The sequence below is a fragment of the Leuciscus leuciscus genome (assembly GCF_965113295.1).
Source record: "Leuciscus leuciscus genome assembly, chromosome: 11".
Taxonomy (NCBI): Eukaryota; Metazoa; Chordata; class Actinopteri; order Cypriniformes; family Leuciscidae; genus Leuciscus; species Leuciscus leuciscus.
The window spans coordinates 25,409,770-25,553,948 of NC_138735.1; the positions used below are offsets into that span (position 1 = coordinate 25,409,770).

At 37.4% G+C, this 144,179-nt stretch overlaps 3 protein-coding genes and 2 long non-coding RNA genes across 15 annotated transcripts; 3 read left to right on the forward strand and 2 right to left on the reverse strand.

Moving 5' to 3' along the window:
• Window positions 1-573: 573 nt before the first annotated feature.
• Window positions 574-55,823, forward strand: plppr5b (phospholipid phosphatase related 5b). Of its 8 annotated transcripts, XR_014209804.1 has the most exons (11): window positions 574-819; window positions 933-973; window positions 2,968-3,040; window positions 14,282-14,470; window positions 25,578-25,710; window positions 33,101-33,351; window positions 41,381-41,557; window positions 45,856-45,990; window positions 51,161-51,278; window positions 51,642-51,701; window positions 54,364-55,823. XR_014209804.1 is itself a non-coding variant. In XM_082183693.1 (9 exons), exons 3-9 carry the CDS (start codon window positions 2,990-2,992, stop codon window positions 51,188-51,190), a joined length of 966 nt encoding a protein of 321 aa, XP_082039819.1. In that variant the 5' UTR covers window positions 574-819; window positions 933-973; window positions 2,968-2,989; the 3' UTR covers window positions 51,191-55,823. The 8 variants fall into 8 exon arrangements, 4 of the variants coding, with proteins under 4 accessions (XP_082039819.1, XP_082039820.1, XP_082039822.1 ...); XR_014209801.1 differs by having other exon boundaries at window positions 51,161-51,701; window positions 54,225-55,823; XR_014209802.1 differs by having other exon boundaries at window positions 51,161-51,701.
• LOC309509133 (uncharacterized protein) lies at window positions 54,082-65,421 on the reverse strand. 2 transcript variants are annotated; one of them, XM_082183692.1, is made up of 4 exons: window positions 63,953-65,421; window positions 62,292-62,351; window positions 56,950-57,800; window positions 54,082-55,254 (listed from the first exon to the last, which is right to left on the reverse strand). In XM_082183692.1, the coding sequence occupies exons 2-4, from the start codon at window positions 62,344-62,346 to the stop codon at window positions 55,111-55,113; spliced, it is 1,050 nt and encodes a 349-aa protein (XP_082039818.1). In that variant the 5' UTR covers window positions 62,347-62,351; window positions 63,953-65,421; the 3' UTR covers window positions 54,082-55,110. The 2 variants fall into 2 exon arrangements, with proteins under 2 accessions (XP_082039818.1, XP_082039817.1); XM_082183691.1 differs by having other exon boundaries at window positions 62,292-62,356.
• Window positions 65,422-67,714: 2,293 nt separating this feature from the next.
• snx7 (sorting nexin 7) lies at window positions 67,715-89,898 on the reverse strand. 2 transcript variants are annotated; one of them, XM_082183688.1, is made up of 10 exons: window positions 89,669-89,898; window positions 85,528-85,722; window positions 85,332-85,442; window positions 84,920-85,084; window positions 83,573-83,771; window positions 83,202-83,401; window positions 82,206-82,292; window positions 80,627-80,728; window positions 76,419-76,571; window positions 67,715-68,625 (listed from the first exon to the last, which is right to left on the reverse strand). In XM_082183688.1, the coding sequence occupies exons 1-10, from the start codon at window positions 89,789-89,791 to the stop codon at window positions 68,548-68,550; spliced, it is 1,413 nt and encodes a 470-aa protein (XP_082039814.1). In that variant the 5' UTR covers window positions 89,792-89,898; the 3' UTR covers window positions 67,715-68,547. The 2 variants fall into 2 exon arrangements, with proteins under 2 accessions (XP_082039814.1, XP_082039815.1); XM_082183689.1 differs by lacking the exon at window positions 80,627-80,728 and having other exon boundaries at window positions 89,669-89,897.
• On the forward strand, window positions 89,892-114,931 carry LOC309509156. 2 transcript variants are annotated; one of them, XR_014209812.1, is made up of 4 exons: window positions 89,894-90,010; window positions 112,401-112,433; window positions 113,158-113,267; window positions 114,721-114,931. It is a non-coding gene; the product is annotated as an uncharacterized lncRNA (long non-coding RNA). The 2 variants fall into 2 exon arrangements; XR_014209811.1 differs by lacking the exon at window positions 112,401-112,433 and having other exon boundaries at window positions 89,892-90,010.
• An 18,597-nt stretch (window positions 114,932-133,528) lies between these two features.
• On the forward strand, window positions 133,529-138,134 carry LOC309509154. The gene is made up of 3 exons (XR_014209809.1): window positions 133,529-134,127; window positions 136,012-136,120; window positions 136,347-138,134. It is a non-coding gene; the product is annotated as an uncharacterized lncRNA (long non-coding RNA).
• The last annotated feature ends 6,045 nt before the right edge of the window (window positions 138,135-144,179 follow it).

Consider the following 144,179-nt stretch of genomic DNA (forward strand, 5'->3'; position numbering starts at 1 on the left):
CCTCCATTCATTCTGCACTCGCCTGCGAGCGCCCCCGCATGGACAGAGACGTGTTACTGCAGCCAGTCTAGAAACCGGAAGTAAGCAGAGAGTGCCAATTCTTTTCCTATTAGACATTCTCTGGTACTAGTAGCATGAAAATGGATACTAGTAGGTTTTAAGGATTAAATGTCAAAACGGCTTGCCATAGATGGTAAGGATGAATTATGAGTATGTTTTATTATTATTAAATGCCACAAGGTTGTACATATGCACACTGCAAATCAGCAAATCGTTCTGTGACTGTGATTCAGATGTGTTTATTAATAATAATAATAATAATCGAAATGCGTTTTTTTATTGAACATATAAAACCAAATACACAGTAACACATCAAAACAGAATTTAACATATATAATTATAAACAGTAGACAATAATACAACATAATAACATAATATAATTATAAACAGTAGACAAAGAACCAGTAAAATAATAAACAAACATATACAGTATTTCGAGAGAAAAAATGGCTACTACTTTAAACTGACGTCACTAATGGAGATAATGCGTGCACAGACCAGATTAAGCAATAATGGAACCCCGATCACGATGATGGAGGTTTATTTTGTCACAAAAACGAAAACGGCGCCTCTTCTATTCTAATTCCAATGACATTAATTACAACAGCGTTATGTCACGTAAAGAAACAAAACTCTACAGGTGTGCATGTCCTTCTAACAGAGATGAGGTTAAGTGGACACAAGCAGTGGATCATTGTCCTGAAGCGCGCAAGAAACTGAAGAAGCGTGTGCGCAGAACAGTAACAGCAGCAGACTGAGGTAATTCTCATCTATTTAATAGCCTAGATACGAGTTGTACTTTCGAAAGTTTAGTAAAACAAACAAATGTGAGCGGCGAGCAGCAGAGAATACTAAATATTTCCCTCCTACAGCTCCAGTAGGGTCCTGCCGTTATAAAGTCAAACAGCCAAAGGTAGGACACTGTATTTTCACACAGAATTATTATGGATTTTCCTTTGCTATTTTGACTTAAAGTTGTTAAAGAAGTTTATGTTTGTCTTTTGTGCTGTGTACAATCAGTATGAATTTTAATTGTTTATACTATAATATAACACTATTAATTGTGCATACTATGCACAGCTGGATATACAATATGCATCGAGAACAAGGAATACAGGGACCCCAAAAAGTACTAAGACACTTAAGCCACACTTAAAAGTGTCTGAATTCAATTGCATTAGATAACAAAATATAAATAAGCTGCACCTTCAAACAAATTATGCAAAAGATTTTATTACAACTAACTTCACATTCCCTAACCATTTTTAGTTACTATTAATCAGTTGGTGTGAAGGTTATTTTTTTAGTTCTTCTCAAGTTCACACAGGAGCCCTGGCAGAGAAACAACAGGTTTAGTTTTTCACATTAACTATGCACATTTTCTTCTAATGTTTCACAACCAAGAAGTGTCCAAATATTTGTGTTTTCATTTTTTAAGAACAGTGATGTTTTATCATTTGAAGCCTACAGCAGCAAACCTTTTGTTTGTGAAATGTTTGCTTGACAACTGTGCTTGTGCTATATTTCTTTAAAATAAATGCCACTTGGTTTGATATTGTTATATAATGCATAGACATTCAAATTTTTTTTATTTGTGTCTCATTTGTCTAAATACGTCTTATAGCCACCCTCCTTATAATCACATAGCTATTGTCTATTAGTTAAATGAGGTATAACGATGAGCCAAACTATAACCAGTCACAGGTGAAGTCGAATATCATTGATCATCTCCTAACAAGGCCACATATTAAGGTCTGGGTAGATTAGATGCTAAGCAAACAATCAGTTCTCATAATCAAGTTGTTGGATGCAGGAGATATGGGCAGGAATAAAGATCTGAGCGACTTTGACAATGGCCAAATTATGGCAAGATGACTGGGTCAGAGTCTCTCTGAAACAGCAAGGCCTATGGGTTGAGAATTTACCAACAGTGGTCCGAGGAGGTACAATGGACGCCCATGGCTCATCGATGCACAAGCGCAACGGAAGCTGTCATGTCTGGTCCGAGTCAACAGAAGGTCTACTGTGGCACAAGTCACTTTTTTAGTGTTGGTTATGGGAGGAATGTGTCACAACACACAGTTCACCGCACTCTGTCTCTGACACGAAAGTGTCTTGGGTACGCAAGCTTTGAACTGGAACTTGGAGCAGTGGAAGAAGGTCACCTGGTCCGATGAGTCAAGTTTTCTCTTACCTAATGTGGACGGCCGTGTACATATGCCCCGTTTACCTGGGGAAGTGATGGCACCAGGATACACTGTGTGTTTAGGAATGGTTTGAGGAACATGATGAAGAGTTGAGGGGCGATTTCTGGTATAGACTAAACCAAATTTCTGCATTTAAGAATTCATGCTTAACCAAGACAAATTAGACCGAATGCTCACTCTAGACCCGATGTAATGCTTTAAGCAGCTGGACATGAACTACAAGATGTAATTTGTAAAGAACCTTTTGATTTCAAAGAAGAATATAATATTTAACAAATTAAAAAGACAAAATATTAGATTCAGAAATCTTTCAAATGCTTTTGCTATGTAATGCCAACAAATTCTGTATGCATGTCACTTCAATGGTTCTCTTACTTATTTTATTTTATATTGCACTTTCCACCAGCTCAAGGATGCTTTTTAAACATCAATCTTTTGAAATGGTGACCTTGGTGGATACAGCTTGCAAAATAAAAAGAGCTTTTATAAACTTTCAGAAAGCATAAAGTCTTATTTAAGTTTGTGAACTCTTATGGTTTTTTTCAAATTTGTTTAAAGATGTTAGAAAAATTATGTGATATACTTTGAGAAAACACTTCTGAACAAAACAAGTGCAACCATCAAAAGAGGATCACTAGTGCCACCCAGTGGTTTCTGCTGCTTATATTTCCCCCATTGAACTCGCTTATCTTTCTTTCAGACATCCAAGTTAACAGAAAAAAATGACTGATTTAAGAATTCGCAAGGAATTCTACAAATATCTCACTGTTGAGGTAAGAAACACATATACACAACCTGCATACTAATGACAAAGTAACTTTGTGATCTTGAAGCCCATAGTACACAGCATAAACAATTGAAGAGCAACAGCTGGCCCATTGTGAACTCACCTTTTCTTACACGTGAATTCAATTCTTCAGAGACATTTTGGTTAATAAAACATTTGGCTATTGACTCTTTTTGAGGGGAAGCATTATATGGGAACGTTCTCACAACTTTGGCTAACATTCTGGCAAGGTTCTCTCAAAGTTATGAACAAACATTCTTTAATCAAGAATAAAAAAAGAGGCTACAATTTGCATGAGGTCACCAAAATTGGACAGTTGAAGACTGGAAAAATGTTGCCTGGTCTGATGAGTCTCGATTTCTGTTGAGACATTCAGATGGTAGAGTCAGAATTTGGCATAAACAGAATCAGAACATGGATCCATCATGCCTTGTTACCACTGTGCAGGCTGGTGGTGGTGGTGTAATGGTGTGGGGGATGTTTTCTTGGCACACTTTAGGCCCCTTAGTGCCAATTGGGCATCGTTTAAATGCCACGGCCTACCTGAGCATTGTTTCTGACCATGTCCATCCCTTTATGACCACCATGTACCCATCCTCTGATGGCTACTTCCAGCAGGATAATGCACCATGTCACAAAGCTCGAATCATTTCAAATTGGTTTCTTGAACATGATAATGAGTTCACTGTACTAAAATGGCCCCCACAGTCACCAGATCTCAACCCAATAGAGCATCTTTGGGATGTGGTGGAACGGGAGCTTCGTGCCCTGGATGTGCATCCCACAAATCTCCATCAACTGCAAGATGCTATCCTATCAATATGGGCCAACATTTCTAAAGAATGCTTTCAGCACCTTGTTGAATCAATGCCACATAGAATTAAGGCAGTTCTGAAGCCGAAAGGGGGTCAAACACAGTATTAGTATGGTGTTCCTAATAATCCTTTAGGTGAGTGTATAAGTACAGTCTGCAATATCAAGCACCATAACAGACAGTTTTTGCACAGCTAAAATAAATAGAAGCGGATGAGACCGGAAGCCTCGACGCCGTGCATTAAGAATAAGGTGAATTTAAGCACAAGAAACAACATTTATGGGACAGCTCATGTCAGATTTTGTTGCTGATTTGAAATATGTTATTTAATTATGAGTTTGTCAATCAGTTTTTGAGATTTCAGGATTCCCCCATTTAAATGGATAGGACAAGGTCTTGGATGCCCAAAATAGCTGCCTGGAGGCGTCGCAAACATGGCCCCCGAGTGAACAGACTTTCCTTTAAAGAGACTTTAACCTTAACTACTCCTAAAAAGGGGGAACATTTGAGTACTTTATGGTTGCATATTAGTAGCTTAAAGGGATAGTTCACCCAAAAATAAGAAGATTATGGATAACCAGACAGTTGATGGGCCACATTGACTTCCATATTTATTTTTATTTTTTATCATCATCTGTTTGGTTACCGACATTCTTCAAAACATCTTTTGTGTTCAGCTGAAGAAAGAAACTCTTACAGGTTTGGAACAACTTGAGGGTGAGTAAATGACCGAATTTTCATTTTTGGGTGAACTATCACTTTAAGTTACTAATACCTGCCTGAGTGACAAGCTAATGGTACAATTTTTGCACATTTTGTCTGACAGTAAATCACAGATGCACTTCAGCAAATCTCTGGATTGAGCTGAGGAAGAGAGTTGCCCACACATTAGCTCTCAGCTGCAGAGGTGGGTGTTATATACTGTAGTGCCTCTACAGAGGTATACATCAATGCATTAACAGCCAGAGATACAGCATCTTCCCTCACACCTAAAGGCACAGAAACTCTTCTTAGCACAGTAATTCACTGATGTATTGCCAAAAATACTATATATTCGGCCATCATGCAGCAAAATTCAGGGAAATCAAGTGACTCTTATGTAAGTCACATATTCCCCTGCACATACCCATAAAGATTGTTAGTCGGGGAAACGGATGCATTTTATAGTTACTTAATGTATATTGGATAATGTATTATGCTTTCAGATCTCACTGCACCTGACAGCTTGTATAAGAATCTGCCCTTCTGAATTTTTATAATATTAAACATATCATAAATATAAGGGAAATTCAGAAATGGTTTGAGGCAGCCTGAAGCATCTCTGGTGTAGAGTGAGAGTCCATCCATGTTAAAGCGCCACTGATGTAAAAATAAAATAAATAAAAAGAAAGAAAGAAACACATTCAGTCTAGCCTGACTCACAACAGTCAATCAAGCCTCACTTTACCCATAATGCAAACACAAACCAGCAGCAGATTTCTCATGAAAAACTGATTTACTCTTAGTGTCTAAATGTATTTCTCGCTCTATATTTATTGCAAACGGCATAGTTTAAACTGTGGCCTGAAGATGGAGAGAAATTTGGTGGATAGTGAGAGATGAAAAAAAAAAAGCAGTACGACATTAAAAAACATTATACACTATACCGTTGAGAAGTTTGGGGTCAGTTAATACGATTAATACTTGTATTCAGAAAGGATGCATTAAAATGATCACAACTGACAGGAAAGACATTTATAATAATATAAAAGTTGTATAAAATGCTGTTCTTATTAACTTTTTATTCATCAATTAATCCTGAAAAAATGTTACACAAGTAGCACAACTGTTTTCAACATTGACAATAAGAAGAAATGTTTCTTGAGCATCAAATCAGCATATTAAAATGATTTCTGAAGGATCATGTGACACTGAAGACTGGAGTAATGATGATAAATTCAGCTTTTTCCATCGCAGGAATAAATTTCATTTTAAAATATATATTAAAATAGAATACAGGTATTTCAAATTGTCATAATATTTCACAATATTACTGTTTTGTACTGTATTTTTTATTTAAAAAATGCCTTCAAAAACAGTAAAAAAAAAAAAAAAAATCCTACCGACCCCAAACTTTTGGAGTGAAGTCTATAGTCTATAATATTATAGTCTAAAAGAGCTTTTTTGTTTGAAAACATTAGAATCTGTCCTTGTAACCGCTTGTTTTAAGCTTGTTTGCAGATGAATTCTTACAGCCAAATCTCTATTAATCTCAACAGACCCTGATCAATTTTTAATTACGTTTGGGGAGGCAGAGTTTTGCAAAGACACTTTTCGCTCGCTAAGCTTGTCACTGACTTCTTGAGAGCTTCATGCGTGGAGTGCTGCAAAACAAGAAAGATAATTCCCTCCACGAAGCGGCAGTGTTTACTGCTGTCCGGAGGGATCACAGTTATGAGGGACTGTGCTGAATTAGCTTTTGTTGTTAGCCTGTAATGAAATGCTTGGTCATCGCTCCCCATGGGGCGTCCTCATTAATCTGAAGGGCTGAGACTGGCACAGGGCCTCAGGAATGAAACGGCTGTTTGCTGTGCCACGGCAATCAGCGACGCGTCTGTCTGCAAATATTTGCAAGTGGTCCGAAATGCCTTGTTGAGATCTATCCGGTGATGAGGTTTATAGAGGGCTCCGCTTTGAAATATCGATCCTAAGAAGGAAGCGTGCTTGACAGCATTTCTGTTTTGGGTGGCACTTTCTTCAAGAAGAATGCAGATTTTCTGCATAATTGTGTTTTTGCAATGTTGGAACAGATTCTAAATGAATTGAGAGGTTATTCATTCCAGTGTTGAGGAAACTAGCTGAGCTACTATTTATTCGTAAGTTTAAAGGAGTTAATAAAAGCTACTCTTATACACATATTATATTATATTATATTGCTCTTATATAAGCTGCTCTTATATATACACATTATATTATATTATATCATATTATTTAGGCTGTTGTTGTATTATATGTGTGTTTTATTATGTATTATATTATATATTTTTTAAATTTCCTGAAGAAAATGTCCAAAACTAGGGTGTTTTGGGTGGTTGCTAAGGTGTTCTAGATGGTTAATAGGTGGCTTGAGAAATTTCTTAAAATAAATAATTATATTATAACATATTATATTTAAAAATAGTTTTTAGGGTGTTCTGGGAAGTTGGTAGATGGTTGCTAATTATTATATTATATTATTATGAGAATCTGTGTATGTCTAAAACTGTTTTTTAGTTGTTGCTAGGTGGCTTGAGAAATTATTTTTAAGTAAATGTTTTAATAATTATGTTATATTACATTATTATTATTATTATTAATAATAATATTTGTATTATATATATATAATATACATTTTGGTTCATGTATTAAATAATTGTTACATAATGTGTCCATTATTTTGCTTTAACATGGATTTGTTTTTCATATATCAGTCCTTTTTGTCTTTCCATCTAAGCTTTGTTGTAGTTGGTGGCAAAATTGTTGTTCTTCTTCTAGTGGCCACTAGGTGGCACTTCGTTTCTGCAGAATTGTGGCACCTTTGAGGCAAGAGCAGGCTTTCATATTTCATTTCTCAAGTAAAGGAAAGTCAACTAAACAGTCCTTTTATTATGCCTAGCGTGGACAGACTATAATTTCTCCTTTATCGAGTGATCCCCAATACACTGATACACTACTGGCATTCAAAACATTGCTCTTGTAAGAGATCATCATATTGGACATTTTATTTGTAGCAACCATACACCATTCTTCTCAATTTCAGGTTTAATCCATGCAGCGTAACGTACAGTCAGCTATTCATTATTTCAAAATAAACCCTTGATTCAAGATCCCACTTTTTTCCTGATCTAGTATCTGGGTTTAATTTGCAATAATAAGTGTCTGGCTGTACTTTATCCCTTATGTAATTGTCTTACAGTGACACTTCCATCAAAATGTGAGATTCTTGAAATGGTTTAATTAAAGACTCGATGGAAGATAAAGATAGGCTTATGTGCAATATTGGTCTTCCGAGGACATCTGAATCTCTGAACCGTAGATTAATCAAATGTTTGGAGGTGGAAGCACTGATCAGAGTTTGCCAAACTTCACCATACAGCTTGTTTGCTTTGATTTTGTTCAAAATGAACAAACATGGCATCTGAGAAATTATTCGAACATAATGTTTGATGTGTCATTTCTTTAAAAACTAAAAGTCTGATTCCATAAAATGCTGAACAAAATAGCAGTTTCTGGAAGTGTACTTGTTGTCATATTAGCAGATTCCCAGGAGACATGAAAGTATTTTCTCCCCTATTGTGACGTACAGTATGTCCGAGTGAAACGGCTTCTTGAACAAGAACAAATTTAGGGTGGAACTTGATTTTGTCCATTGGGAATTGATTGGATGGTTGTGGTTTGCTATTGGTCGATATCATGTGAGTGACAGGTTGTCCCGCCCTCACGCCAGTAAACATGTCGTCAGAGAATAGAAGTGATTATTTTTATTAAAGATGAGGGCCCATGAATAAAACATTTTTTTTTTATGTGCACAGATAAATCATTTATAATAAATACTCCAATATTCCTAAAAGCAAAAAGAATTGTTGATTCAGTTTTCATGGTAACAAATGTTCTATTAATTCAAAGGCCACATTAAATTTCCTCTCTATAAAATATATCCGTGTCATATTCAAAAGGGTTGTGGCCTCATAAAACCTCCTTACTTAACAAAAGAGGAGGCAAATTTCTCCCAGGATGTTCTCCCTTTCAGGTAATGAGACTTGTCATTCTCTGTGACATTCATAAAAGCAAGTTAATGCTTTAAAGTTAATAACTGCTGCATATATATATATATATATATATATATATATATATATATATATATATATATATATATATACTGTGTGTATATATATATATATATATATATATATATATATATATATATATATATATATATATATATATGAGAGAGAGGGGCACATTAGAAAAGCCCTGCATCCATGTCCTCTCTTCCTTATTTCCTGAATGATCTGCATTAATATTGAGTTTAATGCTTCATTACACCCACACCTTTATATGGGAAAAGTGGATGATTAAAGTGCTCCGTGAATCATCTGTCTTAAAGCCACAGAGTCATTTAAAAGAATCATGAGCTGTATGAATAAGTGATAGAACAGCCGCTAACCAAGCAACGGCAAACTATTAGAGGGAGAGAAAGGGTTTTTATACTCGCCTAAATCATTCTAGGCTATTATATGGCTTTGATGCTGAGCTTAGTTATGTCCTTCTGGAGGCTCAAAAAACAGACCTTCTCATATCTTTACTTATGCTCACTGTGAACAGAAGACTCATCCAGCAGGACATGCAAGACAACAGGTCAGATTTTTAACAAGCTAGAAGACTGTTACTTGTTTTTCAGCCTAGACTCTTAAAAACGTATATTTATATACTGAAGAAAATATGAGTATGTCTATAAACAAGGGTGTTGTGGGTGATAGGCAGCCTATCACTTTTGTCTCTGTGGTATTCTGGTCCCTGGAATTTTTTATTTTTTTTTACTGAATAAAATATGACCATGTCCAGAACTAGGGGGGTGGTTGCCAGGGCGTTGCTATGTGGTTTCTTGGTGATTTCTAAGGTGTTCTTCATTTCTTTGGTATTCTGGTTCCTATATAGATATGGCTTTGGTCACTTCTAAAATGCAAATATAGGAGTATGTCCAAAAGTAGGGTGTTGTGAGTGGTTGCCATGGTGTTGCTATGGGGTTTCCAGGGTATTGCTATATGGTTGCTAAGGTGTTTTAGATGGTTGCTAAGGTGTTTTAGGTGGTTGCTAGGTGGAGTAAGAACCAATTCCCATCATCTCTGTGTTTTTTTTTGTCCCTAGATATGGCTTGGGTAACTTTAATGCAAATAGGGTTGTTTCTGCCCATTTTATTATTTTGACAATTAAATTAAATACATTTCATATTTAAATGAATTACATATTTATATTTTATACATACATGCATACCTAAAATGTATTATTAATTAAAATCATAGTGACCTTGAGGTGTATTGATGCGTTTGCTCTACTTTACAATGATTATTTTATTATTCAAAATTAATCAGTCTTCTCCGCTTGATGTTCAGACATCTAAATGCAACTAATTGACCTCCTTTCTTTATCTGTGTGGAGTGTCATTGTGTTTTGTCCCTAACTGGGACCATTTTAGACGTTTGATGTTTCAGGGAGACTATTCTAATTGATGTTAATCAAACATTCAGTCTTGTAATTGAACCATTTCATTTTGTTGAAGTATGGTGGCCCTCAAACACCAAGTAACTGCTCTTGCTGGCTGTTTACAAGAAGCCCTTTAATTCCAGAAAACCATCTCATCTAAAGCCACTCTCATATTGAAGATGACACTGCAGCCCACCAGCACAGATTTCTGATGTTTTTTAAAGAGAAAGTTCAATCATCATTTTCTCACCCACTTGACTTTCTTTCTTTTGTAGACCACCAGGACTCTGCTCTTTTCCATACAATGAAAATGAAAGTTGGCCTGCGGCAGCGGAGAAGATTATGAGACTTAAATTTCATCATTTTCCTTACTGAAAGACTTCCTAAGACTTATATTATAGTGCATAAATCATATAGAGGGAAACAGTGACCCCGCCTCCTTTTTCAGCAGCGCTGGTTCCGGCGCTGTTTTTTTTTCATAAATTTTCCCATAGGGATTAAAAAAAAGTATTTGTTAAAGGTGAACTAAGTAGCTTTTTTACCTTAACCGAACAGCTTCGGAGTCATTGGAATAGTTATATGACTTTTTTCGGGTTGAATGGTGGTCGTCTCGCACCCCCCAAGCGCCTGTGAGCCGAAAAACCACCCTTGCAAGCCGGCGAGCCGCCGGCCTCAGCGTCAGGAAGTATCGCATAATATCAGGTCTCGCGATGTAACGAATTGCTTTACGGCAAAAAAATCTGCTCAAATTCTGTCATTATTGCGCTCCCTCACGCTGTTCGAACCCGAATGAAGAAGACGTTTTAAAGAATGTCCCATCTGCTTTGATGTCGTTAATCTACTAGCCTCTGGTATCTGAGAGTCGCCAACGAGTTTTTCGACAGTGTTGTCAAATATCTATTCCGAAGCTGTAGGGGGAGCTCTATAGAGAAACCTGTGAGCAAAAAGCGAGAATACAGCGAAGAAATTCCCGAAACTGCATAGCCCTGCTTTAAAGAGTTATAAGCCATGAACCAAGCCAGTCAGCTACGAGGTGAATCACAACAAACTTTGATTTGAAGCTAAAAAGTTTTTGAAAATCGGACACAAAGACAAAGGTACAAGATTGTATACTTAACGATTTTAGTGAGGAAAAGATCTACTGTCTCATGAAGCATTGCGAACAGCATAATCGAATTTAAAATGATGGAGAAATATAAAAATACTTTTTTACGAACATTGATTATATGTATAAAAACAATATATTTTAAGTTTATTGTAAAATATGCATATACACAAACATTTTAGTATTTTGAGAACATGGAGATCATCTCGCACATCGTGGGAGTGGGCGGAGCTAAAGAGCTATTTTGGAACATGTTGCTTTTTTTGACTCTCTGATTGGTGTAATTTTCTGTACAACATCATTGGTAATGCAGTTTTTCCACCAGGAATTTAACTTTTAATCATGATTATTTAAAAAAAATAAGCTGAAATAATGCAGGCTGGCGGTTTCAGCAGAAGCAAATACCATCGATTAGCATCCTTGTAGCTCACAGTAGGTCTATCATTCAGTTGTCATTCAAAATCAGTTTCGTTATGGAGAAAATTTATGTTTTTACATCCGGAACCCAACATGCTGCACGCTATCGAATCATATTGACACTTGGTCACCATTCACTTTCATTGCAATTAGCAGCACGGACATTATGCTAAACAACTACTTGTGTGTTCCACAAAATAAAGTAAGTTTTGGGACAGCTTGAGGGTGAACAACAGAATAGTAACATAATGAATAGGCCCCTTACTTGTATTCTGCAGTGGAAATGAAACAGAGTCATGGTGATACACTTGCATGTATTGCACAGATGTTGTATTGTATTGCTCCTCTCATTGAGTGCCGTTTATTTCAATAAATTTCTCTGACACAAATATATATAAAAAAAAGCAAAGACAATCCCTTCCGATCTTCTTAAGTATGCCCAAGACAGTCCATGAATTTCTCATGAAGCTTAAAAAAATAAAGTGCACAAGTTGCTTTGAAGTTGCTTTCCGTCGTTAGTCTTTTAATACTGTAGGAGCTGTTTATAAAAGCAATGATAAAATGTGCAGTGGCTGCTTTTAATGGATTTATGAATATCACTGTAATTTGTTTCATTACTTGTAATATTGTCTTCTTTATATGCCAGTCTGTAGCGATGTCTTTATTAGGACTCTGATTTATTGGTCTGTGGGTTTGGAAACAATCTAGGTCAGTTGGTTCCTTTGGGTGTTTCTGAACTGTAAAAATCAAGAATAAGCTTTTCATGTTCAGTGATACATCATCCCCAAGATCATCAATCATTTCTGATCTCAAGTGCTAAAGAAAATCTTTGGAAACAAACAACACATTATTAATGTAGAGTTTTAAATTACTAATAAAACATTGCAAAATTAAAGCACAATATCACACTATTAAAAATAAAGGTTCTTTATATAGTTCCATGAAGAACCTTTATCATCAATGGAACCTTCTATAACACAAAAGGTTCTTTATAGTAGAAAATGTTCTTTGGATTATTAAAATGTTCTTCACACTAAGAAAAAAAAAGATTATTTTAAGAACTGTTCAGTGAAAGGTTCTTTAGTGAACCAAAAATGGTTCTTCTATAGAATCACTTTTTTTATGATCTCTCCTCTCCCATCATGGAAACCACAGCTACATTTATCAGCCCAGCTGCCATGTTTCTTCTCAGTGGAAACACATCCTAACTGTCACAGTAATGTAAATAACAGCCCAATTATCATGATTAGTTTTCCTAGAGTTTTCAACAGATGTACAGCTCTACCACATCACACAGTCAAACATATGCTAGCGCTGTAATTGATTCTCTGCAAGGTTAATGTGGAAATCTGAGGGGTTTCCAGCAGGGCAGATGATTCCTCACAATGTCTCACTCGAGGTTTATTAATGTTTTTGGCAAAGGGAAAAATAATCCATGTGAGACTTTATCACAGCTGTTTTAATAAGGTGTATTTAAAAAAGAAATGTAATAATATCTGAAAAAGGTGAAATTGTTTCAGATCAACTTAAAGAAAATCCTAAATAGTTCTGCAGCTTGTGTGATCTTTGATTTTATGTTATTCTTTATGCTGTTATTCAACAATAAAACAGTCTAACCTACTTTGGAAAGAAACACATTTGCAACCAAATCTTAGTAGTTAGTAGATTTTCTGGGTCTAAAATGAAATGTAAAGCTTATACATATATATATATATATATATATATATATATATATATATATATATATATATATTACACATGCAGTTTTGTAACGCAAGTAATGCAAGTTATGTAATTAAGATTACTTTTTTCAAGTAAAGTAACGCATTTATTTTAGATTTACAACAAATCTGAGTTACTTTTTCAAAAACGTAATGCAAGTTAATTTGTTTACACATTTATAGACTGACGCCTCTCTTGTCCCCATGTTAAGATAAATCAGGAGTAAGGTTGGACTACTTTCAGCTTGAGGCTTATTCTTTTAACCGTTGGTGTGAAAGGGCCTTTACAGTTGCCAACAATGTTAAAAACCAAACAAGCAAGTCCAGCCCAGATGAGAAAAAGTAAAGAAAAAGTACCGCAATGCATTACTTTCCATAAAAAGTGACTAAGTAGGCTAATGCAATTAGTTACTTTTTCAAGGAGTAACGCAATATGTAATACATTACTTTTAAAAGTAACTTTCCCCAACACACACACACGCGCGCGCGCAATTGAAGTTTCATTAGAGTTTGTTTTAAACATTAGCGTTTTGTGTTAGTGTGTGCGTTATTTTATGATTGGTCAAATTTTTCGTCAAGGTTTAAAGGAGCAGTGGTGACATTTAGTGACTGACGGAATAGCGCCTCTCTTTAAGAGCCTTTGAGCGGATGATGATGGTGAGGCGCGGGCACGGCGCCTGACGTGTCTCTTCATCATCAGCTGCTTTGAGTGAGGAGCGCGCGGTGGCACTTTATCGCGCTCTCCTCTTTCTCGCTCTCTCATTCCGGCTCGAGCGCAGTGCCATGCGAGCGAGTGTGTCTTCGTGTGCCAACCTCGCGTGCGCTCGGAGCGTCGGAACCCGGCGAGATGCGGGAACTATAACGGGAGCTCAGATGTTTGGAGGTTCTCCACTGGATTGTTGGTAAATGTTCCTGCCCCACTCTCTGACGACCATGCTTTATTTCCAGCTGGTGATCATGGCGGGCACGGTCATGCTGGCATATTACTTCGAGTACACAGACACGTTCAACGTGCACGTGCAGGGATTCTTCTGCTACGAGACCGCGTACACGAAACCCTACCTCGGACCCGAGGACACGAGCGCCATCCCGCCCGCCCTGCTGTACGCGGTGGTCACTGGAGTCCCCACATTACTGGTGAGTCACTGAAGACAGTTCTTATGCCAGTAAATACATTGATTGATAAGTGCTATTGATGAATCATTTGATATTGATTATCATTGATAAGTGCTATATCAATGAATGAGTTATAGCATAAAAGATGGCTTGGGATTGCTAAAGGACAACTGTGGTGGATTGATTTGTTATTGATTGATAAGTGATCAGTTGATGTTGATTATCATTTATAAGTTTTTTTATGTGCATTTGCATTTATTGATTAATGTATGAATGAATGCATCAAGGCAGATTAGATGTTTAGTGATTTCATGGACTTTCTTGATAAGTTGATGATCGATTGTAAGCACATCAGTCCAGAACTGATTTATTGGTGATAATACTTGGTATTGATTTTCCTTGATAGACTATGAGGTTATGATTTGTTAGTGATTTTCATATTTGGTTTTCTTTAAGGCATTTTAAGTGATTTGTAGTTATTAATAATTTCATGAAAGCCTATCAGACTATAAATTCATGTGATCACTTATACTGATTGTCTTTAATATTTATTAATATTGATTTAAGGGATTTGATATTGTTTGTCAATTGTGTGTGTATTCTTTTTTATTTATTTTTTTATTTATTGATTATTAAATTAATAATTTCATGAAGGGAGATCAAACTCTTTTTGCTTGATTAGTAAATAACTGCACGGAATATGATTAGAGATTGATTCGTGCATTGATATTAAGTGTGATGGGATAAAAAGGTTTAATAAAAACACTTTCGTAATATGTGCATCAGTAGCGTGATTCTGGCAATTCTGGGTTACAGAAATAATGCACACCATGAGTCTTTAAGATAAGACTTACATGTGAGTCATAACAGCCTTTCCAGCTCTTCTGATTTGTGTTTATTTGTAATTTAAAGGATAATTTTTAGTAATTTTCATGCATGCAGGACTGTATAATTAAGCAGCAGATCCAAATATGTTTACTGCATGTTCCATCTTGGTAAGTCAGCATAATGAGATTTCATTATCTATGCACCCATAAATTAAGCCTGCATATCATAACCCCCTCCCTCTCTCCTCATATCAAAGCCTTTGATGTTAGAGATCACACCAGGCACTGTCCCAGTACTGAATGCCATCATTAGCTTGTCTATTCACTCACAACTGCGTCAATGTTAAATAACATTTGTTTATTGAAAACTGCAGGTTTTTTTCATGAGGAAAAAAGCAAACTGTGAGTATAGACATCTCACATCTCACTGTCTGTAATTTAATGTTCACCAGCCCACATAATTTCATCACTGGCAGTGACTCAATCTGAAGTGCTGCCACGCTGGACCTTTGCTTCTCTGTCAGCTCATAGCGTGGTTCTTTATTCACCTAATGTGTTTAACAGATGAATGGCAGCAGATAAAAGGATGTGTTCTCATTTGGTTCATTATTATTTTGTTTTAGGATTACATGTTATTGGACCCCATTATTTTGTTCTATTTCTCAAGTTTTTTTCTTTGTTTCTGCTAAATATACAATATTTGTTATTTGCTTGCGTGACCTGTCTCCTTAGGGTATGTTTACATGACAACGATGTACTAAAAATTTAAATGTTTTTCCTTTGCGTTTTTGAGAAGTTAAGTGTACAGGCAACATCTTTGTCAAAACGATCCCCTTTCACACGGATCCGCGAAAATGAATAAAACGCTGTATATTCATGCCAGGCCAGTAGTTGGCGCTGTCACTTTGTAAAGAAACACTAAGCGTCTATAGATTGAACACGTAATATGTATGTATGCAGTATGCAGGACGTCACCGGTTTCACAAATTCGTATTTTTGTAGTTTACATGGAGATGATAACAGTATCATTTTCAAAAACTTGCACTTTGAAACCCATTTTTCAAAAGCTTTAATTTTCAGACCCCCAAAACGCTGTTGTCGTGTAAATGAGTGGGCAAAACGCATAAAAAGTTTTCTGTTTTTAGTTGAAAACAGTGTTGTGTAAAGTCTCAGTCCCTTATGCTGGGTACACACCAAAAGATTTTTTACATCTTATAAGATTTTCAAAATGTGATAGACCACAAACATGAGGACAAAAAATCCTAGATTTAAGCGTTTTGCTCCTATAGTGTGTGTGGTGTGCCATGATGTGACAAAGACAGCACACCACACACGAACAGATTTTCATACAGAGTCTCAACTGTGAACACAGGAATTCTCGCAAAATCATGCAAGACTTCAGAATAAGCATGGGGGATGATATGCAGGAAGAAATTGCGATGATAGTGTTTGGAATGATTTTCACAGAAAATTCACGTGAAAAAAAACATGGTACCCACCATTATTTATATATATATATATATATATAACCTTTTATACAGAAATATATTCATTCTTTATTGTCTTTATTTATTCTTTATTGGATTTATTGTCTCTTTAGAAAAAGTAATTTAATCCCTCACTGAACCCTTAACACTCAGCTTCCTGCAAGTGTGTGTGTGTGTGTGTGTGTGTGTGTGTGTGTGTGTGTGTGTGTGTGTGTGTGTGTGTGTGTGTGTGTGTGTGTGTGTGTGTGTGTGTGTGTGTGTGTGTGTGTGTGTGTGTGTGTGTGTGTGTGTGTGTGTGTGTGTGTGTGTGTGTGTGTGTGTGTGTGTGTGTGTGTGTGTGTGTGAGAATGACCGTGTCTTCCATCATCTCGCTTTCTGATTGGATATTGTTTTGTTTCACGTGATAATCTCCAGAACGTGCGCGCGTTTGTCCTCGGAGTTCCCCCCACACATCAGGATTTCTGATCGTAAATATTAAACATGTTGAATATTTACGATTCGCGATCGGGGCGGCTCCGATGTTCTTCCGAGCAGGTTCGGACACTCTTAACACACCTCACACCAAGGGAAAATCTGATAAGATAATCTGTTGAACCAAGATAATCGGGACATAGCTAGGATTGTCAGAAGGGGGGAAATCAGCCCAAAATCAGCCCTTTTGGTGTGTACCCAGCATTAGTCTCAGCCTCAGGTGGTGCGCCATAGACTGACCAGAAACTGTTCAAGTACCGTCTATATGCATACCGTCTAACACAAACATTGCAAACACTTTCTCCAAATGGCATGCTCCAATTTGAATGGCTGTTTTTAAGATGGTATTTCTTTTAAATAATTTGGGTGTGCAAATTTACAAACTGCTATTTTTTTGGAAGTTTTCTGAGTTTCAAGACATTGCATCTTTAAAAGATATTCAAGAGTAAAAAAAAATAAAAAAATAAAAATAATATATATATATTTAATAGAAAGTAAATTATATCCTTGAGGGATGTAAATGCTGTTGTTGATATTGTTATTGGTATTATTAGTCGTATTACTAGTAGAGAGAATGGGGGTGGTGAGAGCTGGAAATTACCCAATAACAATGTTGTCGTGCATTATGTTCCTGATATTACTTTATGTATTTATTTATTTGATTATTATTTTATATTTTTGCCCCTATGACAGTTGGATTATTTAGATAATTACATTTTACATTTTGAGTCATGTTTTATTTACTCGCCAAGGTTGTTGTTGTTGATTATTATTATTATTATTTTTATTTATTTATTGCAAATTTAGCACTTGGTGAGAATTAAATTCTTTGCCTTGCCTTCAGCAGATCTGTATTTTCTGCTTTGCTTAGAGTTACCCAACTCTAAACATCACACAAAAATCGTTGATATGTCACTTTACATTTCAGTCAGATGGTTCTTCCTGCTTCCTGTCTATATGTGGGTGTTTTTTAGCTATGAGCTGTAATGTGGACTATACCTTATGCTAATAATCAGATACAGCATGAGAATAGATTGGTTTCAATAGTTTAAATGCAGAAAAAGGTGAGGGGTAAAAAGAGGGAAGGAAATAAGAAAATCTAAACTAAAGACTAGGGGAGACCGGGGACAGTTGCAACACTTTTTGCATTTCTCTCAATTACTCAGAGACTATTTGGACTAGACCAACCAAATTTGTATATATTAAACTTGCATCTGTCTGCTAATTACCCGTACCATTTAAAGATGATTATATATGACATATCGTTCACAGTATTTATTTGAATGGAAGAAGTCAGATGTTGCAACTGACCCCGACCCAGGGGACAGTTGCAACACAACACAGGGACGGTTGCAACATGTTAAAAATAACTTAAATTTCATTAATTAACTTAAGCTTTTTGTCTCAATGAGCAAAGAATTCTGAAAATATTAACTGTTTTAGGCCTACTATAATATTATAGTATTATTTATTTCAATAATATTATTGTAGCCTATTATTTATTTATTTAGTCATATTTATCAAATAACAGTTATTGAGTTTTGTTTGTTCATGTGTAGAACATAGGCCTACCTAGATTCAGTGTGCAGGTGTTACAGATGCTATTCAATCTCTCCATATTTCAGTGTCAGACAGGAAGAATTTAACAATTTGTAATGCAACAAACTTTTATTAAACATGCAATTTATAACATGTTGCAACTGTCCCCAACCCTATCAGCCATGACAGAACATCATATGCCTGCTAGACACACTGACTTTGACACATGCTAACCATGTCACTTAGTAGTCAACACAACAACAATTCAAACTATGTAAGTTTTGATTAAATCATACAAAATTTCAGGACAGTATGACAAAAATATATCTCATGAAAAAATTTACTTTCATACCTCCAAAACAAGTTTTGTTCAATAAATACATCAGCAGATGTTGAATATGTCTACTGTCTTCTTGGTGGGTGGAGGGTCTAACTGTGCATGTGCAGTATGAGTGTCATCACTCTAGCTTGTTTCTGATTGGAGAAAAATGACATGTTGCAACCGTCCCCTGTTGCAACTGTCCCCGGTCTCCCCTACTTATTTTTAGTGATTCCTTTCTGGAGACTGTAATAGATGCATTTTTCATTCACAGTGCTGACAGGTTATAAGTGTCGCTACACGGCAGCTAGGTTGTTATATTTTTCCCAAACACCTTTTTGAGCAGAGTGGCGTAGACAGATATTGGCTCATGTTGTTCTAGACAGAAAAAATTACAATCCAGCTGCTACGTCGTAACACTGTGACCCCAGCCAAAGCTGTCGTAAAGAGAGATGAACTCTATCTCCGCAGTGAAACCACCACACTGTGATTTGTAGTCTGAAAGTCTTGCGGTAAAGATATGAGTTTCAGACAGAGATATTGCTCAGTTTGAGCTGATATTGGCAAAAATGACATTGATGGGTTAAGGTGTGGGTTATGGGGGAAAAGTCAAATGAAAAGCAAAATGCAAAAATGATTAAAAAAATCCCTCAATATAATAAGTTCGCTGCCGGATTTGGATGCGATTGTGCGATATCACCCGTTGACAGTCAGACGTTTGGATAAGTCAGACAAGTATGCCAATCACATCTTTATTTAAAACGGATTACAACATATTTAATACTGAAAAAATCTTCTGATAAGGAATGGAATTTGAAGATCACTGCCAAATGTGCTAAACCAGAACAAAGCCCATTCTTTGTCAGAGATTATAATAGACAAAGTTTGAGTGTAATCGGTTTACCCAAACATTGTCATGATGATTTTTGCAGATTCACTTGATAGAGAAAGATCAGACCAGTAGTCGTGGCAAGATTAAGATGCAATGTGTCTGTCATTTTAACTCATGATTTGCAAGTGCACTTGTAAACATGTCTTACAACACATACTCTCATGCACGCTCATTCAGACGTCCCCTAACATCATGTGCCCTTGAGCAAATCACTTAACCCAGCTTGCTCCAGGGGGCTGTCCCTGTAATAAAGATGTGCTGCAAGTCACTTAGGAGAAGGCAATTACTACATGACTAAATAACTATAACTAACAAGCTAATATAAGCATGCTCATATTTCACTTGACTCAGTTTTAGAAATAAAGGTTCCAATTAGGTTTTTACAGCTTGATGAAATTATTGATGTGGTGAAGAGAATATCTACATTTCAAAATCGAAGAACATTTATTTATTTGAGTGTAGCATGTGTTGTTTTTGATCTCTCTAACCTTGAAGCTGTTGCATTGGTGCTTATTTTCTATAATGCATGAAAACTCTGAAGAGCATAGATACTGATGAATGACAGCTGTCTGCTTCTGATATGCAGTCAGATGTGATAGATCATCATATTCTTTGGATGATGTCGAGGCTTTCCATTTATGTCCGTCCTCAGAACTACTTCTTTTATGTCTTAGTATACACTTGTATGTCTAAGTAGAGTTCACATTTGAGTTGTGACTGCCATCAGGGACAATTCAACAACCAGTTTCTATTGACAACACAATTTTATGGCAAATCCACCATTATGCTTTCAAAAACATATTGAACTACATCCATTTAGCAGCTGTGTGGTGTTATATAAATGTGTATGGATTCAAGTGCCATTTATGTTATCGTTAGATGGTCAAAATACAGTAAATTACTTCACAACTCATGTAAGCATGCTTAACTGCTGTATTGACCATTCCCAGTCAGTCATAGTATTCATTGAGTATATTTTGTCTGGCACAGAGGGGTTATCTATAAGTAAAGTACTTAAGATTACAAAAATGAGCAAATATGGTTTCAAAATCTATTAGTATGCAGTGCTCAAATAATGTGTGTGGAGTCTCTGTCGGTACTGACCAAAATCAAAGGCCCTTTAAGGCAAGTCACTACACTTGGCAGCCATCTTGGTAATGATGATGTATTGTTATTTTAACTAATGACACTTTGTTGTAGAATTTAATAGACGGGTACAAAAAGTCTTCTTTTACCGCCCTAATACTTATAATTTTTGACTTACAGGTTTCCAAATTTGTTTTGAAATCTTGTTTAGGAGAAACTTGATGGTATGGAAGCTCATTTCCGAAATTGTAAGTAATAATTATGAGTTGATTTGGGCTTCCACATGAAGATGAGGAAAAGGCTTGCCTTGTTAGTACTGGTTAATGTTTGTTCGTATTGTTGTTGTTGATTTTTCTCTTTCTAGGAAGATTTCACAAAAACAATTATCTTAATCCTCAATTTTCAGAGATTATTCCAAACATACTCCATTGTTGAGGTTTGGCTGTGTTTAAATATCCTATCTTTTTGTCTCTGTGGTCTTTATATATTTATAATCTTTATGACACTTGCCTTGTTACATCCCAGTAATGTTTCTGAATTCAGTGGTTTAAGGGTTTTTGATATGAAAGGGTGATTTTAAAAATGTAATCAGGAAAATCAAGAGGTTGTGGAGATTTCTTATTTTTCACAGCATAATTCTTCTTATTCAATACACCTCTAGATTTCTCTCCGTTCTATAGAACAGATTGAAAAGATGCTCTGACAACAGAAAGTGAGCCATGATGAGTATGAAATAGCTGTTCATTAACACAGTCCAAACAAATATCTCTCCATTGTCAACAGCGATCATATGGGCCCTACAAACCAGCGAGAAATTAACAGATGTTCATGTCTGGCTGAGTGATCAGGACTTCATGCTTGAATTGCTCTGTGTTTAGTGAGTTTTAGCCCATTAGGTTGGAAACGGTCGAGTTTACATGTCCACTTTTGGGCATTAGCGATGGGCTACACATCATGATTGTGTTGTGTCGTTTATTGGAGCGCCGTTATGCAGAAACGTGTGAATATGTTGTATTAAAACTGTTATTTTACAGTTTTAAATCAAGCTTGTGTAAAAATGACTTCAGGAAATGAGCTCAGCTGTATCCTTAGTTTCTTCCTCTTCTTGAGATCTTCTTGAGATCTACAGACAGCACTTAATGTTGGCAAGCATATTGGTATGGTAAAAGAGAGGTATTTCCACTCAGTAACTTCAAAGACTGTAACCTCATGCTTAGAGCTTACCGCTAAAGATGTAACCTCTTTATTCTAATGTAGATTAGTTCTTTGTGTTTACACCACTGTGTGCTCGAGTTCATCTGTACTGTAATTATTTTTTGTATTGTTTGGTGTGTTTACCTGTTTCAGATTATTAACATGTTTTAATCAGTGAAAAAAAATTGTAAACATGCAATCCAGACCTTAAGGGGTTTGTTTACCCCAAAATTCTGTCACTATTTACTCACTCCCATGTCCTTCCAAACCCATAAGACTTTCGTTCATCTTCGGAACACAAATGAAGATCTTTTTGATGAAATCTGAGAGATTTCTGTCCCTCCATTGACAGCCTACGCAACTGACACTTTGACGCTTCAAAAAGTTCATAAAGAGATTGTAAAACTAATGATGAACAGATTGAATTTAGGCTTTTATTCACATATAACCATTCATCAGCCCACACATCAGATGTGGTAAACGGAAGCTCAAACATGTTCGCTTTACATTAGAGAACCATTGAGGTTCATTCTTGTGTTACGCAGTACGTTTCAGCTTCGGCAAGAACCAACAAGGTCTGTTCTTGTGCATCAAGCATACGATTGAGCTTCTGTTTATGTTCGCTGATCAATATTTATATGTGAATAAAAGCCTACATTTAATCTGTTCATCATAAAGCGATCGAGTCTATTCAGAAAATTTTGACTGAACCACTCGATTCATATGGATTTGTTTTACGATCTGAATTTTTTGAAGCGTCAAAGTGGCTGTTGCGTGGACTGTCAGTGGAGAAACCGAAATCTCTCATATTTCATTAAAAATATCTTCATTTGTGTTTCGAAGATGGGCAAAAGTCTTACGTGCTTGGAACGTCTCTATAACAGCTGACTATAAACACTGTTTAAACCTAATTTAGTTAACCTACTTTTATACCTCCTGCTGTTATTCAGTCAGTCATACTGTGTTGTAGTTACTAGGAGTCACTGTCTAAGACTTACACAAGCAAGAAACACAAGCATCCTGACCAGCTTGGCATTGCAACAGGCCCAACCAATGGTATGAGGTCAGGGGCAGGGCTATCTATTTGTTTGACCAATGGATGACAGGGGGCATGTTTAAGGAAACCTGTTCTATACCTGTCTTTATTTTTTCTGTTCTGTTTGGTGACACCAGAGGTACAAAAACAGCATACTTCAACTTTAATGTCAACCAGAAATAATATCAGTATTCAGTGCACATTATTCCAATGTCTTTGTAATCTATCATTATGATCGAATAAATTGCTTTCCTTTTCAGCTGACATCACCAAGCCCTCTTATTTTTCAGCCCTAACTATCTGTCATATGGAGAATTTTTTTTTTTTTCACAACCCAGTAAATTCCTAATGGATAAAATCAAGTAATATCAAAATCATTTTTCACATAGAAATTGCCATGTCAGGGTCTAAGGTGGTTGCATTAAATATATAGAAGTATATGTTGGATGCTCATAACCTAGATTCTGCAGTGTATGTGTGTGTGTGTGTGTGTGTGTGTGTGTGTGTGTGTGTGTGTGTGTACAGCCTTGAGCGGTTGTGCTACTGTTTTGAAGTAAGGAGGGCTGCAAAGGGGCCACCGAGCTCTTACGCTTCTCTAGCCAAATTTTATTGCGGTGGTTTATGCGGTTTGAGAATACAAGATTAAGTCCCTCTGCTTTTGGAAGTAGAAGATCCTACTTGCATGTATAAGCCCCAAAAGCAAACCCTCAAGGAGCTGGACAAGCTCTTAAATCACTCTGACAGATCAGGAAGAGCCTCAAGCTCCTCATTGAGTCCGAATCCTGGTCTCTTTATCTCAGTCAAACTCGGATCCCTGTGCTCATGAACAGAAGAGAAAGCAATTTCTCATTAGTTAACTTTTATTGCAGATCGAGTTCTCTTTAAACACCTAAAATCTTTATGGATCCTAAAATCCATTTTTAAAGATGACATAAAAACAAATTTTTACAATTTAATTAGCACAAAATTGTAACATATTTTGATGATATAATGTGATGTTTTTCTAAATGCAACAAGATTTTCAACAAGAAAATGATGTTGCAGGACTTGAAGCTATCCATTGGGAATTGATTGGATTGTGCAAGGTGTCTTATGTGACAGGAGGTTGAAGGGGAGGGGCGAAAAATGAGAGGGCTTGGTGACATTAGCGGAAAGGAAAGTCATTTCAGAGGCAGAACGAGTTATTACATTTTGATGAAAAATTGCAAAAATCCTGATGAATCATTCACAATAAGACCAGGAACATGCAGTCTATTAATAAAGTAAAACTCAGTTTCAAATATATGTTGCTTTTAACCGTTTTTTTACTAAGTTTTCATAGTTTTTCATCAAAATCTCCTAATTGTGTAACAAGGGTCGCATAGTCAATGGAGAAGATTTATTAATAATATCAATCCAACTGACCATATACACAAAAAAAATTGCTGCATTACATTTTTTAAGTACAATCAACTTGGATGTTTAAGTCATTTCAACTTAAATTACATTAAACTGACATTAAAAAATAAATTGAAACTTGTATAATAAAAGTAAAAAAAAATTGCTTAACTTATTTTGGTGAGTTAAAGCAATGTAAAAACATATGTTGTCATAACTTATTGATCATATAATTTTTTACAGTGTATGATTCAGTCCTGTAGATGAAGTACACTGCATGAAAAGGCCTCTAGTCACAGCAAGGCTTCTGTCTACAAGAATATTGCAACACATCATCTACTAATGAATGCAAATAAGGGCAGAACAAACTCTTATTTGGATTTATGGGATAGAAATAATGCCTGTTCTCATAATGATCATCAGCACAATAAAACACAACACATTTATTATTATTATTATGAGTAATTTGCAGAGGCAGAACCAGCAGGCTTTAACAATGCAGCCAGATAATCAATTTCTTGTTTTTGTCTTGTCATTTTTAAACTCTTTTTTTTTTTCTCTCAACCGTTTGTTCTGTTTCCTAACATTTCCATTTGCAACTGAAAATTTGTTTTTAGGTTGTAGCTTTCCACACACTAGTACAGTAGCTTCTTGGGTTCTGTACTCCATTCCAGACCTGATGAAATAAAACTTTTTTTTTTTTTGATTGTGGGCTAATTTACTTGGGTCAAAACCATCTAACAACGCCTTAGCAACCACCCAGACCTCCAAAGCAACATGGCTTAGTAGTGCACGTTTTGCACTAATAAGTGCCACTCACATTTTCTTCAGAACATGTAAAAACAGCTATAAAGTTATTAGAAGTTTTTTAACGTTTTCTGATGTTCTGCTCTGTTTCAGATCACCGTGACAGAAACTGTATTGTTCTTGATAGAGTATACATCAAAAGATCTTGACAGTCGAGAGAAGACCATCGTGAATGGGGACTGCTGTTACCTCAACCCATTAGTGCGGAGGACTTTCCGTTTCCTTGGTATGTCACTGCTATTCCACTTTATTTTATGGATGTTTTTATGGAACGTTGTGCTTTCATCCCTGGCATTCAATTTACAGTTAAACCATTGGAATTACTTGGAAGTAGTTTTTCCCTCTTAACAGAGAGAGGTTGTTCCAACCAACGTTAAGTGCACTAGTGCCAAAAACCCTTGTATTTTATGATAGAACCTGTGAAGGAAGGTGTGTGAAGGACTTTATTACCCTTAAAGCAGTGCTTAATTTAAGCCGGATCCTGTTCCGAAAAATGTCAGATGTGGGATTTTTGCTTTCCGGCATTTGTTTTTAAACGATCCGGCATTAACATGTAAATTACATGGCGACAGTGTGTGCGTGTGAGAGACAGAGCGGATTTATACAGATGTATTTGGAGAGTATGTTTTGCTATTGGCCCTCAGCAATCAGCATATATATTTTTGACCAATTAGCTTTCTTAAGGTCAAAATCACTATCATTGGTTGGTGCTTACCGTTTATTGTAAAGCGTAAAGTTTTGAGAGACTGTATATAAATTACAGTCTAATAAAAATGAATTAATATCGCCAAAATGTCAAAAAGACAGTCAAGCATATTTTCATTTTCCATATTCACGAGTAAAGCTGATGGTGTTTTAAAAGAGATCCCGATAATCAGGATAGCGGGAGACATGAGCAACGTATCAGAAATCGATGTACGACGTCAAAGGTGCGAGAGAATATCACTGATCAACTGAACAATATTTGGTCTCAACGCAGCTATACAGTATATATGTTCTTAGGGCCGTGCAGAAACCTAATAATGATGCTCTTTTTTTTTTTTAATGAATAATGCTCTTATAGTTGTGCCATCGCGATTTTGTGACATCAGTGTATGTTCGGGAAAATTAAAGTTGTATGGTCAGTGTCAGTCACTGCGCCTTGAAATTGCTGTTTTTGATTAATCATTTACAAATTAAAGGAGTCATGACCTGTAATTTTCACTTTTCCACGAGAATCAATGTATGTTATGATTGCCTAACGATTATACACTGGCCGGGAAGCCGATATTTAAAAGTGAAGCGTTTGTTTACCCCTGGGTTCGTAAACCAGCCCACGTGCACGCGCACTCAAATACGAGATTTTAATTTCTGCCCCGACTTGACGTCAAGACGGGGCAGGATATACCATATATGGACACCGCAGACCTATGCTGCAGGAAGCCTGCTCTACCCCTCTCCCCCTCATATTCAGTCGCGAAAGATGCAGAAACGTAGTGCACACGTGAGTTGCTCTGTTGTTGACTGCCAGAATCAACATGTAACTTAAATGTGTTTTCTCTCCCAAGAACGGACCAAGCTGTCAGGGACCAGTGGATTAAATTCATTTTTAATGACGCGGTTCCTACAACCCTTCCCACTGGCTTAACGTTAGGTGTCTGTGCTAATCATTTTACGCCGGAATCGTTCACAAATTTGAATGTCTAAAAAACCACAACGTGAAACAAGGCAAAAACACCACATGATAGCAAACGTTGATCTCAATAACCACTGTAAGCTGATAAAAAAAAAGTAGACTACATCTCCGTTAATGTAATCTACATTAAATAAAAGGTATAATGTATGTCTCAGTCAAAATGATTGTCTTTACCATTCAGAGACATCTTGATGTAGACGTCCTTCCATCGACTCTACATCTTCCCTTTCCAGCTCAGGTTCAGAGTCTGGCTCGTGCATATACGGTTGAATTCCGTAGGTCGCGGCCAGGTCGGGTTCATTCACAACTTGCGCCATGATGTCATTTTGGAATGATATGCTGAAGTTACCTGCGGTGTCAACCCCCCTCCTTCCTGCCACCAATCAACGCGCCCCTCATTTGCATTATTAAAATGACCGTCCACGACAGCCAAAATATCGCATCAGATCTCGCGAGACAATAATGCCTTCAGAAATAAGGGTCAGAGGAGCTCTGTGTTTATTTTTTTTCCACTTTTCTTTTTTAGAAGGGCCTGAAAGACTATAATAGAGCGTGGGTATCCAAGGTAATACTAGGTTATGACTCCTTTAAGCTCTGCCGTAAAGTGAAGTTTAATTAGTGCTTCTCCGATTTTGCTTTCTTTGAGCATGTCAGCATTTATTTTGTGCATTCAGTGTGGATAAGCTACAACAGGTAAACATGTCAGCAGTGTGGAAGCATTTCACCATGACCAAAAAGGATGCTAAAGAAGCAATATGTAAAACTTGTTTGGCTGAAAACAAGGCTGTTCGTTGCTGAAGAACTTTACTACATCTGGTTTAATTTATCACCTCTTTATATCATGACACCATGAATAACAAACTGAGTTCAGTTACCCAATTACACAAATTTAATTAGCGAAATTAGTGAAGATTAAATGAAAACTTTAAAGTGCCCCATTATGCTTTTTCAGTTATTAATTTCATGTGCTGTGTAATATAGCTGTTTGTAAATGTAAAAGGTCTACATGTCGAGAAAACATCTAGAAATCCACTTTCACCCGCTTCCAAAGGATGTGGACTCGGGCAGTTATTGATACGGTAATACTGATGCCATTGTTACTGTTTGTATTACTCTATCAAGTGCTGAGAAACCCTCTGGAGCTGAAATTCAGATCTGGTAATGGGCGTTTCGTTTCCGACGTGTGCTAGACCAATCACATCCGACCAATCAGAGCAGAGAAGGCTCTAAGAAATAAGGGCTTTAAAGAGACCTGATCCTTGATCTAACCATTCCAGACACTGTGAGAAAAGAAATGCATGTAAGCTTATTGTAGGAGACCTCCAAAACAAAATTGGGACCTTTAATAGCATAATAGGGGCACATTTTGGTTTCAGTGTTTCTGTAAAAAAAAAATCATTTTGGTGCATTACTACTGGAAACACAGTCTGTACATCTATATGATCTACAGGTGTGTGTTTTTTGCTGTTTATGTAACCTAGCGTGCCCTACAGCATCATGATGGTAAAGCCTCTTCAACCACATCACATGTACTTAATGCAGTTTAACAAATTAAGACCAGACTTAATCTGTGATCTTTCTCTCTCTCTCTCTCTCTCTCTCTCTCTCTCTCTCTCTCTCTCTCTCTCTCTCTCTCTCTCTCTCTCTCTCTCTCTCTCTCTCTCTCTCTTTTGCTCACTCTTTCATTCTCTGTTTCATTTTGTCCCCCTTTTCAATAACTTTCTCCCTCTAATGCTTCAGTGTTTTTGTGAGATAAAGAAACAGCAATGTCATGGATTATTAGCCTGATCCCCACTTCCATCTCCTATTAATTTCTGCATTAAATGGTTCCTATTCACTGCAGACGCTCTCATTTTCCGGCAGAATATACAGTACTTTAGTCATAGTTTCACAGTTTCCAGTGCCTAGTCATCCAAGCTGCTTGTTGGACATCTGACGGCATTAGCGTTCTTTAAGACAAATCAGATAAGCAGAATTCTTCCTAAGCCTCCTACAGTGCTGAGAAGGTCACATTTACTTTACTGACAGCATCTGTCAATGTTCAGCAGAAAAGTCAGTGTGGCCCGGAGGAAATCAGATGTATCTGTCATGATTTAATCTACATGGTGACATTTTTATCTGTAAAGAGATATAATAGTTTATGTCAAGCTCAAAATCATCAGGTCTCACTCTCATGTTGTTCCAATCCAAACTTGTTTTATTACTTTTTCTGAAATAAATAAATAAATTAATGATCAGAAATGTAGGAACAAACTGAAATTTAAGTCGTTCGCTTAAATCTCATTCATGTTTGATGTTTGTGACCCTGTAAATTCATACAGGTTTAAGCAATATGGTTTGAGACGTTGTGGTCAGACATTTGGGATCAGTAAGATTTTTTTTGTTTGAAAGAAATTAATGCTTTTATTCCACATGGATGCATTAAATTGATCGAAAGTGACAGCAAAAATTCATAATGTTAAAAAAAGATTTATTTTTCAAACTTTGTATTCATCAAAGAATCATGCAAAAATGTATCATGGCAGCAAAACTGTTTTTAGGTCATCAACATGGATAATAACAATAAAGTTCTTAAGCAGCAAGTCCGCATTTTTGAATAATTTCTCAAGGATCATGTGACACTGAAGACTGGAGTAATAATGCTGAAAATTCAGCATTACATTTCAAAACATTAAAATATAAAACAGCTATTTGAAATTGTTTTTACTATATTTTTTATCAAGTAAATGCAATGCATATGAAACTTCTTTTTTTTTTTTTATTAAGCAATCTTACCGACACAAAACTTTTGAACCATATGTAAATATATTCACAATATAGCACAGGATAGAGTTCATTATTGCTTATAGAAAATGGTTATATGTAATAAAAGTATAAGGGACAAATAATCTATTATTTTACTAGGCAAATTCTTTATGGTTGTTGGGTATGAGTATCTGTTTTACAGGTTTATTTTTTTGAGTTTTCCCTTGTAAACCTGTGCTCTATCTTTTGAGTTTGATACTCAAAAGAAAAACCACCTAGATGTCATGTGTGTTTCCAGGCAGTGGAGGCTGCATGAAATGAAAATATTTTGTTTCTTCCTTTTTGTTTGAGGTTTGACGGTGCATCTCAACAGAAAAGCATCCAATGAGACCAGTTGCTTCGTGACCTGGAGTCACTGGCTTGTGTTATTTGCATAATGACTCACGCTGCGATGTTCTTTGGGAGAGATTAAATTTAGAAAATGGCTGTGGGTCATGGTGCACTCTGAGTTAGTTCAGACAGGCTTTCTCAGTAATATATCTCAGTCTCTCTGCTTGAGTAGAACTCCTGGTTCACTTCGACTCTTGATATAAAAAAGATCATGAATGAAATCAGAAAACACTTCAAAGCCGTGTGTGTTTGTGCCAATAAAACGCCTGTTCCTCCTCAATGAGATGCTATAACAATTTAAAACCAAGCTGAATTCATCATTATGAAGGTAACAGAGTAAAACAATGTCTTTTTATTTAAAACAGCCATAATTGGGTGAAATCTCTTGTTTTAATTTCAGCTCATTTAATTAGAATTCATGTTTTGTTTATTGTAAAAAAAAGTGTTATCTCTACATACTAAATGGTATATATATAAAATGGTATGTATGAATAATAATAGGAAGATCACTCCTACATTTATTATAGTCATTAGTAATTAAATTGTAACCTAATTTTGGCACACATGTATTGTTTTATGATGGAATGGACCCTGATACATAAAACATATGGAGCTTCTAAAAGTAAACACTTTTATGTACATTTGAGAGTTTAGAATATGAATTGCTGAATTGATTTTCTTGAAAATTTTGTTGAAAAATAAGATTGTTGCTAGGTTGACCATTTTGTGCATTTGTAATTAAGAGTTTTTATTTATTTATTTATTTATTTATTTATTCAATCTTGAATCAATATTTCATGTCCATGTATTTATTTATTTGCTGGATAATGCACAGTCATTTTAGAAAAATAAACTTATGCCATTTATGTAGTAGGGTAGACCACGTAAATTTGGAGCAAAAAATAAACACTCATGGACAGAAGTTTGAATCAGTTGAATCCATTCTGAATTAATTCACTGAATCAGAGCGGATATCAACGAATGTTCCAAGATTCACAGACAGCAATATGTTCCTTTGGTGTCCACGTAGTTGTTGAAATGTCCATGTGAAAGGAAGTGTGAATAAGCCATTTTTAGCCCCAGTTCGTTTGCAGACAGAACGCAGTTTAGAGACTGTCAGCTTCAAAGTTATATTGCCAACATAACAGAAAACAGGATTGATGTGATGCCAGCCAGTGACCTTATAAGATGACATTTTTATGTGAACCTCAGCTGGCATTATCACCTCTCTTCGTAAAATAAGACCATATTTTCTCTCCAAATCGTCTGCCAAACTTGTTTTTGCTATGTGTCACTTAAAACTCCACAAGGCGTTCCTGCGAGCGACTGTATTTATGCATGGAAACATGCTAAATGGTGCTTTGTTAATGTTTTCTGAATACGTCAGGCAAGAGTTATGAAAATGACTTATTGTTGATACAAGTCTTTCAATGGCCATAATAATAGCCTTGTCAAACCTGTCATTCTGTCGAGCTGAAAAGATGTTCTAAACAAGAAGAACATGACATTTAGGAGTGAAGGAGAAAAAATGAAGCTCGTTCAGAAACAATGCTTACTTCCTTTTCTTCTGAAAATATCTACAATTGTAAAAGACCTCAGAAAAGAAGGGAAAGAGAAAAGAAAGACCTCATCATGAGTTCGGGTTTCTCAAGCTCAATGGTTCTAATTTTTAAGAGGTGAACACCAAAAATGTTGTCTATATTCAATGTAGGCTCATTTTCTTTTACCTTGCATAGTTTTGTTTAGATTTTTGACAGTTAGGGCATGTCAATGTTGGGCTAGGTAAACATAATATTCATGATTAATTTTCAACGATCTCCAATCCATATTGATTCGTAAAATCCCAGGACCGACCTGTAAACCCTTTGCCAGTGATTCCTGAAGTCAGGAAGTTTGCAGAACGAATTGAATTTGATCAGATAAAGGTTCTTGAAACGCAAAACGATGATGATATTGATTTGTCTTCGCAGGCTGCACGCAATATCATACAGCAGAACTAGTGTAGTCTGATTCACAAAGCAAAAATTGTGCCGATTCTTTTTAGTGAATCCAAAACATAAAGCGCAACCGATGTAGCCCAAGAACACATGTCTCAATCATCATCAAATCCGACGCTAAATGAACTCACTGAATCAGAACCACACACACACATACACACACCACTCAGATTCAATGAGTTCAAACTCTTATTTACTTTACTTTTTTGCAATTTTTTGTGAATATAAGTATATATTGAAAATTGTTTAATTAAATGAAGTAAATCACATCAGAGAAGCATTGTGAGTGTTTGAGCTCTCTTCATTGAGGTATTATAGCTTGATTTACAGAGCACCGAAGAGAAAGACTCTGTTCAATTAAGAAGATAGGTTATTATCTCATCAACTCAGAATATTAGCTTCTCTAATGCCTCCGCACAGCTCAGCCGCGAGATGTGTGCCACTGTAGATTATCTAGTCTTAGGCATATTCGTCCCCTTAATGTGCGCTAGTAGGAAAGTTTGATTCGGGTACACCCTGTGCTAACCGAGCCTACATAAACAGGCCAGGCACAACCGCTGAATAATTGAACCAATTTCCAGGTCATGTTTGTCAAATACATATTTTAAGCCCCACCTTGATGGATTCTCTTTAAGGGATTTTATACTTTTAAACTCAAATCAAGGCAGTGAATTTTTATATCAAATGTAGGAAGTTGTACTGGTTTTTCAGTGGCTGATGGTCACAATAGTTCCTCAAATCTTGCTAAAAAAAAATGTGTTCTTGTTTTTGTAGTAATTGGTATCTGTATCTGTTTTTCGTCTCCATAGGTGTATACTTGTTTGGCCTTTTCACCACAGACATCTTCGTGAATGCCGGTCAGGTGGTAACAGGGAACCTGGCCCCTCATTTCCTGACAGTATGTAAGCCCAACTTCACAGCTCTGGGTTGCCAGCAAGCTCTACGCTATATCAGTCATCAGGAAGCCTGCACCGGCAACGAGGATGACATCCTGCGTGCCCGCAAGACCTTCCCTTCCAAAGAAGCGGCGCTCAGCGTGTACGCCGCGCTCTATATGGCTGTGAGTATCTCTTAAATCCAACCTAGGCTCACTGGAATAACTTGCCTCTGGTGAGTTAAAACATTAAAACTTGCAAATGAAATGTTCAGTAAGTGATTCACACATGAACGTGAATCTTACAACGTTTTATTTTTTTGGTTGTTGTTTGTATTGTGGCAGTTCAGAAATGATTTGTCGTATGAATTGCGCTTAAAGGTTAATGCTCTATTGCGTTTGAAAATAACGTACCACCTACACTAAACCCGACTTAAACGTAACCGACAGTGTTAAATGGTTTGTTCACCCAAAAATGTATTACCCAGAAATAAATTCTGTCATTAATTACTCACCCTCATGCAGTTCCATACCCGTAAGACTTTCTTTCACCTTCTGGACACAGTCTTTTTAATGAAATCTGAGAGCTTTCTGTCCCTTCATTGACAGCATACGCAACTACCACTTTCAAGCCCCAGAAAGGTAGTAAAGACATTAGTCATCATTAGTAAGTAATCCATGTGACTCCAGTGGTTTTAACTTCAATTTTATGAAGCGACGCAAGTTTGTGCAAAAAAACCCGAACACACTTTATTTACAAAATATTAATCTTGAGAGCACCACTACGTACTATGCGTGTTGTGTTGATGAGAGAGCAGACATTGTTGCGCGAGTTGGATTAAGATTTTGTAAATAAAGTGGTAAATTATGTTTTTGGTGCAAACAAAGCACTCGCGTCGCTTCATAAAATTGAATTAAACCACTGGATTAACATGTATTACTTTCATGACGTCTTTACTTTCTAGGGCTTGAAAGTGGGGGGACAGAAAGCTCTCAGATTTCATCAAAAAGATCTTCATTTGTGTACCGAAGATGAACGAAAGTCTTACGGGTTTGGAACGACATGAGGGTGAGTAATTAGTGACAGAATTTTTGGGTGAATATTTTTTTAAAGAAATGATGCAGATGGTTTATGGCAATTTTTAGCATTGATGGTTATAACATGCTGTGCTTTAGCTGTTACACTGTTTCCATGGTAAACCTTTCTTGGAAAAGTTGTCTTTAAATGTATCTTTTATTCTTTATTTAGGTTTGATATTTTTTTAGCAGTGATGGTTAAATTAACATGCTGTGCTTTAGCTGTTAGACTGTTTCCATGGTATATCTTTCTTGAAAAAGTTGTCTTTAAATGTATCCCTTTTTAGAACTACTATAAACATGCTGATGTTTTGCGTTGTTTTTTGAGTGTCCCACTCCAAACTTTGCATTAAAGGTATAGCGGAGGATCTTTCCAAATTTTAGATAAGACCCGCCCTCTCCACTTTTTGAAAAGTTTGATTGATTCACCAGAATGATTGACAATTAGGAGGACCAATAGTTTAGACTACCCACCAGGAAGTAAAACATCCTCCGCTATACCTTTAAGATAACACGTCAATTTAAAATAGTCCAACTTTTCCTCCATAAAAACATCATATTCGTTTATAACGTGTAACACGGACCCTGTAACGTCATCTGCGAGTCCTTAGAAAGTCCAAGTGTGGGTATCTGCATGTCGGAGTAATGGGCATGAAAGATCTTTTCAATTGGTTTCGAAAGCTGCCTGTTGGGGTGTGGGGTTAGTTTCTGTTGTAGCGTTATGTATTTTGGCATACCCCTACCTTTCGGCATGCCCATTACTCCGACCTGCAGCTATCCCTGTCTTAGAAAGTCATTAGCTTTGAAGTTCTTCAAGATGGATGTTCAAAATCAAAGCACATCCATCTGCAGCTCTACACACTCACCTTCATTAATGAATGTGATGTAAAGTGACAACCGTCAATCTGCTTTTGCCTTTAAGCTCTTTTTTAAATACTGCGGTCATATGAAGGTGATTTGGCCTGTTCTTACAGCAAGCACCACTTGCTCATTGTATTGCATTCGGTGGGTTTGAATTTTTAATGGCCAGTGCGAATCATTGATATGTACATCTCTGCATCTTATAGTGAACGTCATGAAGCAGGCTTATCTCGAGTGCATCTAGGAGAGATGGCACCACGCAGGACTGCGTTTGAAATGCAGATGCAAATGAACAGGAGCTTCATTTGGATTCTGTGCATAGCCTGATCAAGCACAGATATGGCAGAAAGCACTATAGCGTGAACACAGTCATTTGTGGCAAGGACTTTTTTCTATGTAACAGGCAACAGAAGAAAGTGGTAACTCTTTTTCCATGAACGCTGTGGTCGCCCTGTCTGTCAGCAATCTCTTCGGCAGGAAGATTTGCCATTGAGAAAGGAAATGAGAGTTGGATTGGTGTGAAAAGATTTAGGGCCCTATCTTGCACCCAGCGCAAGTGACTTTGTACACCGACGCATGTATCATTCCTATTTTGCACCCGCGCAAAGCGGACTTTTCCCTCCACAGAAGCACGTCGGTTAACTAAGAAATACACTTGCGCTCCCGGGGGCGGTTCAGCGCAAAGAGGAGGCGTGTTCCGGCGCAAACGTTCCTTCTTGCTATTTTGCAGGTTTAGAAAACAATTGCGCCACTAACCAGGAAAAAATAGTTTAAAGTCAGTGGCGCGTTGCGCATGTTATTCATAGGCTATTTTAAGGGCGCATGCTTGGCCATAATCAATGTAGCGTGTGCACAACGCGCACTTTGATTCTCTCATCTACACAGAAGCAGCAGTTTTCATTTTTGCAAATCATACATTATTACGATAGATAGATAGATAGATAGATAGATAGATAGATAGATAGATAGATAGATAGATAGATAGATAGATAGATAGATAGATAGATAGATAGATAGATAGATAGATAGATAGATAGATAGATAGATAGATAGATAGACAGATAAACAATTTATTATAAAAGCATACATCTAGCTTACACATTTACCCAAATTAACCGAAGTTAATTTGGGTGGGTTTCTCCATTTCAATGTAACTTCTCTCTTTTACGGCCGTGACGAGAGCGTTGCTCTCCTTGGCTGTGAACCGCTGCTGGCGCGCGCCTGGCAAATCCGCCGTTACAATAGCAATCCGCTATGGAAAAAGCGCATCTGCTCTTAAAGGGAATGTGAGATGACGCTCTGATTGGTTTATTTCACGTTACGCCCAAACCACACCTATGAATAATGAAGCTACTTCAGACCAACCCATTTTAGATTTGCGCCTGGCGCAAGAGTCATTTATCCCGCCGGGAAAATAGCAACAGCGCCGAGACCCGCCCACAAAGTTACTTGCGCTTTGACACTTGCGTTTCAGATCGTTAAAATAGGGCCCTTAATGTCAATTTAAAGGTTTTGTCTGGACATTTCTTGTATGGGATCAATTGGTGACTCAATTGGTTTTGAATGAGGCTTTGTTTATACTGAACATAATCTGGTTTATTTTAATGGTTTTGCGCTTTGTGTATCATAAAAAAAACGAATTGAAATATTTTAAAGAGTATTGTGGTTGGGATTTGTAAAAATCATTGTATACCAACTGAGGAAACAAACTACTTGGTCTACACTAGTCTGATCTGACCATTCAGACTGAAACACATTCAGATCAGATTTGAAATCCGTTTAGGGTTGAAATCAGATTTTAAACCACGTTTTGTGGGCTTTTTTTGTGTGCTATTTGTGCTATTCAGACCATGAGCAACTAAATGGATAGATTTTAATCCAATTTCAGTTTTGGACCCGAATTGGATTTTTTTAAAATACTTAAAAACTTAACATTAGTTGTTGCCTTAAATGAAGTATAATCAAATTGGAAATAATTTCAACTCAAATTATATTAAACTGAAAAATCTAATTGAATCTCTAATTGAAAAAAAAGAGTTAAATTTTAATGAGTTAAAATAATTATAATTATAAAATAATTTAAAACATATCAAAATCAGATTTTTGCCTTTTGTGTGTGCAGATGCCCACCTAAACTGAATCTCGCAAATCATTTTAGAAATGGGCTGCGAATCTAGCTCTAACCATCCCCATAAATTAGATAACATATGAGCTTTACTTATTCATTCCCATTTTAATCACCACTTTTATGGCCTCCCTTAATTTTTCAATTCATGGTCTAATTAGCCACAATGACCCGGTTAGGATACCAGACGTCCTGTACAGATGAGCGGACTATGAAGGACAGAATCCAAAAATCAAGTAATGAGCATCTGGCACGGTTTAGTCCTCCTTTTCATCAGTGGTGCTGCTGCAGATGTGCGTCAGGCCCACAAGGAAAACTCAGTCCGTAGGGAATGGGAATATCTCATCCCAGCTGTTAGTCGAGTCGAGCCCTGATGACTAGAACTCCGAGAGAATCACGGTGTCCTGGGAGGTTCGATTATTAATGTAGACACAAGAGGAGTCTGATTAGTGTCTGTAGGATATGCTGTACTGTGTCAGAGAACTTTGAATTTTTGACATCCTGCAGGGTGTCTTTGAACGAACGTGCTTCTCCAATCAAATGAGCAGATCAATCACATTTTGTATGTAGGGCAGCAAGTGGAGAGCTGTTGTTTGAGCTTGTACTGTATGTTCTGCAGAACCAAGAGTGAGCTAAATTCTTCCTCTTTAACATTGTGATTAATTAGAGACTAACAAGTTGATAATCTAGATTAAATACTCCACAGTAAATATGCGACTGCTACTGATTTTAAGGCTGATCTGATGTGTTTTACATTGATAAAATAGTCACAATTGTAGATTTCCATACTTTGGTCATGTGTGTTGGTATTTAAGAAGTTCATGTAGAATGCAGTTTTGTAAAATGTGAGAAAAAAAAAATTATCTAAATGCTATTTATGAATATATTTATTTTAGCACTGGTTTAAAAATATTTAAAGTAAAAATATATACCTAATCTTTCAAAATTTTGGGGTCGATAATATTTTTTAAATGTTTTGGAAGAAGTCTCATCTCACCAAGCCTGCATTTATTTCATTAAAAAATATAGTAAAACTGTAAAATAAAATAATACTTCACAATATTACTATGTAATTTATTCCTGTGATGCATCATTACTCCAGTCTTCAGTGTCACATGATCCTTCAGAAATCAGTCTAATGTTCTGATTTGCTGCTCAAGAAACATTTCTTATTATCAATGCTGAAAACTGTTGTGCTGCTTAATATTTTTGTGGAAACCGTGATTCCTTTTTTGATTCATAGATGAATATAAAGTTCTAAAGAACAGCCAATCAAATTGGTCTCTCAAGTAGGGAGTAGCTCACTAGGTTTTTGACTGGAGCTGCACATTTTCTGACTTTTGAAGAATGAGGTGGCAATGAAGTCAGAAAAGTGAGTTTGACTTTGTCAAAGTCCCGTGGGATGAGATTACTTTACTCCAAAAACTATTAAGGCAAACTGAGAGAGTTTGATAAAGTCATTGAACAAATACTCTTTTAATGTGACGTTCTCAGTCCTGAACATGATAGCTGTCACAGATACAATAAAAATGTCTTTTTTATGTCTTCAGATGATGTAAATGAAAGTTTATCACAGCTGATGGCCAGTCGACCCGACAGAAAGGACACATAGTATCTCTCGGGGAAGAAGTTCACGGCTGTGCAACAGTGTGTAAAATTGATATTTTGACAACTTACTTTAAAACAGCTTTCAGGCAATCCAGAGGCTCTGCCCTTGACCTGAGAGATGACGTTTTGTTGCATTCACAAAGACTACATGGTTTTTGACAGTAGCCCTGAAGGCAGATGACTGAGGACTCATACCGGCTTCTGAATCCCACATGCAAAATGTAGGACAAGTGAAAAGTCAACATGCAACAGTGCTTGCAACCCATTTTACTAGTTAAAAAAAAAAGTAAAAAAAAAAACATAGTTGTGATACACAATTTTTTTCGTAGAAATTAATACTTTTATTCAGCAAGGACGTATTAAATCCATCAAAAGTGAATTTTTTTGTGCCAATTGAAAACTGTTTCAAAAATAAATGCAGTTCTTTTGAACTTTCTGTTTATTAAAGATACCTGAAAAAACATGATTTCCACAAAAATGTTTTTCCACAATAACATTGATAACGTTTCTTGAGCAGCAAATCAGCACATAGGAAGATTTCTGAAGGATCATGTGACTGAAGACTGGCGTAATGATGCTTAAAAAAATTTGCTTTGAAAATATATAAATAAAAAATGTTAATGCTAAAAGTGAATTTAAACATCACAACATTATAATGTACACTATGAAAAATTTATATTTATTTTGAGATTTCCTAAAGATTACATTTTATATATTGTAAATAAATAATATTATAGTAATATTAATATTAGTTAGAGTTTTTAAAGATTGACTTTGAGTGTTAGATGATGCCAAAATACTTTACTGCTTAAATAACACTATACAACTGAGCTTCATATTTCTGTTTTTAAAACCTTGCCACATAGATGTCCATTGGAAGTGCATTACAGTATTTTATATATGATTTGGGATTTCATTAGTCTGTCGGATCTGTCTGGTTTATATTCTCTAAAAACAGAGTCATACATATTGAGATTTGAGGACACCGAAATATGCCTGCTCACCTCAACTCCTCAGATGGAATAAAATGACCTTTGAATACTAGAAAGAGACACTGAAAGAGCGAGACTTTGAGAGAGACGGCGCTGTATGTCTCAGACTCGCACAAGGTAACAATTACTGTCTTTGTGTGGTGTTTCCTTAGGAGTGATGGCTGATTATCTATGACCTTCAGCGCTAAAACACATGCATACTCCAGAATGAGTCGGCAGGACTGTCCCTCATTTATTCACATTTTCTCTTTCACTTTGCTATGACATGACTTTCAAAGTCACAAATTTGTTTTGCCTCTGGATAGATAGGCTTGTTTTGGTCACTCTCTCTTTGCCTGACTGATCTTAATGTGCGTTGGATAGCTATTCACCGCCTCATGGGCCTTCTTTAGAAAACATACACACACAGTGACATGCCACACAGACAAGGGCTCAACCATTAATACACACCCTTATACTGAGGAAAATCTGACATGAGATATTTTGGTTTTGTGTGCGTACACGTGTGTGTGTGTGTGTGTGTATACTGTACATGGTGAACAATTGGGTGTTCACACTTTACAAGAACCAATTCAAATCTTGTTCAGTAACCATAAAGTGAGCAGTTTTTTAATACTATTTCCACTTGACTTTTCATAGGCCACATTCTCACAGTTTTTTACAAATTTAAAATGATATAATATAAATTTTGTGATTGTAATAATATTATTACAGTGTAAAAATAGAGTATTTTAGAAAAATAATAAAAATAATTTGTAAAATTAAATCGCAGCCTTTGCGATTTGATAATTGCACTAAGCGACATTGATTTTATTTTAACATATTGTGCAGCTCTACCCTCAAATCGTTGTTTTCTCACCCTGCAAAATGTACAAATTCCTTAGTTCATAGTACGTTTTAGTGCATATCCTTGTGTTTTTCTCTGGGTTTTCCATCTGATATGTCTATAAAACAGGGTGTGCATTACGGGGGATCTTGGGGGACACCCAAATGACTTGTATATCAAATGTTTCAACAACATTTTCAGAAACGTTTCGGTAACCACAGAAGTCAGATAAGTTAGTCAGAGCACATATTTTCACCTAGTCACAAATAGATAGTCGCAAACAGAAGTCACATTCGCCTGAGGAAGTAACCATGACAACAGTTTGTGTCACTATGTAAGGCTCTCTTTGTCCTATATGGCAATTTATATTTGTGTTTGTGGTTGCTCTATATGTCTCATATATGATTTGGGTCTCCATATACCGACATAGTTTCGTTTGGTAGGAGGAAGGATTACGCATTTGACCTGACATCTGCTTCTCAAATCACTGAGGTCATGTGGTTGGATTGCTGTGCATTTTGGAATACATTTATTTACATTTGATATTTTTATGATTGGTTAACTATCCAACCAGTAAAAAACACAAAGTGACCATGTGCACAGTAACTGCCCTACTAATCGAGGGGCAGAGCTACAAAAAACTATTTGGGTTGTATGAGATAAAGCACAAATGATTGCATATCATATCATAATAGTATGTGTTACTTTGTTTTTCTCTGATTTCAGATGTACATTACATTTACAGTGAAAGCCAAAGGAACTCGTCTGGCTAAACCAGTCATGTCTTTGGGCCTGATGTGCCTGGCCTTTCTAACGGGTATTAACAGGGTGGCGGAGTATCGAAACCACTGGTCTGACGTCATCGCCGGGTTTATCATCGGTGTGTCCATCGCCACCTTTCTAGTAAGTTTTTCATCAGGTGTTTCATTTTCCTGGTGTGTATTTCTGACAGGCTCTTTGCTAACATATAATGTAATAGTTGACACTCATCATTTACTCGCCCTCATGTCATTCCAGACCTTTATGATTTTCTTTCTTCTGTGGAACATACAAATTTGATGTTTTGCAGAATGTCCCGGCTGGCATTTTCTTTACAATGAGAGTTAATGGGTACAGGGACTGAAAACTCCTAAGTATGTATGTAGTCCATTAGGCTTGTGCATTATATTTAGGGTTCCATGGAAAACCTGGAAGAATTTCAATGTGATTTTCAGGCCTGGAAGTCAAGAAAATAAGTAAAATTGTTAATTTGCACATTTTTGCACATTTCTATTTTTAGATATCTCTAGTGCTTATGTAAAATAGTAAAATGTACATTTCAATATTAACTTAAAATTCCCTTATTTGTATCTGATTGGACACACTGGACAACAATCTTGAATAGTAATGATCAGGCCTATACATTATTATTTATATAGTATACATAGTTATTATGGAAGCTTGTTGCCACAACGGAATAAAATAATTCACGACTTTTTATCTCGCAATTATGACTTTTTTTCTCAGAATCGCGAGATGTAAACTCGCAATTGCGAGAAAAAAGTCAGAATTGTGAGATTAAAGTCGCAATAACTTTCATTATTTTTTATTCTTTGGTGGAAACAAGCTTCCATAATTTCATAATTTTTTTTCATTTTAGTTTAAATGTTAGCAATTTTGTTATGTGCTTTTGTCCTTTTTCAATATTTCTGTTAAGCTTTTATTGTAGTACTTCTACCTAAACTTATTTAATTTTTTAAAATATTTAAATAGTCGTAATAATAGTTGTAATATTTATCATTTACTTTATTTCATCTTTATTTCAATTAACGAAAATGTTTTAATAGTTTGTTATAGTTAACAGCCAATTAGTTAACAACAGCAACACTTGAGTTGTGTGTGTGTGTGTGTGTGTGTGTGTGTGTGTGTGTGTGTGTGTGTGTGTGTGTGTGTGTGTGTATTTAGCTAACATATTGTGAACAAAGTAATCTGCTAGAAATTGCATTTTATGAATACAGTATATATTTTTTTATTTAGTAATCATAATTAAATACAAAATCTATAGAAACTCACTGTTCAAAATGTGTGGGAATCCTTCTCATGTAAGACTTGTAAAGCCCATTCAGTAGTTTTATAACTAGCAAACTATGAGGGTGAGTAATTGATGACTGAATTTTAATTTTTTGGTAAACTAACACAAGTGACAAGCATGGAGTTGAGTGGCAGAAGTCCAGAGCAAATTACATATAGCTCATTTAGCAAGGATAACAGGATAGAGAAAGGATAATGTTGACTGGTGGGAAGCTAAGTAGAAGAACCGCTCACATACTGACATTATAGAGGGCCAGCTAAGCTTCTGCCAACATGCAGCCCTGTTGCAGACCCTCTGCTCTAGGCCTCTTTTTGCTTTGAAGCCAATTGTGTTGTGTAGAGCTGCCAAATGTAGGAAGATGGATTTCACCCTCGTTCCTCCACCCACATCTGGGCACATCATGATACAGGTTTCCTCTCAGGGCACGGTAGCTTAGAGCAAATGCTAACGCGTTTGTGTCCTCTTGAGTCCAACCCCTTAAAGATTCCATGGGTTTTAGAGCACTACAATCTAGCACAATGACTCTTTTTTTTTTTGTTGCTAAACTGGTTTGTGGTGGGCGTTCTGGCGCAATATGGCTGCCGTTGCATCATCCAGGTGGATGCTGCACATTTGGTGGTGGTTTCTGGAGATTCCCCTCTTCTATGTAAAGCGCTTTGAGTGCAGAGAAAAGCACTATATCAATGTAACGAATTAAACTGCAAGTGCATATTTTGTTTCTCTAAAGACTTGGATCATGTTATTTGGTCTAGAAAAAAATGCCATATTTTGGGATAAAAAGGTAGCCTGAAAGGAAGTCCATGAAATTTTACTTCACATGTGGAAAATTCAGCATGTAATGTACCAAATCCCAAGCTCTCTCAACCATCCTGAGCGTGCTGAAACATCTGGAAGGACCAATTCTTGGCACATGCAAGTAGAATGGCACCGGAATGGGATTTTTTTTTCATGCTAGCTGCTGATTAGGTTGGCTTGCCACAGTGAATTGATTAAAGTTCCAGACAAAAGTAAGAAAAAACTGATGTCTTGAGACAGCAAATGTGTTTACACTGCCGTTCAAGAGTGTGGGGTCAGTCATTTTAATACTTTTATTCAGCAAGGATGCATAACATTGATCAAAAGTGACAGTACAGGCATTTATAATGTTACAAAATAGTTATATTTTATAAATAAATAATATTCTTTTGAACGTTCTATTCATTAAAGAACCCTGAAAAAAACCCTTTCACAAAAATATTAAGCAGCACAACAATACATTGATACTGATAGTAATAATAAATGTTTCCTGAGCTCCAAATCAGCATATTAGAATGATTTCTGAATGATCATGTGATACTGAAGACTGGAGTAATGGAATAAATTGTTAGAATATTTCACAATATTGCTGTTTATATGGGATTTTTGATTTCTGGGTAAGCATGAGAGACTAAAAAAACATTTAAAAATCTTACCGACCCCAAGCTTTTGAACGGTAGTGCACACAATTTTCATGCTCAGAACAAGTTGCTTTTCAGATGTTGCAAGATGTTTCACTAGTCTTGTAATACTTGGGTCTAGAGATTTAAATAAACTCGTAACTCGGAGTATGAGCAATAGTAGTGGTGATGTTTGTCTTAGCAAGCTCTGCTAATGAGAGAGTCCACTGCTTGTGATTAATATTTAAGCATTCTAATGTGTTTTCTTTATGACAGCCTCCAGCCCAATAAGGCCTGATTTAAGGTAATGTCCTGAAAGAATAGATGAAAGCATCTCTCTGATCCCAAGCCCAGAAGCTATGAGCCACAAAGACTGTTTAGTGTCTGACATACCACACAGCCACAAAGGAACTTTTTAGAGAGCTATGATTTACCATTATCAAAGCTTTGGTGTCATTTCATGTGAAGATTTTGTCACAAAAACTCTCTGTCGAAAGATTTCCCTCTTTAACGATCAGAGAGTGAATTAAAAAGTTGAAAAACATTTCATAACCCTTGTCTAACTTCATTTCAGTCTCTGTCAAGATAAAGAAAAGTATTCCTGAGTGGTCTCACAGAGATTTCTCTTGTAATGAACTGTCAAACTGAGCTCTTTAATTATTATTTGATTGACTTCAGCTATTAATATGTCTGGGAATAGGCAGTGTTGGCGCTGAACAAACACTGCTGCAAGGCCACTATGGATCCTCTCCGGCGACTAAGATCGCGATTTATGAAAACATTTAGCTGCCGTTTTGTTGGGAGGAAATGCACAAAGAATCATGTGATTAGCTGACACGCTCCAATTATTGAAATTGCTTGTGCTAAGCTTTCTAGTCACGTTAGGAGCCCACTCTACAAGATATCAGCCTCATTTGTACCATGATGGGTTAGTGATTCAAACACGCTCTGTTTAGCTGGAGATCCTGAAGCTGCATATGTGACAGCAGAATATAAACTACCAACAGAATATGTGACCTACTTTGGCCCTTGGCTGCTGTGTTGGAGCTTTTTATTAATATCATCAACAGCTTTTGCACAGAAGTCGGAAAAGCAGATGCTCAGCAACATACACATTTAGATTGAAGAAATATATACAGCAAGCTGTGCAAGCAAAACACACAGTGAGGGTTTATGTAAAGCTTCACTATAAAGCTCTTACGTGTCTGTCTATCTATCTAATCTATCTAATCTATCTAATCTATCTATCTATCTATCTATCTATCTATCTATCTGAGTGGGAAGAGAAGTTGCTAAGTTCCTCTTTATGGGTCGAGGACTCTCACATGACTGCCAACAAAATTACTATTATTTCTTTCTTCTCTCTTCTCACTGTGACACTAGATTGTCCCTGACTGTGCGCTACACAGTGGCTTTGTATTAAGTGTGTGTGCTTTTATGCTGTCTGCTCCATTGAAAGTGCAGCTGTCTTGTGTTGACGCTGTATTCCAGAGCTTCATCACAATCAACAATGGCACGAATCCTTACAATCACCCCTGCTTTCACCTAATTCATATTTTGCTTGTTACAATATTTTAGAATTCCATCTTTCTTTCATTGTACACTGGCACTCATGCAGGTGTTCCTTTCAAAGTTACATATTGTAGACTGTCATATTTATTTATTAAGTCAACTTAAAATCTCTGTTAATTTAGTTGCATTTTTTATGTTTTCAGGTGGTGTGTGTGGTCCATAACTTCAAAGGCAAACATCTGCTGAATGATGATCCCCCACAGGACAACCTAAGTGACAATCCAATGATCAGCTCGCCCAGGGTTGAGAGTCCGTTGGAGAAGTACATCGCCTCACAGGTAATGACAAAAGCACAGCTGAAATATGTGGATGCTGTCAAATGAACTGACACACGGTACATGGCCTGTGTGCAGTGTTGAATCAGCTCTCAAGGGTCCCAATTGTGTCAGTTTGAGCACTCGTATCAACAAGATGTGTATCCATGCGCTCCTGTCCCTCAGGTGACAGAACTGAGAATGGATGATGAGGAGTCCCACACTCTGAAAGACCGTCTCCTGAGTTTCTTTAGCTGGATCACAGGCAAAAGCAGCCGCTTCAGACACCTGCAGAACACAAGGCAATAAACGTATGCGCACCTGTGTGAGGAGCTCAGGCTGCCAAACCTCTGGAGTACAACGACACGTCATTAAATCCCAGTTAAAACCCAATCATGTTCATTTCAAATAAACAGAACAATTACCTGTACCTAATTACAGTGTACCCAGAGCGTTGGCATCTCCGGCTGCATGTTTTCAAGTCCTTTGCAGTTCAGTCTTTGGGGTTGCATCTGATCTTGTTCTGAACTTAAATGTATATGTATATACATTATATGTAGATGTTGGATTAAGGGATTTAGAATATGGTCATGCAGAATAAGGCATTCATTTGTGCTTAGAAAGTACTAATAAACAGCCTATATGCTGGTAATTTGCAAACTAATAAGCAACTAGTTAATAGTGAGTCTCTTTGCACGTCCTTTTTCTGTTTCCCAGTTAAATTAAGCTTCTTTTTTTCAGCCCTTGAAGTTATTGTATGAACACCCATGAACTGAATGTGTGTTCAGTGTGTTTGGTTCTGAAATGTATGAAAAACACATTTATTAGCTGAAAGATATAATTTTAATAGATGATTTTGTTAAAGGATAAGGGCTTCTTTGTTTGTACATTGGGAAAATTCAATTGATACTCACCGCAAGACTTTTTTTGCAATATACCTGAGAGTCATGTCATTTGAAGCTTTTTCTAATCTAATAAGGATTCCTCGCACGCACAGTTGCTTACAGTTCGGTTTCTTTCATAGATGGTGCTCCAAAAATACCTTTAAAAACCTGATCTGAAACCTGGTGTTGGTGTTTGAGTTGAGTGACCTAAAAACTCTTAGCAATTCCGCACCTCGAATAGAAATCGAAACTACTAAGCCCTCAGAGACTTTAAAAACCTTCATTCCTGAGTCTGCATTTAGCACCCTAGCAGCCGTTATCCCCCATGGCAGAGAGTCAGATTTCGTGTTCAGCTTTTAATTATGCCACAGGCCACCGCTGAGATCCGAAAGACTGTAATTAAACTGCAACTATGGCCCTTTAAACGTTTCTTTATGCATCTTGCACGTAAGCAAATGAGAGAATAATTTAATCCCAGATTGCTGTTTTGATTTCTCTTGGCAGAATATAAGGGATTAAATGTTCTTGTTTGCTTATTCAGCTGCAACGAACCATTTGGGAACAATGTCGGTTCACAGATGGTTTATTGAAATGCAGAGAATGAATGTGTAGGATATTGAGGGCACTTTCGGCCAATAAAAATGCTAATCTTCTGTTTCTTCTTTAGTCAATGGTGCCAATTGAAAATAATTATTTGTGATATCAGTCGATCCATGTAGATAAGGTTTGGATGCAATAATGCCCTGTGAGGTTTCTGGAATGGATGGAAAACCGACAATTTCACTTTGCTTTCTGCTGAAATATCCCCCAGACAGATTGCTGTCAGAAACCATAATGCTGTTGAAAGTGGGAGGACAAGGCGAGGAAAATCCACATCTCTGTTTTGTCTCTTCAAATCACAGAGACTTCGGGATCACGGCAAATATGACTGGAAGCTAGAAATAATATGCTTGGGAAAATCCACCCCGCATTCTCTGCCGAGGTCACAGTGTATATATCAGCGATATGACCTGCGGGGCGCTTTTCTGTGATCGTTCGTCATGTTTCCTGAATCTCTGATGAGAACAGAGAGAAACAGAACATTGCGTTTCAGAATAGAGTTTAAACTGGAGTCATAGGCCCCATCAGTTCTGACTGAAACGATCTGTCTTCTGGTTCTCAGGACTCATTTTCTTTCAGATTGGGCACACAAACTGGTAGCATAAGGTTAAACAGAACCATTAGTGTTTGCTGTCACCAGGTCCTTGTGGTCAGCCTCATGCAGGAACTTCAGCTGCATGTAAAACCAATAAAAGAATACAGAGATATTTTGGCCCAAGCAGAGCTATATATATATATATATATATATATATATATATATATATATATATATATATATATATATATATATATATATACAACCTACACACGGGTGCTCATATCAGACATTTTTAACTTGGTTGACTACATTTGGTTTGGACCTAAGCTTGGTTTGTTTTGTTTGTGTGAAACCTGATTACTGAATTTTGATGGTCAACAAGGAACCGTACACGGGTCTGCTGGCAAACCAGGTTTATATTTTTTAGTATAATGCGATTACTGTATCAACATAATTTGCCTTCAGTAAAATTTCTGTGCGTGTTAAAACAAAATCAAAATACACTACCATTCAAAAGTTTGGGGTCAGTAAAATTTTTGGTAACACTTTATTTTGATGGTCCACTTGATGGAATTTCTACCAACTATAAGGAACTTTGCAACTACATGTTAGCTAGCAGTAGCTATTAGTAGACTGTCTGCTTATATCTGGGGACACTTTATTTGAATGGTCTCTCAACAGACATTTTACTGTTGACAGTAACTTTGCAACTACAACTTATTCAAACCTGAACCCTAACCCTAACCTAACAGTCTACTAATACTCTAATGAGAGTTAGTTGACATGAAGTTGCAAAGTTACTTGTAGTTAGTAGAATGTCTAAAGTGGACCGTCAAAATAAAGTGTAACCGTTTTTTTTTTATTTTTTTTTTAAGAAATTTATATTTTTAATCAGCAAGAATGAATTAAATAGACAAAAAGTGACAGTAAACATTTATATAATGTTACAAAAGATTTCTATTTCAAATAGTTGCTGTTCTTTTGAATGTTATGTTCATCAAAGAATAGAGAGCCTGCTAAGTCCCTCCCCTTCCGGTTGACCACCATGGGACCTTATTTCGGAAAAATATTGTATGGTAGTCAGTGGCGAAAGACAACAAATATTTTGATCTCCTTTGAATTGTGCCCTGAATTACACATATGATGTTTGTCAATTTAAAAGATACATTTTAAAGTCAGGAAAGTCGCAGTTTGATGTAAAACTGTTGAGGTATAAGACTGTGAAAATACGTAATTACAAAGACTACAAACCCAAAAGGCGCACATGTGACGTCATACCTTTTCTCTCAATGAATGAAGCTAACTTTACTGAAGCTAACGTCTGTCATTTTTTCTATAGTCTTATGTTATAATCGTAACGTTACGCCGTCATGCCTGAGTGTTTTGTACCAGACTGCACACATACGTACATAGTGCGAGACGAGAGATGTAGTTCATTGAGTTATTTTCACATAAAACTAAATGTTACTCTTCTGTTTTATGACAAACTGCGACTTTCTTGACTTTCATAATTATCTTTTAAATTGACAAACATCATATGTGTAATTCAGGGCACAGTTCAGACGGAATAAAAAGATAAGTTGTCTCTCGCCATTGACTACCATACATATTTTTTCCGAAATAAGGTCCCATGAGCCGGAAGCGGAGCGGACTTAGGCTCTCTATTGTGAAAAAATCCACAACAATATTGAACAGCACAACTGTTTTCAATATTGATAATAATAAGAAATATTTCTTGAGCAGCAAATTAGCATATTAGAAAGATTTTTGAAGGATGATGTGACACTGAAGACTTGAGTAATGATGCTGGAAATACAGCTTTTTATTTTTAATCAAATAAATGCAGCCTTAGTGAGCATAAGAAACGTCTTTCAAAAACATTTAAATATTTTACAGACCCCAAACATTTGAACAGTAGTGCATTTTTCTTTAAAAGTAACGTGAAAAAGTAACACTTTCTATTTTTCTTCTCTTTCAATATTTTTTTTTCTTGTTTTCCAGTAAAAATGTCTAAACATCTTTACGAAGTGAAATTGCTTCTCCAATGTTTTTAGAACTTATACAATTAGTTTATTAATAATATTTATTAAAGGGTTAGTTCACCCAAAAATGAAAATTCTGTCAGTAATTACTCACCCTCATGTTGTTCCAACCCCGTAAGACATTCGTTCATCTTCGGAACACAAATTAAGATATTTTTGATGAAATCTGACAGCTGGATCACTTCTCCATAGGCTTCTAAGGGACTGAAACTTGCTGGCCCAGAAAAGTTATTAAAGAGATCGTTAATATAGTCCAAGTGACTCCAGTGGCTCAATCTTAAGTTTATCAAGCGACGAGAATACTTTTTGTGCGCAAAACCCCCCAAAAATAACGACTTTATTCCACTATTCATTTAATTCTCTCTGGGCCTCGAGTTGGTTCACGTAGTGTTTTTGCGCAGCGTGTCAGTGTTGTACGTGACAGGCATTACACACATGACCAGCGTCGGCCAATAGTGAGCCTACGTGGTGACGTGTAACACAGACGAGCTGCGCAAAAACACTACGTGAACCAACTCGAGGCCCAGAGAGAATGAAATGAATAGTGGAATAAAGTCGTTATTTTTGGGTTTTTTTGCGCACAAAAAGTATTCTCGTCGCTTGATAAACTTAAGATTGAGCCACTGGAGTCACTTGGACTATATTAACGATCTCTTTAATAACTTTTCTGGGCCAGCAAGTTTCAGTCCCTTAGAAGCCTATGGAGAAGTGATCCAGCTGTCAGATTTCATCAAAAATATCTTAATTTGTGTTCCGAAGATGAACGGAAGTCTTACGGGGTTGGAACAACATGAGGGTGAGTAATTACTGACAGAATTTTCATTTTTGGGTGAACTAACCCTTTAATATACATAAACATTTTTATTTTAGTTTATTTTTCTTACCCCATTGACAAATATTTTTGTAAACATAAATGTAACAATTCTTATTGGAAAACAAGACAGATGTTTTTGCAGTGTACTTAGCTACTAGTCACACTTGTGTGAAAATTGTAAATGTCTATTTCCTCAAACCTTGTGTGGAAACGGTTTGCATCTAAAAGAGTCTGTCCTCTTGCAAAGTAGATTTGATGCGTTTGATGTCCTCAAGTTTTTGCTGACGTCCCTCCTTCTGTCTAACTCTGTCAACAGAATCACATCGCCTTCGCTGAGATCACGTGACCTTGAGTCGGCGGTGTGGCAGACACACTGGACATCCACGCTGTTTACCGTCCAGTCCCGATAGTCACGGCTCAACGCTAACGCAGTGGTCATATTCTCTATGGTGTCGTTTTGGATCGCTCTGCCCTTGCTTTGTGTGTGTGGAAATCTTGGTCCTGTCTACTAATAAGTATTACCATCACGCAACTAATGACTGAAGCTTCACACTTCACATTTCCCAGACTGGCTCCGTTGGCTTTATTGCAGACCAAGCTCTAGAGCTCAGAATATCAGAATATTGCTCACGTATATGGAGAGCGTGTGTGTCTGTGTTTATGGGATTTATGGCAGGTTGATGCGAATACCTACCTGTGGAATTAAAAATGGACTTGTATTTGTGGATATGTGTGTTTTCTTCGTCTGCTTATATTCCAGAAAGTGTTTATTCCTATATGAATTTGTTTCTTTTTAGAGCTTGCATTGGATGAGTGAAAACATATGGAAGCCTGTTTCTGCCTCAGAGTAAAAAAAGGTAATTGTGACTTTATTTCTTGGAATTGTGACACTATATTTCACAATGTGACCTTTGGTAACACTCTATTTTGACAGACTTTAAAGTAACTTTGAACTACATGTCAACTAACTTTCATTAGAGTAATAGTAGACTTACTATCTGAAAACACTTTATTTTGATGGTCCCTCAACAGATATAAGTAACCCTAAAGCCTGGTTTATACTGGCCATATACTGGCACGAGTACGAAGGTGCCACGCGGCAAATCATTAATTATCTCATAATTGTGATTTTAATATCTCACAGTTGTGACTATTTCTCCTAATTGCAACATTATATCTTATTTCTCCTAATTGCGATTTTAATATCTCAAAACTTTTTTTTCAAATTGTCACAATTGCAACTTTTAATAATAATTTTGATTTTATATCTTACAATATGAATTTATTTCTCTTAATTGCAACTTAATATCTCACAATTGCGACTTAATTTTTTTGAATTGAGACTTTTTTCACCAAAAATGACTAAATCTCACAATTGCAAATTTATTTGTTATAATTGTGATTTTATATCTCACAATTGCGACTTTATTTCACGTAATTGCGACTTTTCTCAAATTGTGACTTTATCTCACAACTACAGCTTTATATCTCATAATTGGGATTTTAATATCTGACTATTTCTTTTAATTGCAACATTATATTTCACAACTGTGACTATTCCTCGTAATTGCGACTTTATATCTCACAACTTTTTTGTCAAATTGTGACTACTGTACATCACAATTGCAACTTTTACTCATAATTGTGATTTTATATATAACAATATGAGTTTATTTCTCTTAATTGCAACTTAACTAATTGCGTCTTAATTTCTCTTAATTGTGATTTTATATCTCACAATCTGATTTTATTCTTGATAATTACCTATTTTATTTTTTACTCTGAGGCAGAATTTTGCTTCCATACATGCGTAAATACACTGTGTCCACAAAAATAAGGCAGAAAATAAGCTAAAAATACCAGTTGAAAGCTCACATTAAAAGAATACCAAAGCTCAGATAAACTCAAGTACTCACCTACTGTACTAGCAGCAAAAAAAGCAGTTCCAGATCCATTGGTTAGAGCCAAGTATATTATCAACTTTACCCAGTGGCCAATGGACATTCACAGTGAAGCTGTGTGCAAACCGTAATCACCCAGCTGTGAAAGACTGATCATCTGCTAAGACAATCATCAGCCATCTCACTAGAATAATGAGTCGGTCCATTTAACCAGTGCTTGACATAATGATACTCGCATAGGCATTTGTTTCACACTGTTTTAATGGCCATCAAACCTTTCATAGATGAACGATATTGTAAATGTTAAGGAAATAATAATTCAGAAAGCCACCTTTTCTCCTGTGATCTTTAAAAACCAAACCATGATACCTCATGTGTAAAGTTGTGGATATAAATTAGTCACTTGCGTTATTTTATTTAGAAAAGATGCAGTTCTTCGCTAACTTATATTTCAGATCTCTGGCCCTGTGTTTCAGTCATGTGTTGGTGCCGTTTAAAGGAATATTCTGGGTTATCTTTAGATTAATGTCTACATCTAGCATCGGTTTAATGCTGTTAATGACCACTTATTCAAGTTGTCCTTCAGTTTACACAAGTAATACACTTAAAATGGAGGCCTAGTAAGAATGTGGGCTGAAGCAGAAATGTTTAGCTCATTATTGGTTACGCCTACACATTTTTCAGTAAATATGTGCTGTTTGAGCTGTAAAGTTGTCTTAGAACCTTTTTTGAGGTGGGATGTACTTTTTTTAGGGTTGAGGAACTGGTTGTTTCTGAAGTAAGTACTGTGGGTGTAGTTTGCAGGACACTTGCTCCTCAATTTACACTGTACACTGTGAACTATTTACAGTAATATACTTACAGTGTAAATTGAGGAGCAAGAGTCCTGCAAACTACACCTTTACTTTTTGAAATTATTCTGTGTGGTAATCGACACTACCGTTCATAAGTTTGGGGTCAGATTTTTATTTTATTATAAAAAACTTTTATTCAGCAAGGATGAATTAAATTGTTTAAAAGTGACAATAAAAACATTTATAATGTTACAAAAGATTTCTGTTACAAATAAATGGTTTCAAGTCATTTTGAACAAAAAATTTATTTTTTTATCACGGTTTCCACAAAACGCGGCATAACTGTTTCCAACATTAGTAATAATAATTTCTTGAGCATCAAATCAGCATATTAGAATGATTTCTGAAGGATCATGTGACACTAAAGACTGGAGTAATGATGCTGAAAATTCATCTTTGCATCACAGGAATAAATTATATCTAATAAAATATTAAATAATAACAGTTCATATAAATGTATAAAAAATATTATTAAAAAAAAGTTAATTTCAATTGTAATAATATTTCACAATATCACTGTTTTACTGTATTTTTGAACAAATAAATGTAGCCTTGGTGTGCATGAAATACATAAAATAAACGTACAAACCCCAAACTTTTCAACGGCGGTATATGTTATCCACAGGTCCGGATTATGGTCTCACAAGCCCATAAAGTAACCCAGAAGATTCCTTTGGTTCTTGATTAAATATATGGTTCCCCTTGTCCTGCTGATGTGACCGATCCTTAAAAGAGCAATAATGTGTTTCTCCTTATCTCATTAGAAAATTCCTATTTGGCTTCCCCTCAAATGGTATGTATTTTTAATTTTTATGATTATATATACATATATAATATATTGGTGTGATAAATGGTATATTATTCCTAAAGCACTAAACAGAAGTCTGGGATAGCTGCACTTAAAAATGCATAAATTGTAAATGAAAGCGATCAGCGCCTGCATCAGTATTAAAATGAAACATGGTGTGTACAGTGTAAATGCACATGACTGTAATTTTTGTCAGAGATTATCGATGTTTATTTTCTTATGTTTGTGCTGTACATGTATGTGTGGCTGGGGGTTTGTGGGTGTACGATGGCATACTGTAAGTACATATTGTACTGTATTTATCATTGACATTCTTTGATCTTAGCTGTGGTATCACACTGGTTTACTGTATACAAATGGATGTTTTTGTATTTATTTTATGTTCTATATGTTTTATAGCTTGTGCAGACGTTTTGGTTGTTAAAAGATGTTTTCAACCTCAATTTTTCTATATTTTCTTCTCCCATCCCACTTCCAAAATCATTCCTAAATGGTTTATTTGGATACTCTAGAATGGATTTACCACAAAATCAACGTGAATCCGTGAATTCATGACCTTTTACACTGTAGAGACGATGAAAATTAAAGTTTGACTAAAAAAATATATTCTAAAGCCTGTGGTGTTTTTCTTTGGCCAGCACTTCACTGATGTGTACGGACTATAAAGCAAAGGACGTCTTATATTAAACGCTCTCAGAAGCGTTTAAAGAGCCCTGTGGGATCGCTGGCCCCTGACCTCTGAAAAATTGCCTGGTTTGCTCTGGAGAACCTGTAAAATATGAGAGAAAGTGACGTGGTGTGGAGGGGATTCGGTGTTCTTCGGCCATCCTGACTGATACCGAATGTCCTGTGAAGCAACAAACAGACAAACAAGCAATCAGAAAAGATGGAGCGTTTTCACCAGCCCACATTTATTACTGTCACTCAACAGGGTTAAAGGGAACATCTCTTTCTCTCTCCTCCCTCCCCACATCACAAGGATTGATTCTTTTCCGAAGGGAAACACATTCTCCTGCACTGAGATTCCCTCCTTTTTTATATCTCCAGTCTGACTGCTCTCCTGAAACCATTGGCGAACTGCCGTGAAACACGCCACATGGGCTCAGGAAAGTCTTTTATCTTTTGAGAGCTTATTTTAAAGGTAAATCTAATGCGAAAAATGTTTTAGCATTATAATAAAGCAGGGCATGAAAATCACACTAATAAAGGTTCATTTGGCATGACTGGGGAATTTAGGCTACTTGCTTTGTTACTTTATGGTTCAGTAGTTCTTATTTGAAGTTCATCAGGTTGTTTAAACTCAATATGAAATCAAAATTGCTTTCTTGATATGTGTTCCTGGTCTATTTGTACTTGTTTTGTTAGTGCAAGTTATTCTAAAGAAAGTAAAAAATGCTTAAAAGCTCTGCTGCTTAAATTTCCAAACTTATTCCAAATTTAGCCATGGGAAAATAATAAACAATTTCCAAATAGCTATTTAGGCTATACTGTTTAAGGTAATGTAATTGTAATTCATAATTCAATTCTATAATGGAGGCATTGAGTTTTCATTGTCAGGCACTGATGCTTTTTTAACCATATTACTAAAGTTTAGCATGCCCTCCAAAAACCAATACTACAACACAAGCGCTTCATTTTTAGAGTCTATATTGCTCCTGTAATACTTTGCAACTAACAATAGCCACAAGTCCATGTCCCAACATTCATCTGGAATCAAATAGAGGCTGATTGCGTAACAAAATCATTCGTTTCTGTTTACCACGAAACGGGTCGATATCTTTCAAACAATCAATCCGCACGGCAGGTTTCCCAGTGTGAACAAGCAGCCTTATTGTGTCACATTGTTTCGGTTTTCATTCAGTTCGCACAATTGGAAAATTTGGCCTTTGTGCTTTAAAGACGAGGTGTTCGAGTCAGGACATTGATCAACTGACGTGACTGAGAAAGAAGTGGACAGAAAACAAATGGTCTTGCCTTTTAGACCCAAAAAATATAGCCTATCTTTTTGTTTTAGAACAACTAATGGAAGCTTGTTTCTGTCACGGAATGAAAAATAACATCTCATAATTCAGATTTAAAAAAAAAAAATTGAGTATACCTTGCAAGTTATAAACTTGTATAAACTTTTTTTCCTCAGACCTATGAGTTTATGCTACTTTCATGGCATGTCATAATTACGAAATGACAACGTGATGTTCTCTAAGCTGTTCTTGGACTTGGAATTGTGCCTTTTTATGGCAAATCTATCAATGACAACATGAATTTGCAGTGGTCAGGTGGTACAGAGGTCACGTGATAAAAGTGGGAGCTCTCAGAAAATTCCCAGTTTACGTAACGTAAACATCGCAATCTTATACAATAATTACAAAATGGCATGAACGCACCTTTACATCTCACAATTCGTTACCAGGTAACATCTAGCAATTCTGACTTTTCTCCTCAGAATTGTGAGAAAAAGTCTGAATTGTGAGATATAAACTCAGAATTGGTGAGGAAAATGTTTGTATTCCATGGTGGAACCAAGCTTCCAAATCAATCTTACCCCAATTGCATCAGAAAACCTCCGATGTACTTCCAGTTTCCTGTCAGTGTTCTGTGCGGCGTCTCCCACTGGACTGTGTCTCAATCGTGGTTGGAAAGGACTACAGAGACATTCATACTGATTTTGTAGTGCTGACAGACTGTAGATATTGTACAGGTCTTTGTGATTCGGTAACGGTTGGAGCTTCCGTTCCCCATGGCTGCCCTGTATCTGAGTCCCTCTGTAACCTCTCACTCGTGCCACTCTCCGGATCACCACCCTGTGTCTGGCTGCGGTTGGCAGGCCATTGGCGGGCAGTGATGACCCGAGGTGTGCCACCTTAGCTAGGCGCCTATGTGTCCATTCCAGGTTTTGTCTAGATTCCTCTTTCCGAAAAGCCTCAGGACTCCTTGTTTCATGGTTTGCCGCGACAAATCCGTCGCACCGCCAGGCTTTGGTTTCCACCGTCATTTCCTCATGAGACGTTTCCGGAATCCACTCTATCATTGGCAGGATCCTGCTTACCTCTACGATATGTACTTGCATTGAGTTCTCACTGGCAATATTTTGTCTCTGGGTCTTTGAATCACTAGATACACTGGGATTTATGGGTACACAGCTCGGGTCTGGTGCACTTGATCTCTCACTGGTAATGTTCACATTCAGGTTGGCAGATTTAGCAGGGACACGAGTGATTTGTGATGCTTTCCATCTTGAGTTTGCTCCATCCGATGCATCATTTGCTCCAGATACACACGACCTGGGCTGAGCAAATAAATGAGGGGACAAAATGAAGTTCTTCTCATCCAAGTAACTGCATTTGTGCCTAACCTTCTGTTTAGTCTCCCGGTATCGATGAAATGCATGTTTATCTGTTAAAAAAAAAGTGTGGGGGAAAATGAGTGGGGGAAAATGAGTGTACAAAAATATACAAATATTCAAAAGTTTGGGGTTGATAAGATCTTTAAATGTTTTGGAAAGAAGTCTCTAATGCTCACCAAGGCTGCATTTAAGTAATGAAAAAAATACAATAAAAACAGTAATAATGTGAAATATTACTAAAATTTAAGTGAACTTTTTATTTGGATAATGTAATTCATTCATTTGATGCAAAGCTGAATTTCCAGCATCATTACTCCAGTCTTCAGTGTCACATGATCCTTCAGAGATCATTCTAATATGCTTATTACGAAACATTTATTATTATTATCAATGTTTAAATCAGTTGTGCTGCTTAATATTTTGTGGAAACCATGATAAAATAACAGCCATTATTTGAAAGTAATCATTTTTTAAAATTAATCTTACTCATCCCAAACTGGGATGGTTTGTGTGTGTGTGTGTGTGTGTGTGTGTGTGTGTGTGTGTGTGTGTGTGTGTTTTGGAACAATGTATTCAATGTTGCATCCGCTGAACAAAACCTCAGTTTGGCATATGTCTGCTTTTAATGCATTTTAAATTGTCACCTATTACCATATTATAAATCCAAAGATTTGATTTTATCTGACATCATGATTACAACTTCTCAACTCATGAATACGAACTTCCCAGATGGATTTGAATGCACTATTTTTGTTCCTGTGCTGCCACAGATAATGATGGGAAATGTAGTTTGGTCACAAAATGCTGTGTCCTCATGAAAGAGCCAAATAAGTAGAGTTTTCTGGAAAGCTTTATTACTATTCTTCATTGCTACTTCAATTGTATATAGGTGCAAATTAACACACTACCACTTTTTGAACTTATGTTGCAAATGCTCCAACAAAAGGATGACTAGAAAGGCTATTTCGATGATCTATTACCAACTGCAACACGCCTGCCGGTAATTTTTAAGTAATCCTATAAACCCTGATTAGCTGGTTTAAGGCCGAATCTAAACTGCATATTAATTCCATACCTGCCATGAGAAAATGTAATGTTATGTCTGCTTTGAGAACAAGAACGCATCCTTACAGGGCATTTGGGTAAATATAACCATTATTGTTTAACATGGTTATGTCTATGACATAAGTGTTAAACACTCCCACTGTCTTGGGTGTTTGGATGTCCACGGGGCTGCATTACAAATGCTGTGAAGTCTGAGCCCTGTTAGGTCGATGATTAATCACAGGTCCAGTTTTTAAATGTCAGGTCTGAGCCCGGCGTGGCCCGGCTCTGATCGATGTCCCACTCTACGGCCATCTTTCAGAAAGCTGCTCCGACGCTGTGGGACTCAGCATGACTCACCGTTTGCTTCAGAGAAGGTGAGTGGTGAAGGGTTTAAATTCATATGTGTTCAACATCTAACTTCTGGCGAGCAGGGAGAGATATACTGAGGTCCATAATCTTAGACCACTAACTAAAATGTAATCTTAACCACCTACCCCTAACCCTACCCATAACTTATCCCTAAAATAAGAGGGACATAAGTGAATAACACTGATGTTGAAGCACCTAACCCTGGTTGTAAGCCTAAACTTGACAAACTGTAAACTTGTCCCTCAAATCTGATTGGTTGATTGGAATGTTGTTTCAGGATCAACAAAGTTGTTGATCCAAGAGTGTGTTGTACTTGGTGAAATCAGGTTCTGCTGCTTGAACATGATTAAAAATAAAGGTTCTTTATTGACATCTGGTTCCATAAAGAACCTTTAACATCCATAGAACCTTTCCATTACACAAAAGGTTATTTTATCTTCTTCACACTATAAGAAAAAAAAGGCTTATCAGAGGCTTATAAGAACCAAAAATGGTTCTTCTGTGGCATTCACTACAAAAACCTCAGTTTGAAAGCAAGAAATAAGGCAGAATCTTACATATTCCGTCTTTGTTTCATGCCATAGCTTTTTTTTAATAAAAAGAAATCAAATTTTTACTATGATCGTAGACTTGTATGTCTAATGAGACTGGAGTAAACAACATCTGGCTGATATTTTCTCCTGTGAGACATCCACATAATATGCAATATGAATGTTTTTCACAACATTTTTAGAAGATGCCAAATTCTGGAGTTTGGAAAAATATCAAAGATATGCACTATTCAAAGCTTTGATTTTCCTTGTCAGCTAGAATGTTTTCCCACACAAATCATGATTTATTAATAAGTCAAGTTAATTTGCGCAAAAACAATTATTTGAACTAAAACCACACATTAAAAAAACCACCCAACCTTAGTAATTTAAGCCGATTTATTTATTTGGAGAAATATTATTAGAATTTGAATAACTTGTCTACAAGTAAGTAAAACAGAAGCGATTCATTATTTCTGAGTAACAATTAACAAAAAAAATTGCATCCTGTACACAGCTTGCAACTGATAAGCTCCAAAACACAATCATGAATTGACATGTCATTGGCATGGGTGTATTTTATGCAAATTACTAGTTGCAGACACACCCGGCCTCATTTAAAATAACCTGGATTCACCAACAATGATGAACGATGACAGTGAGAGGTTTCTTTGCATACGCACCTGTTGCGTTGGAACTTTTCTGCATGCTTAAATAAGCAATATGTGAGTATCAGTAAATAAGGCCCAATGCTACCATTAAAGTGGCATACTTCATCTCTGAAAGAAAAAAGTTCAACACTAGAAAAGCTTCTTTTTTTTTCTCAAGAGTTCATTGCAGTGAGTTGAGTTGGTAATGGTATCAGTTACCATAATTGTATTATTCGAGCACATATGACTCAATACCAGAGTAGTATTATGAGTGAAGTGTCATTTGTGCATCTACAGTAATAGTCAGTGGCGGTCCTGACTCATACGGTTCCCTTGTTGACATTCGCCATGAGGCTGCTTCAGAGTTGCTTAGAAAAAAATGAAATGCTGTGTAATTTAAAATAATAGGGACAGGTGGAACAGAGAGCAGATTTAATTCTGTGAAATTTCTGTGGGTAAGATACTGGTCCTAAAGTCACCATGAAATCAAAATGTACAATTCTTGTTTTTGATGGAACATTGCAGAATTTATTATTTCACGTTTCACAATTTTATTCACGTTCCCTAATAATCTTTAATCAAAAAAACGTCCCCTTCCTCTTGCAGCGACATCTCTTCTCCGATGACGTGTTTACTGGCACGAGGGCGGGACAACCTGTCACTCACATGATATCGACCAATAGCAAATCACAGCCATCCAATCAATTCCCAATTGTACAAAATTAAGTCCCGCCTACTTCTTGTTCGAAACGGAAGAAGACTAACGCAACTTCCGCAGTCTAAAACCAGAAAATCAGACCATTTAGGATAGATCTTTCTTTCAGCAAGGAAAGTGAACTGTGTCTGATAGCTGTTCTATTGTTTTGTTATACATAAAACATTGGAATCCTGCAAATATTCTCTTCTTGTTGTGAATGTGATTACATCTTTAATGTTACCAGATGAAGTTACATTAAGTTTGTATCTGATTGTAAAATCCCATGCCTGCCTAGCAAGTGATTCCTCACCTCCAGTCAAAACAATCGTAAAACGCTCAAACAAACATGAATGACCAGTCAAAACAGAAAAAAAAAAAAACATTTGCAAATGACGCATCTGGGCTCATGTCTGTATGTGTGGAGAAATCTCTACACGCTGAGTGATTGGCAGGAAGTCGCTCTTTTCAGTCTCGATACACACTGCGAGGTGATTTTGAGGCATGCTGGGTAGAAAGCTAGACTCTGTGGCAGACAAATGTTTGCACCACATATAATGGATGCCTCCAGATTCCTACAGAGAATTTCCCCTAGCAGCAGGTGAAAGCAACAGTGTAATTAGACACAGGTTCACAGGGCTGCAAACATTCAGAGAAAAAAAAAAAAAAGAAAAAGACGGCTACATCGCCTATTATCTCCTCTCCTGCTGCTTGAACTAAACCATGTTTAAGGGAACTCTGTGGGACTGTCCATTTCAGAGTGTATTGATTTTTCTTTGGCAGCATTTTACTCCTACCAACCAGATTCATTATGAAGCGAGCCATTACTTAGTAGGTCCCCTGAGTGAGGGGGCATTTACATTACACCGTTTTCTACTAAAAACTGAAAACGTTTTATTACACAACAACAGCGTTTTGGGGGCCAGAAAACGCAAACTTTTAAAACGGGTTTCAAAGTGCACGTTTTTGAAAACGATACCGTTATAGGCTCCGTGTAAACGACAAAAAGGCATAATTGTGAATTGTGCATAATTGAGTGACGTCATGCACATGCGTATTATGTGTTGAGCTGTGTTTCTTTACAAAGTGACATCGCCAACTACTGGCCTGGCATGCATAATACAGTGTTTTTAGTCATTTTCGCAGAGCTGTGTGAACAGGGTTTGTTGCGAAAAGTGCAAAGGAAAAAACTTTTCTGTTTTTAGTACGTGTGCAAACATACCCTGAATATGAATGGGTTTGATTGCTTACCGTTGATTCCGCTATCCGTATCGGAACATTCCCAAGCACAGCACAGATTCCTCATCTCACCTGTTCTGTGGAAACATTGTGGATTAATGAAATGCATAAAAGACCTGAATTTTCCAATTACACCTTTAAAAAGTGTTTATGTTCTTTGAAAATCGAAAGATTGAAGAATTTTTTTTCTAAAAATCACATTCGACCAATTCATATTTGGAGGAGATTGCAGAACTTCTGCAAATGAGTAAATAAGAATGTTATGACAGACACAACATGCAGGATTATTTATAATTACATAATATTTGTAATTATTATTAAATTATATTTTTGTATAATTTAAATATAATTAAAATTCCATATATATATATATATATATATATATATACACATACACACACACACATATATACAGTATATATACTGTATATATATACACACATTTATTATTGTTGTTGTATAATAATATCAAATTCATCTAACACCGACCCATCACAGAAATACTATTCACATTTGTTTATATCTCATTAATGTCTGCTTTTATTGGAGACAAAGTTATTTTCTTGACAAGCTACTAAACGCTACATTTTAGCAATTAAATGTGATTTCAAAGATTTGCTAACCGAACCATAGTGGAGTCAAAAATGAAACTTGATTTCCACAGAAAGGACTGACGGGAGACTTTTTATGAGACAGCAGCTAGTGTGTTATATTCATCATAATAGCTGGTGTTGAATTGCTTCTGATGTGATGGAAACAGGCAAAACAATAGAAGCTCTTTACTATAGCAAACAGTTCCTGCTAGTAAGTAGTCAAAAGAATCAAGCGTACAATGCTAACAGATTTGCAGTGAATGTACCTGCAGCTCATCAAATCTCTCATCTTATAGAGAATGACTCGATAGCCCAGGACCAATGAGTCATGGAAGTCCATAACTATTCCCGGCTATTGTTTTCCATTACCGACACCTCATATCAGCCCGATGCACAACACAAGCCACCTCTAACACCTCTAAAGCACACTTTTTGGGAAAGCGTAATGCACAAGCGAGATAAAGTAGAGTAATTTTCTCCGTTACAGCCCTGCTCAGTGCAGCATACAAAACTGAAATGGCTTGTTTTGATGGTGTGGAAACTCTTAATTCCTCTAGTAGATTGTATTGTACAGCGGTACTGAGAGAGCCAACACATGCTTCCAACCCAGAGAGACTAAAAGAGGTCTGCATTAGATAAAGTTTAAATTAAGGAATACATTCACATTGCGAGATTAAGTCAAAACTGGAAGATATAAAGTCGCAATTATTATTATTAAGTGGAAATAGGCTTCCATAACAGAGATAAAGGAAAACGAAACTTTAAGATTTAGCTGTTTACATCTAATGAAGCCTGTTTCCACTTCAGAGTAAAAAATAAAACTGGTTATTGTGGAATAAAGTTAAAAAAATTAACAAAAAATAGTCAAAGAATTCTGTGATATAGTCAACATTTTGAGAAATTTGATAGATAGATAGATAGATAGATAGATAGATAGATAGATAGATAGATAGATAGATAGATAGATAGATAGATAGATAGATAGATAGATAGATAGATAGATAGATAGATACCAGATTATGTAATTAAGAAGTTTAAAATGCTGGAAAAATTATAGTCAAATCAAACTAATAACTGTACCTTTTTTTCTTCTGTTTATTTTCCTTGAGCTGCATATTGGCACATATTTGTCTCGTGGTCTCTTCTGAAAGCTTTGATATGCTCTTGTTCACACCCAATGCTATAATTACACACAAGAGACGCAACAGTAACCAGGAACTTGGACACACTTCAGTAACTGGTCAAGCTGACACACTGTATGAGGCTGAGCAGATCTTCCAGAGAAACACAAACGAGATGTTTATTTAAAGTAATTTCTGCTTGTCATTAGTAGCCTATGGTTGAATTGGATCATCGAAGGTCAGCAGCAAAGACATTGGTAAATAAAGTGAGAGTATATTTGTGTAATTTAACATTTAATTATTGTAAATTTCCATAATATTCTCAGTTTGCATTTCACATTTTATTCATTATCGACACTGAATCTGTTTTTGTGAGATGACTAAATGCCTGCTCACATTTAATCGAGATTAGAATAACCATCATGTTCACACAACACCTCTGCACTCACTCACGATGTCTGTCAACATGGAGACAGAAGAGCTTTCAGTCAGTAAATGGGAAAACAAAGTAGCTAACTTATTTGAAAAAAAGTAACTCAGATATGTTGATACGTTACTAGTTACTTGAAAAAAGTAATCTGATTACATAACTTGCAGTACTTGTATGTCAAGTCAAGTTTATTTGTATAGCGCTTTTCACAATACAGATTGTATCAAAGCAGCTTCACAGTATTAAATTAAAATAATACAACAAAGTTTGTTTCAAGAGGAATTTATTGATTGATAAAATGTAATTAAATATCCCCAAAATATCCCCAACTGAGCAAGCCAAAGGCAACAGTGGCAAGGAACCGAAAAACTCCATCAGGTGACCTAATGGAGAAAAAAAAAACCTTGGGAGAACCCAGGCTCAGTCGGGGGCCAGTTCTCCTCTGGCATTTATGAGCTAGAGGACGGATTGTAGTTTGAACTGTAGGATTATATGAATGCCTGGCTGAAGAAATGCGACTTTAATCTAGTTTTAAACTGGGAGAGCGAGTCTGAGCAACGAACAGTATCAGGAAGACTATTCCAGAGTTTTGGAGCCAAATGTGAAAATGCTCTCCCTCCTTTGGTGGTTCTGGATATCCTAGGTATGACCAAAAGCCTTGAATTTAGTGATCTTAAAGAGCGCGATGGATTATAGGGTGATAGAAGATCCGTTAAATAGACTGGAGCTAAGCCGTTTAGGGCTTTATAAGTCAGTAGCAATACCTTGTAATTAATACGGAACTTTATAGGTAACCAATGCAGTGATGATAAAATCGGTGTTATATGATCATATTTTCTTGATCTCGTAAGAACTCTAGCGGCGGCATTTTGGACTAACTGTAGCTTGTTTATTGAGGATGCAGGACAACCAGCTAATAAAGCATTACAGTAATCCAGTCTCGAGGTCATGAATGCATGAACTAACTTTTCTGCATCAGAAAAAAGGTGGAAAAAGGCTGTTTTTGTAACATATGAAATATGATTTTCAAAAGACAGGTTGCAATCGAGTATAACACCCAGGTCTTTTACTGTAGAGGATAAAGTAACAGGACATCCTATGATGTTAAAGTTGTATTGTGCGAGGTTTTGTGGGCGATTTTTTGAACCGATAAGTATTACCTCTGTCTTGTCTGGATTTAATAAAAGAAAATTGCATGTATGCATTATGTTTTTGTTTCACTAAAAATAACCGGTTCCAAAGAATCATTTGTTCACAAATCAGGCTTACCAAACTAAAACTACTACACTGTAAAAAAAAGAAACATATATAAAAAATAAGTACAATCAACTTGGATGTTTAAGTCATTTCAACTTAAATTACATTAAACTGACTTAAAAATGAGTAGAATCTTGTATGAAACATCACACTCAAATTGCTTGTATGAAACATCTGAGGCACTTTTTAGCTTTGAAATGGCAATATTTGAAATCTTTCTCTGGCAGTTTCTCTTTGGTCGTGCTGAATTAAGTCTTGTGCTGGAGGATACTGAAAGGAACAGAGAAGCATGGTGAATGTGGGCTTCCCTGAGGCTGTCTGATCCATCTGGCCACTCAGGCATTCATGTACTTCCCTTCTCCAAGTCTCCATGAGGAAAGCCCAGAGCAGGCCTGCTTTCTGCCAGCCAGGCTCAGATGCTCGAGTCAGAGAACAGCTGCTGCTGATGGCAGGAAAAAGCAAAGCGCCGCAGCAATAACTTCATTTGCTTTTACATTCGTAGTGCACTTACTTTCAAACCAAATTGCAAATTAATATTGCTATGGAGACACTAACGTATTAGACTCTGCCAAAGACAATATAGTGATTAACTCAGCGGGCACATCAGTTTAGAGCAATTTTGGTAAGAGTGTTTGACTATTCTTGGATTGTGAAGAGTCTGGGCTTGGTTTTCCTCCTCCCATTCAAGGCTTCTGGAGTATTTATGTCCACATGGACACACTTCAGTGGTCCAAGGAGAGCGATCTGATGAAGGAACTGGCTTTACATCAAAGACTGGATTTCAAAAATATAATTTATTTATCTCTCAAAATGGTCTTTCACAGGTGCTAATTACTTTTAAGTAAAGCCAAGCAAACGTAGTGCTGTGATGTGCTGGCCAAATTCAACAGGTCAGCAGCTTCAACTAGTTGCGCTGTATCTTTTGATTCATTAAAACAAATCTGTTCACATGATTCAGTTGTTTATGAATCATTCTACATTGGTAGCGGTGTATGCTTTGATTTACTAAAAAGAACCTGTTCAAAAAAGTCATTTCTTTGTGAATTGTAGCCTGTACTACATTGGTTCTTTTTAAAATGTATAGAGCAACCAGTCTATAAGAGTAGTTTGTTCTTAAATTGTGTTGTATGTTTGATACACACACACACACACACACACACACACACACACACACACAGTTATTTCTTTGTGAATAATACTTTTTGTTTCTTTGCTAAAAAGAACCATTTCTAAAGAGTCATTTTTTCGTGAATCAAATTCCACTAATTCCACTATAATGTATTTGTTTCACTAAAAATAACTGGTTCATAAGAGTCATTTGTTCGTGAATCAAATTCCACTAATTCCACTATGAAGTATTTGTTTCACTAAAAAGAACTGGTAAGTGTCATTTGTCAGTGAATCAAATTACTTTAATTCCACTGTAATGTATTTGTTTGACTAAAAAGAATCAGTTCATACGAGTCATTTGTTCACAAATCAAATTCCACTTAAATGTATTTGTTTCAGTGAAAAGAACCAGTTCATAAGAGTCATTTGTTTGTGAATCAAATTCCACTATAATGTATTTCTTTCACTAAAAAGAACCAGTTCATAAGAGTCATTTGTTTGTGAATCAAATTCCACTATAATGTATTTCGTTCACTAAAAATAACCAGTTCATAAGAGTCATTTGTTTGTCAATCTGGCTAAATTGGTCGCGCTGTGTGATTTTGATTCACTGAAAAGAACCTATTGGTATGAGTCTTTTGTTTTTGAAATACATTATTTCCCGGTACACTGCCTTTTTATCCTATCACATTGAATTCGGGCTGCAAACATGGGTGACATTTATCTTATTTTGCCGCAGGACTGTAAAAGCAGTGAAGGAAACAGTACTGACATAGATCGATCGATATTGGGTTTATTATATAAAGAGCTTTTTAATGTTTCATGTGATCAAGCTGTGATTGTAACCTAGTTTAGGATCCAACATGACGCTCTGTTTGCTCACTTTCTCTTGAGAGAGAACAAAAACACACACCACAAAACATCTTTCAATCATCTTTTCAATAACAATTTACTTGTTCAAAGAATACATATATAATTCCAAGACATTAATTTCACTAATGATCTGTAAAAGCAGTTTTAAACCAGTCAGCAATTTATTACACTTAATGATATTAGTGCACCGCATTCAAATAATAGTATCTAAAACAATACACTCATTTCATATTCAAAGGCAACAGTTCAATTCTTTTGATTTATGATTTTAATATCATGTAAACAATTCTGGAATGTCAGCATCATCTTCAATATATGATGTTTGCGTGAAGATGTAGCTTCAGTAACCTGAATAGCACAATGATGAATTCAGTCCAATGCGAGAAATGCATCCATTCAGAGTGCATTTATATTTATTTATACACTAATCGAATGGTTTTTGCAGCAAGGCAGCTCTGATAAGAGGTAAACTGCATTTGCATTGATCTGCAAAAGGGCAAGACATATGAATCTCAAACATCATATGGATAGAATTCTCACTAGAAAGGTCAGATGGTGCAATAAAGACAATGTGAGCATCTTCATTTTCCAGGAATTGCATTATTTTTCTCATCTCATGTGTTGTACTCGTATAAACAAAAAAAGAAAAATAGGTCTCAGTATAAAAGATTTGGCAATATGATTTTTCCCTGTGCTTTGGAGCAAATGTACTGATGACAATCCATTATGGTTCTCTCTGAGTCAGTTGCTGAAGCTGTTAGATGTTCTTTTAGGGCGACTGTCTTTCTCTTTGGTGTTTCAGTCTCTAAATATGAATCTTATTGGTGTCTGCAGAAATAAAAGCATCATGTGTGGTCCCGTATACCTAAAAGCACCATGGGAGATTAGGAACTGTCAACCTTTCCATTTCCTTCAGCCTCTGTCCTTTGAGAATGCAAGAACGACTCCCATACAGCCAAACACTGCAAGAAAACACACACACACACATTTATATTAAAGCAATAAGCCATGTGAAGCAGTGTAATAAATTGATTTAGACAAGTCGGACACAACAACAAACTTTAGCATGGACGTGCACTCATATTACTTATGAATGGTAGAAAGTGCAAAGCGCAATATGGCGGAATAAGTCCCGCCTTCTAAATAAAAGAGCCAATCGCTGATTGATATAGTCATCATGTCACTGCAGTTGCAATAGAAACAGTCAGTGTGTTCTGAGACTCACACTTAGGACTGCACATGTGCATTGATGGATCTAGCCTTAAGTTTTTTTTAATGCTATTTGAGCATAAGAAACATGGGTTATGGGACATGTCAGATTTTGTTGCTGATTTGAAATATGTTATCTAACTGTGAGTTCGGCAAGCATTTTTTGAGATTTCAGGATTCCCCCAATTCCTATACTGGCCTGAAATAGCTGCCCAGAGGCGATGCACATTATGGCCACCAAGTGTACAGACTTTCCTTTGACTTTACTGCTTTTAGAAAACAATGTTCAATAAATGATGTAAATAATATTATTAATAATTAACTATAATTATATTTATATAAATGAATATAAATTATATTATTCTATATTAGATTAAAAAAAAATTATATATAATAATAATAATAAATATATATATATATATATATATATATATATATATATATATATATTAGGGCTGGGGGAATTAACGCGTTAATCTTTGCGATTAATTTGAAATGTTTAACGCGTTAAAAAAAAATAACGCAATTGACGCAGCACTTTTTTTTTTTGCCTCGTTTTAATGATTTCCTGTTGCGTCTGCTATTAAAAAGGCCGAAATATGCCGTCCCGCCCCTCCATGTTCGGCGGTCAGGTTTCATTCTCGGGCAGCTTTCATGAGCGGGTCTTTTCCGCTCGGTATGTGCGTCGCGCTCTGTGCTCCGCGCGCGTGCGTGCGTGCGTGTGTGTCGGCTCGCTCTGTCGTTAATGGCCCAGCAGCGGCAAGCTCTCCGTTCCGTGTGTGTGTGTGTGTGTGTGTGTGTGTGTGTGTGTGTCGGCGGCTCTGTCGTTAACGGCCCAAAGGCTTCAATCATGTACTAAGCACTGGAAAAGTAAAGTCCACTCAAGTAACGTGAAATTTCTCTGTTGACTTCTGTTTGCTGAGCTGGTATAGCCATGCTGGGCAACAATGGTAAAATGACCTGCTCTGATCACATGCTCTGGTAATAATAGCTTTGTAGGACTATATTTTGTTTTAATAATTAATAAAATAATAATAATAATCTGTTAAATTGATTATGTTGATTGATTATTGAAAAAGAATAATATATTGATATATTGATGTTTAATATTTTAATATAGGGCTATTTTCTGTTCCCTTTTTTTCCTGTGTTGTTTAATTAGGTGATTCTAAGTTTAAATATTGATGATTACAAGCTTGGGGGAAGCGCAATTAATTGCAATTAATTACAGAAATTGAGCAATTAATTAGTTAATTTTTTTTAATCGATTCCCAGCCCTAATATATATATATAAAAAGTGATATAACTTTTTATATTTATTATAGAATCATAGAATTTATATTAATTTATATAAGTATTCACACACACACGTCTGAATACTGCAGGTGTGCAACAAAACCGTTTAAAGTTTAATCACCTTTCTTTATTAATGCGCTGTTTTCATTGAAGCACATACACACATACGTCACTCACACACAGATTGGGGAAAAGCACACACAGAAACATTCAGCAGCACAGGAACTTATCAACGCTGTTCTGCGAGTTTTAGTAATAAAATAGCTTTGCTACTGAATTGCTACATTATATTTCTCAGCATGACGGGGTTACTTCGCTATTCTGAAGTAATTAAACTCACAGCTTCATTGTTAATAGAGAGAGATACGCTGAACAGATGCAGGTACCCATCTCTCATCTCTCGGTTAATTCAAATAAATGATATAATGCATTCATTCAAACAACTGTAATCTTACGCACTACTTTATCTCTGTGTTTGATTTGAAAGCAGGCTGAATGCTAGAACAAACAAGCCATAACTGACGAAAATAACCGTCAATTTTACCCTTCCCGTCAAATATTGCGCTGCAAACATCAATAACAGCTTTAAGTTGTCAATGTTGGCAAATGACCATAGTATAAGCAGGATAATTTACGGCTAGCTATGCATTAAACGATTTTAATGCACTTCGCCTCAACGTTGTGCATTAAAATCATTTAATGCATAGCTAGCCGTGGATTATCCCTAAAACAAAAATATATAAATAACTCGAAATAAATTTTCCAAAGCAAATGAGTGACGCTATCCTTATGCATCAATATATGTTCTCAGTAAATATATAATAAAATATCTTAAAATATATCAGTAAAAACTCTCTAACTGCAGTGAAATAGATGGATGTTTAAACAACGTAAACCGTGAGGCCTGACAAGTGGCTTCTATTTGGTTTCCAATTTGATTCGGAAGCTTTGGTCGCACCTCATACCGAGTGCCATTTAGGTGTCACTTTCTGAGCCCTTGATAAATGTCTTCACAGGGACTCATCAACCGTCGCCCAAGCCCCGAAACACCTCGACCCAAACCGCTCGGATGCCACTCGCAAGAGTGTTTCACAGCAGAATCTCTGGAGGCGCGTTGGCTGCGGCCGACTGACTGTCAAAAGCAGTTAATCAATGTACTCCATCACCACAGGATTCAGACGTGACGTGACCTTGGTAAATGACTTTAGACAGGCCATGCGTGAGGGCGCTGGACCACAGTCACCCTCCGAATCACACCAGGACACGGCTAGATTCGTCTCAGTACCAAACGGCCCAGTTTAAGGAAGCACACACCTGTATAACTCTGCTTCAAGACACTGATTAATCACAGAGAATAAAACTGTATGCCAAAGCTGAATGGGACAGATGCGATCGGGATTGGCACCACCGAATCTCGGCAGCTGGGTAAAAGGGCGATCACTCAAGACTTTAGTGTGCCATTTACTTGCAGGAGATTGATATGAAAGCATAATTATGTTAAGAATTGTCGTATTTCGCTCGCTAAAGTTTTGAGAACTCTGCACTGTGCATTCATATAGGAGAAGATGACTGAAGGCATCCACACACTGCAAGATAATCGGGACGATTTTGGGTCCAATTCTCCCCTTCCGAAAACCCTAGGTAAAGTCCCGACTAACTTGATGGTTCTACAGATTGTCTTAACAGATTTACCTCTGGTGTGATGTGTGTTAAGAGTGATTGAATCTGCTTGGAAGAACATCATGTTGAATATTTACGATCAGAAATCCTGTTGTGTGGGACAGGATTGTGTGTTTTTCCCACAATTTTTCTGTAAAAAGCAGTCCAAACACTATAATAGCCATTTCTTCTTGCCCGTCGTCCGCCATGTTTGTTTACTCTAAAGTCACGTTTGACCGCAAGATATTTTGCGAGATTTCTTGTGTTCAGTCGCGACTCTGGTTGTTTGTGAATGGAATCTGTTAAGTGTGTGTTGTTCTCTCTTGGTCACATCATAGCTCCTCCACACACTATAGAAACAAAACTGTTAAATCTATGATTTTTCATATTTGTGGTCGCTCACATTTTTAAAAAATCAGATAAGATTTTAAAAATCTTTTAGTGCAGGCCAGCCTTGACCAACAAACAATAAAACAGTTATTTTATATATTTTAGGGGTGGAACGGTACATGTATTTCGTATTGAACTGAAACAGTACGGGCGTCACGGTTCGGTGCATAAATTTACACAGAGAATGTACGGTATAAAAATAAATAAAACTCGCATGCAAATTAATTCATGTAATGCGGAACTACTGTTAGATACCTAGTCAGACACCTAATCTGTAGCCCCGCCTTAGCTCTGAAGCAGGCTGCGATGTAAAGATTGCAATGCTGGAATATGTTGTGTGTGTGTGTGTGTGTGTGTGTGTGGTGTGGTGTGGTGTGGTGTGAGTATGAGTATGAGTATGAGTATGAGTATGAGTATGAGTATGAGTATGAGTATGAGTATGAGTATGAGTATGAGTGTGAGTGTGAGTGTGAGTGTGAGTGTGAGAGAGAGAGCGAGAGAGAGAGAGAGAGAGAGAGGGGCGCGATCGAAAAGTCGCAAAGTGTTTACTTACATTTGTGTGCGTGTGTGTGAGGCGCGGGCGCGATCGAACAGTATATACATAAAAACATTCTCCGTCATTTTGTTTATACAGGACATCATTCAAACTGCAAAGTGTTTAAGTTACTGTTAATTAAAATTAAGGAAAACAAATATATTAATCTGAAATGTAGCAAATTAATTTTCAATTCATTCAGGTACAATTACCAAACATATCTCAAAGTATTTTTGTCTTTTTATTAATTTAATTAATAAACTAATTATATAAAACTATTGTCAGTGCACTACAAATAAACTGGTTCTATGCCTTTACTTTGTTAATAAAACTTATTTAAAAAATACAAGGCTTAAGTAATTTATTTTCCTTTGGTGGTACAGCCTGAGACATGCACAAGCCTTCTGCATTTTTGTTTTGCTTTTCCCCCCATTGTACCGAACTCGTACCGAACCGTGATGTCTGAACCGAGGTATGAACCGAACCGTGACTTCTGTGTACCCGTTCCACCCCTAATATATATAATTATGAGTAATTATGACAGAATTTTCATTTTTGGCTGAACTATCCCTTTAAAGTACATTTGTTGACCCTTCCAGCACAACCAAATGAGCACAAGAAAAATAAAAATGAAGCGAACACATTCAGAGGTGCAAAATGCTTTTTTTTTTCTGATCTCAGCAGAGAATAACTCTTAATTTTCCAGCAATTTTCCCATTTGTTGTGAAAAAATTACTTCAGCTTTCTATAGTAATTGTGGAAGCACAAGAAAAACAGAACAGAACTAAGAAAAGCACAACTAACTTTTGAGAAAATGTTCTACAAGCCGAATCAATGATAAAAGGTCAATGCACATACTAGTAAAAAACTATAATAATGGCACAATACATGTGACCATTCCAGAAGACCGATTAGGTGAGCAGTACTGAAGAGAAGAGTTTATTATGTTAATACCTATTTGAGTAGTTTAGACAGTCAAAGGGTTTGCTTTGCAACACGTCTCTGTCTGAAACATGGTTAACCGATGGTTTTAATTGTAACATGCATCAACACAGACACAACTGAGACGTAACTGTGCAGATCAGACAGCAAACAACACGGTCGAAGAGCTCGAGATGTGAATTTTGAAACGTCAGTTGCATCAGCTGTTGCTTTAACTCTGGTAACAAAATGAATGTTTCTGCAGCCTGAAAATCCTTCAAAGGCTCTGTGCCGGTTGAATTATATGTAACATTTAATGACAGCTCCCTCATCTTTGCCATTCAGCTACAGCCTTGTTGCTATGGCGTCTCCATGGCGATTCTCTGAAGATGCTATGTTGCAGTACATGGCTGCTGTGTTTGTTTCTAATGTACGGCATTGCAAACGTTGAGCATCCACCCACATCAGTGTGCAGGGTTACAGTGTTTCTTATATCAGTTTGCATTGTAAGCATGATGTGTACAGAGAGCTGAGGTTGATAAGCTGAAACCAAGATGTGAAAACTGAATAATAAATAAAAATGCACAGTAGTCATGTTGTTTAGACCTGGAAGCTAATATTAATTATTATAATTATAATATATAAATGATGCATAATTATATAATTTATTATATATAATTCTGCAGAGCCTTGTGAGCATGCAGTATTTCCTTGTATTTCAGCTTTCAATTTCAGTTTAGTTCTGGTCCGTTTTAATGATGCATAAATAGCTAGATTTCATCAAATCACTGTTAATATATTATTTGGCTGCCTAGCACCATATAACACAAAGAACCACAAAGTTGTGCATATGATAGTACATATTTATTCAGAAACTGCACTGTAGTCAAAATAATACTGCCAAAGTTTTATTTGTGAAATATACGACACCACAGCATTACTTGTGGCCAATCAAATGAGCTATAAATGTGTTGCATTTAGCAGTACATCTTCTAATTTAGCAGTTCATCTCCAATTGCTTTGATTCAGCCACATGGACTGGATCCACTTGAAGAATAACTAGTCGCTGGATTTAGAGTTTGCAGTTTCAAGACTTTTCTTTGAGGCCATTTGGATCAAGTAAACAAGACAATAATTGTGTTGTCTCTTCAACATTTCAAGGAGATAGCAGCACAATTACTCGCGGTAAGCACTTTGCTGCATTGCTGGATCATTATTTTGTGTTATTTCAGATTGATCTGCCCCTTATGGAAGCTTGTTTCCACCACAGCATAAAAAAAAAAAAGGGTAAAAGTGAGAGACTGTGAGATATACTGTGAGAACTGTGAGATATAATCTCAATTGCAAGAAGAAAAAAAAGTCAGATTTAGCTAGATTTAAGCTAGATATAAACTTGCAATTCTCACTTTTTTCACAATTGCCAGACAAACGTGCAATTCTAACTTTTTTCAGAATATGTGAGAATTCTAACTTTTTCTCGCAATTCTGACTTTTTTTTTTACTTTTATAACTGTGAGATATACTCAAAATTCTAAGAAGAAAAAAGTCAGAATTGTGAGATAAAAAGTATTTTTTTCCATGGTGGAAACAAGCTTCCATAGCCCTTAAATCTCATGTACAAAACGGAAAAAAAATTGAGGTCGGGCCTGGGAAATGAATTAGCTAAATCAGAAACGTCTATGATTTTCTCCTGTAATTGGGTTTAGTTTTTGTTCCTATTGTAGTGCATGTTATCAGTTTCAGTCTAGTTTTTGTTCTTTTGCAAACTGCCATTTTGATTAAAGTTTCCCAGCTAGTTTTTGTCTGTAGTCAAAACTACTTTAAATTAGTAATTTGGCAAGCTACGGTTTCAAAGTAGCTTCCCTCAACGCTGGAGAGAATGACAGTTCTTTCAACATGGCTTATTTTTAAATCTGTTTCCATCTTAAAAATCCCGGTGGAGACGTAACCAGACCAACCTCTCTGGAGACGTAACAGAGACTTTGTTATATGCGTTCTCGCTATAAATGCATTCATCTGTTTCGGTCCAACAACAGGTTAGTCTCTAGAGCCTCTAAGGTCACAGCAGGTAACCAGACATCACAACATCTCTAAAACTTTGACAGTTCACATTTCTTCCTTTTCTTCTCATCTTATGTTGTGCTGTTGCAAAATACCTTTAACTTTGAGGTCATAATTTATTGTTTACGACTGAAAAACAAAGGAAGAGACCTTTAAAAAAGATAAATTAAGCAGTGAACCGGCTAAAACACATCCAATCTAGCGAGCAATGTCAACATTTATGGATTTGGAGTGCAATTACTTGTCAGCAGGGATACAAATGAGATACTACCACCCTCTGCTGGCACAGATCCAGGGCGGCTGTGCAAATGAATGCAGGCAGACGGCCACATACAACCCTCTCTAATCTGTCAGTGGTCTTGTCCAAAGTATTTTTACCACCTTTGAATGTTTATCTCTCAGCTCTGAAATCTTATCAAATAAACTCAATCAATCTTCTCAATCACTATTTTAATGTGTGATCAAATGTAAAATAGGAACAACCAAACTCAAGTGGCTTCTTGCTTTTATTAAATGGCGGCCACAGCAATTTTATAAAGACATGTACTAATAATATTAATCAGAATAAATTCCTCTGCCGACAGATATGCAAAAACCCAAATTAATTAATAAATATATAATTTATCTTTTTTTTTATTTTTTATATATACACACACACACACACAAAAAAAGCAAACATCTCACCTTTTCATAGTAGTTGACGTTCCTCTCTGCTGTGTCGACGAAGGCTGATCGTAGGTCAGTTCTCATGACCTTCTGCCAGCGGGTCCAGTCGCTCTTGAGTGCATTATTGGCCCACTCCATCCGGTCCTCCATTTTATCCAGCTCAACTCTCATCTAAACACAAGGATTGGTTGGTTAGCATAGTCCAGTTAAGTATCAGTGTCATAATTAGTCCGTCTTATGTCTAACATCTTAACTCTATTCAAGGCCATTCACAAGAAGCACACACACACATATATTTACATACATACATATTTATATAAGAAATGTATTATAATACATATGTGTGATAACACAAACTTCTTTTATACACATTACACTGTGTGTGAACTCTTCACATACTGTATATATATATATATATATATATATATATATACACACACATACACACATACAGTACATACACACACACACATACATACATACATACATACACACACACACACATACACAGTGTGTGTTATATATATATATATATATATATATATATATATATATATATATATATATATATATATATATATCTTATGGAGTACTTTCCATAAGATCATCTCTCAATGCAAATCAAACCAGCTATTAGGCTAACTGAAATAAAACCATGCCAATCTCTAGGTATGGTGAAGGCTATGTGATGATGTGGGGCTATTTTAATTCCAAAGGCCAAGGGAACTTTATCAGGATGCATAGTATCCTGGATCCATGAAGTAACTGGCCTTTAAAAATAAAAATCTGCCTGCCTCTATGGGAATTTAACATAGGGGTGTCCAGACTTATGCACCCTGTATTTTAAGGAAGAACTTTTATTTATTAACGATACATTATTCATTCACAAAGAAAATTGGTGTCCTTAAAGGTTGGATTTTTCCTAATTTTTTTAATTAAGGCATTAAGTTCAATTTCCAAAAGATGATTTTTTATTCCTCTTTTTAGTCAACTTTAGCATGGGTGTCTAAACTTATGCATAGCACTGTGTGTGTGTGTGTGTGTGTGTGTGTGTGTGTGTGTGTGTGTGTGTGTGTGTGTGTGTGTGTGTGTGTGTGTGTGTGTGTGTGTGTGGTGTGTGTGTGTGGTGTGTGTGTGTGTGTGTGGTGTGTGTGTTAGAATCAGTGTTTTATACCAGTACTTCAAATCACCTGTATATGCATATTAAGCTACAGCTGTCTTTTATTGAAAGCACTATCATAGTTTCTTTGCAATAAAAGCCAATAATAATAAATAAATAAATGTTTTTGAAAGGGCTGCATTTACCATTTATTGCTAAGAAACCGATCTAATTAAGTCTGGTGGTCACAACCCTAAACTTGTAAAGGATTTCCTTTGCACAGACTAGTCAACTAATCCCTCAGATGACCTTATGACTAACCAATTTAGAAAATATGTAGTTTTGCGCATCCCTAATCCTCACCCGTGACTCTAGAGATGATAAGTCATGTAGCTCTGACCGGATAAGTAAAAACCAACATGTCAACGCCAATATTATTATAGCAGCTCTTCCACCATCAGACTGCTGACGTACAGCCATTTTTATTTTAGAGTGTTGTAAAAGCTTTCATTACTGAGGAGTATAACTACTGTCAAAACTTGCTGAGCATGCTGATATCAACTACTGAACATCGTTCACTGTAATCAAGTTAATTTGTTTCTTGGCTCACTGCAAGTTGTCTAAAAGAGTTGAAATGACGCTAAGCATATCTGACAGTTTTTCATTTGTTTTCAAACCAGACTATAATAGTTATCCATTTTATATTACTCTGCTTCAAACTTTTCATGGTTTCCACCAAAATTAAGCAGCACAACTTTTTTAAAATATTGATAATATTTATAATAAGAAATGTTTCTTGAGCATCAAATCAGCATATCAGAATGATTTATGAAGGATAATGTGACACTGAAGACTGGAGTAATGGGACATTCCATAACAGGAATAAACTGCATTTTAAAATATATTATAACAGAAAACAGTCATTTTAATAGTTTTTAAAACTGCAATTAAAACTCAGCAAAAGAAGATTTTGTAACTGAAATAGTAAAACTCCCTAATTAGACAATGGTGTTGACAAACTTTCAGCCACCTTGTGTATTTTTAGGGTCTTCCGCCAATGCACGATTGCTTTCCTGTCACTGCGCAGCTTGTGATTGGCTCACAGGGTGGCCGTTAACAACTCTAAGTACTCTATTTAGTGCGAGAGCTCTCTGGGGGTGAAAAGCACCTCCAGATGACACTCAACAGTATGAGTGTCTAAACACTGAGCGAGAGATGAACAGTAAACATGCCCAGTGATGTCAGGAATGACAGGCTTGTGGGAACGGCAGCACGTCAGATCGGTGGGCCAAGACTGAGAGGAACATTTAAAAGAGATTGAAATAGAGAGCGAGATGTTTATTGACAGGTAAGCTAATGAAGGTCAGAGGTGGCTATCTGTTAGAGCTCCATCTCATTTCCATTGTAGCGTGTGACTCAGATGTGAGGCTGTCTTGTGGAACAGCAGTTGTGTTTGGTGAATGGATGCAGTTCTCTAGGGATGAGACGTTGTCTACAGCCACGTCTCCCTTCTGACAAGCAGGCCAGATCATTAGTTCCGCTGATCTGATGTTGCTGTCACTAAAACACACACACACACACACACACACACACACACACACACACACACACGCACGCACAGTCTCTAATATCCACTCCTAAAGAAATAAATGAATCATCTTGGTCAAACTTGGTTGATTCACATATTCAAGTTTTTGGCCACTTAAAAATGTCTGAATGTCATTGCATTTCATAACTTACTGAAGTAAGGGCATTATTTATTTAGACCTTTTGGAGAGAGATTCCGATGGGATGATGAACTTCCACCTGTTTATAGTGACCTTTAGTGCCCTCTACTGGACTGAAAGCACATCACCGCATCCTTTTTCACTCATTCATAGTGAAAGTGAAGAGATGACAGTAAATGATGGGGGAAAGAGGGGGCACAGGATCAGGAAGTGATGCAAGCCAGATTCGAACCCATAACTTTGATATGCGAACCCCAGCTCAATATGTCTGCAGCATTTGTGCTAACCGTTAAAACATCATCTAGTCCGTTAGGAAACACTATGAAAGAAGCAGTAAAAATGAGATTTGTACATTGCTTGCCCATGCAAAACTCGTCCCTAAAGTTTTGGGTGGTTACCAGGGTGTTGCTATGTGGCTGCTAGGGTGTTCTGGGTGGACACTTTCTGACCCAAATCAAGTCTCCATATTAACAAACCACATCACTAGCTACTGTTAACTATTATTTGAGATAAAAAAATTTTTTTTATTAAAAATAAAATAAAATAAAAATGACCACCAATGACATATTATTGATACGTGGCATTATATAAAACTTAAAACCTTTACAACTGGCTTAGATTAAATATGAAAATGCCACAGGATTGCAATAACTGCTAGACTGCTGAGAAATGATACAAGATAACATATTAACTTTGACAGCCCTAAACTTAAAAAAAGAAACTACAGTGAAAAATAATTAATAAATAAAATAAAATAATTTATTAAAATGAACGCATTAACTTTGGCAGCCCTAAAATAAAATAAAAAGTACACAAACACACATACATACATATATATAAATGATAAAAATAAATAAATTAAAAACAATAATTATCAATAATTATTCTTTTTTTTTTTTTATATTAAAAATAATAATAATCCTGCAACACAAACCCGTTAGGTTAAGATTTATAACCAAGGGTTTTCTCAGTCCTGATCTCCAAGAAAAGTAATAACACACCTCTTCCTCAACAAGCCATATGATTTGAGGTTTCATTCATATCTCTAGCACAAAGTAGTTAGACGAGACTGAAAAAAGGTCACATGCACCACACCTTAAAACCTACTATGCTAACATGCTCAGCAGAGTGAAGTATTAACCGGTTATCCACTCAAAATAGCCACAGCATGTTAGACAGCGCATATGTTGACATCACACACACCACAGCATTCAAACGTAAAGCTGGCCTAAACTACGCTTGTAAACAAAAGTGTGTGAAACAAAGACAAGGCGACAACACACCCTCATGACAGGGCGAGTCGCCTCGGGAAGCACATCTACATATCGAACGAATGCTCGAGCAGATAAAGCCAGAAGAAGCTAGTCAGGCCAAGCCCAAGCACTGATGGGGAATATTACCTCCTTAATCTCGCCCTTAAGTTTCTGCTGTTTCTGCTGTTTGACCTCCTCGGGGGATCGTCCCACCAAGCTGTCCCATGCTAAACTCAGCACCTTAGATTCCTTCAATGGACACATGAACACGTGAATATGAACAAGTCTGGACTTGAAGTCACAAAACACTGTTAAATGACATCACACTATGGAAATTCAGAAATGCTATATTGGATTTGTAATGGGATACTGGTTAGATCTCTGCAAGCAACGAGCCATCAACAACCATGTTACATCGCCATTTTTGTCACATTACAATGACATGATCTCACATTGTGACGTGGACAATTGAGGAAGTAATATCTGGACTTTGATCGAGGCGTTTTAGGCGGGTCTGGAACAGAGTTCTCTGTTAGAATAAATCTTAGTAACTTTGCAGATCGCAGACATGCACACAGTAATGTACACACTGAAGGAAATTAAAGGACATTAAAAAGCATCATATGACCCTTTTAAATGCTGCTGATCTTCACTATTTAGTTTTAAATGTACCTAATTTTACTGCAATAATAAATTATATATTTAATAATACGTTATATATATTTAAAAAGATATATAACGATATAATTATCCTCTTAAACGGCTTAAAAGTGCATTAAATTATGTAATGATAAAATAAAAAATAAAAAAACTTTTTTAGAGTTTCATCCTGCTTTCTAAAGGCTGATCGGTAATCACGAGAGTAAACAAAATTATTTTATTTTATTGAATAGACGTAGTATTATTTTTCTCTTCAGGTTTACACATTTAAAATTCCTCTAATGATTAGCCGAAAAAATAGTGAAATATGTAAATAAAATAAAATATATATTACCATTAAATATATAACCATCTATATTTTAGGAGGGGGGCCCTTGGGGGACTGTTTTTGAGTAGCTTGTAGCTTGACCAATGTACAATGTTACATAATGATCCACAGCTGAATGTGGAAATTCAAATATATCATATGGTTTTCAAATATATCTTATGGTTTATCGTTTTCTACCTGCTGTGAGTGAGTGAATCTAGAGCATATTTTTATAGTTCTTTTGGTATATAAAAAAAAAAAATTCAGAGCATTGGGGATACCTTCTCATTTTGGAAATGACCTTTTGTAGTAAGCAGAAGTCAGCAGGGACAGCGCTCAATCAAATCACGTAATTAAATTGACAAGAGTGCCGAGACGCTGCTAAGCTTCTCTAGACACCATCGGTTCTTTGTCCAGTAATGCCCTTTCAGAGCGTTCAAGCGTCCCGCACCTGATATTTGATGGAATTGACAAGAATAAACTCAAAAAGCCAACGAGACTTAAATATGGCAATATTAGCTCGGGCAATATAAGTAATATTTAAAAGCATCCCATTTCAAGAGTAGTCTGGCTTTAAGGGACATCTACAGCTATCCGGAGATATTTATATGATCTCTCCAAATTCCTTTTCCAGCTTAAAAAGGAGTGCTGTCTACTGAACGACTAGAGCTCGGTTTTATTAAAAATAATCCCCGTGAATTTTCAAAGGAGCGCTGGATGGATTACGTGGAGAATGGAAAGAGTCAATAATAGACTTACCGCATCCCTGTCGGCCTTCTTCATGGCAAGAGCTTCAGTCTTTGCTTCAAAATCCGCCTGGATGTTGTCTCGCCTCCTTAGTACCGCCTGAAAACCCATGGTCGATACTCATGAAGTATGAAAATTGTGATCAATATATTTTAATTAAATGTAAGGCTGGATGAAATATGAAATAAGCATCAGAAAAACATATTGTTGGCTGTATTGATCTTAGCTTTGCATCAAGGTGTATATGTCAATATCATATCAATTCAAACATGATTTTTATACTAGGAAAACAAGCAGGTCGTTTGCCTCAAACAAACTGGAACAGAACATTTTATTGAACTAAAACAAATGAATATAACATTCTACACTTAAAGGCACAGTTCACCTAAAATGTTAATTCTGTCGCATTTAGTTACCCTCATGTCAGATATATATAAATGTATTCATGCATACACTGCCGTTTAAAAGTTTGGGGTCTAAGATTTTTTAGTGTTTTTGAAAGACGTCTCTTTTGCATTTATTTGATCAACAATACAGTAAAAACTAATTTTCCATTTTAATACATTATAAAATTTAATTTCTCCCTGTGATGCAAAGCTGAATTTTCAGCATCATTACTCCAGTCTTCACATGATCCTTCAGAAATCATTCTAATATGCTGATTTTCTGCTCTAGAAATGATTATCAATGTTGAAAACCTTTGAGCTGCTTAATATTTTTGTGCAAACTGATACATTTTTCCAGGACTGATGAATAGAAAGTTCAGAAATAGAAATCTTTTGTAACATTATTTATTAATTTATTTACTGTCACTTTCGATCAATTCAATGCATCCTTATTAAATAAAAATATTAATTTCTTTAAAAAAACACTTTTTTCAACTTTTTGTGTTTTGCAGAAGAAAGAATGTCATACAGGTTTGGAACGACATGAGGGTAAGTAAATGATGACCGACTTTTCATTTCCTTCTAGAAAGAGAAAACAGGATCATCTCGTCAGCTGGTCTACCTTGAGCGTCTCCGTGCAGAGGACGTACTCATGAAGGACTGGAATCAGGTGATCATTGAGCTCTTTGACCTGTTCCTCTGTCTCCTTACAGCAACTGTCCAGACAGCCTGCCATCCTCTTCAGGGGCTCGGCCAGCTCCTCTTCTGACTGGGACCACAGCGTGTATATCGGCCCAGACTCCTTCAGCTCCTCCAGGTGCTCTGTGACAACAGCAGCAGCCGGTTCATGCAGCTATAGCAGCTAAAGCCCATATCAATACATTTGCCAGTCAATTAAGTAAGAAGAAGATGAGACTGACATGTGAGATGAGACTAGATGAGACAAGGTAGGAGAATTCATGGAAAAGAGTGTGAATGGGACAAAAGTCCAACCTTTTTTCTCTCTGACGATTCTTTGACTAACTTTATCGAGCGAGCCGATCTTCTGAGTGAAGGCCTCCACGTACTCCTGCATGTCAGTGAACTCCTCGGGCCGGTTTCTGACCCCTCTGACTGAAGCAGCGACGGCTTTCACCGTCTCCCCCATCCGGCTCAGAAAACCTGGACCCTGTTTCTTATGAGAGGTCAACTCCTGCATAGAGGATCAGTGGAACAGTGTATGATGCAGGTTGACAACAGCAAAATAACCCCCATTTTCACTGTGTTCTCTCAGCAAAAGCCTCTAATGACAGAAAATGTGGTCGACAGCCTACGAAGCGTCAAATATCCATCACAGAAAAACTCCCTCTATTATGACTGAAAGGAGGTCTATATAAAGTACTTATCTTAGAGGTTACTTAGCCAGATCTAAACAGACGCTGTCACATTATCTCTGCGAATTCAACATAATCCTCTTATAAAGCAAAACTGAGATGACATATAATGAACACACAGAAGGTCAGTGATTATCAGGGTAAGGTAGAGTGTGTGTGTGTGTGTGAGTGTGTGTGTGTGTGTGTGTGTGTGTGTGTGTGTGTGTGTGTGTACACGCAGGTTTTAATGTCCTTATTAGGAAGAAAATGTCGCGAGCAAAAGAGCAAAATCTTCCAGTGGAATATCAAAACAAAAAAATAAATAGTGATTATAACATAACTGCTATGTGGTTGCCAGGATATTCTGGGTTGTTGCTATATCACTTTTATCACTTACTGGTGAATCACTTACGGGTCAAAAAATTCCCAAGTTTCTACTTTTGGTCCCTAGATATGAATTGGAATGAGTTATGCACCAAAGTTTAATACTTAAATATGAAATACTTTCAATACTTAAACTTTAATACCCCTTTTGTACCTTTAAGTATTACACACACAAAAAAAACTACAACTAGATTAACCTTATTGCACATTTATAATAATAATAATAATAAAAAAGATACATTTTATAAAGAAAAGCATTAACATAAATGTATAAATATTAAAATAAATGCGTAATGTTTAAATAAAATGTAACAGATAAATATGCAAATAAAAAGAATGAATTAATAAATATAAAAATAAATGTTTAAAAAATAATGTATAAGTAGTTGTATAAAACATAATAAATAAATAGATAAAAATAAACTACACAATAATAAAATGAATTAATAAATATAAAAATGCATAAATTGTATAAAATGCTTGAAAATATAAATAGATAATTAACTAAATATAAATGAATGAATAAACAAAAATGTAGATAAATAACTACCTAAAAATGAATAAATGAGTTCATAAATAAACAGACATATATAAAGAGTCTTACCCCAGATTCTGCTGTGAGAAAGATCTTAAAATCATCAGTACTGGAGAAAATGGGATGTTCTGCTATTCTGTTCAGAAACCTGTGCAGCGCCTTCCTCCTCGTCTCAATGAAATCTTCATTAAACCTCTCCACCATTCCTTTCATCACAAACTTCTCAGGCAGAGGCTGATGGGACACAATCAAGTCATTGTATTATGAGATAGAGGACAAGACCTTTATATTTTTTTTATTTGATTTTTTAAAGGGATGTGAAATTATGTCTTAAAGGCATTAGAAGTTCCTCCACTCATTAAAAAAAATATTTGAATGGAAAAAATTTAATATAAAATGCCTTGCCCCACAGACTTCCATTTTAAATGTGTTCATTCTTCCAGAATGTTTGACAAGCAAGAGACTCGCGCACTTCACCTACATGAACAATGAGCGTGGGATGAGCCTCTTCCAGGCGTCCCTTTAACCACAGGAAGTCTTGGTATCGTCTTCGCACCTCAAACTCACTCGCGTCAAACTCGCTCCTTGTGGTCTGATGTGAGGGAGAATGAAGGAAAAAGGTTAGAGAATTATTCACAGAACCTGACTAGGTGAATTTGTGCTCAGATCCGCCGTACCTTGGTCATGACCCGGTAGGTTACGTATGTCTCAATAGCCGTCACGATGCTCTCTGGGTTATCGACTGTGACAAAAATATCTTTGGTGTCAGCGTCTCCCTCTTCTTCCTCCTCAAACTTGTACTGGTTGATCAGTGAAGCAGGAGAGGTCTGCATGGAGGCGTTGAAAGAGCTCCCCTCTGTGAGAGTCGTACCCTACACAAAACATCGGGACATGTGAGGGACCAACAGCACAAGTGTTTAGACATCAAGCAAACAACAAGTGCTTTCAACCAATTGGATGTGGATTGGCGTACAAAAAAAAAAAATCGTTATGTCCTAGTAATACCCTTGAATTCTTCGAAATACCTTTGAGAGCTACTTAAAACAAAAACTATATACACCACGGTTTAAAAGTTTGGGGTTGGTAATATTTTCTTTAAGGTTTTTAAAATAAGTCTCTAAAGGCGGCCGCACACCGGACGCGCAGCTCAGCGCCGCGCCGCGCCACGTCTAGGACAACTGTCACCTGAAAATCCGATAACATCAGCAATTTTCTGATTTCTGTAAATAAATATAAAACTAAATGTATATTGCAGCACAGGGTGAGGTCCGTATATATATTAACTACGATTTGAGACACATACATGTAAATTTAATATAAAACTATGTAAATGGCGCTCTGTGGCGCGGCAGGATTTTGAACACGGTCCTGAGCCGCCGCGGACAGACGCCGAAAGGCGCCGCCGGTGTGTGTACTCTCATAGAGAATAGTGTGTTCGAATTTAAAAGACGTGGCGCTGCGCGGCGCGCCGCTGAGCTGCGCGTCCGGTGTGCGACCCCCTTAATGCTCACCAAGGCTGCATTTATTTGATCAGTGAAAACTGAAATATTGTGAAATGATTGCAGTTTACAAATATAGTTGCAACTGCAAAAATGAGTAAAGACATATGGAGATGAATTTAAGCAAAAAATTGTTGAAATTGTATTAATACAATCACTTGTAATGTGACAATTGTTTATTACTTTTGACCAATAGGTGGCACTGACACCAAATTGATCTGGTGTGGTCAGTGTTGGTGACAGTTTTTTAAAGATTTTTTTGGTCAAACTGTTCAGAAGTTATAGCATTATTTTATTTTTTTATATTTCGTGACCACTAGGTGGCACTGTGCATAAACTATAGGTACCCTCAGTTCATGGTGGTCAATGTCATAACTACGGTTTCAAAGTTTCAAGATTTTTTTTGCAATTTTTCGGAAACTTGGAACGTTTCTAGAAATGTACCCGAATTTTTTAGCCCCTTTGCAATCCTAGTCATAACACACACCAAGTTTGGTCAGAATTCGCTAAATTGCTGCAGAGATAAAGCCTCATGTCCATTTTGTTGTTCGTATAATTTCTCATCATGCTAAACGACAACAGTTTCATGAATTGACTTGAATTTTTTGTTTTTTGGTCAGAGCAACGGTCTAGGAGGAGTTCGAAAAAGTAGATTTTTCAGAAAATTCTAAATGGCGGTAAAAATTAATGAAAGAAAATTACATCATTCACAATAGAATTGTCTTGAGCCAAGGAATCAGAGGGTTTCTAGCCCTCAAAAGTGTGAGTGCAAATTGGAGGAGTTAGAGGGATTGAGTTAGAGACTTCAAAATTGCTGTGATTAATGTTCAGAATGCCCTCTATCAGTGTGCCAAATTTCACAACTTTTTAACATAGTTCTATGAGTTTCCATAGACTCAAGAGTGGAAGAAGAAGAGGAAGAAGAGAAAAAACCCGGAAAAAAACCAAACTGATACAATACAAGTTGATACAATACAAGATGCTACAAGTTAAATTAAATCATCATTCAAGATATGAGGAAATTATTTTATATTTTTATATATAATATAATATAGGCCTATATATAATATTACAAACACATATACATATATATATATAATTTTAATTTTTTTTAATATGAGGGAACAATTCTCTTTTGTTTTTGCGTTCATAATGTTTTTGTATGACAGCCTGGCCAAAAATTATGTCCACACAATTTGGCGGACTTTTCACTGCGTTATCACAAAGAAAAGAATTGACTCCCAGCACAACTACGCAATATACTTACAAAATCTTTAACACATTTTTTATAATATTTCAATAAGGTGTGAAGATGTCAATTTTCCTAGGCTGGACATCACTTTCGGCCCCTACTAAATGTAATTTATTCCTGTGCTGAATTTTTTGTATCATTACTTCAGCCTTCAGTCACATGATCCTTTATACTTGTATACCTTAAAACATTAAAAAGCTCTTGAGCTTAAATTCAAGTTTCCAAAAAATTCATAACGTATTTAGTGAACAACATAAAAAGGCACAATATTTCATGTTTGTACAAAGAAACCCAATATGATGCCATTTTAAGTGTGTGTCATTAAAACTGGACATAATATTGCTTTAAACCCGCTTTGAGGGCTGTGTTTGGGTTTTTATCACAGTGAGAGACAAACATATGATTTTCCTACTGTTTTGCTATCTTTTCCTGGTCCAAACACTGACGCATACAAATCCCTTTCGTTTAGCCACAGCTGCTGGGAAAGAAGCCTGTGTGTTTCCTGTCATAACAAACTGGCCCATAGTCAGCACAAACTGCATTTCTGCTTTACACTACAAACACCTCACTTCCATTCATAACCATTCACTGCTAATACTAACTACAACACCACCCACAATGTTTGAGGGAAGTAGTACAGTACAAACACTCCTACTCCAAATTAAAGTTTGTCAAAACTAACTTTGATGTTGGACTGACAAAGCTGTGTCAGAAAATTTTAAACAGCTTTAAGGTTATACAGTCAGAGTCCAAGCAAATGTTTGCTAAACCTGTCTGAGCGGTTGTTAGGACAATGCTAGGGTGTTCTAACTGCTTGCTGGGCATTGTTAAAGGGATAGTTCACCCAAAAATTAAAATTATATCATTAATTACTCACCCTCATTTGGTTCCAAATCAGTAAGACTTCATCTCGTTCATCTTCAGAACACAAATGAAGATCTTTTTGATGAAATCCGAGAGCTTTCTGTCCCTCCATTGACAGCTACGCAACTACCACTTTGACCCTTCGAAAAGTTCATAAAGAAAACTAATCCATAGTTTTAGTATGGTTTACTTCCAGCGGTTTAGTCCAAATCTGAAGAGACTTGGTCGCTTTATATGATCAACAGATTGAATATAGGCTTTTATTCACATATAAACATTGATTAGCGAACATAAACAGAAGCTCAACCGAACCTGCTTACGGAAGCTCAAACGTGCTGCGTAACACAAGAAGCATGTCACGCAAACATGTTTGAGCATCAGTTTACCACAACTAATGTGTCGGTTGATGAATGTTTATATGAGAATAAAAGTCTAAATTCAATCTGTTCATCGCAATCGCATCAATTAAGAAAATGTGGACTAAACCGTTCAAATTATATTAGTTTTAAGATCTCTTAATGAACTTTGACGGCGTCAAAGTGGTAGGGACAGAAAGCTCTCAGATTTCATCAATAAGATCTTCATTTGTGTTCTGAAGATGAACGAAAGTCTTACGGGTTTGGAAAGGCGTGAGGGTGAGTAATTAGGCTAATGACAGAATTAAAATGTTTGGTTGAACTATCCATTTAACGTTAAGTGTTCTGCCTAGTTGTTAGACTGCTACTATGTTCTACCTGTTTGCTGGGAATTGTTCTAAAGTTCTGTCTAGTAGTTTGTGCCTGCTAGGGCATTTAAGACTGTCGACAGAGAATCACACTGACTAGATAAACAGTGAAGCAGCGATAGTCAAACACACACAGGTTGTACTGAGCTGTGCGATGAGTTGTGGCTATTTAAAACGAATTATCTGGCATCAAATTCAGTTTAAGACGAAATCTACAGAAAATACAACAGTAATAACTCCGATGTGTGAAAAAACATGACATGACAGCGCATGATCGCTGACCTTTGAAACTTCAGATCACAACAAAACACCCAGATTTCATTGAGAAATATTCAGACGAATATATTTCAACGAACTTTATGATGTAAGTTAGATAGAATCAAAAGATTTGAACTCTAGTTATGAGTCAGTTTTACAGGATTGATCTAACAGTGTGCGATCGACCTCCGTTTAAACCAGTTGATTGTAAATTAACTTACCTTACTGAAAACTTCCAAGTCATCGTCTTCATCTAGATCTAATATTTGCCCGCTGATGTCTGTCGGAATCGCAACCGAAGAATTGCCCGATGGCACGGCGTTGTCGACGACAGGATCACTCATCGTTGCTCAAATCGCTACTTTGCTACAAGTTTTCTGGACTTCATCAGTTTTTCCGCACAGCTCTCAAAACGCTCAGCAAAAGTGGATCGGGCTCCAGTGCGCAGAATCGGAAACCGCGAGACGAGGAAGAGTTGAGCGCCGCGAGACGCCCACGTGAAGGAGTGTGTGTTTGATGTGATGTTTTGGTTGTTTTTTAGCCAACAGCTCCTGTCTCTAAAGGTTAGTCAGTGCTAAACCGGGAAATAATAGTGATTTACATGAGATGGTTGTTTTTAAAGTTTAAAATGTAGGCTCATACATGTGGTTTGCATAATTCATAATGGACTTTAGGGATGAAACTCTATTATCATGGGTTTGAGGACAGTTCGTAACCTAAAGTTACTAATATGTGTAAACTGACATTTAGGTCTATCTCTTTTACATTAAATACTTTTATTAAATTCACTTTATATGGGCTACTACAAAATATACAATGCGTAGGCTATAGTAAAAATATTAAAATAAAATATATAAAAAAAAATATATATATATATATCTCAGACATGAGACAGCAAGTGTCTTTAAATATGAATTCATTATTTTCATACTTTTGTGTCAGTTTGGGGTTTGTCTCACTTAAAAAAAAATTTAAACTTGATGTAAAACTTATTAAAACTGGCACTGAATTCCTGCCGTGTCCTTTTACAACCAACAGATGCCACTGTTGCTCAATTTAAAGGCCTTTACAATGTGGCAAAGCTCATAATTGAGACTTCAGATGACAGTGGCAATTACAAATCTATATAGCTATGCAAACACTCAAGTATTTTGCTGTGTGAGACTGTATTATAGGACAAAATCGGGCATATCTAATAAGAGACTTATTAGGAAATATCTAATTAGGGACATGCCAGTCAGGCTATATCGAATTTAAGTACTTATCATGAGACCGCTCTTGTCATTAATATAAAATATTCTGCCACAGAATTCCTCATTAGTTGTCAGTTATTTAATTTATTTAATCAAATAAAGACCATCCCCTTGGATATAATGAATGTAGGACTTGATCATATTTCTTTGATTTTGGACTTTATCCATTATATTATCATAAATTATAATGCTTTACGTTCCTGAATTGAGTCTATTAGTGAAAATGGTACTAGATATTGCTTTTTATATTATTTTAACTCCCTTTACGTATTGCATTACATTAATTTGGTATGAAACTAAATCAAGAGCAGTCCTATACCACGCATCAGGAAAAAATAAAACTGTTTTCCGAAGCTGACGCCCTTCCGCACAAGAACTCCCTGAAGTTGGATAGATTGCATTTAAAGTATTAGAATATCTGTAGAAAGGGCAGGCCATACTCATGACTGGACCAGACAGCTGTAGCGCTAAGCACAGAAAAGGTCAACCCCACCCCGATCACATTAGCGTACTGTCATTTTATATCATTTGCTTTCATAACTGATTTAAAGCTGAAGCTAGGACCCTTTTGTATCATTTTGATGTGTGACGATCAAAGGCTTTCATAACTGTGTCACACTATCACACCGTATGATGCATGAGTTGCTGTGAAACAATCTTTATTTAGCCACTGCAGCGAGCATATTCAATGCAAGCTGTTAATTAAAACTGTTTTTCATGTAAATGATAAATTGCCCGTTGGAAAGTCATTTGTAAGGCAGAATATAGGCAACGTGTTACATAACATGATTCAAAACTAGCCCATTAGATCAGATTCAGTGCAGACCACACCCATTCGGACTTAGTCATGAATCTAGCTGTATGATTCAGATATACAGCACAGAGATGTTTACCTAGCAGAACGATCATAACCATATATAGATGGTGTTTTGTGTTACTGTGTGTGAATGAACGACATCCTGGCATCCTGCGCTGATTTGTGGCATGGTCCCAAATCCTTCCTCTACCGACCTCCATCAACGGCAGATAATAATTACATCAGCATTACCCCACAACAATGGCGTACATAGATCAGCTCCTTTCAAATTACATTTCCTTCCTGTTGGGCCCATTAGCGATGTCGACCAGACCATGTTTTGTTTTTTTTAAAACAAACCCTATTGCTGTTGTTTCTGAGTGCATTTGCGGGACCGTGCCACGGAGAATTTCGACAGTTCTGTTAAAATCCCACTGGATGTCCCTCAGATGTAGAATGGGCTTGATTTGGGAGAACCGCTTGCTAATCTGCAGTGTGCCATAATAAACTGTTTTGGCAGGAGGAAAAAAACCTTCACATAAAGCACACAAAACATCAAATAGAGAAGACTTGAGCCACCTGGAGTGAATGCAGAAGAAGACAATTAAAAATCAATTTACTGTCAAAAAGCTTTGCTTTCTAATTAAATCCGCACACAGCCGAGTCTCTCTTGTTGCTGGCTGATGCACAGTTGCAAAGCACACATTTATTTATTTATTACCCCCCAGATGGGTGCAATAGTTATTATCGCTTTTACGATATTCGCTCTCTTTTTTTTCCAGACGCACTGTTTGAGACGCCGTGAATTCTGACGAGGACTATTATACCTTATTTCATACGGTTGTAATCAGGCTTCTAAATGCATTTTAAATGTGACTGCTGTTCAATAACTACCAGGTGTCCAATCCAACAACTGCGCCGTCATGATCGCTCTCATTAGCAACTTGTACATGTCGTAATAATGGCTATTCATTATAAGGCACTTCTTTTGTAGGGGCCATGCAGCTGGACACTACTTTGTCTTTTAATTCATCTATTAAAATGCCTTTAGAAGGTTCAACTTCCTCTCAGGGTCTCCATTAGAAAGATCCGAATGATTTCAAGAAGGCTTTTAATGGGTCTTTGAGGAAGGCAAATAAATGGAATAGAGTTAAATGGATTCATATTTTTCCCTATATGCCGCTGTTGACGTCACCGCTCTGGATTTTTGCTAGTGAAGGGTTTGGAACTGTGTGCGTTCTTGCAGTGCCATCAGCCGTTCAAAGTTTTCATGATGCAATATTCCTGACATTTATGGCTCAAAACTCATATTGCGCCGTGAAACTGGCATTGATATGAATGGCAATGTCATTTCACCAGGTATTATAGATCTCTTTGGTGAGGATGTGATGTTAAAGGGATAGTTCACCCAAAAATTAAAATGCGATCATTAATTACTCACCCTCATGTCGTTCCAAATCGTAAGACTTTCGTTCATCTTCAGAACACAAATGAAGATCTTTTTGATGAAATCTGAGAGCTTTCTGTCCCTTCATTGACAGCTACGCAACTACCATTTTGAAGCTTCGAAAAGTTCATAAAGAGATCATAAAATGAATCCATATGAATTGAGCGGTTTTGTCAAAATTTTCTGAAGAGACACGATCGCTTTTTATGATGAACAGATTTAATTTAGGCTTATTCACATATAGCGCACACTGAATTTTGTTGTCAGATGCTTTAAAAGCTTGAGGTCTTTAAAGCAGGATGGATTATGATTGGCTGTCAAAGTTTTTCTCATTCATCAGCTGAAAAAGTGATTCCAACGATATAGTTTCATTGTGTCATTATCATTATAGTTGTGGTGTGTCTTCCTTTATATTTAGAATGATTTATCAGAACTATATCTTTATAGTTATCGTCCTTGATGTGAACAGGCCTTTAGGCAGAAGGCCGTTTCTAATTGCACTCAACAAAAAGCTCTCAAGGCTCACTGCGCTTAAGAGCATGTCATCTGCGAATGTGTAGCCTTCTGAGATTTTTAGTATTATTTTATTGAAAAGAATTCTCTTTGAGTCAACAGGTGGATCCATAGCACACTAAAAATGTCCATGTACACAGCACTTTTTTTTTGTCTCCCTGAAGCTCTTTTCATTTCTGACGTTGTTAGGCTGTAACCACACACATCCAGGGCTCTCGAACATGTGCGGAACTCCATCACAGACTTAATGACTGCCGCTGGAGCCACAGTGCTGCCCTTCCCTTCTCCGAAATGTCCCACAATAACCCGCTTTAATGGCACAATCTAATTAAAATAATAACAATAATCTTGAACTTTCAGTATGTAGACCTCTAACCTGTGAAATCTAATTAAGTCTCAGTCACAAACAAACAAAAAAAGGCATTACTAATCAATCAGCCAGAAAGAAGATAAATTAGAGGAGGGGCACGCGAGATACAGGGCTGAGAGGGGGAGATAAGCAGAGGTGAAAACAAGTGCAAATGCATTCCGCACAATTCGAAATCACAGCTGAGCAAAAGGTGTGGCCGCTTCTCAATGCATTCATTGTTCATGTCAAATTTGAATAATATAAAGTCTAATATTTTCAGGGACTATATGCAAGAGCATCAAAGGAGTATTCAAACAATCATTTTAATTTTTATTGTAATACTCTAAATGGTAAAAGTCTCATGGGTGAGTGTAATCTGTTCTTTGAGTAAGTTCTTTGCGTTTGCAAATGAAATTTTGTTATGAGTTTATTCATACATTTTATGTTAAAGCTAGCTATCTATCTATCTATCTATCTATCTATCTATCTATCTATCTATCTATCTATCTATCTATCTCACTCACACACACACGTGTATGTATGTCCATCTTTCAGTTTTGGTCCTGGAAGAGAATTTATACATTTTATTACTCATAAAAAACGCATACATTTAAACATTAGTAAACACTAGCATGTAGATGACCTCAATGCTTATAAACTTGGAGTAAAAGTCACAAAACCTTGATATTTAATGGGGTCTTTAATAAACATTTATTTTTAAATACAGAAATCTTTAGTAATATCTTCTATACATATGCAGCGTACATTTTCCTCCCAGATTACCATCAACTCTTGTTTCAGCATTTAACAGGAATCTCAGGTCAAGAGATACAGAAAGCCTCTAAACAGATGGAGGATGGTCTACATATAAATATCGCCAGACACAGCATTCATCTGATTTCAATGATTAGGGTTATAGCAGCAACATCATCATCCCACTGCCAACACCTCCACATCCTATCCCTCTCACTCTATTCCAGCCCAGCTCAATATGTTTCATCAATAACGACCACATTACTTCAGTGTCTCTGCCATAATGATGATCAGGATCTCTTTGAGATGCTTCATCATGTCCTCAAATGCATTGGCAGTATTAGCGTTGTGGTTCCAATATAGTTCATGATAAATGATAGAATGCACCCGGTCTGTTCCTATTTGATCCCTCTGAATACATAATAGATCACACTTACAAACACAAATTTATGCAGGGAATGTTTCTTAAGACCTGTAAAGACTTTCACTCATGAACTTAAAAAGTGTGTTATGGTAAGAATTATGGCTTTGCTATTATGTCCTTTTGTTGCAATCATATAAAAGTTAACATTAAATACTTGGGAAATTGCATTTCTTTGTTCAGTGTAGCGAGGAGTCAGAGCTTTTGAACAATAATGGGATTAAAAATGTAGAGGATTTGAGGATAGAGAGTCATATTGTGGCGAAACTACGTTTTGTCAACTCCGCTTTCCCAGTTTCTCTGTGTTTTTCTTTCCCTGAAATCAAATAGCGGTCTCTCCTATTTCATTTCAGGGACAGAAAGACACAGAGAAACTGGGAAACTGTTGTCAAACTTTTTGTAAATATTTATTAGGGTAGGTATATTGTGTATTTTCTGTACTGACTACCTTATAATAAGCCTCTTAGTTATGTGGTTGTATAAAATTATAACAATTAAATCATATAATGTGACAACTTGCCCAGATCTGATATTTATGAAAAATACCCTTGTCCTAATGTTTGGTTAACATCAACCTTCATTATATGTAAATAAGTATTTATATATTATATAATCTTTGGATTATACTAAATTAAATAATGTATAATATTAATTGTAATAGAAAATAATAATTCTTAGCATTTTATTTGTAATAGCTTTTGTACAATAAATATAATTGTACAAAATATACACACCGTTCAAATCGGTATGATTTTAAAAATGATTTTGAAAGACTCGTGCTCACAAAGGCTGCATTTATGTGATCAAAAATACAGTAAAAACAGTTATATTATGAAATAGTATTACAATTTAAAATTACTGTTTACTATTTGAATATATTTTCAAATGTAGTTTATTCCTGATCAAAGCTGAATTTTCAGCATCATTACTCCAGTCACATGATCCATCAGAAATCATTATAATATGCTGATTTGCTGCTCAGGAAACATTTATTATTATTATCAATGTTGAAAACTGTTGTGAAAACCGTGAAATTTTTTATTTATTTTTTATTCAAAAGAACAGCATTTATTGGAAATATAATCTTTTTATAAGTGTCTTTACTGACACTTTAATGCATTCTCGATGAATAAAAGTAATAATGTATTTTAAATAAAGCGTACTTATACCACAACTTTAGAATGATATTATATAAAAAACTAAAATCTTTTCAAATTTGATCTATTTGTACAATTATATTTTATTGTATTTACCCAAAAGCTATTTTTTGAAAATATATCTTGAAGGATGGAAAAGTGCCTAATTTACAAAAATTTTGAACTAGCTGTTTGACATCAACAAAACCAGAGAAAATTCACATTTGTATAATAGGACTTTCGACTTATGGCTACTGAGATATAAGCAGTGGTGGAAAAAACATACTCAAGTAAAAGTACTATTACATTCCAAAAAATGTAGTGTGAGTAGAGTAAAAGTACTTGTCCAAAAAACTACTTGAGTAAGAGTAAAAATGTAAAGTACTATGAGTAGTATGAGTAGTGAGTACTTATTCTACCCCCTTATAATAAACACTACAATTAATAAATAAAAAAACATTGCACATACTGTAATTCACATTATATTCTTTGTCAGAAAGATTGAAGAATTATCTATCATCCATATTTTTTAAATGCATCAAATCAGTACATTCATCACCATTTAAATCATATTGTTTGGGGAAAAACATTAGGTGTTTTTTGCATTTAAAAAGAGGTGTAAGGCCACTGAGCCTGAGCATGCTATTGGTGCACATAAAATATCAATGTTCATAACTGTGCAAATAATTCAAAAATCTTTAGAAACTCATACGATAGTTCAGCATCACACACCATGAGATGAGTTAAATAGACATTAAAAATACAATTTCTCGCCAAAACGGTACCAGTTTTAGTGTTCTGATAAATAAATGAGAATCACTAATATTATCAGATTACTTCACCTAATGCACTGAAAAAGGGTAAGATAGTGAGCTAACACTATTACTATTACACTGTAATTCCATGGCATTAAAAATGTTACAATTTAAACATAAATGCACATTGTTCTAGAAGGGTGGCATCATCCCTTACATTTTACACTGCTACATTTACTCACATTGTAATGCTGATAATATCATTTGTAAGGAAAATTTTGCATTAAATAGGGAAGTTATACAAAAGAAAAAACTTTTACAAAAGAAACAAACACACACACACACAAACAAATGCATGTCTCTTTGTAGTCTCGGCGAAGCTGTTTTATCAGCAGCATCCACACACAAAAAACACAAAAGTTGAACATGAAAAATGTTTTTGTGCAAGTGCACTTGCCAAATGAAGACGGATTGTATGAAACGGATCAATCAAAAAACGTTGTTTATTAACGAGCTGTAGTCACGCACTGACAGAAATGCAGCTCAAGTTAACACCTTGGTTCATAAGGTGCACTGCACACCGAATCTGGCTGCAGTTCTTTGATGAGAAGTTGACATGGTGTCAACATATTGATAAAGTTAGGAATAAATGTAAAAAGATTAATAATGTTTTGAGGTTTCTTGTCAGGACAAGACTGGGGAGCAAGCAGAACATCGCTCATAAACATCTATCAGGCTCTTTTAAGAACAGCGTTAGATTATGGTTGCCTGGCATATATGTCAGAATCAGAATCAAACCTTAAAAAACTCGGTGTGGAACAGGCACAGGCACTTCGGATTTGTACTAGAGCATTTAAATCATCACCAGTGACTGCATTACAGGTCGAGGCAGGAGAGATGCCTTTACGTATAAGGAGGGTTAAGATTATGCTGGCGTATTGGATAAGTTTACAAGGATACATCCCACAAAGGTCACCTTACAAGATTGCTCAGAACATATTATAACTAATTATTACAGTTTTGGATGGATAGGAAATGCAAAAGCACAAAATGCAAGCCTCAGCCAGCTTCAAGTAAGCCCCACGGTGGCATTATCAACTGTGCCACCTGTGGAAATTCATAAAGTCATATGTAGATATAAGCCTTCAACAAATGTTAAAAGAAAAATCTATAATTATTCCACAGAGGATAATAGTTCAAAACTATATGGACCTTTATCAAGATAAACTATTAATATTTACAGAGGGATCAAAGCAGCCAGAGACAGGCCGTACTGGTGCTGCTTTCTTCATTCCTCAATATGAAATAGCAGTCCAAAAAAGAACAACAGATCATTTATCGGTAGAGCTTTTAGGAATCTTATTGGCAATACAGTGCATGGTTGGAAGAAAATAATCAGAACCAAAATATAACCACAGCTTCTGACAGCTTATCTGCTTTATCTAGTACACAATCTGGGAAAGCATCATGCAGACAAGATGTAATATATCAAATATTACACTTGCTTTTAATATTGTATGATAGAGGACAAGATGTGTCCTTCCTTTGGGTTCCTGCCCATGTAGGGGTGGAAGGAAACGAGTTTGTAGATGTTTTGGCTAAAGGATCAATAAAACATGAAAAAGTTGATATACAAGTACCGTTATGTAGAGCAGAAATTAAAACCATTATAAAGGGACATACACACAAAATATGGCAAGAATACTGGGATATAGCTGATATTGGACGACATTTGTATAATGTACAAAAACAAGTAGAGATAAGCTTTAGGCAGGGCAGAAATCCAAAAGAAGAAAAGATAATTAGTCGACTTAGAATAGGTCATGCTGGTTTAAATTAGAATAGGAAAACACCCCACTGGACTTTGCACCCACTGTAACACAAGAGACAGTAAAACACATGTTATTAGATTGTAAAAGATATGAGGAAGAAAGAATGGCGTTAGAAATACAAGGTGGAAAACAAAAATATGACACTAGAAAATCTGCTGGGAAAAACAATGTCTTGGAAAATGTACAGTCTCCTAATGAATTATTTTAAAAAGATATTGGGATAAGTGAAAGAAATTAATATGAATATATAGTTGTTGTTTGTTTGTTTGTTTTTCTCATCCTTCCTGCCTGTCAAGCTGCTGTCCATCCTCCAGTCTAGTAGGTGGCGGTAATGCACCTTTAAGTTGGTTTGCCAACCGCCAATAAAAATGAAAAGAAGAAGAATCTGGCTGCATGACGAGCGCGGAACCAGAGAATGTCTAATAGGAAGAGAATTGGCACTCTCTGCTTACTTCCGGTTTCTGGACTGGCTGCAGTAACACGTCTCTGTCCATGCGGGGGCGCTCGCAGGCGAGTGCAGAATGAATGGAGGTCTATGGCGAAAACCCCTCAAAATCCACTTTTCTCAGGATATAATTTTTTGTCTAGTAATTTGAATGTTGTATTCGAAAGGAGATGCAAAGAAATTACACATTGCTGGGTGTTAGATTTTTTTAGAGTCACTTATTTGGTTTAAAAAGTCTTTTAAAATGTCAATGACGTCAGAATGCTGACGTCATTAGCAGAATGCTAGCGTGTTATGGGCAACAACAACTCAACCTGTAAGAAATCGAAAAGAAATAAGTACTCGTTCATTCAACTTTCGACCTATAACCCATGTTGAACTTGCAAAACCTACAATAAAATCTGAGATTTCTCAACGGCAATCGGGTGAAAGAGACACATTTAGCCGTCTTGCCCCATTGACTCCCATTCAGTCTGCACTCGCCCGCGATCACCTCCAGTGGAATTCTAATGGAACTGCAACCAAGATCGATACAATGGGGCTAAAAGGAAGTGCCAAGGCTCTCCGTAGACGGGCTCTGGCGGAACGTACACAGATCGCGCCTGCGCCTCTCTCTATAATATGATTGTGAAGTAAATGGGAGTGGGAATTCACCGCATTATGAACTCGTCACTTGAGGGAGTTGACACAGCACGCAATACCCCCAACCTCACACCAAATGTTAGGCCCTGTAGATAGGCCAGCCTAAATATCATAGTAAGCAGAAATATGAAATCTACCTTGGCATATTAGAGGAAGATGCTGATATCTCGATTGAATTGATGCTTGAAGAATGCACTTCCGCAACAGTCACGAGTAACAGCAGGTATAGGCGGTTCAAGTTCTCTTACGAGAGGTACTCTCGTACTGCGTAAATCTTACGCTAGGGGAAAATCTCTTTTCCGCGAGATACTGAAGCCAAAAAATTATCCTTAATTTTGAAATAATGTAAAACGCGTTGCGGCAGCATGCAGACACAGGCGAGACGGCTTGTGCGCCTATTGGCTGCCCTGCGGCAACTGCAGCAGCCTATCGATAAGGCCCACTCGTGACGTCAGCTCCAATGGGGGCGCTTCGCGCCCAATACGTCACGTCCCGCCAGAATGGGCGTGGTCTAGGGCTATAAACATAGCTTCGAGAGGCTAGCTCACTGATTTTTCATCTCTTCAGCGAAGCTCTCGCATCGCTGGACCCGGAGAGAAGCCGCGCCGTCTGAAAAAGCCTTTCAGCGGGACGAGTCGACACTCTGAAGCCGCTGGCCGCGCCGCCTTCAGTCGCCTTCCTGCTGCGCTATCCGGCGTTATATCCTTTCTCCAGAGATGGGGGACTCGAGTCATATGACTTGACTCGAGTCAGACTTAAGTCGCAAATTTTAGGACTTGAGACTTGCTTGACAAATATTAATAAAAGACTTGACTTGACTTTGACTTGATATTCATGACTTGAGACTTGACTCGGACTTGAGGTAAATGACTCGAAATAACTTGTCTTTTTAAAAATAAATATCTGTATTTGAACGCACCGCAACAATCACGTGACGCAGCAGGAACGCGCGCTGTGTGAACAAAAGCCGTAATAATGCAGTGTCGTAGTGATGACGCTGAAGCGCGGGATCGTTCGCCAGCTGTGAAACGGTACGTAATGCGCAAGTTTATGATCGAATCAGAGAGAGAAAAAAAATGCACAAGCGTGGAGAGAGAGAGAGAGAGAGAGAGAGAGAGAGAGAGAGAGAGAGATCGCAGCTCATAAGCAAACTTAAGACGCTGCTAAGACATTACCCCCCGGTTTCACAGACGAGGCTTAAACTAGTCCCAGACTAAAATGCATGTTTGGGCTGTTTTAACTGAAAGCAACTTGCACAGACGTATCTTATAATATGTCAATGTCATTGTTTTGTCTCAACATACACATCAGTAATGTTTTTTTCTAAGGCACATTTATAAAAGGTACTTAAATGTCCTAATTGAACCAAGGCCTAATCCTGGCTTAGTCTAAGCCCTGTCTGTGAAACCAGGCCTGTATGTCTTTAGGGGTTGTGTGTGAACGCAATCTCTGATTCCGGAAAATCACTGGCAGTGTGAATGAACCTAAATCAAACGAACCCGGGTCAAATCCTTGGGTCACTTTAGCCGTGTATTTTCCGGAATCTCTGTGTGAAAGGGGCTTTGGTCACACACCCTGACAAAGGCTCATTAGCCACAACGCATAGTTGTGCAAGTACTTGTCACCTGATTTTAAAATATTAAAGCCATGATGAAATAAAGGCTTTCTATATATATTTTTTATAATATTAGAGTGCCTTGGATTAATGATTTTTTTTATGATCTGAATAATCCATTACATACAAAAGCACAGAGAAAAAATATTTTCTTGAAAATGAAAATTGGGTTAAAATATGTTAAAATATGCCATATTCCAGTTTTTCTTACCTGCATGCATCCCTTTGTACTGTCTAGTTATATGCCACCAATATAGTCTGCTATCCCAGGGTTGACTTGAATGTTAAAAGAAATATAAAAAAAATGTAACTGTAATTTAATAATAATTAATAATGCATTGGTACAGTCTACCGTTCTCTGGGATTTGTTTTCATGATAATCGAATGTAAAGAGTTTTATCTCTAAAAACTGTTTAGCTTATACCGCTAGTATATAGGGCATAGAGTAAGTAAAAAGAAATCGCTAGTTAATACCACTAAAAGATTGTAAAAAGACACCTACACACAAATAAAAAAAACATACAGACTTTCGAACCGAACCATGCATACACAAATACACAAAACAAAAATTCAAACTTGCAAGCACAACCATGCACACATGCTCTTCACTCATACACACGCACACACATTCACTCACAAATATTAATGAATCAATCACACTCAATCAAATCACCTCTCTCTCTCTCTCTCTCTCTCTCTCTCTCTCTCTCTCTCTCTCTCTCTCTCACACTCTCACACACACACACACACACACACACACACACACATACACACACACACACAACCATGGACATGCAAACAATACACTTTTCACACATACACATGCACACACATTCATTCACAAATATTAATAAATCATTCACTCACACAGATTAATAATGTACAATAGTCAATCAACCTGATTGACAGGTGTAAGTTTTGTGTCCACCTGATTGACAGGTGTAAGTTTTGTGTCAATTCAATTATTACTGTTTTTTTCTTGTTATTCTTTTGTTAAAAAGGAAAGATCTAACTTGTTGGGATGTGTTCATGTTCCATAAAGGGGATGCCAGTTTGAGGAACCATATACTTAAATTGTGAATTGTTTAATACATTTTAATGGTCTTGTGCAATGTTTGAGGCATATTTATTTTTCATGCTTTAATGTTGGCCTAATTTCAGTTACATTTACATTTTAGGCTATGTAGTTTTTTTATTTTTTATTTTTTTTATTTTTTTATTGTGGTAACCACTCAGCTGTATGTGGAAATGCATATTTAAAAAAAAATGTTGCAAATAAAACCATAGTCCATAGCTTATGTAGTTTTTACTTATTTTAATATATAAATTAAGTGAAATCATCAAACGTTTGTATGACTTGCCAGTGACTTGTGACCCAAGCTACGACTTGACTTGACTTGCTTGACATAAAGCAGTGACTTGACTTGACTTGACTTGCTTTTCACAAAATTGACTCGGACTTGCTTGAGACTTGAAGGTTAAGACTTGAGACTTACTTGTGACTTGCACATGTGTGACTTACTCCCACCTCTGCCTTTCTCTGCTACTGTGTTTTGTGTATGTGCAGACTGAATTTTTGCCTCTCATTGCACTAAAAGAGCCGGGCGTCTTTTTCAAGACGCCCCTTTCCTGAGGATCACGCAGCTCTCGCGCTCGCGCTCGCTGACGGCGACCGCCCTCACTGCGAGCCAGTTACTGCCTGGTGACTCTGAGGACTCACCTGGCATCCTTCTCCGAGACTGCTCCTCCGCCCCCCCCAAGCCGCAAAGCTCGCCGGTGCGCCCGCTTGCCTTGCCTGCTTGGGGGATGATACCTGCTCTCCCTCTGTTCGAGCCGCGCAAACCGCGCCGTTCACAGGGGATGTCAGGAGCGGACGGTCACGGGGCTAGCTTTCTCTCTCCCTCTGTTCGAGCCGCGCAAACTGCGCCGTTCACAAGGGAGGCTGGAAGCGGACGATCGGGGTTAGTTTTTCTTTACGTTACAAGAAAGCTACCCTGCCCTTGCGCCCCATTCATGCGTCACTCACCGGCGAAAAGACAACTCAGTTCCCTGATTAGGCGACTGGAAATATCAATATTGCAGCAAACGAGCCTGTTGTAACACGCACGCTTGCAAGCAAACGCCGAAGAAAACATGTTGACGCTCTTTTATATGCTCATGCATCTATACACCTTTGTGTTCCCCCCCTGTGGCTCAGTGGCGGAATCTTAGGTTTTTCACACGAGGGACCGGGGTTCGAATCCCAGTCTAACGGCAGATATTTTATGCCGCCAATGCTTCGCTCTGTCAGTTCCCTGAAAGGCGACTGCAGATGTGCATTTTGCAGCCAACGAGCGCGCTGTACAACCCGCTCGCCTGCACCCAAACACCGTTTCTATGGTTCCCGTGCGTCACTGGCGAAAGGAGAAAAGGGTGTTTTTTAGCCCCGCTGCGGCCGGGCCGACCTCCACTCCTGACACATTTCTCATTCCCCTCTTAAGTTCAGGTGACTGGAAATGTCAATATTGCAGTGAGCGAGCCTGTTGTTTTGCACGCACGCCTGCAAACAAACGCCAGCATGTTGACGCTCTTTGATAATACTCGCGCTACTGAATATCTATGTGTCTTCCTCTGTGGTCCAGTGGTAGATCGTCAGATTTTCACGCGAGAGACCCGCGATCGAATCCCGGGTCTACCGGCAAAACACACTTTTTGCCGTCAATTCTCGCTCTGGCAGTTCCCTGAAAAGGCGACTGCAGATGTGTATTTTGCAGCCAACGAGCGCGTGGTACAACCCGTTCGCCTGCACCCAAACTCTGTTTCTATGGTTTCCGCCTCTGAAGTTCAGACGACTGGAAATGTCAATATTGCAGTGAACAAGCCTGCTGTAATACACGCACGCCTGCAAACAAACGCCAGCATGTTGACGCTTTCTGTTTCTATGGCAACTTCTCGCTCGTTCAGTTCCAGTAAATGCGACTGTTCCAGTGTATTCTGCAGTAAACAAGTCGGCGAAATAGCCCGCTTGCCTGCACACAAACGCCGCTTTTACGGCTACCCAGATAAATCCCATAAGAGTGTATTTTCTGGTGTCCCGGCCACGGCCGATGGTGTTACGAATGTAGACGAAATTCCTACACAGAAACACAGCCCGTCACACAGGGCTCGCGCACATGAAATCGACCCAGGTCGATTGCGCATTAAACGTGGTAAATGTGCCCACTGCCCAGTGCCCACAAACACTACGTTCCGCATATCTCAAGGTTTCTGTAAAAACAAAACCAACGTGCATTCGCTCTGCTCAGGCGAACAATGCTCTCAGTGTTGTAAATGTGCCCGCTATCCCGCGCCCACATTCACACATAGACATGACAGGTCCTACGGGACTCGCCCAGCCCTCCCCTCTCGGTTGACCACCGCAAAGGAGTCGAGCGCGGGCAATCTGCCCGCCGTTATCAGCGCGCCCCCTGCCTCGAAGCGCGACGCTTATGTTACAGCACACCGAAGCCCCTCTGTCGCTGAGCGACCAGAGCGCGCTCCGCATTCAGCCCCTAGCCATTCGTGCAGATGCATGGGCAAGGCTACCCGGGGGTTTTGAAGTGGGTGCTAGACATTATAGAAAGAGGCTATTCGCTACAGTTTCGCCGACGCCCTCGCCGCTATGTGACGCGCGTCGAAGCTACGGTAAAAACAGAAGTAGCACCACCTACTTCGAGCCGAAATTTTGAAACTGTTGAGCAAAGGGGCCATAGAGCCTTTATCTCAAGCTCAGAGTGAAGGAGGGCTATACAGCAGATACTTCCTGGTACTGAAAAAAGACGGGGGTCTCAGACCCATACTAGATCTAAGGCAACTGAACAGAGTGCTTGCGAAGCAACAGTTCGGAATGCTCACGACCAGAAAAACCCTCACGCACATTCGCCGAGGAGATTGGTTTGTGTCAATAGATCTGAAAGACGCATATTTTCAAATACAAATAGCGTCACGTCACAGGCGACGTTTGAGATTCGCCTTCGAGGGCCAGGCATATCAGTGCTCAGTCCTACCGTTCGGCTTGTCTCTAGCCGCTCGCACCCCTCAGACTACAGGGCATGCGAGTATTGAACTACTTGGACGATTGGCTGATTCTAGCTCAATCTCACTCGGTGCTCATAGAGCACAGGACCATTTTGCTCGATCACCTCGAGAATCTGGGTCAATTGGGCGAAGAGTTCTCTGTCTCCCAGACAGATAATATCTTTTCTGGGCACAGAACTGGACTCGCTGTCTATGATAGCGCGACTGTCACCAGAGCGCGTACTAGACATTCAGCGCGCAGCGAGCTCTTTCCGCTGCGGCGCATCTGTCCCGCTCAAGAAATTTCAGAGGATGCTAGGTCTCATGGCCTCAGCATCATCAGTACTTCAGTTGGGCTTGCTTCGCATGCGCCCGCTACAGTTCTGGCTGAAAGCGCGAGTACCGCGCCGAGCGTGGGCTTCCGGTCTGCTTCGTCTCAAGGTCAATCAGAAATGCATCGCAGCTCTGAAACCTGGGAAAGCAAACGACTTGTACCAATCAGGTGTTAGCCTGGGGACTTCCTCGAGTGTGAAGGTAGTGTCTACGGACGCCTCCACCTTGGGATGGGGAGCACTGCTCAAGGGCAGACCGTTCTTCGGCCAATGGTCAGAACGGGAGAAGCTTCTACACATAAACTGCCTCGAAATTTTGGCAGTAGACAACACACTGACGCGTTTTTGTCCCTAAATACGAGGACACCACGTCCTGGTCCGCTCGGACAACATGTCAGTGGTGTCCTACATAAATCGCCAGGGCGGCCTCAGGTCCCGAAACCTGCACAGGCTGACAGAACGCCTCCTGGTGTGGGCTCAGCGCAACCTGCTCTCGCCGAGAGCAGCGCATGTGCCAGGGCTCCTGAACGTAGGACCGGACAGACTGTCCAGAAACAATGTTCCGACAGGCGAATGGCCTCTACACCCACAGACAGTCCAGCTGCTGTGGAAGAAATTCGGCAGAGCGGAAGTAGACCTGTTCGCGTCTCAAGAAAACGCTCACTGTCTGGAATTCTTCTCCAAGAGCAGGGACGCGCTGGCTCACGTATGGCCCCGCCGCCCGCTCTATGCCTTTCCTCCCGTCTTTCTCCTGCCTCAGGTGATAGAACGGATCAGAGAAGGATGCTCAGTGCTACTCGTAGCGCCGTTCTGGAAAAACCAACCCTGGTTCCCAGTTCTGATGCAGCTAGCAAGCACTGCCCCATGGCCAGTGCCAGTGAGGAGGGACCTCCTCTCTCAGGCCAAGGGCTCGTTTTGGCATCCGCGCCCAGAGCTGTGGTCCCTTCATGTTTGGGCCATCAACGGGTACCCGCTGACCTCCCCAAGCGGAGTGTTAAACACGATCACGCAGGCTAGAGCTCCGTCTATGCGACGTCTCTATTCCTCGAAATGGTCAGTGTTCTCCAGCTGATGCACAGCTTGTGGCGTGTCGCCCCTAGACTGTGGGGTGACGGAGGTTCTCTCCTTCCTACAAGAGCTGTTGGACAAGGGCAGGACCCCTTCCACGCTCAAAGTGTATGTGGCGGCCATAGCAGCGTTCTCAAAAACAACGCTGGGTCAGTCAGTAGGAAGGAACGATTTAGTCATCGTCTTCCTTAGAGGAGCTAAGAGACTGAATCCTCCCAGGCCTCCCTCAGTCCCTGTATGGAACCTTTCTACAGTGCTGGAAGCCATGAAAGGTGACCCATTCGAGCCTTTACAGACGATTGATCTTAAACACCTGTCTTTCAAGACAGTGTTTCTTCTGGCTCTCGCTTCAGTGAAGCGCACAGGGGACTTACACGCGCTCTCAGTAAGCGCGACGTGTATGGAGTTTGGGCCTAATGACTCAAGAGTTATACTCAAACCTAAGCACGGTTATGTTCCAAAATCCCTCAACACACCGTTTAGGGCGCAGGTCATTCCCTGTCAGCCTTACCGGTCTCTGACGAGGAAGGAGACGCAAGCTTCCTTTGCCCAGTCAGAGCATTAAGAGCTTATGTGTCTCGCACGTCTGTTTTCAGACAGACAGAGCAGCTCTTTGTTTTCACTCTACGGACGTTCTAAGGGACTTGCCGTGTCGAAACAGAGCCTATCCAGTTGGATAGTTGATGCTATAGCGCTGGCTTATACCTCTAAGGGCTTACAGTGCCCATTTGGAGTCAGAGCACACTCCACGAGAGGCGTGGCCTCGTCGTGGGCTTGGTCTAGTGGGATTGCCTTGCAAGATATCTGTATGGCGGCAGGCTGGGCCTCCCCGTCTACATTTATAAGGTTTTATAACCTAGAGGTTCCCGCCTTGCAGGCTAAGCTGCTTTCGGTCTAAAATCGGTACTGTCTGCCCTGATGTGTTCGGGCCAGAATACTGAAACTGCTTGAGCAAATGCTCGCTGTTGGATCGCGCAGCTCTATGGGCAGTGTGTAAGAACCACTATATTCGTCAGTCCAGGCCGGGGGTCGCCCTGACTGTACGACACATCATCAGTATAACTGCTCCTTATAAGATGTTATATTATTACAGGAATGATGCTATTCTAGCCACTCTTTCCTGGGCTCTCTGTGAGTCCATTATGATCATGTACTATATGAGCCCGGGCACTTGCCCTTGGGACTTTGGTGCTGGATCTTAGCATGCACGGCGTTTTACACTGTTTCCCCTAGCGTAAGATTTACGCAGTACGAGAGTACCTCTCGTAAGAGAACGTACTCGGTTACTAACGTAACCTCGGTTCTCTCTAGAGAGGAAACGAGTACTGCGTATCTTGCCGTGCCTGCACACGCTCTGGTTCGCTTCGGCGATGAAAAACCAGTGAGCTAGCCTCTCGAAGCTATGTTTATAGCCCTAGACCACGCCCATTCTGGCGGGACGTGACGTATTGGGCGCGAAGCGCCCCCATTGGAGCTGACGTCACGAGTGGGCCTTATCGATAGGCTGCTGCAGTTGCCGCAGGGCAGCCAATAGGCGCACAAGCCGTCTCGCCTGTGTCTGCATGCTGCCGCAACGCGTTTTACATTATTTCAAAATTAAGGATAATTTTTTGGCTTCAGTATCTCGCGGAAAAGAGATTTTCCCCTAGCGTAAGATTTACGCAGTACTCGTTTCCTCTCTAGAGAGAACCGAGGTTACGTTAGTAACCGAGTACGTTTTCTGTGCATAATTTGATTTGTTGACAGTCACGAGACCAATTACTCGATCCAATCACGTTGATGGATAAAACTAAAATTAAAACAAGCATGTAACGAGTAACGACCACAAACGGAAGGAAAATAGCGGAGTACAGTAAAAGTAAAATTACACCATTTTTAAACTATACTCACAAAACTATACTCAAAAAAAGAAAAATTTCTGGGGAAAAAACTACTTAATTACAGCGTGAGTATTTGTAATTCGTTACTTCACACCCCTGGATGTAACCCTTCCCTGTGAGACAACTAGCCCCCCTACAGTATATCAAAGCTTCAGATCATTTGCTTGTTCTGTCCTCGCCGTGTTTATCTTTCGTGACCTTCCTGCGTGCAGTTTCACAGCCGCTGTCCTGGCTGTCTCATTAGCGCTTCACATCTTCATTTCTCCCTTTCCTTGCCATTACTGTAGCCTAGCACGCTCTCCACTTCTCTATCAGATGCATGTTTCTCTCTCTCTGCCGCTTTATCCCCCGCTCTCCCGGCTTCATCCACCTCCAGATACATTATGTAGATTAAACATTGCTCAGCTGTACAGTGGAGTGTCTATGACTGCAGCACTTTGTTTTCCTAAATAATTAACAAGGCCGGTGTGGATTTACTGTCTAATGTAATACTTCCACATCCTTCTGGGGGTGAGATGGGCATCTGGCTCCCTCGCTCGCGCCTTGATGGCCCCCTAGAAGCCTCCAATGTGAACTCGGAGCATTAAAATTTAAAGCAGCACATTAGGTATGAGGCCACAGCAGAGGCTTTTCAGTAAACAGAAGGAATTGGGTGGCATTAACCGCAGAAACTGAGGCGGTAATGCTGCATGCTCCCTAATGAGGAGGAGGAGGGGGGGAAAGGCCAACTGTAATTTGGCTTCATTTTTCCTGTGTTTTTATACGTGCATCGCCATTTTCTCTCCGAGGTATTGATTTAAACTTTTGCTCCATAATTAGCATCCTTTGGAACGGCCCAAAGTTGGCATGTAGTTTCCGTTATGTTAATCCGACCCGATCGCGTGACCCCAACACGTCTGCCAGGACGTTCCCCGCAGGTCACCGCCTGCTAAAAGATGCGACCCGCATCCCAATTAAGCGCTAGCCCGGTTTCATCACGGTGAGAGTTGTTTTTTTTCCCGTACGAGCACTAAATAAACAAACACCCCATGGAAAAGGTCCTGTTTAATCAGCTTAGCCTCTGCTTTGGTGCGTCTTGACAGGCTACATCTGGGAAGGAGCCGGACCTGCCAGGAGTCATTTTCAAGAACCTTCAGTGACGGCCGTAATGACTAACCATCACCTCCCATTCTTCAAATTATCATTGCAGTCACATTCAATAGCAGAAGGTTCAGCCTGTCCCATCAAAATGGCCTTTCAGCCTCAGTGGACTGTGGAAAACCCAGTACATGTCTCTGAAAATGGCACGTTATTGTTATAGCCTTGGAAATCTGGGGTTTTTGTCAAAATGAGGCTCATTTCGGATGTTTAAAACTGAGTTGTGCTACTTTTTTATTATCTTTGTTATGCCAGCCAGGCTTTACGCTTAAATGATGCAAGTTGGCATCATGATTCCTCCCTATTTCCATTTAGCAAGTTATACACAAATAGCCCTGCGCAGTAATGTTTGCTTCAGTCACATTGAGGGAACGGAAAGACCAAATGTCTGCGTTTTCTCTTACAAAAAAAGTGCCACTAGCCTCTTTCCTCTCGCTCGTTTTTTCTTTTTTTTTCTAAAAGAGTGTTTTGCTTTGGTCTCATGGTAGCGCCTGAGTGGGTCGAGGAGTCGTATCTGGAAGGATATGAAGTTTTGAAGAGGCGCATCGATTCTTTGGCTTCAAAGACATCTTCTGGAGAGCCACAAAGCCATTACTGGGGCTACCTGCTTGCTCTTAATGCAAATAAGGGAACGGGATTGTTAGACCACATCATAGCAGCCTGCTCTTTCAACACACTCTCATCAAAAAGCAATGAGAGTGGATTCAACATCATTATTGAGCATTTGTTTGTGCATGAGGGTGTCCTGTCTGAGCGAGTGTGTCCATGTTGACGTGAGCGAGCGTATGAGTGGATCAAGGCACAGAAGAGCGTGTGTGTGCTTATGCGCTCATATTGATGTGTGTGTTGTGGTGACTAGCTGTTTGCAGTGAACAGGAACAGGCTCCATATATCAGCTGGTAGCAGAGAGTGCACTAGATCAATGGAGGAACCGTTCTCTTTGAGAGTCGACCGATGATCAGAGGTCTCGCCTGACCCCCTCTTTTCCCCCAGACCGACTATCCGAGAACTTTTCCGCCACCGCTCTCTAATTAGACCCGTTTTCCTCTCGCTCGCTAAACACCACTGCTTTTTATTGCAATTAGTTAAGTCATTAACTTGATAACACCACACTTGATAACGCCAGAGCTGTCTCGGATGGAAATGAGTGCGGTAGAGTGTTACTTTAAAAACATCAGTTATATTCTGAAGTTAACATGACAGTCATCATTTGGGATGACTGTCATGTTGAAGACTAGAGTAACACTGAAGACTAGAGTAATGCTGAAAATGTTACTCACTCACATGTCTTTCTAAACCTGTATGACTTTCTTTTTTCTGCAGGACACTGTTTGCATGAAAAATGCAACCAATTCTCATTGGAAAAACATGCCTCTAGTTGCACAAAACAATGTTATGACCTCAAAACACTGTTAAAATACCACATGATTTGTAAGCTAATACATTTTGAGGTTTGCACCACATAACCAGCACTTTTCTGATGTAGTAAACTTGTTCGGTAGATCACCTGATACAGTATTGCACTTGCAATGCATTGAAACGCAAGTCATAATAAAAGATCTTTAAGACTTAGAAGCAAGCTAATATGGCTGGATTTCTCAAAAACATCGTAAGCATAAGTAGATCTGTCAGGGTTCTGTCACTTCTGTCTAGTTTATTTCTTGGTTTTGTAACAGAGCCCTGACACTCCTGTTTTGTCTTGTCCTTGTCTGAGTGCGCAGTATTGAGCGTGCTCGAGCCAAGTCAAGTCAAGTCAAGTCAAGTCAAGTCAAGTCAAGTCAAGTCAAGTCAAGTCAAGTCAAGTCAAGTCAAGTCAAGTCAAGTCTTTTCCCCCTCGGGGCAGTTTTTGTTTGTGTTTTGTTCTTGTTTTTTATTAATGAAGCCCTTGTTTCCTGCACTTGAGTCCTCGGCTCATCTCCTCAACCCCAAACCCTGACAAGATCATAGAACCTTAAGCACCAATGACATCCACGATCAACTTAGCTCATGATGCTTTTGAGAAATACAGCCATGGTTGGTTCAACAAATGTGTTTTTATGTCATGTTTGCCACTATTAGTTTGGTTTAGGGTATGTTACACTATTTTTATACGCGATAGGGCATTAACCTTTAAGTGCCACTCACTGGATATTTCATGTCTGAACTGCCTTGATACATACAACAACCAATGTGATAATACAGTGGGTAGCACTTTATTTTACAGTCCTGTTCCTCATGTACTGTATGTACTTATTATAGCAATTACATTAACTGGGTTATAACTAGGTCCTAACTCTCAAACTATCCCTAAACCTAACCTTAACCCAGTTATCTTACACTGTATTACCAGTACTTTCTTGGGTACTGGTACTTCACTGCAAGTATACTGTAAGTACATGCACGGTAAAATAAAATGTAACCATACATTGCCAGATCCTGCTAGGTTTTGGATAACCTAAACTCACTTTTAATCCCACTGACTGGACTGACCTCTCCAGTGAACCATTTTTCCAATGTTGGTTGGACACTAGAGTTCTTCAAACATTCTGCTTTTGTGTCTTGCAGAAGAAAGTTCTACAGGTTTGGAATGACATGAGGGTGAGTAAATAATGCCAGAATTTATTTTGCTTTTGTGTGAACTATCCCTTTAACTTTTACAGACCTCACAGGCCTTTATTTATTCCTGTGTGCATTGAATGCATCTGCCTGGCAACAGACCTCGGCTTGGCTTGCAATCGACCTACAATGGCTGCTAACTACATGTACAATGGAACATGAGATCATGCAATCATGCCTGTGTGTGTCTGGGGTTATGTCCATCCCATGTCTCAATCCACAATAACTGTCCCTCTGAGACATGCACAGGTCTACTGGGTTTAGTCTGAAGTAATACTCAATGTCCCTCTCTACGAAGTGAATTACCCACAGGTCAGTGGGGCACCTGAAATCTCCACATAATGAGTCCTGTTCATGATGTCATTTACTTTTCACTAACGGGGGCTGTGATATTTACATTTAAGTCTCTGGATGCCTGTAGAACAGATTGTGGAAGGGATTGCTTTTCAAAAGGCGTATAGATTTCATCACTTTACTCTTGTCCTCGACCTAGAGTTCCAATCTTAAACTAAGTAAATTGTTTTTAAAAAATGAATTGTTGTTATTATTATTATTATGTTTTTTAACTGTTAATTATAATTATTAACTGTTAATTTTTGTTTGTGTGTGTGAAAATGATTTATTTATTTGTACACAAATTACTTCCTCAGTTGTGGTGTCATTTCCATTATAACCAAAAATAATTTTGACCCTAATGTTTTTTAAGGTTTATTGTACCTGTTTACCAAGGAGACTACAGTGTCAGTCAAGAACAAGCTGAACATGAAATATTAGACGTGATTGGTGGATGTGTGAAGAAAACAAAGAGAAATCAAGGTAAATATGATTTGTGAACAATGTTTGTACTGTTCATCATTTCCAATTAAGATTTAATTTTGTGAAATTATGCAAAAAGTGTGAAAATATTTAGGGATAGTTCACCCAAAAATAAAAATTCTGTCATCATTTACTCACCACAAACCTTTATGAGTTTCTGTATGAGATGTTTTGGAGAATGTTGATAACCAAATGAGCCCTATTGACTTCCAGAGTATTTTTTTCCTACTATGGAAGTCAATGAATACCGTCAACCATTTCATTACAAACATTATTTAAAAATATGTTCTTATTTGTGTTCAACAGAAGAAAGAAACTCATTTAGATTTATAACAACTTTAAGGTGAGTTTTTGGGTGAACTATCCCTTTAAGGTACAGAAACTGCCGTTCAAAATTTTGGCATCAGTAAGACCTCACAAAAGATTTCTATTTCAGATCAATGTTCTTGCTCAGTGCTCAAAGTTCTTTTGAACTTTCTATTCATCAAATCCAGAAAAAGAAAATGTATCACATTTCCTCAAAATTCTTAAGCAGCACATTTGATAATAATAATAATACATATTTTTATTCTGTAAATCAGCATATTACAATGATTTATGAAGGATCATGTGACACTGAAGACTAGAGTAACAATGCTGAAAATTCAGCTTTGCATCACAGGAATAAAGGAAAAAGGAATACATTTATAAGTAATTTGTTCCTGCTTTTCAGCATTCAAATAGTTATTTTAAATTGTAATAATGTGTCCCAATATTACTGTTTTTATTGTATATTTGATCAAATAAACTAACTCATTGACCCCAAACTCCAGTGAACAGTAGTATAACATGCTAACTGTGAAATTATCCTTATAGCAAGACAAGGGAGATGGCAATTTTATTCCAAAATAGAGAGAGTGAAAACGTTTCGAGTGGTTTTATTATCTAAAAGCTGTTAGCTGAAGAAAACCCAGATATTTTCACTGACGGGCAGATGAGCAACTATTATTTAATCAATGGTAAATCTATCTTTTTCAATATCAACACTTACAAACACAATGTGATGATATCTAAATGGAGAACAGATACTGGTTTTGAGTTCCCATCTTTTTCCTGTTTGAAAATACCCAAAGAGAAGTTGTGTTTCTCAGAGGTTGCTCTTTCACAGCTCAGGGGAGTAAAGCAGGAGTTGGACAAAACAATGACAAAGATGACAAATACTTCCATGTAGTTTTTGAGGCAAAACATACATTAGATGGCCAAGTTTGTAGTCTATGGTGCATCATTTGATAGTTTATTATTATATTATGATTATATATAAATTAATGTGGATGTATAGTCCAGAAGATTCTTGAATTTGATCTTCATAATGAAATTACTTTTGATTTGATAGCTTTGAGCACATTTGACTTTTCAGAATTTTCAGAAATTCTTGAAGAGATGTGATATTAATGGGGATCTCTTTTTTTTCCAGAGAAAAATCATAGAAGCAGAAGACCTCAACAACTCTCCTTTTAACTTCATTGATGTCTGGTAAAAAACAACTCTGATATTGAAGATATCTGGGCTATGGTTTTTCTTTCACATGGTTGTACCAATATCATATTGTTTGGTTTCCATCATAAACTCATCAAGTTTATGATCAGTTTAGCAGAAATCTACCAATATGAAAAGAACAGTTCCATACAGCATCTTTCTCACATGGTAAACCATGTAAATGTTCATTTCAGGGTAATTATTGTGAATTAAATATTTCAGCTATACGTTCTTAAATAAACTAAATCAACTAAAACTGATAAATGGAAATTAATAAGTATAGACATATTTAAAAACAAAATGGCAAATAAAAATGGCAAAACCACAACAAAATTACTAAAAATGTCACTAAAATAAAAATATTAAATTAAATTAAAATAAAAAATATAAATATAAAAACTATAGTAGTATATCAATGATGCTTAAATAGGTAACACTTTAGTTTAGGGTCCAATTCCCACTATTAACTAGTTGCGTATTAGCATGCATAGTTCTAGGATATTTGCTGTTTATTAGTACTTATAAAGCACATATTAATGCCTTATTATGCATGACCATATTCTACATCCCTTAATCCTATACCTAAACTTAACAACTACCTCACAACTAATAAGCAGCAATTAGGATTTTACTGAGGCAAAAGTCATAGTTAATAGTTATTTAATAAGGAGAATTGGACCATAATCTAAAGTGTGACACTTTACATAACACTGGTTACATTTATGAATATATGACCACATTACTGTGAATCTGTCAGTCAGTGCTAAGTATAGCAGAGACCCCAAACTCCTCAGAAGATTTACAGTCGGTCTTATTTAGCTGTATATATTTTGAGACTCATCACAGGTGCTATCACTCATTTCATTCCGCCCCAGTGATCCTCCCCTCTCTCTCTCTTTTACCCCCCTTTTTCTGTCCCTCTATCAGTGAATGCTGGACTTGGTCCACTACCACCAAGTCTGATTCCTCAGCCTTGGGTGAAATAAATCATAAAAAAAAAAAATGAATGCATGAATACAAATTGAAGCTGACCCAGGAAGTTGGGACTTTTCGATACGCTCGCTGTCTCCCTCACCCTCTTCCTCTCCTGCTCTGTTAGTTTTATCAGCTCTCCTCCAGGTCCTCTGTTCCGGGCCAGTGTGTTCGGCGAGCCGGTCCGGGCGCTGGAGCATTCAGGGCGCAGTGATGATTCCTCACATCCAAGAGAGGCTCGCACTTAATCTTCCTGCCACGGTTGGGATACGAGCGGCCGTGAGGGGGGAAAAGCCCTCGCCCTTCTGATCATTGGCCAGCGTCACCCTGGCAGAGCATCAGGACTGATCAACAATGTAATGCATGCGGTGACCTCCCTCTAAAAGGCTCCTGTATGCCTCCAAATGAGATTTGTGCGGCGCTGCTAATTATTTTCTTTTCACATTCCCGCTGTAATGCGGCCCCCTTTTACTCTAATCATTTCCTGAAAATGAGCAATTACAGTTTGGGTAAAAATGCACACAGGAGCACCGGAAACACTCACATAGCAGACAGATATTAATGAAAGCAACCCTGTTCTGTGTTCAATTTGTCTAATGATTAAAAATACATCGAGGCACCTGCATAAATAATGCATGCTTAATGCCGAGTACGCGAGCGCAGAAATGCTTTTCTGTATTACTGCGAAAACCTCCGTCATAAAGGGTGGCGTGCGCAGTGATTTCGCAGCTCTCCCCAGAGTCGCTGCTGGAATTGTAAATAACCTTGTGGTGTCAGTCTGTCTTAGTGAGACATCAGGGGCAAATCGCCCTGCAAGCCCACTTGAAGGTTCAGAGAGGTCAGAAAGAGCTTGGAGGACATGACGTGGTTCAGAGCATATTCCTTTGGCAGGCTATTATCCAGTCGTACATGCGGAGTGAAATAATTGGTTGATAGGAATGCTGTTGGAAACTATTAAACTTATTGCTAAAATCTGATTGGTTCATAGAAATGCTCTTCAAGCCCTCTAACCTTCTGTCGGGGGCTTCATAGCCAAGAACCTTTTAGGGGTTCCCATCATGGGAACATTTTATGTATTTAGTTTTAATTTTATTTAATTTTATTTAATTAAATGGGATTGTAAACATACTTTATCTGTAGAACAAATGCAATCATCTGACATTTCTTTCTTATAGAACCTTTTAAAGAGTTTTTAAAACTGAGTTCTAGTTCTATATTCAACCCCATTGAACCATAGTGATGCACAATATGTACCTTATTAGTTATTGGATGCTTTTTTTTTATCTTATTGGTTTATATTGGCTATTTAATTGTGCATGCTGATTGCCTCTGTTTTTACATTTGGATTACCTTTGCCATCATATTTTGGTCACTAGTTTGTCTTTAAACCACTAATATTGAATAACACTGTTAAACTTTAGCAAATTTTCATACTTAACATTATAATGTTGTGGTGCGTATTTCAAACGACTGATTTTTTAAATAGTTTTTATTTGAATTTATTTAGACAAAATAATATAGAATTTTAATACATGTCATTGATCCATTTATGGATCTGATTGGTTGATAGGAATGTTATAGTTATGTCTCCTTTACTGTTACCTCAACATCACTTGTTGCATTCAAAATGTTAGATTTTTCGTGTTTTTTTAATAGATTTATTTATTAGATAAAATATATATTTTAATATCAACCATTTATCGGTCATCTGCCATAACATGAAAATAATTATTGGAATTTTAGCATGATATATCAGTACAATATCAGCCAGTATTGGAGGATTTCTTCTCACTTCATATTTTACTGTATATTTAATTGTGCATGCGCATTTCCCATATTTATACCTTTATTGTACATTTGTCGTCATCTAACGCTCACTTAATGTTAAATGTAAATTTAAATGTAATCTTTTGCAAATCTCAAAATTAATATTAATGTTTTCATACTGTACATTATAATGTTGCGGTGCCTAAATTCACTTTTGATTTTAGTTTAGTGTTTTTTATAGCATAGATTTAGTATATAGATTTTTATTAGCATTCATTTATCGGTTAACCTTCGTAACATGAAAATAATTGTTTATAATGTTGTAATTGTACAATAATGAACATTGAAAAATAATGTTTATATCTGTGCATCCCTACAGCAAATAATGCCAAAATCTGATTGGTTGATAGGAATGTTCTTCCAGCCCCTAAACCTACAGCTGATTGGTTTAAAGAAACATTGTTCTAGGACCAACAAAGTAGATTGATGCATCCAACTTGGTTAAATCATTAAAAAGTGTGGCGGTGCAGCCTTCACAGAATCCCAGGCTGAATGCTTTGACTGAATATGATGGACAGGAGTAATATTCAGAGCAAGATCTATGTGATACACAACGGTGAGATAACTAAGCCATGTCGCTCCTTCAAGCTCTCACGCTGTAAAAAAAAGCTTTTTAATGAACGCAATGAACACACAACCTCTGGGAGAACACAAACACAGACACACCTTCTGGGGAAGTGAAAGCATTTGGCTGTAGAACCACCTAAGCCCTACGGTGTGCTTGTGTTTTTGGTGTGTTCAGTTTGGTGGAGGGGTTGGGGGCCTGTATTGAAGCCACCTGGATCGCCACATTATCAAACTGTGAGAGAGGCCGTATTAGACCCCTGCAGCGCAAACATCGTCCTCAATCCATCGGCGAGGGTTTTAATTGTAATGGAAATTAGATTTGGAGCGGCGGAGTGCTCGCTGGCAGCTGGTACGATGCCATTGTACGATTGTCAGATCTCCTGACAAGTTAATGCACGGTCTCCTCAAAGGCAGCGCTGCTTCCAGCTGCACAACAGTGTCTTTGGAACGGCGCGGCTGTGCGCGCGATCAGTAACTGCTGCTTTTGACCCGACCTGCAATAAACCTCTCTCTCTTAATTGACAACATATCGTATAGTCTCACATCTAGCCGTTGAAGCCGCAGGTACTGTGTTGATTACATTACTGTAATGTAAAATCACAGCTGGAGATTTGTGTGTGTCCAGAGTGGCAAGCAAACTGTTGGTTAACTTCTGTTTGTAGTCAGCTGGGTAATAAATGATTATGTGTAATCTGGATTACGTAATCAGATTCCAAAAGTGATATAAAATCTGATTGGTTGATAGGAATGTTATAGTTATGACTCCTTTACTGTAATCTGGATTACGTAATCAGATTCCAAAATTTGTATACTTGTATTCAGATTATATTATGTTTTAAAATCAGACTATAGTTAAATTTTATTGATTACATGATTACTTAACATGCACAAATATTACGTTATGTTACGTCTTCCAGTAACGTAACGACCCCCGTAATGAAACGTTAGGGGAATGTTAGAATGTAACGTTGGGGGAACGTTAGAGGATAAATTAAATAAAAAAAGAATCATAAAGTAGTCAGATTTGATTATCTAAAATGTGAATGTACTAACCACTAACCACACACACACACACAATATATTGCTGTATAAACTGTTTTACTGATATATATATATATATATATATATATATATATATATATATATATATATATATATATATATATATATATATATATATATATACATATCAGTAAAACAGTTTTGTCAATAAAATGTAATTTATTGGCAAATCTGAATTTTCAGCATCATTACTCCAGTCTTCAGTGTCACATGATCCTTCAGAAATCATTCCAATATGCTGATTTGCTGCTCCATTTCTTATTATCATAAATGTAAAACCGTCTTGCTGCTTAATATTTTTGTGGAAAATTCAACAGCATTTATTTGAAATGGAAATCTTTTTGTAGCATTATAAATGTCTTTACTGTAACTTTCGATCAAATTAACGTGCCTTTCTTTCTGACCCCAAACATTTGAACGCTATATCAAACATATCTGTTGTATAGCGAATTACAGTGCTTAAATGCCTGATTTCACTTAATGCGTAATTATAATAATTTGTTTTATGTCAGCCAATATATAATGAGCCCTAATAATTAATAGCTATATAATCTATGCATTCCTACGCTGCAGTCAAATTGCACACTCAACAAAACCAATGCAAACAGTGCAGATAATTAAATGATCAGGTTGGCAGCTTCACCTAAAAGTCTCTGGCCAGCAACGGGCACGTCTGTAAGATGTGATTGTTTCAATGAGTATGTGCTGACTGTGTGGTTGGACCTGCATAGCTGCATTAATCTTTAAATAGTCCTGAATGAATTAAGCTTGTTTAATATCTGGCAAGAAGCCCCCCTCCCCCTCCCCCAACCCATTGGATGAAACCTGAGGAGATGAGACAATGCCGTGGATTAACGTTGACCTTTGTAGTTCTGACATTCACCAATTTTACTTAATTAACGGCAAGCAGCCTGCCCCTGACCTTTTGTCATGCGAGCTGTCATTGGAAACCTTTCTGTTGACTTGAATAGGAATGCTATTTGTTAAAATAATCAGTGGCGGACTGGCCTATAAGCAACTCGCCGGGCTCGGCCAGCACAATGGGCCGTGACGATCTTAGAGAGCCTCATTCACACGGCACCGCAGGGACCCACGGTGCTTAAAGATGTCACCTTCCCTCATTACCCGTTATTCTCCACTGTGGGGAGGGATGAGAGACACATTTACCTATGGATTCACATCTGTGATGTCCAGAGAGGACGGGGTGGTGTGATCATCAGAGGTGTCTGATCTCTCTGTGAAGGTGATGATCATGGAGTTTCTAGGATTCCTGTCCTCGCCTCATATGGTTTCATCTCTGTGATGAAGGAGGAGAATGAAAATAGATTCAGTACATGTTGGCACGTGATTTCAAATACAGTTTGGGAAATTGGAAATCTGCCTCAAAAGCTTTTCATTCAGGTCAGGTCTTCAAATGAAGATTCACAATATATACATTATGGTTTTTGCTCAAATTTAGCAACATTGCGAGTATCTATTTTAATGCACGGTTTTGGTGAGTTTCCTGTAATTAGATTTTTTTTGCGATTCCTCATCTCCTCGACTCATGAGTGTTGAGCTATTTTAATAGCCTCTCTGATTTAAACTTCACTGGCAAAATTGTGTTACAGTTGGTATGTTTGATTCCTTCCAAAGGAATTCATTCAAACTGTTCTTTCAATGAACTGATTAAAGAAATTGGATTTGATTATTCATGGTTTCAAATCTTTTGAATCAATTCAAAAGAATGATTAATTTGCATCTTCCCTCAGAAATGCAAGGTATTTGTAATGTGTAATGTAAAAAGTAAAAATATGTAGATAATTATTGCTGTTTATTTCTGTGTTTTGCTATAGGCCTAGTAGTGTGTGGAAATAAATAATTAAATATTTTAAATATATAATTATAATAAATCTTATTATTAAAATGAATTTTAAAAAAAAAGGCATTATTTCCACTAAATTAATTATATTAAAACATTTCTGTGTAGTTCTTTAAATATTTTTAATAGGCAATAGCTGCGGTTTACATTTTATGCCATTTCAGATTAAATAAAAGTTTGGAAGGCACTTGTTCATCTGATCATGTTAATCACAACAACTTTATTTTAATTAAAGTTATTATTAATTTACTGCACGTTTAATTGAATATTTCTATTGCCAATAGTCGGTAACTGAAATATTATTACAATTTTGACACTTCAAATCTTTTGAATCAGTGAATCAATTAAAAAATGTGATTCATTTGCATCTTTCCTCAGAATTGCAAGGCATTTCACATTTTTTGCCATTTCATAAGAAATAAACAAATGTTTAGAATGCACTTGTTCATCAATCACAGCACTTTTATTTTAATTAATTTTTAATTTACTCCACCTTTATTTTAATACGTCGACTACATTACATTAAGTATCTTTAATGAATGGATCCAGAAGGAGCATCACAGAGCTTGAGTCACGTCTCATGCATGAGCTCCTCCTTTACACACAGCAAGCCAGATCTTTTTACCCTCGCTAATCTGTTTACCTTTACCACTTTCAAGGATCAGATGGACATTTGAACTCATGAATTGGCTATATTGTGCAGCTCAACTCACCAGTCGGCCATTGCAAAACTGCATGGTTTGCAAGAATGACAGTCAGACCTTGATGAAAGCGATCAGGAGTTTTATGTAAGATGCCTAAAGTTATTTTCCTCCAGCCGCCAGAACAAAAATATGAGAAACAAAATCACGATTCACGTTTGTGACAGGTGCGGTTTTACAGTTTTTCTGAGAGATGGACACTAGCGGGGTAATGAAAATAGATTCAGCTCACTCCGCCATGGGATTTCAAGACGTTAGCGTTAAATACAGTTGGAAACCGACAAGCATTGCCATTGCGAGATGGAAAAGTCGTTTTCTTTTTGTTCTCTCATTTTTCTGGTTTTGTTTTAGCAGGAAAGGCCGAGCTTTACTGGGTAATGTACTGTGTAAGCAAGGGAAATGGCATTGTTGAGGAGAGCTCATGTAACAGTAATATCCTGTCTAAATTGAATTTGGAGTTCAATCAGAGCCATTAGGCCCCACACTGAGAAAGATAGAGACAGATAGTGCCATGCACTCCTTAAATGAGTAATGCTTCCCCTGAACTGAAGCATCAAATTTGCCCTAATATTATTAATGCATAAGCAATGGGGGGAGGGCGATGTTGGGTGGGACAGAGAACTGTGGACATGTGGAATTACAGCAGACATATGTTTTTATAAGCCATTGATGACTCTAGAAGCTGTAGAGTGGATGTACTGTAATGATCCACTCAGCTCAAGCACAATCAACAACTCAAATGTTCATTGAGTAAATCATTTATGAGAGAAGTTTTGTCTGACTAGTACAATAAAAAGAATGGATATTTTAAATAGGGTAAGTAATCAATTATATCACAGTAGCCCCATGTAAACATGTATAATAGTCAGTTACTCAGTCAGTGTAACAAATTACTTGATTTTTACTTCTCTGACAAGATCAGATGTGAACATAAAAGTTTTCTTAAAGGAACAGTACAGCCAAAAATGAAAATTCTGTCATTTACTCACCCTCATGTCTTGATTCGGTTCGGTTTCCAATGGACTTCTATTGTGGCTTTGGTCCATATAATGGACGAACGTTAATTTTCCACAGAAGTAAGAAACTCGTACAGGTTTGGAACAACACAAGGATGAGAAAATAATGATAGAATTTTCATTTTTGGGTAGATTATCGCTTTTAAACAAAAATCGATAGACTAAACATGTAAATACTAGACGTAAACTATCTTTTTGTTTTGACTGCGTTCTAAATAGGTCTAAAAACCGTGACCTGCTTTCTCAAAAAGCACAGCGGGGGAAACTGGGAAATGATTAGTGTGCTTTTCACGCTTATTACCAAAGGTATTGAATCTTTACATGCGTATTGAGGCAATACGTGCGCTGTTCTAAACAATACACGTTTTGAGACACAGCTGGTCCTCAATTTGTTATTCGTTACCTTTATTTTTTTCTGCACTACTTTATTTCACTTAGGTCATTATTGTGCAGTTTGCTACTACAAAACCAGCTGTCCATTTAAAGCAAAGCATGCACAGAAAAACACTTATTTTCCCCATGCAGTGTTTGCGTTAATGCAAACACGTCTGTTTCTTTCGGGAATGACTCCATAGTGCTGCGAACAAATCGAGCGGTCCCCTCCTCTCCTTAGAAATGGTAACTAGAGTGTGCTAAACTGGGTGTTTCATCCCATTGGCTCATTATCGCGCTGGGTTCATTGCCAATAATAAAGATTTCTTGGGCTGCGAGACTTCTGAATTCAGAGGAAATTACATTGAGCAACAGGGAGTGCATGGCTCTAAATGTTTAATTACGGCGGATAAAAACAAGGGGATCAATCACTGACAGCAACGAGGGCCCTGCGAGGCATCTGCCATTGGGTTGTGTTGAGTCCACAGGAATGAAGCAGGAGATATACGGCATCAAAGACGAGACAGGTGGAGATGAACAGATATTCTCCTTCAACACTCAGAGGAATGAGAAATCACAAGTGAGATCTCCTTAATGTTTCAGTTGTTTTTTTTCTAGACAGCAATGGGAGGGGGGAAAGACTCTACACTGTAAAATTGATGTGGTTCAGATAACATAATATTTTGAGTTTCTGTTGATTAAACCAATCTCCTTCATTGAATTCACTTAAAATTAAGGCAATCAGGTTACTTTAATTTAAAACAACAGTATTTTTTTACAGTGCACTGTTAAAAAAAGGTTGCTGGCTTAACATTTTTAAGTAAAATAAACTTGGATAATTTCAATTAAATTAAACTGACTTAAAAAATGAGTTGAATCTTATATAACTTATAAAAAAGTAACTTACTTTGAGTTAAAGCAACGTAAAAACTCATTGATCATATCATTTTTTACAGTGTGATAATCTTTTTTTGCAATTGGGATTTCTTTAATATCCACAATGAGATTAAGTTGAGAGCAAATAAATTAGATTCATTTGCTAATGCTGTTTATATTGCGACCCTGAGAAAAAGAACCTTATAATTCCACAACTTTCCTTTTAGACTTTCATAAGAGATCTCAACAATGTGCTCAAAATTACCAACCTACACTAAGGAAGAATCCATTGATGGATATTTTTAATATGAAATCTCAAACCTTAGAAAATTAGATCTCTCGAACATCTCAATTGTTGCTCTTAAACAACTATAATTAATTGAAAGAAATTCTAATGACTATCAGATTATTATTCCGAGAAAAATTTTTTTTTCCAGTTTCTCTTGGACAACAATTAAATTGAAAAAAACAGTAGATTTTTTTTGCTAAATTCTACTCCGCTTTTGATTCTGAGAAAAAGGTCTAATACATGTTTCTTTTTTAGACTTTCACAAGAAACAATGCCTTAAAATGCGCTCACATTTTTCATCCCTTAGTAAAGAAATATCTATTGTTAGATATCTTTATATGATCTCAGACCTCATAAAATGAGATCTCTAATATCTCATAATATCATCTCTTAATATCTCAAACAAAAACAAACAATTAAATTGAGCAAATGGAGACTTTTAGTCTCCTACTTTCCTAAATTTTCGGAGTTTTAGTAGACATCACAACAATGTCACAAACTATGCTCTTATTTTCCTATAGAGACAGAAGTCTGAAATTAGTTATCAGTTTTCAAAATGAATATGAAATATTTTCTCATCAAACATGAGTTATGTCCTAATTATTTTTAGCTCTATACTCCCATTTGCTTAACTTACTTTATAGGAGGAACATCTGAAACATACAGTTGTTGATAGTCTGTAGGTCTCTGATCAATAAAACTTTCCTTTGAGTTTGGCTCCAGTACAATCACAAACACACTCTGAAAATGACTTCAGAGTAAACTTAATTGCTGCTCATTTCTAGGCCAGATCCTTCATGAAAGGAGTAAAGCAACAGAGATACAACCGGCATATGGAGACGATGGAAAACTCTCGACTCCAAGACAGCAGAGGAAGATGGAGAGAAGCTGAAAGAGAGCAGGTCTGGGCAGGCAGCGATGGCGATGCGTCAGTGGTGCTCCAGTAAGGGAGGGTGATGTGTGTGTTAGTCTCCTGGGTGCCATGTTTCTGTCACCCCCTGTCTGAGTGAGTCACGACTGGATTCTGGTAAGGACCGTCACCGCACTTCCTCACAGCTTCCATTAAGAACTCACTCACATCTCGCCCCAAAAACCAACTCAATTCACCTCAAAATCCAATATCAGGATGATAGAATCTCCCTGACTGAAGACAAAACAAAAGTAAGTGCATTTCAAAAAGGCAACACTATTTTACATTGGTGTCATAAACTCAATAAAATAACATTTCTTCTGGGAGGCCTTGAATTTACACTTGCAGGCAACCTAAGGATAAATTATATGAACACACATGTGCCTGGACCTTTTTTTTTTTTTTTACCATAATTGGTTTAACTATCCAAAATATTTGTTTATCTTATATAAGTACAGCTTTGAACAAGCCTATATATATATATATATATATACATACATACATATAAGAATTTTTTCAACTGAATTTACTTTAAAAATGTACATAATGTGATGTCATGTGCATGCGTATTAAGCATACATATATATATTCATACTGCACTGCCTAGACTCCATTTGCTCCTGGTTGCTGATTTGCTGACTACATTTATTGGTCCATTAGATGTTTATAGGTCCTTGATTTTGTGCAAAATGTTACTATGAAGTGATTTATGCGAATCATCCTCAGTACTATTTCTGTTTATGAATTTGTGGTGTATTGTTGACATGTTTCCACCGTACAAACATTGCAACACTGATCATGTATATGAGTTTGATGCCACTGTAGTGCTGAAAGCAGATGGCAGTATTCAAAAGAGCTGTGTGTGTGTGTGTGTGTGTGTGTGTGTGTGTGTGTGTGTGTGTGTGTGTGTGTGTGTGTGTGTGTGTGTGTGTGTGTGTGTGTGTGTGTGTGTGTGTGTTTCCACTCACACTCAGCCCACTCCCTCAGTGTCATGTGCTGCAGAAACCGCCTGAACATTTTGAAAATGTGTCATCGATTTGGCAACGCGGCAACTTCAGTTCACTCTCCACAACTACGTAAATATCGGATCATTGAGGGGTAAACATTAAATGAGTGCCAGATATAATGATACACCAGCAAACCAAGCAGAAAGAACGAGGCAAATTAAAAGAAAACAGAAAATAAAGAGCGACGAGGATGTTGACATTTAATTAACTTTTTTGGGGGATGAATCAAAGCCAGTACAAGCATTACATTGGCTTTCGTTTGTGGGACAGCTTCCTGCGGTAAACACATGCTAAAATATAAGAAGGGGTTTTCAGTCAGAGCCTTTGAGGAGAAACTCAGGGCCTCGATTCTGTTCATCTTGTGAAAATGTCACAGCGCCGCTGTGGTTTCACACACTTAGATGGGTGACATGTCCAATGATATGATCCTGTAATGGAGCGAAGGCTGCATAGAAATGTCCCACTCATCTGCAAGCCTTTCCACATGAAAAAAGCAGAATGTGAAAATTCGACACATCTGCTGTAATGTATGATGTTCTGTTAATGTAGTTTCAAAGGCACTCCGGCTCATAAGACATTCTGGAGATTTTGTTTAAAGTTTATATAAACACAGATAAATAAAACTGTATTCATTCAAAAATACACTGACTACTGATGGCCACACATTGTCATACACATGTCTCGAAAACACTATACACATTTTAGATACAAAAACTGTTCAGTTTGGATTTAGATCTTAACATTTAAGATTTACTGAAGGAATAAGCCACTCAAAACCTTTTAAAATTTTATAACATTTAAATTTGAGTTAACTTGATTTGGATACACAAATAAACTTCAATATTATATATTACCTTTCCAGAGCTGTCATGCCTCTGAACGTTTTCTCTTATAGTGGCACATAGAGGTCAATGGTCAATCCATGGACAGAAGACAACAAAAAGCAAGCGCTCTGTGTGGTTAAAGCCTTCTGGACAAACAGGGGTTGGACAATGAAACTGAAACACTGCATGGAGCTTTCACACCTATATATGTACGGCCTGGTGGCCAATCTACACTGATTTACTGTAACAGTTACGTCTTGCCTATCAACAACCACACACACCCATAAACGCTCTTGATAAATGATTTGTTATTAAAGTGGCTATGTTCACAAACCACTATAATTTGAACAGAAGAGCAAGCATACTGTATGCGTGATTTGGCATGGCAGCCAGTTCAAATAATAAATAACCAATGCCTTACATAATACAGCAGCAAAGCATAAGTTTTCTTCAAATTCTGAATGTATTATACTGTATATAGCCAGATATGTTTGTAATTGGCTACATTGCTCAACGCTTCAAAACACATATAGTTATAGACAGCTTTTCCCTCTATCAGAAGTCAGTGGTTTGAATGAGAAAATGTAACTCTATTCTCAAGTCCTTGGCCAGCCTTACACACACTTCACCTTGGTAATGTTGGTATACCACCATGTAGGATGAACCACTTCTAACAGGAGTAACTGTCAACGCAAGAGGAAGCTGTCTGAAAGGGATATCCAGGTACTAACCCGGATTGTCTCCAAAAACCACAGCTACCCAACTCACTGCAGAATAAAATGCACAACTCGACTCTCCTGTTCCCACTCGACTCTCCTGTTGGTCGGGAGCTCCAAAGCCAAACATTTGGTCACTCGTGCCAATGCCAAATGTCGGTTTTACTGGTGCCACAGTGCAAATCTTGGGCTGTGGACAATGTGAAGCATGTATTGATCTCTGATGAGTCCATCTTCAATGTCTTTCCCACATTTGGGAGAGTTACGGTGTGGAGAAGACCCAAAGAGGCTGAACATCCAGACTGTTGCTGCCCAGAATGAAACACGGGTGGATCTGTGATGGTTTGGGCTGCAATATCATGACATTCCCTACTGTGCTTGATGGGCACGTCACTGCCAAGAACTTCCGAACCATTGTGGAGGACCATGTGCACCTAATGGTCCAAACATTGTACCCTGAAGGGAGTGCTGTGTATCTGCATGATAATGTTCCAATACACGCAGCAAGACTTGTGACAGACTGGTTTAATAAACATGAAAGTGAAGTTGAACATCTCCCATGGCCAGCACAGTCACCAGATCTAACTATTTTTGAGCCACTTTGGGGTATTGTGGAGGAGCAAGTCAGAAAATGTTTTCCTCCACCAGCATCACATAGAGATCTGGCAACTGTTCTGGAAGAGGAATGGCTCAAAATCCTTCTGGCCACTGTGAAGGACTTGTATTTGTCATTCCCAAGACGAATTGATGCTGTATTAGCCAGCAAAAGGAGGCCCTTCATCATACTAATAAATTATTGTGGTCTAAAACTAGGTGTTTCAGTTTCATTGTCCAACCCCTGTAAATAACCCGTGACAAGCAATAATTTTGCTTTGTAAGCACTGACAGACCGAGACCATGATGAGATTGGTGGAGTCCCTTGACATCGAGCTGTTCACAATTGATATGTGACAGCAACAGAGAGAGAGGGATGTTTCAACGCATTTTATGCTCTGCTGTATGTCATGCTTTGTGTAATTCTCTAAGAGCAAGAAAACCCATGTTTCGATCAGATGTTGAGTTATTGACTTTAAAGGGATAGTTCACTCAAAAATGGAACACCTTCATGAAGTTCCAAACCAGTGTTACTTTATTTTGTGAATCACAAAAGGTGAAGTTTAGCAGAATGGTCACGCTGTCCTTTGCATACAGTAAAGTGAGTGGGCCGCAATCAAGCTCTAAAAAATTACAAACTGCACCATAACAGTTATCATATAACTATAGATGACTTGGAATATAGCAAACAAGCCATATGAATGCTGTCACGGTAGATTTTTATTTTTTTTTACTTGTGAACATCCAGCCGGAAATCTTATTTTCTGTTCCATGGAAGAAAGAGCACTGAAAGGGTTTGAAATGACAAGAGGGCAACAATAAATAATGAGAGACTTTTTATTTTGTGTGAACTATCCCTTTAAATGTTCTCTAACGCGCTCTGAAACAGTGAAACCCACTAGAGTGGCAGATTTTCCAAACAACCTTTGCTGGTTTTTAATAACCAGAAAATAATTTGCATGAGAGAGCATCCAATTTACATACCTAGTTGCCTTTGTGTGTGTGTGTGTGTGTGTGTGTGTGTGTGTGGGAGAGAGAGTGTTTAAAAACAGATTTTGTTGGAGGAGCTTAGATAGACTTCATTTTTTCTCTCTCAAGTTTCAGTTTTCACTGGGTTTTATTGGAATGACAAATAATAGTGCTACAAAAACCGCAGCAGGTTAGACGCTCTCTGTCTTTTACATCTTATCTCATATTTTATGTTCCATCCTCTATATAATTGTAACTGGCATGTGAATTGAGTCACATGATCTTGCAGTGGTAATATTAGACAGGTTTAGATATCGCACACCCTCTCATCATCATAATGCTCACATGTACGCTTTCTGCCTTGGCAGGAAAAATTCTAGGTATAGACACTTTGCAATATGTGTGTGTTATGTGTGTGTGTTATGTGTGTGTGTGTGTGTGTGTGTGTGTGTGTGTGTGTGTGTGTGTGTGTGTGTGTGTGTGTGTGTGTGTGTGTGTGTGTGTGTGTGTGTGTGTGTGTGTGTGTGTGTGTGTGTATTTGAGAGATCTTCTTCCTAGGGATGGCAGTAGTGGCCTGTCAGTTCAGTAACCCAAAGAAAGCTGATCAAACCACACAGGAAACACTGATAACACCATAACAACAAAGAAAATGTACTACCTAGTTTATTAGTTGTTAACTTTGTCTCAGATGTTTCTCCTAAAATTCCATTTAGGCACAAATGCATTGACTAGTTAAATAATTGTTGACTAGTTAGAGTTGTAAAATGAACATGGACAGCATAGCTCAGATAGTTTAGTCTTGTAAAAATTTGATGAGAAATGTTTGAGTTCATATTGAGATCTCATTTGTTTTGTTTTATTGCAGACTTTGGTGTCTTGGCAAATCAGAGCACAGATTGAGACATTTTTTGAGATCTCTTCTGAGGATGCAATTGGAGGATTATTGGGGCCTAATATTCAGGAGCTGTCTGGGAGAAACAATTGTGATTTTAAGGAGGTTTGTAATTTTCCTTTACTATGCATTTCTGTTGGTTCCTGAAGGTTGGCATTATAGTAATGTTGAATTGTGAAGAAAATGTTATTGCTCTTTAACTCTTTCCCCGACACTATAATATGATCATCAACATTAAACAGCATATAATTCAAAACTGCCTAACGTTACCAGATGAAATATCGACACAGAAAGAGATATAGGACTGTGAAGCTTTGAGAGTGTTGATGGAAGTGATCTATCTATGTTCCGATCCAGACGTAGTCTTTCGCAAAAACTGTTGAGTTGATGAGTAAAGAGCTATAAAATTAAAATCTACAATAGTTCAGATAATTTGGTCTTGAAAGATTTGTGAGAAATATTGAGATCTCACTTAAGTATCAACTTTGTCTCAGATGTTTCTCCTTAAAATTTCAAATGAATGATTTAATGAGAGATTTTTTAATTCACACTGAGATCTACTGAGTAGACTTTGCCGTCTTGGCAAATCTGAGCACAGTTTGAGACATGGTTGAGATCTCTTCGGAAACTCCAGAGGATCTCCTAAAATTCCTTTTAGGAGAAATAAAATAGACACAATAAGAGTAAAGAGCTATAAAAGGAATCATGAGTTCATATTGAGATCTCAATTAAGTATCAAACTTTTAACAGGCCTTTTAATAGGCCTATTAAAAGTTCATATTGGAACTAATAAGACTGCACACTTGGTATATCTGATCACAGTTTGAGACATAGTCGAGAGTTCTTCTAAAACTCCAGAGAAGAAGCATGTGTGATTCTAGGGTCTTTGTCTAAGGAGAAAGATCTACAAATCTCTCCGTTTAACCTCATAGCTAGTCAAAACATATGAGATATTGAAGAGCTTTGTTTGTTTGTTCCTATGGATCACCAATGTGGCAACACCAAAGTAAAAAAAGCACAAATCGAATATCAAAAGTCATTGCAACCTCATAAAACGTTTCAAATAGTGTCAAGAGACCCCCCCCACCCAAATGCACACAGGTACGTATAAACATACGGCGAATTATTCTAACACATCTCTGTGTTGTTGGTATCAGTGTAAGAATGAAAGCACAGTGTTTTAGCTGTCAGATGTTGCTGTTTTTGTTTTTTTCTTGTTTACTGTTGCACGGCTGTCAGCCGTGGCCTGCGGTACTTCTTTCTTTAATAATACATCTCAGAGTGAGTAATGCCATTTGGATACAGGGAGCTCCGCGCCTGGCCTTTGCTCCCTGCACCTCTCCTCTCTCTATCCCTGGAGTATGTTTCAACCCACGTACGTTTGAAGGAATTCTATTTGCTGGATGCCCGCGTGCTCGTGTGCGCGAGAGCGTGCGCTCGCGTATGTGTGTTTATAAGCTTGTTGAATTGAAATACAGCCAGGCGAGGTGGGGAGGGGTGTTGTTTATTGCAAGGATAGGTGAATATCTCTCTCTTCAGCTCGCACGAGCCACCAGGCAAATAAACTCAGCACATCAAATTTAAATAAATCATTTTTTTCACCCGGGCGTACATTCCGGGCGAGGATATTTACAACAGTGGAACAGCTGCTAATGAACTAATGTGTCCACCACGCTGGGCGACTCGGGGGAAAAATAGTTGCCTTCGCTAATAGCCCATCATTACATACGTGTTCTAAAACAATAATCCACGGGGAACGTCCGATCACTCTGTCTTTACCTTCCGTTTATTAGTTCATGGCCTGAAACAGGGCTGAGTTGATCATAACCATGCAGAGAGTGCCAGGGCCCAGAGCGGCTCTTTATTGTAGATGTCAATTAATGTATCTCGTTCTCTTCTGAAAGTCGATTTCAATTACTTCAGCGTGGGCAAACAAAGGGTGTTTGCAGACATGGCCTCTTCCTTCCCTCTCATAACACTCTCACCTTAATTGCTACTTTGTGAATGAGGGGAAGCTAAAAAGTAAGAGAACAACGGATGGATTCTTTCATCTGCTGTACGTCTTTGTGTCGAGCTCATCTGGCCTTGAAGGGGTGAACACCGAATCAGCCGGGCTTTTGGAAGGAATTCTCACCTCTCTTTGAGCGAGAGCGCCTCTCCTCCCCCTCTCATCCCTCCATTTCTCACTTATCACTGATTTGCTTTGTTTCATGCCTAATGTTGTTCAGACGACTATAGCTTGATAAAGAATTATTTGTTATTCCTGCAATAATTGCGCTTTGTGTCGTCGCAATGGTCCAGCTGTCTGGGCCTTCCTGTTTGGACCGTGACGAAATGGTCAACAGGGGGCAGTAGACCGCTTTCAATAGCGTGAAATTCAACATGTCTGATTCCTTTGTCTGCTGGTCTGTTAAAAGCCAGTTACCAGAGCTGCTTTCTTTTGCCATTTACCTTGAATATTGAATATCATATTGATATTATTGAAGCGATTTTTATCAAAGGGGACGAGGTGGAAGTGGAAATGGTGGCGATTGGTCGCGGGTCTTCTATATATATATGTGTGTGTGTGTATATATATATATATGTGTGTGTTTATGTGTATGTGTGTGTATATATATACATATATATATGTATGTGTGTATATATATATATATATATGCACAGTTGCCTTTTTCAATAGAGTTGAATGGAAGCAAATTAATCGAGTGTCATTCAATACAACCTTAATATTAATTAAAAAAAATTGATTATTCATTATATTATTAGTAAAAAATGTGTAGGAAATCTTCAAAAATCGTATTTTTAAGGAATATTAGTAGGTATATTTATAAGGAATGTTTACATAGAGATCTGTTTATGATCAAAGTCATGTCGTATGGATTGATCATTTCCATCTATCTGTTGGGAATAATCTCACATATGGAGAAAGCATATTTCAAACAATTTTAGGCCTTTTTAATCGGAAATGTCATGTTATGTGCATTACCCCCCCCCCCCCCCCCCCCCCTCCCCACCCCACATGTTCCTTTCCTACTGGCATTTTCTACACTTTAAGATGGATACTGACTGTTTTCCACTCTGACAGAAGCACAAATCTAGCCTAATAAACGTCTGTGTGTATTCGCAATTAAATAAACAATATATTATTTCTTTTCTCTGTGCCTACAGTGCCGTGTCAGTCACCATATGCCGGAAGAGAGGAGCAGGGAGTCGTATCACGATGGTAGTTTTTTGGTGTTGTGAGAGGGGGGGAGTCAGAGCCGAGGGCTCACGGTGCATGTAGCACATCAGATCTCCCTCAATTAATCCAACATTAGGTGCCTGGGATCCACGAGTCAGTGCTTTTGGAAAGCATGTGTGGCTCAAATCTAATTATTCTCTCCCTTCCTTTGAGCCGGAGAGGGTGGAGAGATATATAGAGAGAGAAAGAGAGAGAGAGAGTGGCCATCCACGTAGCTATAGGTTTTGTTATGCTGTGATTTCTCTCTCTCCCTCGCTCGCCCGCTCACTCCGAACCCCCTTCTTCCCCCACCTCCTCCTCTCTCTCACTCATTCTCCATCTCTCTCTCACACACACACGCGCCAAACACACTCTCTCTCCTCCTCTGCCTCTCTCTCTCCCCGTCTGTCTTTCCCTCCCTCAGCTTCACTCGCTCTTGTGCTGTAAGTTCATTTGCTGTGTCAAGCAACAACTGGCTCGGGAGTGGGCAGTGGGTTTTGATCCTTTTGTCAAGCGTCCCCTCTGTGAACGTGTACCGCGTCCACCTGCACACCACAGGACTGCCCGCCTGGCTCGCTCCAACATCGGCGTACCGTCCTGGGTTTATCACCATCAGGCATCCCACCTCGCTTAGGCGGGCGGCACGACGAGATGCTCAAGGTTTGACGGGGTAAGTCGCATCCACATGTGGACTCCATCGCTTCTCCTTCTTTTTTTCCAAACATATTGATTGTTTTATGTCAGTGTGATTGGGTGACGTTTTTTTTCTTATTTTTTAACATTTTTGTCATTTTTGCCGGTGTGGTCTACACCTTCTGATGCTTGTGTCAAGTGTCTCGTGAAATTACCATATTCATGGGCTCCATTCAATTAAATTGCAATCAGTGAAGGGTCCAGCTCGAAGTGTTTTTTCTTTTTTTTTGTGCAGGGTGGAATAGCGCAGATCGCTTGTTTAGAAAGGGAGGAGTGGAGAGAGGTAGAGAATACAGATTTGGTCATATTTTTTGCTGCTAAACTTAAAAAAAATTATAAAAAAAATGAATACAAAAGACTGAGTGAGCCCTTGCATGAAAAGAGTAGAATAAAAAAAACAGTAGGACCAATATATATGTATATATATATATATATATATATATAATTCAAGGGAGGAAAAAAAGAGATGCTCCCAGAGGAACTTTGGCAAAGACAAACAAAAAAACAAAAAAAAAACAATCTATGCATGGAGACCATTGATTAACTCCTGGAGTTCTAAGGGGGTTTGGACGGGGGTCGAGTCCCTGGTTGCTCTGAGTGTGTGTGTGTGTGTGTGTGTGTAGCTTCAGAAATGGACAGAGAAAGCAAGAGCCCTGGGGCTATAGCACTGGGGGAGTGTGCCCTGCGTCAGGGTGGCTGTGTGTGTGTGTGTGTGTGTGTGTGTGTGTGTGTGAGGTGCGTCTCATGGTTTTGCAGACTAGGGGTCTGGAGAGCGAGCGAGCAGCCGGCTGCTACACTGCCGGTGTGTGTCCGTACGGTGGCTTTTGTTGCGTCTGTGCTCGAGTCCAGCTTCTCCCTCTCCATCTGCCTCCGTTAGCTTCTCCTCCAGTTTCTTGAGCTGCCTTCTCTCTCTGTCGTGTGGATTTCAGCTCGAGAGCTGATTGTGTGTTTCTCATTTTGTGAATAAGCGGTGTAAAATAGAAAAATATTTTTGGGTAGGTATGCAGACTATAATTAAGTAGGTTATTGTTTTAAGTGGTGTCATTTTTTTAATTAATATATTTTTTTGCAGGAAATAGAGGAAAATATGATAATAATATGATAACATTTATAATCTTACCTATTATTGTTTTTTTTGTTAATTTGTTTTTAAATTATGAGTCATTTTGATAGAATGTTTTATTGATCAAAATATTATTCTGGAAATTAAGAAAAGAGCTAATTATATAAAATATTGGAAACTCATGTTACTGCAAGTGAATTAAAAGAAAATAACTTAAAATGGCCTGTTTGTAAAAAAAAAAGAAAGATCCTAATAGATTTAGTTAAAAAGTGAAATTTAATTCTTTTAAACAAAATAGGCATATTTCACAGGTATGTTTGTCAGCTGAAATAATATCTTAAAATTAGTATGAGACCACATTAAAAGCTAAAATAGCTAAATGCACTAAATTACATTCAATGTTAATGCATTTAAAGATAATCTAATTCAGACCTGTTTTGTCATAAAATGCACAATTCTCTATGGAACATGATGCATTTATTCAAGTTGCAATTTTTTTTCTTCTTCAAAAGAAGCCTTCTCTCATAGACTAATCACACAGTTTAGCCCCCACCTCCTTTTTTCCCTCCCCCCGTCATCCTCAAGTGGGGTGTAGAGGGGGGCCGCCATGCTTCATTTGAGTCCGTGTCTCCATATAGAATTCTCCTCACGGTGCTAATGGACTGTTTGGCTAATTTTCCCCCCGTTTCTATATCATTTAGACAGATGAGATGTGCAGCATGTGATGAAGTGGACCATAGTAGGATTTATATCCGGAGCGTCCTGCTCTATCCTAACCCCGGTGGTCTGTGTTTTTAGGTGAACCCACTACAGTGGACTATCGTCATCATCAGAATCCCCGCCGTGGCAATGGGAGTCAAGACATGGACGCTTCCCGGAGGACCTCCGCTGGGTCCTTCCATCCCAGGTGAGTTTATGCTGTTGGGGGGGTGGGGGTGGGGGTGGGGGTGGATTACCCATAACCCCCTTCCACCACCTCCCATCCCCCGCTCCTTCATTAAATGCACCTTTCCCCCCGAGTGGCCCTGTGAGAGCACAGATTGCTGGGAGGAAATAGCACAAAAAAACACTTACCACATATTTCCTCTGAGGCGTTTACTGAACAAAAATGCACTGTTAATTTCTGTTTGCAGACGAGCCGTTGAGGGGCCCTTGCCTTGCGCTACAAAGCGTCTTCAATCAATTGTTTTGAAAAGGCCGCGTTTTCCGAACGGCCGCGGACGATGCCGGCGGTTCTGTTGTTTCTCTCTGTAAAAGACTCTCTTCGGTGACGGGTATTCTTGGGTGGATAATACGGCTCTCGTTGTTATTGCTTAAGAATACGCGTAGTCGAGGAGAGTCATACCGGCGGCGCCTGCAATGGACTAGAGAGAGCGTTGAATCCAGAAGGCCCACCTGCCTGCACACACACATGCGTTTGCTAACGCCGAGGTTCACGCCCACATCCATTTATTGAGTCAGCGAAGCTGCATTTCCTGTTGTGTATGATGCTTGTGCTGTTGATTTATCCGCCTGCTCCTACTAAACATCTTTTCAGCCACCGGAAAAGGAAAATCTGGGGTTTTTGTTGTTGTTGTGATTTGAGTTCTACGGCGTCTTCACCGAAAGGGAAAGCTGTATACTGTAACGTGCCGGGCGGGGTTGTAGATGCATTGCAAATGTGTTCGGTTTGTGCCATATATTCTTTTCTCAGGACTGCACACACTCCACCTTTTTAATGCAAATTGATTTTGAAATGACATTTATCGTGCAGGGTTTCCATATGGAGGGCTGGAGAGAGAGAAAAAAGTAATGAAATGTCCACGATGCCACTGACAGCTAAATTTATGCGGATTGTAAAGGAACACACTGCAGATAAACAGTTACCACGGCTTTAGATTGACTGTGGCGTGGCTTGCCATGTAGGCACGCGTATATCATGAATATGTATTAGGCGAGCGTATGATGCTGCATTCTAACGTCTATGAAATCCATTTAGGGAACCTAATAGGATCTACTCGACTTATGAAAGCTTACGATCAGATCTGATAAATATACATGAGATTGCTTTATAAGAAAGTATTCTTTTGCTTTTTATACTTATATCTATTTTGCATAAAAACAAATAGATTGCATTTGGACCGGCTGTTGATGTATTGACGTGGACGATTTGTAAATCTGCAAACATTTTAATTTGTTCTCCATTATCATTCAGCACGTTTAAGTGATGTATTAGCATTTCAGATAGACTAAAGGCAACAATCAGCCCGCTCTATCCTTGATCACTCTGTAATTATCGTTCTTTCGGCTATGTGTTTAAATGAATAAAGAGAAAAGAGGTGCGGAGGAGGAATATTGTAACGGTTTACCACTAGGGGACCCACACAAATGATTAGTTCAGATCAGTTTTTAGTCTGTTTCCTAACTTTTCATTTTTGAAGGTGTTTGGGGTGCATAAAAAAATATATTTAGATGAAAATAGTTTTAGATATAACAGGTTTTGGCAGCTTAAAAAGAATGTGTTTTTATTTTTAGCATGTACACTCAAAATGAATGGAATTTCATTTATTCCTTTATTAATTTATGCTAAACAGTGCCTTAGGAGTGGCAATTTTGAAAAAGGTCACATGCAACCCATTTGATTAACTCTGTTATATTAGAATATTTATCTGTATTTAAGATTAAAATATGTTTTTACTAAAATATCCTACAGTCTCATAGTTCTGAGCATATTAACAGAATTTCTCTCTTATATCATTTTATTTGATGCTGTTGAGTAAATATCTAGCTGTTTAACTTCCATCTGTCCAGAGTTTATGACGTGATGAAATTATTCAAGCCTCTGCAGCTCCTTAATTTGCTCTTTATTGAAATTATTTTTATATGCACATCATCTTTGTTCCTCCCCCTCATATTATAAATAAAGCTTGATTTAAGTAAAATTATGATGCATTTTGTATATTTTGTCTCTTATAGGTGAAGAATCAGTTTGAATGTAGGTCATGAACAAATATGCAAGCCAAAAAAAATAATAAAAAAAAATATATATAAAAAAATATATATGCATGAACAACAAACAAACAAACAAACAAACAGACCATGAACAGAAAATTGGGGTTAATATATATTAATACATAATATATTAGTTTTATTCTGTATACTGATGGTTTTAATATGCTTCAAAAAGCATTTGTCATAATGTTGACATTTATTTATATATAATTGCCTTGGATTCTTTTGCTTGGTCTATTGACACCATTGAACCCTCTTTATTTGTTGTTGTCTGAGCTTGTAGCATTTGACAGCTTAACATTTATTTTTCAAGACACAATATAGCTCCAAACAACAAATAAACAGAGTGTGTTTACGGTTATCATCATATTCATTAGAATGTCCAACTCTCTAAATATGATTATTCAACTGTAGAATCAGCTGAATTCACATTTGAATTCACTTAGTTCCAAAAAGCCTTAAATTACAGACCAAAATTATCTCTACATAGTTTTTTAATGAATTTCAGAGGATCTGAGACATTGACTAGAAGTGGAGCATGTTTGTCAGTATTTTTATTTATAGATTTTTTTGGCCCTTACTAGATACTGTCCACTTTGTCCATTCAAATTGAAACCAAATTTTGTAAGCTTTGCAAACATTTAAGGTATGAATTATTAATTTATTCACATGACTGTATGATGTATGATGGGGTATTATTAAATAGTGATATTTTCCTTCTTTTTGCAATTGAGAATTCTTTGACTAATGGATAGTAAACTAATTAGTTTACCCTTCCTGGTTGTGTTGGTTGGTATTTACACCCAGCATAAAGGACTGACCAACAGGGATATTTTTCTTTTATAGGCTCAGCATTTTTAAGTGAGCTCTTTTATGGGATGTTCCTCATTTTCTTGTGCATGATGTCATGATGCTCTATCATCCCCTGACTTCCTTCAGGACTATAATGCTCTTCTCCACAAATAAGATCAGTGACATTAATCAATTGAAAATGTGCTGCATTAGCATATGTTGCACTCAGTACAGGAAATGGAAGCTACCAACAATCAAAACTTTGGACACACTTAACTGAATTGGTGATTCTCGTGGTTTTAAAAACCTTTTGTTTAAAGGTTTATGCTTAAATGCTTGAAATTAGTTTATAGCATTATAGCAGCCAAAAGTAGTGACCGGAGGGGATATTGGTTTTCAATGACCCTACAAGTTCTATTAAACCATCAAAGTATGAGGGAAATATTTTATGTTTTAAATATTTTAAATATGAGGGAAGAACAAAACTTTAAAGTTGGTCAAGGTATTTATCTGACAAAATGATTTGGCAAAAAAAAAGCCAAACTACAGCTACAGGTTTATTTTACTATGCAAAAAAAGAAAAGAAAAGGAGAACATAATCAGTTATTAATATTTCGTTGGTTCTCTTATTTGTGCATGTGTTCATAATATCTTTGTATGACAGCCAGGTCAAAAATGATTTTCGCACAATTTGGAACGTTTCATTGAGTTAGCAAAAATAAAACATTTTACTTCAAGCACAACTATGCAATATGCTTACAAAATCATGAACACATTTTTCAAAATATTGAAGGGTGTCAAAGATGTCAAATTTTCTTGGTTAGAAATCATATATATATCATTTTATTTTTATATTTTTTCTCTTTATATTTTACATGGCTTTCCGTGCAAAACCATTATTTTTTAATGAACTATTAATGAATAAAGTGGACCATATAGTGAAGGAAAAGCAGCCAAAAATTTACCAACAGGGTTCTTGCAGGTTTCAGCAAGTCAAATTTAAGACCTTTTTAAGACATTTTAAGACCATAAAGTTTGAAATTTAAGACCTACATTGCCACAAAAAAAATTTCAAATCAAAGAATTTATTTTATTTCAATGAATTAAGTAATTGAAAAAACATTAATTTAATTTACAGATAAAACAATCACATTAGTAACCTTCCACACCCAACAACGTGTGTCAGAATCAGAATCAGATATATTATTATTTTTATAGAAAATTGTACTATGCATATTATACTGTAAAAAACACATAATTAGTTGATTTTAGTTTATCATAGTTGATCACTAGAGATGAAATGGCATGAACATTTCATTTCAATGATTATTGTGACAAAAATGACCACGGTTATCACAGAATCCTGTTCAAAAAGTACTAATACTACACAATGTCGAAAACCAGCAAATAACAAATAAAATTAGCATCAATATGCACTTTTTGTTTACAAAAAACATTAAAATAATATAATTAAAAATTATAGCCAGATTTTAAAAGTGTCTTGCAACATGTTATATACTAACATGTACAAGTTCAAATCATGAACTTGAACTTTAAATCATTTTTTATAAAAAAAAAATTACTGACATTTACAATGCACTTTAGCTTATCTTTTATTATTAATAGTAAAATTCGGTCGTATTTTCCCGACCGAATTTTCCCATCTGTCGTTGCTATGCAACCATGCACTGCGCTCTCCACAATGACAAAGAAGTTTTAGTGGCTAATGAATTTCCACCGGCGAGAAACGCTTGCTGTAGCTCTGCTTCAAGATTTATTTACGGAGAAGAGAAAAACACCCGTAGTGTTTGGGTGCACCCGCATCCTTCCAGTTGAAAGAGCTTTCAATGTTGTTACGGAAAGGGGCGAAGCTGATTGGTTGGTTCTTGTCACATGACCTGCAGTGCGTTTGCGGCATTCTGAAGAGTTGGGATTTTTTTATCTCGCTGCGCCTGGAAAAAAACGAGTGCGTCGCTTCAATTATGAGCGCGCGCCTACATTTGAACGAACTTGAGCGCGCAAAAGATGCGATATGTGAACGGCCTGTTGGCGTTTTTAGACCTGACTAAATGAAATTTAAGACCACGGATGAAAATCTGGCCGTTTTTAAGACATTTTAAGGCCTTAAATTTAAAGTTCAGAATTTTAGACTTTTTAAGACCCCGCGGGAACCCTGACCAATGAACTTCAATATTGTTTGAAAAGCGTCCCAGGATTGTGAAGTTGGTTGAGCAAATGATTTTTCTCAACATATTATTATCTCAGTATTTTGATTACTGTGCTTCGAAAATATGGAAAATAATCAAACGAAAAGAGTAGGTTTGTCCAAACTTTTGACTGGTGGTGTTCCTACAATCTCAAAACATTGCAACTTTCAACCACACCACCTCAAAATCCTCACAACATTTAAAACGGTCAACTTTAGCTCTGAACCTCATAATCTCAGGCCTGTTGAGACTCACAGCATGTCCATTTCTTACGGAGGCCTGATACAAGCCACTAAGCCTTGTTACTTTAATTACAGTCCTGCTTTGTATTCTTCCATAGGTGTGAGATCGGTTATCACGTGTATCGTTTCAGAGTTTAATTTCAGGCGGGAGGTGAAGCACGCTAAGCTAGTGAAGTCGAACCTGCAGATATCTTTAATAAGGTTACACTATGGATGGGCTTTAGGTTGGTTTAAATAGCCGCCTATGAAATGTACCCACATCAGTGGCTCGCTGATAGAGGCTTAGCAATCTATTTAAAAACCAATTTATTTCCACAGTATTGGAGCTGGTGCAGATTGAACGCCAGAGTGAGATCCTCCACTTCCAAATTCTCAGTGGACACCTCTCATCCCATTCTGGTGCAATCGCTCGCTCTCTCTCTCTCTCTCTCTCTCTCTCTCTTCATCTCCTCGCCTTTATTGCTCTTCTCTTCACAAACTCTGGTGACTTATATTCCTCCAAGAGTGTTCAGTAAAAACCCTGTCGGCCTGAAAAATCCCCAACGATGTCAAGATCACAGACTATACTAGAAAACACAGTTAAGGGCTTTCACTGACAGTAGGAAATTAAATATTAGACACACAAGGTGTCTGTTTGTCTGTTTTTGAAGTGTATGCACTGCAAAAATCATTTTCTTAATCAGCATTTTTGTCTTGTTTTATAGTAAAAAAAAATATCTTAACCCTAGTTCAAAATATTGTATTTGAAATACATTTAGGCCTATTTGATGCTTAGTATGCTACAAATACATTTACATTTTGAGTACTTAATATAAATACCCTGCAATAATTTTGTTATGCTTAATTGATATACTTAAAGTCTGCTAAATTGGAACAGCTAATTTTGCACTTCAGTTATCCGGAAATAGTGCTGAGGTGCAACTAAAGATATACTTAAGTATATTTGATTGTGCTAAAGTGAAACTATTGCAAGAATAATTTAGGTACACTTTAAATATCTTGCATTTAAAGACAGAGATCACATACTAATAGTGACATTAAAACACATTTAGGCTTAATATTAAGAAATGTGCATTGTGCAATAAAGAAGTACTCCAAATAAAGTTTCATTATATTTATATCAGTAAGTCTCAAGTGATATATGTCAGTAAATATGTTAATGTTTTTTTTAGTAGCCAATACTTAGAATGAAATACATGTATTTTAAATACATTTTGGTATAGGGTTTTTTCACTAGGAAACATATCGTTAAAACCAGAAACATTTACTTGAAGCAACATTGTGTATGATATTTACACTTTGACAAATAGTTTTGTCTTTTAAAATAGTTTTAAGGGTAATGACAAAATAAATTATTAAGCAAAAGCAAAAAGAAAAGAAAAAGGGAAAAAAAAAATCCTAATATTCTATACAATTTTGACTCACAAGTAAATTTACTTCCTCCCAAACGTTTGTGGTAAGATTTTTTTGAACATGCTCATGCTCACAAAGGCTGCATTTATTTGATCAAAAATACAGTAAAATTAGTAATATTGTGCAATGTTATTACAATACATTTTTTCCCAATTTGAAATATTTTAAAGTGTAATATTTCAGTATCATTACTCCAGTCTTCAGTGTCACATGATACTTCAGAAAAATGCTAATATGCATTCAAATAGGCTGATTTAATGCTAAAAATTCTTACTATTATCAATACTGAAATCTGTTGTGCTACTTAATATTTTCTGTGGAAACACAGATAAAAAAAAAAAAGCAGGATTCTTTGATGAATAGAACGTTCAAAAGAACAGCATTTTTTTTTTTAAACAGAAGTCTTTTTAAACATTATAAATGTCTTTACTGTCACTTTTGATAAATTTTATGCATCCTTGCTGAAAAAAAGTATTTATTTATTTCAGTCTTGATTTATCTTGTTTGGGGGATTTACTTTACTGAAATAACAAGTTAAATATTAGATATAATATATTACTAAAAAGACAAAGACAAAAAACCCGTAATCATTTTTGCAGTGAGTGTGTGTGGTCTGTTTCCAGTGGTGAAGAGAGTGATAATTGATTATTTCACCGTGCCGTTCATTCATCTCTCCTGCTCACATGCAGCTCTGTAAACTGCTGTCTCTCCCCGGACGCACACGTAACGAGGGCCAGGCCTCCTGCTTTCTCTGAGCTATCACCTCAAAGAGAGAGAGAGAGAGACTATGATTAATCAGACCTTCTAAATGCTGGCTACCCCCAAGAGAGGCCCCTTCAGAGTGAAGCTCTCAGGTCCCCACCTCCTGTAAACGCAGGGCGTTCAATCTTCACGGAGAGCTTCATTGTCAAAAGCAAAGAGCAAACTTTTATTTTAGGTTCAAGCAGAGCGCAGGAAAGCATCTACTGTCTGCTTGCCTCGGTACAAATTCACAGAGAACACTGTGTTCAATTCAAGACTCCTGCTCGCTGTCGATCAGCATTAGCAGCGCTAGTGCTCGTGTTTTGTCTCGTGTTTCATTTCATTGTGTTTATGCTTGGTTGTTTGTTCAATTCTGTCCAGTCTTTAATGAGTGTCTTTGAAAATAGATTTGAAGGTTTATATTTAGAAGTCACATGCATTGTCATTCTTATACGTGGCATGTAAAAGGACTTTGTTTTAAATAATTTTTTTATACTGTTGTTGAAATTGTCTAAAGGATCTATCTATACATCTATATATCTATATATCGATAGATAGATAGATAGATAGATAGATAGAT

What these genes read in the sequence shown, in the direction of transcription:
- plppr5b (XM_082183696.1), top strand. Translation starts at nt 14,240, where the DNA reads ATGTTCCTGCCCCACTCTCTGACGACCATGCTTTATTTCCAGCTGGTG. An exon ending in CTGGAGTCCCCACATTACTG is followed by an intron (nt 14,471 to 25,577) that starts GTGAGTCACTGA and finishes GCTCTGTTTCAG; the next exon opens with ATCACCGTGACAGAAACTGT. An exon ending in TGTCCATCGCCACCTTTCTA is followed by an intron (nt 41,558 to 45,855) that starts GTAAGTTTTTCA and finishes TTATGTTTTCAG; the next exon opens with GTGGTGTGTGTGGTCCATAA.
- LOC309509133 (XM_082183691.1), bottom strand. Translation starts at nt 63,987, where the DNA reads ATGCAGCTCAAGGAAAATAAACAGAAGAAAAAAAG. An exon ending in AATAAACAGAAGAAAAAAAG is followed by an intron (nt 62,357 to 63,952) that starts GTACAGTTATTA and finishes ATGTTTCCACAG; the next exon opens with AACAGGTGAGATGAGGAATC. An exon ending in GGTTTTCTGATGCAATTGGG is followed by an intron (nt 55,255 to 56,949) that starts GTAAGATTGATT and finishes GTTGCTTCACAG; the next exon opens with GACATTCGGTATCAGTCAGG.
- snx7 (XM_082183688.1), bottom strand. Translation starts at nt 89,791, where the DNA reads ATGAGTGATCCTGTCGTCGACAACGCCGTGCCATCGGGCAATTCTTCG. An exon ending in ACTTGGAAGTTTTCAGTAAG is followed by an intron (nt 85,723 to 89,668) that starts GTAAGTTAATTT and finishes TGTTTTGTGTAG; the next exon opens with GGTACGACTCTCACAGAGGG. An exon ending in TCTGCACGGAGACGCTCAAG is followed by an intron (nt 82,293 to 83,201) that starts GTAGACCAGCTG and finishes ATGGGTTTTCAG; the next exon opens with GCGGTACTAAGGAGGCGAGA.